The sequence below is a fragment of the Rhinolophus sinicus genome, linkage group LG03 (genome assembly GCF_036562045.2).
Source record: "Rhinolophus sinicus isolate RSC01 linkage group LG03, ASM3656204v1, whole genome shotgun sequence".
Taxonomy (NCBI): domain Eukaryota; kingdom Metazoa; phylum Chordata; class Mammalia; order Chiroptera; family Rhinolophidae; genus Rhinolophus; species Rhinolophus sinicus.
In genome coordinates, this window is record NC_133753.1 from 145,488,247 (window position 1) to 145,632,425 (window position 144,179).

Sequence of the window (144,179 nt, forward strand, 5' to 3'; positions counted from 1 at the left end):
GAAAAATAAAACATTTGTATGGCTAGGCATTAAGAGGCTTAAGAGTAAAAATTAAGAGGGAAGCAGGAACGAACAAAGGCCATAAAAATGAGTCAAGTTGGGTCCCAAATCAAAACATATTGTTATTTTTTTATAGCAAACAAACCTGAAAAGTTGGATTAGAAATCACTTTCCAATTTCTTCCTGGTTTCTTCCATATTTCTTCTATGGTTTGATGTGATTCAATTCAACAAACTTTTCTTTACTCCTAATGTATAAGGCACTGTGCTTGGGGTGGGGTGGGATGCAGCACTGGAAGATTTCAGGATGAATTAGACATGAACAAGTAATGTGCTCATAGTATAATGAGAGAGATAGGTATATACCTAACTAATGAATTGAACTGTGCTAAATTCCATAATAGAGATAAAAGGTAACGAACAGTGAAGAAAAAAATAATTAATTCTTAGCTAGTTATAGAAGAAATACATTAATTACAACTGCATCCTAAATATTCCAAGTTGCAGAAATGGGTGCCTGAGAATATTTACAGAATTATATCAGGATACCAGGGTGACATTGAGACAACTTCTTAATCTTGGTAGACTCAGTTTACTTATCCAGAAAGTGAAGGATTTTGTGAGATCATTTTAGCTTACTTTTAATTCTAACAACTTTCTACTTTTATTTAATTATTATTGGAAGGGAATAAGGAGAGCTTAGAATAAAGAACATTAATAAGGGAAAACTTCCTAGAGATCACCAGATTCTGAAGTTAGAATTCTTACCGTCACAAGCTGAGAGATAGTCACCTGAATTTTGCAAATTTTCAAGATCTTTGTTTCCAAATTACCTGCTTTTAAGCTCAAAACAGATCGAACACTAGGTATTTGCACCAGCAAGCATTCTCTAGTTGACATTTAGGGCAGGGTTACTAAAGAATTATTGTGAATTTAGCAAAAAGACTAGTTAGCAGTTAGACACAAAATGGAGACATATTTTCTCTTTTTCTTTTCTTCATTTACTCATAGAGCCTTCCAGCTTAACCTTGTATGCCTTAATTTAGCCATACATTGGAAAAACTTGATTGTGGTTCAGGAAGAAGTGCAGATTTCCTATTTACAGTAGAATCAATTGGCTTGGTTAGTGTGTGAAAGGAAGTATTCAAGACAAATGCATGTAAGGTTATTTCCACATGCACTGTTCAAAGGCTTCTTCCAAAATCCTTTTACTTCCTCAGTGCTTAAAATGAACCACAAGTGAGCCTTCTAGTGACCTCTTTTTTCTTTTTTCTTTTTTTGCATTAAGGTCATTAGAAAGCTCAATTGTGGTTTATTTATATATCTGTATGTATATGATTTATGTACATGCATGTATATGTAGATATAGATAGATATTTTGTCATTTTTTTATATACTATCTAGTGCTTGCCTAAAACTTGGATATAAGGAGAGAATTAATTCTGTACTTCTACAGATATAAGGAAAAATTCAATTTTTCCTATCAAGTTTAGCATAAAATTTCAAAAACTTTCAGATGTTTATTCAAACCCATTTAAAATTTCAAAATTTTATACATAAAATTTCAAAAACTTCCAGATGTTTATTCAAACCCATTTAAATCAAAATGTACTAAGAAGCATGTTGTTCTAAGTATACGTTAATAGTCTCTCCTTATCTTCTGATAGAACTGTCCCTAAGTTTGGCTCCTGACTAATCTCTCCCTGAAACTCTTCTTCGTAGGCTTCTGATACAACATATTCCTATTTTTCTCTCCATTTTTCTGACAACTCTAGACTATTTTCCTTCACTTCTAAATAATCAAAACCCTACACTTCGGTCTCTCCTGAGTAGTCTTGTCCTATGCCAACCTTGATTCATTAGCTAATTCACACCCATTTTACCCTAAGAAGGACTATATATAAATCAATCCAGCCCAATTAAACTTGACATTCTTTTCTCTGGGGATTATAAGAAAAAAACAGCAAGAAGAAAATACAATAAGAACTACATTTGCTGATAATTATACTTGGTTTAAGAATAACTATATAAATATAAGGGAAAAAATCAATATTCAAGTGGCTGATATTGTAATTCTAAGACAATAACCTTATTGTATCACTAAACTTAACCTAGTTTCTTAAAAGAGTAAAATATTTTACCTTTGTTGATTACTATTTATATAATCACTCATCAGTCAAGTATGGAGGAAAAATATGTATTATGTTTCTTTTAATTCTATGAAATCAATGACTGACAAATTATTAATCAACCTTTGATGATGTATTATTTATGCCATTGGCTATTAGATGCAAAATACTATGAACTAGCTCGTCTGTAACTAGCTTTCCTCATTTGATTTTATTTTCTCTCCTGAATATAAAGAATTTGATCATCATCTTCAACAATAGCAAGAAACATTTTTTGATTAGCTTCCAACAGCAAGGCTGTGTGCTAGAAACTGAAGATGCAAAGATATCGTCCTGCAGAGAGTTTACAGTACACCAGATTTAAAAACTAAATACGTTAAAATATAAGGCTGTATAAAAGTGGCAAATGGATGTTCTTAACAATAATATGGAATAGTGAGGGGAAAATAGCTTCCCTAATACTGGGGCAATCAAAGACAGCATGACAAAGGAGATGGGACTGAATCTGAACCTTACTGCAAAATAAGTAGAATCTAGTTCATAATGAAATAGACAACAATTTATTAGGAAAAAAATGAAGAAAAAGTTTGGGCATTCTGAACAAAAGAAATACACTTAGAGAATAATCGTAGATCATAAGAAAGGTGCTATGAAATCAAAACCAAACAACAGACAAGCAGAGGGAAATGTAAATTCTTACTTCAAAGGAGCTGAGGATATTTATCACTTGTTATGATATTCATATGACCTCACTAGTTTCCAAAACAGCTCTGCTCTTAACATTTGAACAATTTATTGCCTAATTATTTCGTTTGCCCTTTTGAAGAGTCTCTCTGCTGGACACTGTCTGAGAGTGAGAGTATAAAAAAGTGGGCTATTGGAAAGTCATCCTCCTCATTGCATTAAAATCAAAATAACCTTTTATCAAATGTTTTGTGACCATTTAGGATATTGAATTTGTATTTTAATCATGGTGTTCAACAAGAATATAGCCAGTGGGAAGGACTTAATTACAAATGATGTCTTTCTCATCATTGCTGGCAATATCCAGTGATGCTTTAATGAAGTTCTGAGCCGTCAGACAGGAAAGGTCAAATGACTTTCCTTCCCTAGTACCTCAAAGTGCACATAGCTGCACCTTTATCCTAGCAGATGTTCAACCAAGTATAATATTAGCCTGAGGCAAAAATTCCAGGAAACACAAACTCACAGGGAATGAGTTCGCTGGAATTCAGTGGATAATAGATCTGAAAGAGATGAATTAAGATAATCTCAATATGACAGGAGGAATACCATTCTGCAGTGAATTTATTACCCATTAAAGATTCATGATAATTCAGATAGATATTCTTTAAATGTTGAAAAATGTTCTTATGTTTATATAGACACGTGTAAGTTTGTATTAGGTTAAACCAGATGAAATTACCTTTTTGGGTGGGTCAATAATGGTTGAATATTCCATTTTATTTGGTTCAAACTGATAGTTCAAATTGTCTTATTATTAGCAAAAGAATGTAAAGTTACATTTCATAACAGCATTCTTATCTAATTTTCATTCTTAAAAAATACTTTTGTATTATGCTAAACAAGATATTTTCAAAATGTATACACACACACACACACACACACACACACAAACTGTGTGCCAAAAAAATGTATACACATTTTAAGAAAGGAAAAAACTGTATTAAAATTATGCTGACGGTAACCACTTTGAGCACCTCTTGTAATCTCAGAAGTCAAATGTGACTTGTATTCATCTTTTGTCATCAGTATATATTGGATATCACAATTTTAATATAGTTTTTTCCTTTCTTAAAATGTATATACATATTTTTCGCACTCTCTGTATATATTATCCATTATCTCTAAATTTGTGTTTGCTTTTTCAGAACTGGCCTTAGTTTTCAAATTTGATTTTTAGGCTTTGTATCTCTAGCACTAGCCAGCTAATTTAAGACAAAACCTGACATAAATTTTAAGCACATGTCATTTTTAAAATAAATATTGAAGAAAATATTTTTTTTTCTTGAAACTAATAAATGCTGGTCTCCCTTCCTTCTACAAAACAAAAACACCTCAATATGCAATGAAGGACATGAGTATACACATTAATTAATAATAATAATTAGAGGAAATATTCACATACAGAATACTCTTTTGATGTGGTTTTCCTTTGAAAAGATATTTCGTTTTTAATGCATTCTTTTTTACAACTTACACTTTTGTAAATTATTTCAGTTGTGAAAATAGATTAATATTTATTTACTTGATTTTTTTTTACACCAAAGTTGAATATGACTTTTCCCTGATGCATAATGATAACTGGTCAAAGTAGTGTATACCTCTGTACAGCACTATTTAACTGAACATTAATTAACAAAGCACAAAAACTTTTTAAAAGACTCTTAAAGCTAATACCAATATAAATTTTAAATAATTAGTAAACAAAGTGAATCCCCAAAAAGAAATGAAAGTGTATATAATAATTAAATTAAGCCTAAATAACACTTTAAACACACACTATTGACAGCTTAAGCACTTGTGATTAAAAATACTGGGGATCTTTTAACAAAGACTAGTAATTAGGCAACTTGGAAAGAGAGATGGGAAATAATGGATGTGGAAGGATTTACAAGATAACTCTTGTCAGGAACAGCAGAGGTAAGTAGCTGTCATATTTCTGGTAGTCTATCTCAACAGGGATTATACCTGAAATTGAAAAAAAAGAAATTCTAGTGTAATTCACTGTGATCTGACTAAACTGCAAAAACAGGTAGATGGTTTTGTGCGGCTAACAAACATTTTTTTCTGAAGAGAATGCATTGCATTCTCTTAATGAGGTGCTGGAATAAGTATGTGGAGCAGACACATGATAAGGGAACAAGGGCCATCTATGGGCCAGGTTTTTAATCTGGGAGAACATGATCAGGATTTAAAGTATCTTTATATGATTTCATAGCCACACACCACCAGCCTCACCACTTTTATGGAGCTTTAATATAATAACTGTAGGGTATTTGGTTTTAAGTCTGATTCCTTTATGTCCCTTGAAATATATAGCATCCTGAACATTTCCAAGAAATTGCATAAACACTATTTTCATAGTTAAAAAGCAGAGACGTATCTTATTTGTATTGGCAGTTAATATGGGGGCCTACAGTATAACAGCCGTCTCAACAGCCACGAAGTTTAGGACAAAAAATTGCAAAAACTTTAGCAGCCCATGGGGAGAAACAGAAAAAAATGAGAAGAGGCGTCCTGCCCAGATTTGGGGATTACAACAAAGGTGTTGAATTGCCTGTTGGAGGATTCTTTTTTAATTATTTCATTTTGAATATAACTGTCTTCATTTCGTGAGTGTTTGTGGGTATTTGGTTCGTCTTTGGAATAGCATCTTTCCAAGAAGCACGTGTTATATTACCCAAGATTTGAATCGCAAGGGCTAGCCTGGGCACAAGAACCGGTGAAATAGGTCAAGGAAAAGCGGAAAGATTTTTTTTTTTTTTTGAGATCGCTTTCCCGCCCTTCTCCAAAGAGGAAGCCGCCTCCGTGGCTTAGGATTTATCTTTAAGACAATAGCGCCACTCGCCGCCTCCAGAACAGCTGTGACCGAGTGCCCTGTCCGCGCGCCTCCCTGCCCCACCTGTCCCCCTGCCTCACCAGCTCATCTGCCCCACGAGTAACCTGCCCCACCAACGTCCTTGCCTCACTGGTCCGCGTATCTCTCTTGCGCCCACGTCTCATACGCCCCTCCCCTACTAGCTCATCTGCCCACGAGAACCCCGCCCCATCAATCCTCTGCTCCATCAGTCCTCTGGCCCATCAGACTGTCTATCCCACCCGTGCCTCTGCCGGACCAGAACTCCAGCAACAGCGGTTGTGATGAGCCCGCAGTCCGGCCTGCGCTTACCCTAGGCCGGCTGGCGAGAGCCGGGAGCGCGGCCACGAGTCCCTGGACTCCACCCAGCGCCCCGCGCCCACGGTGCCCTGCACACCCCGCCCCCGCTTCTCCCGTCCGCCAGCCAGCGTCTCGCCTCCTCTCTCTGGCTAGGGGCCCCTCGGGCTTGTTTGCTTGTCCTCATCCCCAGGCCAGCCCCGCTCCCTCCTCCAGGCTGCTTCAACAGCCGTTTGCTTCCTGCGGTGTGTTTCTTTTTTCCCCTCCTAGGCTCCATCAAAGGTGGCTCTGTTATTGAAATATGAAGCCATTTCCTCTCCAAAACCCTTGGTTACTCAAGGAGGGAATCAATGGACCTATATAATCTCCCAGGAGTTATAAATAAATATCTATTTGTTCAGGAGGCGTTTTCCCGCGTGTCCCAGCATCTTCCCCAGTGGTTATTTTAGAGTGTGTGTGTGTGTGTGTGTGTGTGTGTGTGTGTGTCCGCGAGCGCCCTGTGCCCATCTGGTTCTAATCCTGGATATGGATCCATAAGCCAACCCCACCCATCCCGTCTGCCCCTCGCATTCTTCACTCTATAAATAAATCCAGGTTTTTTGAGCTCTGTCATCCAGGAGTACAATAGCAGTTGTTTGTTAACGGGGATTCAAACCCAATATCGATACAATAAACAAGAAAATATATTTCTGGTAATTTCAGTGGAAGGGCACCTCCAGTTTAGGAAGCTTTACCTGCTGTTGTCATAGTTGCCTGTCTACCTGGCTACCTTGGATCCACTTTGGGGAGAGGGGGGCAGGAAAGCCAGGACTTCTCCTACCCTTGGATTTTCCCCTCGTTCCCTTTGATTTTTCTTTCCAAGCAGAGACTAAAACACAAAGTGAAAATTCACTGTCCTGGCATGTCTGCCTCACATCGCTGGCCCACAGATCATTCCACAGACCCCTTGCCCATCCCCTCTGGACACACCCAGGAGTGGTGAGGATGCAGGAGGTGTGGTGTGGGTGGGGGCTTGTGGTTGTAGCTGCCCCTTTCCCTGTAAGGGAACTGAGAAGAGGGGAAAGTCATCTAAGAGCTGCTGTTTCACAGGGTCTGGGCACAGAGCTGCCCCTCCCTTCCTCCCTGAAGTTTGCATGAAATGCACGTTAGGCTGTAATTAGGGGATCTGGGAGGAGAACTTTCCTGGTGACGCTTTGCTTTTCTTCTGCTCTTGGTGAGAAAGTGCCTCCTTCTTCCCAGGACCAGGACCTCTGCCATCCAGTGCCACAAAGAGACATTCTGCACACACACACACACACACACACACACACACACACACACACACACATGCGCGCGCGCACAAACACTTGCCGGAGACAAACTTAAGGTGAGGGCAAAGAGCTCTAGCTTCACTTGATCTCCAGGCTCCAACTTCAGCAGGACTGGAGAGCATCTGAACTTCTGGATTTCAGAACAAGGTAAAATGTCCATCAATTTTTTTACACTTTCAGTCAAACCTTGCTGCTTTTAAGATTTCAGAAAGCAATACATATCATGATATATGTATACATGAAAACAAATTTTCTTATTTTCTTTTGAGTTTAACACGACGTCTCAACTTTTTTTAGAATTCATATTGTCAGATAAAATACTGTATTGCCATAAAAAAGCTGTCTAGAATTGGGGCAAGGATTAACTCTAGTATCCTGGCTTTTGCTAATGCTACTATAAATCTGGTAGACGCATGGTTTCCAAGTGGTAGCTTTTCCATTTGTATTTCAAGAGGCATTTTATAGCACCTGAAATGAAAAAAGAATTGTATAAGCTGAAGGAAATGCTGAGGAATGGGACTGTCCATTCCAGATTTGTGAGTTTTGTTTTAGGGAATATATAGGCTTATGTGAAAAAGAAAGTTATTGTAATTATAGATAATACCTGTTTGATTGATCATCTTTGAGATGTTACCAATTTTGGTCCAGGATTCTCCAGTTAACTGTGAAATTAAGATAATAGAATTATGATGCATTTCATATATAAAATCATGTTGGTGGATAATTTTAATGAGCTGAAAAAAATTTGTCTTAAAAAGTTGTTAAGATTACTTTTAAGAGTTGTTTAACGGAATTATTTAAGTGTTGAGACGGTTCACCACCCTAAGCAAATCTGAATTCTCTGGAGCTTAAATGAAGTTGTTTTCTTCCATTGAATATGACTGTTGTGTTCAAAATAAGATGGTTTATTATTTTGAAAATAAGTTATTTTATTTTCATTTATCACTGGAAAAATACACAAAGTGGCCAGTACATTTGGGAATTTTTAGGGTGGAAAGTGTTCCTGTACATGTTCCAGCGTGATGTCATAAAATCAAACATACTGGCTGGCTTCTTGGAAGCTAACTGTTCTTAAGAAATAAAGCCTGTGAATTAATTTCTAAGTGAAATGTAATATTTATTCATTACAAATGTAGTTTCTGGTAACCATTTCTATTTGATTATTTCAGTGTACTAAATTTGCAGTAATTTTATATACACGTCACTGAGTTCAATATTTTAGTGGAATTATAAAATGGGAATATTATTCTACCAAAAATATATCATAGCAGTTCTCTTTGGATAACTTTTAGTGTGCTATTTCTTAATCTTTACATCAGTTTTTAACTTCGGTTCCATCTATTTCACCAATAAAGAAGTTTTTCCTTCCATTCATTAAAATAGGATGTATGCTAAAGGTAGGTTGAGCATTTAAGCTTTAGTCTTTAGTTACTTTGGGGCTATCTGTTCTTAATAATTTAATTGTTTAATGACTTCACATTTTTAATAACCACTTCACAAAATTGGAAACAGCTTAAAAATAGGAAAACTAGATAAGGCCAAGTAATTTTGCTTAAACTTAATTAAATGAACAAGAGAAAACCAACAGCCTCAAGAGACCACTGGCCCCCAGGAAGAATGTATCCAGAGTCCAGTATGCCAAACAGGAGAGTCCATTGGGCCTGAGTTTTCTATGAGAAACAGGAAAAAGAGGAACATCATGTTCTTATAAAGTGAGCCATTTATTGTCAGCAAGACCCTGTCCCTTAGAGGAATGACTGACACTATAATTTAGAAGTACTGAAGAGACTTTCACAGAGAAGAATCAATTCATTATATCCCTAGTAGTTTCACTTCCTTTTCCTTCCTTTGGGAGCAAGTAACACATCCAGGATAAATACATTCAGAGTATGCCGAGTATGAGTAGATGGTCTGCTAAACAGTCCTGCCTTTTAGTATCCTGGGTGTGGAATATTGGTATGTTCTGGGTAGCTGAAGAAGTCTTTGAAAGTTTAGGTAGCACTGCACTTCGCCTTTGTAAAGATGAACAAGAACCATATTCAGAAAATAACTACCTTTTTCAAAAAATACTAGTACTAGTTTTCTTTCCTTTTGCCCCATGCATGTTTTATTTTCCAGATGACATTTTTAAGATAATGGTATTCCACCAATTAAAAGTCCAACGAAATGCAAAGCAAGTTTGAAAATAACTTTTATATCACAGTCTTCCGTTGCCTCTAGTTAATTTTCTCACAGTCTGTAATCATTATTAGTAACCATAGTACTTAATCTGCATTATTTAAGTGTTCTTGATTTGTTATTTGAAGGTAACAAAATGTTGGGGGAAAATGAGGAAGGTTCAAACCTGAATATCCTTAGGATTTTAATCAATTGTGTTTAAGAAGGATTAGAGGAAGCAGCTGGTTAAATAAGTATTAGGTGTAGAGTGGACGTGATGGTATAAATTAATAATGCAGCTCTTTATTTGCACCATGAATTGGAGGGTCTGTAACGGTTCAGTGTGTGAAGCACGGTCCCTGGGTGCCACCTAGTGGATGAGTCAAAGAAAGCTTTCTCACTAGCCACTTCGTAAAAAATTCTGAGACTTCCATTCTGTTGACGTTGAACTCTAACTACATGCCAGATGTTGGGGTAGGTGCTCAGAGTAGAAAATATAGCAAGTGACTTTTATATAATTTAAAAATCAAGGCACCACTTAACAGTTGATTAAGTTCCCGGTAGTTGCATTTAAAATCAGTTTACTCTTTACTGGGTAATTTACCATCAACTTTCTGCCTCCATGTTTAATAGCCATAACTTGTTTCTAATACAGGATTTGTATTTTGAAGAGATTCCATGACTTAGTTCAAAAAAGGGTGGAGAGAGTGAATCTTGAATCACTGATTTTTTTAAAATGGAAATAAATGTCTGTAAAATTTTATTACTGAGTTTAAAAGGGTAAATAATTACTAGCTTAAAATGTTAGCACACAGACACTACCATGTATTATTACATATTCTTTAATTTATTTTCATTAAATATCAAGGGTTCCAAAAAATGTATTTACATGGCTTGTATTCAACTTTTGTTATCGTTATATATTGAGTATTACAATTTTAATACAATTTTTCTCCTTTCTTAAAAATGTATATACATTTTTTGGTACCCTTTCTATAAAAGGATAATAGTAAACATTACTTTTGGGTAGTGAGGTATTTTTCACAAAATATTGCTCTCAGATTCAGTAATTAGCATATAGAACAACTTCCCCTATACCTGTTGTTCCTATGCAGTTTTGAAGCAGGAACATTGCTCCTATTAAATTGACATAATGGAAGAAATCATAGACAAGAACAATTACAAGGAAAGACACTATTGCAAAAAAAAGCATCAGGATATCATAGAAGATTAATCCATCAGAATATTGCACTGAGAGTTTTGAAAAACTTTTCTCCGGGAGATATATAAATTATTGTTCCATCTGGCTCTTTGCAAGATATATGACTTAATGGCAACAGTGTTCACACATCAGCATTAATCAAGACAAGTTCTGAAATTCAGATTGGAAAGTAAAATGCTCGGTCCAGGGAAAAAATGATTAATTTGTTACTTGCTAAACTCTAGAGGTATAATCTACAAATCGAGTTAGGCCTGCCAGTGTGGAATGGAAGTTTCCTATTTAGGGAACTTTAGTTTCTGTATGGCAGTGAGACCTGCATGGTGAAAGAAGGAGAGCAGCTCATTAAGTCCTTTTTCATTAATGCCACAAAATTATAGCCTGAATTGATCAGAGGTGATGGCTGGAAACACTAACAACCGTGTAGAATAAAGCATAGGATCTTAATTTGCATTTCCAATAAGTCATTACCCTCCAGGAGCAATCCATTCTGTTAACAATTTCATCTGATCATCCTTGTGAGTTAGAATGAATCACAGACTCATTCTCGTGAGAGAGCTAGTGAGAGATTGCCTAAAAGTCAGAGGCCCTGGAAGTAGAAATTTAGTCATGGATTGGAAAACTGTTAAAAGAAGTTTTCATGGTTGCAGGTCACTGAATGATACTAGACAAGCACAAGCTTTACGGGAGAGAACCAGCAAGCTCTCTGAAATGGCCTGATGCCACTTGCATATAATGTACGAGCTCCCTGTGATGGAAACTGCAGGAGGCTTGCTGGTACTCAAGAGTTCTTAGCTATGTTCAGATAGAGCCAGGATTTGTTTAAAATATCAAATGTTGCTGGACTATTTTGAGCAGCTATTCATTGTCCTATAGCTTAACAGGGGGTGTGTGTGTGGGGGTGGGAGTGATGCCTGAAATGCCATTACTGCTGGAAGGCCAGGAGGCTTTGCAAAAACAAACACGTGGAGTAAAAATCAGTTAGAAAACTTGTTCAAGTTCAGGGATCTGTTCTCAGTTTTGCAAGGGCAACAGAAATTTCCCCTTTTGCCCAAAGAGAACTCAATTTATTTGATTGGTTACTAAATTCCAATTATATCCCAACTACATTTACTGTATTAAATAAATCCAATTAAGTTAAATACATCCAAATTATTTCTGAGTTTTCTTAAACTTTTCACAAAGTTTTATAGATAATATCTTGGCTCAGTCTCCTCCTATAATATGTAAAATTTTCTCATTTTGACTCTTATTTGGAATTTGGGGATCACCTTATTTCATCATTCATGCATCCATCTGTTCATTCCACAAAAAATTTATTGAACACTTGCTATTTGGCAGTCAATGTACACTATATGCTGGGGCCCTCACTTTATACCATGAAAATTCATTCTAAAAAAAAAATCAGAAAGTCGAAATGGGTGATAATGCATCTGAATTGTTGCAAGATCTTGAGGTACACTGAGTAACAGAAACAACCAAAAAGTTCTAGCCTCATAGTTTTCATATTAAAAGAATTTTGAGCACTCATCTTTAAAATCATTTTTCCTTGTTTGCCATCTCTTAGCTGAGTAGATAAGAGCTTTGTTTCTTGGTTGGGTGGGCACAGATGGTTCTGACACTCCAGAACCCCAGGATGCCTAGGTTTCCAATATCTTGTCTACTTGGATGGACAGGACAAGCAAAAACTCATTTGCACAGTTTGCAACTAAAATTCAGACTGAGTGCAGAATAATTTAGTGCTTACCGTTTGCACGGGACACCATGCTAGGTGTTGCAGCAGAAGAACAGGCTCAAGGAGTTCGCAAGCTAGTGGAGAAGACAGATGGACGCACATCATGAATCACTAGTAAAATTTGCCAAGTAGGTGCAGTTTGCCTTTTTGCCTCCTTGGTGTTTTCCCTTTGTACTTATCCAAACTTTCCAGCCCCCTCTACCTCATAAATTGAGACTCCTGCTCTCCACCCCTCAACCCAGAGGATCTGATACTTCTGTGGTTTATTGATTTCTTGACTGACTGATTACACACAAGTGTGAATGAGTTTCACTCATGCCTTTTATCTCTTTAAGTAAATGTTTTGTTTTCTGTAAAAAGAATTTCAAACATCTGCAGGCCTTGCCATTCTTAACACCAAAGGGTGTAATTAAGCTGATTTAGTCCTCCATGGTCTTCAATCTCTCAGTTATCCCCACTACAATGTGAGGCCACAGGGACTCCCTCAAGGCCTGTTTCCAGAAACCTGATGAACCTTGGGTTCTGTTAACCACTGACTCCTTTTACCTGATCCTGATCAACCTGTCCTTTTGCCCTCTCCCCAGCACTTTCTCCCCTCCCCCACCCCAACCCATGTCTTTGAATCCTTTGAATCCTCCAGTTCACTTAGCCATAACGTATACTTAAGTCCTCTCAGACCTTCATCACCATGCTTGGGTTGCTGCTCCTGAATAGGTAGAGTACCTAAACCCTGTTAAATTCTACTGTTTGAGCCCTTATGCCACCTGAAGTGTCTGGGTCTAGAGGGAAGGAGCAGTGAGAATCCACATATTTGGTCCAAGAACTCCTCTAAGCCATGGATACACACAGGGCAAGCACAGAATTAGCCATCATGTTGAAAATGTGAGTCAAAGCCAACATCTTTTTAAAATATGTGATCATGTATTTAACTGCAATAGGTTTTAGAGAAATTTTGCCATTGATGTGATTCTAGATTCTGGAAAACTAACTGCAGAATAAAACAACAGAGAAAATTTGCTTTGGCTTTATAATAGTAACACTAATCAGTCATTTGTTTAAATTCCTTCCCATTTTATATTTAATTAACAAGTGGCATAATGACAGTCAGGTTTTATGAGCTGTTCCACATTTATGTATGTTCTCCTTGATTCCACTCCATTGATTCCACTACCATAGTTGGGTACTCCTGTGTGATACTGATCTCGTGTTATAAAGATGTTCCCTACTTTTTAAATTGCTAGGCCTGATGGCCCAGATTGAGAAAGTTGGTTTCCTTCCCCTTCTCTCAGTAGCCTAGCAGAGAGGAAATGGCCTGCATTATTCACCTCCCTAGGGGATAGAAATGCAGACATTCAGTAGATGACCTATGAAAGCTACTGTTGTTTCTGTCAGTGCCCAGTAAAGTGCAGAATGTGAGGCCTCAGGGGTCCCCTGCCTTCTCTCCCAAGTGTCTGTATTCCAGATAGCTGAACACCTCCCAAGCCCACGCCATTCCATGACTGGGTCTTTATTTCCTAACCAGTCTTCTTCTTATCTTTTAGTGTTGTTAAATTCATAAACTCTTCCTAGATTTAAATAATGATAATAATTGGTATAAAATTATTAATACCAAAAAAATTAATTGATAATTTCAATAAATCATTAAATTTAGGGAAAGCGAGACTGGAGGCAGGAAAGGAGTTTGGAGAGGCCTTGGAACAGTGTGGGCACCATCTATTAAAAGTGCATTGATTGGATGAGGGAGAGAAGTCAGAGATAGGGTGACTGTTTCAAGAGTGGACAATAACATGAAGAGAGATGCAACTGACTAAAATTGGGAATACAGGGAGAAGAAACGTTTCTGGGAGAAAACAGTGAGTCTAATTTAGGAAGTGCCATTGGGGCAGCCAAGAACCTGAGTTGAATGTTTGTATCCTAAGCACAGGGGAGAACTCATGGCTGGAAATAGAGATTTGGAAGTCTTTGGTATTAAAATGGGAGTTGAAAATCTTATGGAAGAGGGAAGGACATCATCTCAGGGAAGAGCAAAGGGAGAACAGTGGACCAAGAACTGAAACTCAGGGAAAAATTGGTAAGAATGTGTTTGCCATTATTTTTGCATGATTTTAACTTTAATTTTACCAACCGTAAATGTCCACTGAGTTGAATAAGATCAATGTTTTATTATATATCGCAGTCTTAATCCTCTGCTTATAGGAAGTGCCAGCCATGTTTGTTGAATTAAATGAAACTAAAATGTCTTTTCCAAGCCCTGATGCTCTAATGACAGATTTTTATAATGATAACCCTGAACCTGAGTAAGACCCCAAAACGTCTGAATTGTAGTTATTTATTCAGTTTTGTCCAATACTGAGCTAGCTTTAAATATATGTTGTTGCATCTTGCTGCTTAAATATCAGTAATCAATGTGTGGTGTAGATGGTAATTCACCAGAGTACTTGATTAACCTTAGCCCATGTTGTTTAGCTTAACATATAAATGAGTTTGCCACAGAATGCAGCCTAGCTCAAGTCCATTTAGAATTATTTTCCTAGTTCCTTGATCCTGAAGACCCTTAAATCTTAGGTCAGATTTGGAGACCAGAATCCTAGATTACTGTGATTTTCTCAGCAACTTGTGGTTTTTGTTTGTTTGTTTGTTTTTTCCCTAATTCTCCTTCCCACTGCATCCCTCCCCCCAACTGGGATTTCCATATAAAATACAACAAATAATTGAATAATTTTTAGTATAGACATGTTCCAAATATTGCGTGGTACACACTTATGCTAAAGAGATTATTTGTCATTTATCTGAACTTCATATTTAACTGGGTGGCCTGTAATTTTCATTGGCTAAATCTGATAACATTAACCTCCCCACTTGAACTTACTATAACTAGAATATGGCAAACAAAAATTTCTCCATGAAACTTCCGAACACTTTCTTTCTAAAGGTCAAGAAATGAAGTTACTGAATTTACAGTCACTAGTGAGATAAATGTATTTAAAAGATACTTTAAATAAAATTGTCTAGCTATACAATAGTAATCAAGATGAAAATTTATAAAACATTTATAACTACAGTGTTATATATCCTATACACTAATAGCTATCTTAAGAATGCCATAAGTGTATATGAGTGATCATGTTTTTTTAGTCCATCTAAAATATTTTAATGTACATGTTTAAAAATTAAACATTTTTTTTAAATTTTCACCTTTATAGTTTGGTAATAACGGTAAAACAAATATTTTTTAAATGAAAGAGCATACATTCAGAAATATATATATGTATATATACATATATATGCATATATATATATATACATATATATGCATATATATATATATATATAAAATGTACAATGGGTATAAATTCACAAATATACCAACTGAAGAATATCTGTCTGAAAGGGATCTTTCCCTTGTTAATTATATTAGGTTGTAGTCATGCTGCCACCTTGTGATGTTTTGAGGTATGACAATTTAACTCAATCCATTCACATGTTATACCAGACTGACGATTTGGTCAATGTTAAAATCACTTGTCATTTGATTAATATTTTTCATTTGACCACAAAATGTCATATATTTTAATGCCAAGAAAAGGCTCTCAAGTATTTAATGCAAATATTTTCTAGGAGTTGAATACATTGTCTGCATTCTTGAGATAATTCCTAAATCATGTGTCCCTTAGTACGATATTAATTCCTGTTTTATGGGTCAGTTTAGCTTGCATCTGCACGTATGTTCGGCTTACTTCACCTTTTAACCTGACTTTCCAATAAATTTGAACTCAACATGTTCAAAATTGAACTCATTCTCTTCCTTCTACCAAGTCTGGTCCAATCAATATATGGATACCAACACCATATAATTTATTATTCAAACCAGAACATGTTTGAAAATGAAATGGGGTACCTTACTAATTATTCCAGTTAAACATTTATAAGCTAAGATTAGCTCAAGCAAACTGATCTCCTTACATATAAGTTAAAAATCATCGTACTCCTTTCACCAAACTAGAAAATTTGGAGTTGTGGACTACTGGTTCATCGAACTGAGCTGGAACCTCCATCCCAGATTTCCTATGTTCTTTCTACCCATTTGCTCCCTTTCATCTTCACTGTTTTCTCCAGTGCCCATCATGCTTGTCAATATTCTCAATGTCCTTGTCCTGTTGTCTGCAGAGGGATCCATCAGCCAAAAATCTTTTTGTTAGAATAAATCTAACTGTCCACTTTCTCCGCACTTGCTCCAAACTTCTGGGATGTACTAGGAAAAACTTGTATCATCTTGCAGAATGGGATCACTGCACAAGTTCATGGTACCTGACTTCACCTGGATCTTTAATGCCGTGTGGCAGTTGTACCATATTTCTTAAAAGTTGCTTGCTTCTTGAACTCCCTGTAGCAAGTATCAAAGCCTCCCTGATTCTTACTGAAAATAGAAGCCATCTGTAAAGAATCCGCTCGCTGTCCTGCCACCCAAACTGTCCCTGCCTTCCCGTATATTCTCCTTTTCCCCTCTTCTATTAGGAAAGAAAGAAAATGGTCTCCTTCACCTCTAAGTCTAAAGCAGGCATTGCCCCCTTAGCTCTAAATCCCTTACCTTTTGTCTTCTCAAAGACATTCCCTGTCAATTAGCCGTTTTCTCCTATCTAACTTCAACCTCTCCCACTCTGGTTATTTCTTCCTACTGGCATTTTATCGTGGTCAAATTTTTTTGTCTTAAAAATATACAACATTCCCTACGCTCACATACATTCTATCTGCCAATCTTTCTCCTTCCCATCAGAGCCAAACATCATGAATTCCCTGTGCTTACTGTCTGCTTCACCCCTCAACTCACTGCAGTGTGCTTCCTCCCCCACCTACTCCACTGAAATGCTCCTCAGCAGTGTCACCAAGGATTTGTTTTCAATATGTTTTCTTAGGGGCATTTAATGCTGGTGACCATGTCCCCTTCAAAACCATCTCTATCCTTGACGTCTATGATTCACACCCTTCCAGGTTTCTGTAGACTTCTGTGACTACTCCGTCTCAGTCCCCGTTTCAGGCGTCTAAGGAAAGCCTACCTGCCCCTCAGCAGCCAGTATTCTAATAGCACACAACGCCTTGCCCTCTCTCTACCCCCCTGCAATACACCACTCTCACCTGTGTGCCCGTGACTCCCAGATGGCTGTATCTGCCCCAGAATTTTCTCCTGAGTGTCCAAATCACAAATATGTCATAACTAGGAGGTCTTACAAACATCTCAAACTCCACAGGTCCCAAATGAAGAACTTTTCTTTCTCCTGAATTTAAACTTCCCCGATTTTATCTCGTTCAGTAAACTAGCAAACCATTTAGTAAATGATTACTCAGTGTCCAAGAACAAAAACAGGGAATCAGCATGTTGATTCTGTCCCATAAATACCTCTTGAGTATATATACCCCTTTCTATCTTCAATAGCATAAACCTTATCTTTTGTCACCATCCTCTTTTGCCTAAATTCCTGCAAACCTTGCCCATTGGGCTCTGTGCCTCTAGACCTGTTGTTTCTAATGCATTCCCCCACCCTGAAGCTTGGGTAATCTTTCTGAAGTGTAAATCTGGAAATGTTTGAATGCTTAAGCCCTTCAATGCCTTTCTATTGCTGTGAAAACTCAGTCTAAGTTATTTAATATCATTTGCAAGGTTCTCAGTGATCAGCCCTCACTACCCTTTCCAGCCTCACTTCTCCTCATCTAAGATTACCTAGCATACCAGTGAAAAGGATCAAATGATCAAATGACCAAAAAAATCATGACACAGAAAACTAGAAATGGATCAAAAGGAGAGCTAGCTATTAGTTATTAGACACAGATTTTATGTGAGTAACATGTTTAAGAAATTAAATTCTAAGAGAATTTTACCAAAGAACTGGAAACTACAAAAAAATGATTCAAATGGAAATTCTAGAACTGAGAAAATGTAATAACTAAAATTAGAACTCAACATATGAGTTTATGAAAAGTGTAGACACATTGAGGACGATTCATAAACTGGAAAATAGGTCCGAAAAATATAACCAGATTGAAATCTGAGAGAAAAACGAAGAAAGATACTAGGCTGGGGTGGGGGAATAAAAGTTAGTGTATGGGATATAGTGTATAGGATTGCCATCCCAAAAGGAGAAACAGCAAATTGGGAAGAAAAAATCTCATAGAAATAATAACTTATGACAGTCCATGTCCCAGATTCAAGAAGCACAACAGACCCAACAGGATAAAGACCAAAAAATAAAAACCCCATACCATGGCATAGAAAAATTGATCCCCAAAAACAGAGACTCTTAAAAGTTTCCAGAAACAAAAGACTAACAAGTAACAAAATTAGATAGTTGGAAATTTTGCTTTTCCTTGCACTTTAGGAAATGCCAGAAATCAGCAGGGTGACTTGATTGTATTTTGGGTAGATATTACCTGCTCAGTCTGCTGTGTCTGAGAGAACTAAGTCTTCAATCCAAGAGGGACATCGGTGTGCCTAGTTCTCTGAAGGAGTTGAGCTAAGTTCTAGTGGCGACTCAACTTCTATAATCTGTTTTCAGATGCTTACAGTCCTGTTGCTATCTAGGAAAAATTCTGGAAGCAGTTTGGGAGGTTCGTACCCATCTTTATCACTAATATTGTTTTTCACCTGGAATACCTCGTATTTCAAGAAGTGGAAAGGGCAAACACCAACCAATTAATCAGAAAAAAAGTTCTAAAGAGAATAATTCAAGATGGAACTCAATAAATAAAGTAATGCTAAAAACATCAAATGCCACATGCGTTTTACAGTTATTTGAATTGAAGTGGGGACCCAATGGATCTCGTGAACAGACTCAAACAAAGTATATGACTTAAAACATTATTTCTTTGCTTTTTCTTTGTGAGGGAAGAAGCTTCCTAACTGTAACTTTGTCACTATCTGATATTGTTTTAAATTATAAAGAGGAAATTAATATAATTATTGAGAAGTGCATGATTTATGCAGCATATTTTACAATATTATAACTATTTGTTTAAAGCACTGAAAGGCAGGTCTCAGTAGCTAAAGTAAATGCAAATTCCTCACAAAGATTCTGATCATCAAAATCTCCAGAGTGTCTATCTTCTCTCCCCAAATGTTCAAGCAGTTCTGCTCCTCTAATTCTTTGTTCCTGCACGTCTCTCAGCAGGAATCCTTTTCCCTTTATCCCTCCCACCTGAAACAGGCCTAGTGTTTGGATCATTAACATAACACTTCATACCTGACAATGTTACATTGTACTGCTACCTGGAATTAGTCACTTATTTCTCAATTCTCTCTTAATATTTTATTTGTACCACTATTACTTTACTTAGCATTCTTTTCTGTGTATTTGTACTGTAATTAATGGTTGAAATATCTTTCTTCGACTAATTTATAGCCTCCTTGTTAGTAAATTGTTTTATCCATCTGATGTCCTTCAGAGTTTTTACCTCAAAAGTTAGACTTGGAATCAGAGTTCAAAGGACCTAATCTGTTCCAACATTCCACCCACTGTAGGAATCCCTTGTGTAATATAATTGACAGATGTTTGTTGATCTGCTTTGACACCTGCAGGGGCAGAAAGTACAATGTATTTCACAGGGCGATTCATTTCACTTTTTGAGGACTTACCAAAAAGTTCTACCTGACATTGTGCAAAATCGGCTTCCATAACTTCCATTCATTTGTTGTAGTTTTGCCCTGTGAAGCTACATGGAATAAGTTTAATGTCTTTTCTAGTTCACAGTTGGGCAATTTATTTCTAAATGCAAAACATGTTTTGTTCTGTAAAATTTCATTATTTTAGGCACATAGTCCCACTCTGTAGATCATTTTATTTCTTCTAGCTTCCAAGACACCTTGCAATCACTCTTAGTATTAGCTTTATAGCCCATTCACAGGCTTTGAGTCTTGAAATTCTCAGACGAAAAGGGAAGACCTCATTTATAATAACATGACTTGAAAGCAAACCTCTTGATTGATTGTGATCATAGAATTATAGAAATGAATAAGAGAATGTCTCTGTCGCTGGAAATGTTTCCTTTCATTAAATAAATAGCTAGTGCACCAGAGAAATGGAAAATAAATGTCAATGCAGAGTTGAAAACCTTTATTTTGAAAACAGAGAGCATTGATCATCTGCACTCTTTTATTGTGACTTTATTGTGTTACATCAAATTAATCTTCAGACAGCAGAACAAAAATAGCATTGTACTATCATTCAATATCTGCATCCTTAAACTGTTAGGTCCTTTCAAAAATTGAAATGTAGCTTGGCCTAATAGTTATTATTAATGGTGACGCATTAATTGTAAAGGTAAAACAAAATAGTTTGAAGAGTTTAAGATCTAAACATTAAAGGAAAATACCAATTTATAAAGCAAAATGACATCTTAATTTGCATTACTGTATATTCTGGGGGGGAGGGATGCAGCCCCCCCTCCATACCTCCCTCACTCCACCTTGTCTGCATCAGCGTGATAGTATTTATGAGAGGTGAATAATCTTTGACTCCTGAATAACGGTAACTCTTCTAAAGTCAGAATGGTAATAGATTTGTTAAAGGCCAGTAAGTGCTACCTGAAACTGATGGGAGGGGAGAGGGTCCTTCAGAGACTAGATCTCTGCAATACCTGGAGTGCCAGGTAGACAGTTATTTTCTTACAATACTTCAAAAATCTTGCTCCACTGCCTTCTTGCTTGCATTGTCTCAGACAGTTAAATCAATCTGCCTTAATCCTTATCTCCATTCCTCTGTGTACAGTGCAGCTTTTTTCCCTCTGGCTTCCCCTCCCCCCCCCCCCCCCCAGATTTTCTCTTTACCACTGGCTTTAAGCAATTTGATTATTAGTAGTAGTAGTAGTAGTAGTATGTGTCTTGGTTTAATTTTCTTTATGTTTCTGGTGCTTGAGATTTGTAGAACTTCTTGGATCTGTGGGTTTATAGTTTTATCAACTTTGAAATTTTTCAGTCATTATTTCTTCAATTTTTTTTTGCTCGCCCCCCCCTTTGAAGACTCCAATTACATATTTATTTGGCCACTTCAGGTTTTCCTGTAGTGATTTATAGTCTTTTCCTTTTTATTTTTTGTCTTTTTTCTGTGTTTTATTTTGGATAGTTTCTATTTTAATATCTTCAATTTCATTAATCTTTTCTTCAGTATTATCTAACCTGCAATTAATCTCATTCAGTATATTTACATCTTGTGCATTGCCATTTTCATCTCTAAATGTTTTATGTGGGTCTTTTAGTAAATGTCTTTTCCATGCCTCTATTTAACATGTTCAATAATTCTTCTAACTTCTTGAACATTTGGAATATAGCATTGTAATCTGTTTACTATGTCTACCATCTGTATCTACTAATTCTATCATCAGTGTCAATTGTCAGACCATTGATTGATTTTTCTCTTTTATTTTGGGAGTATTTTCTTGTTTCTTTTCATCTCTGGTAGCTTTTTCCTGGGTACCATAAAATTTGAATTTTGCCTTATTTAATGCTGAGTATTTTTTATTCCTACAAATATTATTATACTTTGTTCAGCGATGTGGTTAAGGTACTTAGTAACAGTTCGCTTCTTATAGATCATTCTTGTAAGCTTTGTTAGGTGGTTCCACAGCTGCATTTAGTTTAATATTAATTTCCATCCCCCCCTTCACACACACACACACACACACACACACACACACACACACACACTATTGAGTAAAGTTTCTTATGACTAAACCAATGCCCTGTGAATTATGAGGTTTTCCACTCTGGCTGTTGGAAACAAGTACTATCGCCAGTGCTGTGTGAATGCTAATACTTTAGGATGATTCTTCCCTGGAATCAGATAGATTCCTCAGCCACATGCACTGATCAGTCCTCAACTGAATATTCCAGGGGCAAATTCTGTAAATCACCTGAGTTCTTTCTTAGTGCCACTCTTTCTCCTCTCCTCCCTTGCTTGCCCTCCCCTCCCCTCCCTTCTCTTTTCCTCCCCTCCCCTCCTCTCCTCTATTATTCTGCTCTATGATCCCTAACTTCCTTGGATTTCCAGAACTCCAGGCTCCATCCCCTCAACTCAAGTTGTCCAGCAGGTTCTGGGTATGTTCCATCTTCCTGCACTGCAGCTTGAAAACGTTTTTTATGCAGTGAGCTGCGACAATCATACAGCTCACGTCATTTGTTTCCCGTTAATCAAGTTACTTTCTTCTTTGTCTGATGTCCAATATCTTGAGTGCTGTTTCTTTCTATGTTTTGTTCATTTTCATTTTAGTGGTTTTAGACACGAGGGTAAGTCCTGACCACTTACTCTATCTTCATCAGAGGCTGAACTTCTAGATAGTTTTATTTTCATATTTTTGCTTTTCTTTATTCTTCTAGTTTCTCTAAACTAGTATACACATACATATAAAACTTGTGATAGAAACATGTGACTTATTTTAATAAAATAGGCAGTGTGTTATTAAATGATTTATCTGGCAATTAATCATTCACATGCCTAATAGCTAATAAATAACTACATAGTTTTCAACTTCTTTATCAACCTCCAAATTATATCAGATATTTTTTTCCCCTAAGGAGAAAATCATAGGCACAGAAATTTAGGAGGAAAAAAAAAAATGGAAATGCCTCTTTTTGAAAGGAAAGATGTGTGACTCTTTAGATATATAAAACCCATATTCATAAACCCTAAAATGTTACAGTGGTACCTACGAGAATAGTATTTACTTGGCTTTAAATATAAACTACTCAACATTTTCCTTATTCTAGGTTCCAACGTAGTCCTCAAAGACTTTTTTCTAAAACCTTTTAGTCCCCATTTACAGATGTTTCTTCCATGACCAGACAGCTAATGAGAATTCCATGGCCCAAATGCTCCACTTTGGATAACATCTTACATTTTCCCCAAACTCAGAAATTCATCACACTCCTAAGAACCAGTTTCTACATCTGCAACGTTGGCTTTTATGATCTCCTTGGGTGGCTTAATTGTTCCTGGCATTTCTAAACCTCAAATTACGAAACAATCTCTCTGAAAAAGGTATCCGAGATTTTTAACTATTTTCTTGCTTTGGGTGTTTTAGGGGCAAAAAGAAAAGGCCAGGGTATTTTCAGAATTTAAGATTGGCCTTTCCATTACACCCAGACCAACCAGATATGACAGAGCACTGGTGCTAGGAACGTGTCCCATGCAGCCTTTCCTTTTAAGTAAGGTAGAGACTGCTTACTCAATTAGTTGAAACTTCTGGGTGGTCTTTTGAAAAATAGCCTTTTGAAGAAAGTAGTGAACTAGTAATACTGTAAATGTAAAATAACATTAGTCTTTTCACTTTGAAGCTAACAAAGAATGAATAGCAATTCAGTGTTTTTGTTTATTCAGATAAAATGTTCTATTGCTGACTTTTAAGAGGGAAAAATTCTCTATAAACCCAATGGGAAAAACTTTTATTATAAAAAGATGTGTGTATATTTGGGCTTAGAATTAGCCACATTTAATTAATTAACTGTGTGTGTACGTGTGTGTGTGCATGTAAACTACTTGGTTTGCTTATTCTTACATGTATGAATAAATAAATGCACACACACATACTACATTCTATATTAAAATCAGTATAATAAATTTAAAATATCTGGGAGTATGTTGTAAATAAGGAACTCCTTCCATTTCCATGAAAATGGGCCATTACTTACCCTTAGGTGACGTATTCGATTCTTCCAAGGGCTGAAATCACCCCTATGTCTTCTCTCCGTAGTATCCCCACCATCATAGTTTGCCTTAGGCAAACCACTAAAGCAGTTGAAGTTTGGTGGACACTACCTTCTCTTCCAGAGACCCTTTTTCCTTCTTACTCTTCTTGGCTGGTCAGTAAACAAAATGGATTTCAATTGTGAGGCCTTTCACTGCCCTTAAAAATACCCAGTTAGGCAGTTAGCCCCTCCAGACAAACGTAGGGCAGGCTGACAGTATTTGTAGTCTTCTCTTGATGCCCAGAACTGATTTTTATTATTACACTGGCTGTGTCTATCAAACAGCTTGACAGTCACCAGGAAGGTGCTCAGAATGTTCCATTTTGGCCTTCGCTAAAACCCTCCCCACCCACCCACCCCAAATAGGAAAAATAGTCAAATTGATTCTGTCATGAAAAAACAAAATCTTCTCCAATCGGAGGCCTAATAATGGGGATAGTTGCCTAGTGCACTGAGCAATTGTAAATAAGATAAACTATGTGCCAATTGTAGACTTTGCAAATCCTCCAGGCAAACTCACCCTACAGGGCATTTGGGGCTGTGTAAATACAGAGTCTGTACAAGTAACTGCACCTAAGCCTGAATACAGAACATTGAATAAAATTCCCCATGTGCTGCTGAGCTTCATCAGCTCTCAGCCAAATGGGCATTAGTTGGCAAATGAATCTTGTCATGGCCTTTAGCTTAGTTTTCTTGGCTTATGGCTTTATTAGTGGAATTATTAGTAGCTGTTACTCACTGTACATAAGCAGAAAGTGATACAACTTTCCTGCTTGGTCTGTTATTTCCCTGAATGCATCATTTTTTAGAGTTATTGTTTTCGCAGTCTGTATTAATGTCTCCCATTTAATAAGCTTTCCTCAAATACCCATTATACAAAGTAAAGAAAAACAAAAAAACAAAAAGACTCAAAGCTGCATTTGGCAAATACTAATCTAGGAAGTTATCCAAAATCGTGGGTGCCTTCAAAAGAGGTCAACAACCATTTGCTTTCATGTGCATTTGATTATTGGAGAGAATTCGAGTTGCCAATGATGCTAGTATTTTGAAGCAAGTACATTTTACAATTGAGAATAAGGGAGTTCTTCAAGTGGAGACTGTGCCCATGAGCTCATGCCAGATCCATTGTGGGTGCTGAAAGTTTAACTTCTGAAGAGAACGAAATGAAGAATAGCAGGAACTGTGCTACTACATGGAGGTTAAACGGAGCCTGTGTTTCAGAACAGGCAGCCAAGGCGGATGGTGTGATTCAGAGCTCATTAGGATGACTTCTTGGACAAAATATTTCTCTCGTTGCTGAAAATGTTCACTCTGAAAGATACACCTTTGAGTCAAAAGCATTATTACAGAAGCAAGATATTATTGGAAGACTAAAGAATAAGGAAGTATTAGTTTCAAGGGAAGAGAGGTTCAGAAAGGAGCTAACACTTGGGTCAGGAGAGCAGGTCTGAGGCGGGAGCCTGGAAGGGTAGATCCGTGAGTAACTAAAATGTTCTAAAGAGAAAAAGAAGAAAGAATAGAAACAAAAGAATGAATGGAGGGATATGACAGCAAATTTACTTTGTCGCATTTGTTCTGTTTTGGGACCTAGATATTCTCGTCTATCCAATATTTCGACCTTAAGGAAACCAGGAGGGTTTGATGTTTCAATTGAAAAGCAGTAATTGGGAATGTTTTACATAGATGCATTTCCAGAATTTAGATATTCTAACATCAAAGAGCCCAAATAAAAAGTTAATCCTCCTGGGTTCTCTCTTTTTTTCTTCCCATTATGTAGATTCAATAGGATTTCCAAAACATTAACAGATGTAACTTGCAAAATAGACATAAGGGTATTCTTCAAGCCTATGTGCTGGAGATTCCAGGACTGATAATACAATACGGGCATTGCTCTGATGAAGGGAGCTGCACTCTAGTTGGAGGAGTTGAGTGTTAAATCACATTAGTATGACACCAAATGCAATCTAACAGGATGTGAAGAGCTCATTCCTAGTTTGGACTCCATAATGATGAGACGTATTTGGGGATATGGCTTGCATTTTATATGCTTGCCTTTAAAATACTGTTGAATAAATGCTTTGAATAGCGTAAGAGTAAGTAGCTATTTATTCTGCCTATGCATATGACTAAAGGGAAATTTATGCTTTTGCTAAAAGGGTTACTTTGCAAACACCTTCATAAACTATTACTAAAAATGCAAATTGTGGTCAAGAGATTTCTAACTGAGGGCCATGCTTTTGTTCTCAGTGGGAGAAGCAGTAGATTCATCCTTAGGCCATTTACCACATACTGAGAGAATATTTGCCAAGTGTGCAGTTTTTAAAAATTGATTTTGACTAGATCAGATCATTGAAGTTAATGATTCAATGAGACCATTGTTTTTTTCCTCTTTTCCTGTGATTCTTTTTAAAGAGTTGTCCTTTTATATACCAGTTTTGTTGTACACATTTTATTTTTTTCAGTACATTTCCTCTTTTTATATGCCCAAATACCTGTCACCTTAATTAGTGTAACTTTCAACAGTCAATTTAAGCTATTAAATTTATTATTATTATTATTATTATTATTATTATTATATTTTTAGCAGTGGCACTTTTACAGAATGAAAGTTTTCCCTTGAAATTCGGGAATGAAAAAAACAACACACCCTTCCAGATGTGGAGAAAATAAACTTGTCTTGCTCTTGAACTTCCTAAAATTTAAATGACCTTCTTTTGTTTTGTGTTTCTTTGCACCCCACCTGCTTCTCTGTCTTCTCCCACCCCTTAGCCCAGCAGGGTAGTTTCAGGAAGCTTTCCTAAGTTCACTTGCTAATTGTATCTCAAATGGCAGGGGTAGAGTGGGAAATGGGACATATGTTTGTGTTTGCAGTGGATTTGAGGCATTATATTTTAATTCAGCATTAGCGGAATGAAGAGGTGACATGGTTGCCTCAGAATTCATTCATTGCTAGAAATTACCGTATAAAGTCCAACAACATTGAGCTTTCTTATTTCATTGCTTCTGTAACTATTACCAATTCATATAAGAATTAAAGTATATGGACTTCACTATCTTTGTCTCTCATCCAAGCCAAGGAATGTTTCCATAAGCCTGATAGGAAAAGAACAAGCAGACTTTAGAAAGCCTCACTAAGGTGGTTCTATTTGGCAGTTTGGTCTTATTCCTTCTTCTACCTTTTTACCACTAGTAACAGCCTCTTTGTTTTACCTGCCGTACCTTTCCTTTTTTAAGAGAGAGGTCAAATAATCAAGCAAGGAGTGGATTAAGGGATGGGAGCCTTAAGCAAATTTAAAATTAGCAAGTAGGAAATGAGATAATTTGGCTTTCTTTTTACACCCCTCCACTTGATTACATTTTACATCCCTAATTTTGTTTTGACTTTGCCACTGGTCATAGTACAATTCCAAACACTGTCCAGAGTATGAGGATAAAGAAATTAAATAGGAAATGCTAAAGAAAAATCAATCTCATTTACAAGAGGCCTCCAATGGCTTGCATGATGTTTGTTTTCCATCTGTGTGAGAGAATGCTGTCAGTAAGATGGCAGGATTGGCAATGGAGGTAGAGGGGGTGCGGAGGTAACAGTGAGTGTCCATGTAAAAGCCTTAAAAGCTTTGATCCTTTATGTTCTCCTACAAATGCACTTCAAGGACTTGTGTGGAAATATTTACAGGAAGGTATAGGCAGTCGTATGCTCTTGGCCAAAAGTGGTCCTTTTATGTCAGAGTAGGTTATGCTTTTCAAATGAGCAGCAAACTTGCAAGATTTTGCCCATGACAGGTTGAGGTTGAGGCAGGCCAGAAAGGATTATAGCAATCAACACAAAAAATGGAGTGAGTTATTCTAGAGACTATTTTAGGTAACTCAAGTTCTCCCTTTCATCAGCTGCATTTGGAACCGCAGAAATGCCAATCTCTTTTATTCATTCATTGAACACCCACTGAAAATTCACGAGATGCCAGGACTATAAAGATTAATCAAATATCATTTTTGTCCTCAGGCAGTTTAAATTTGTGTAACATTAGCATGAAATAAAACTTCATTAGGTGCTTCATTAATTATTTGAAAATTATGTGATCGTTTTCTACATTTGTATAAAATATGATTATTTGTTTAATAAGTAGGTTATGTGTCTGTGTGTGGTATGTCTAATATCTAGAGGGCTACAGCATATGGTTGTGCAGGTTGCATACTGCACAACACTGGGTGCTGCCATTCATTCTGCATGCACATTCAAACCAGTGCTCCTGAGTTCCTACTGTGTGCCAGAGGATATCGTGGTGAACACAGTTTATACCCTCTTGGAGTCAGCAATCCAATAGTTACATATCCATGCATTGGGCTGGATTCTGCTCTCAAATCCCATAAAATATTCATAGAAACAACTGAAAGTATGTGGCTTGACAGTCTTTTGATATAACCCAATAAGAAAATGTATTAAATCCTTGATATCTTCCATGATTATGGCGATCATTGAATTTATAGCAATATCTATGTAATCTGGTCTTTCTGAAGAGTAAATGCGAATTCAATACTAAAAGTTTACCCTTTACATTTTGAAATTTTTATATCTCACTTTTGTAAAAAAATTGGAAATCTTTTTAAAGTTAGTTATGCCCGCATTTTCCTTAGCAAACAGAGTATGCATGACATGATTAAGAAAATTCCCTTTTGTAATGTGCTCCAACACAGTTATATTTTTAGGGTATGACTATGAGTAAAAATAAGGTAAATAGTAGCTCGAGGTGGTAGTGGCACTTTGTTTAGAACTGCTAGCATCAGGAACAATGCAAATGAGTGTGAAAAGCAAGGCCTTTTTGTCCCTGCCCCTGCCTGCCTGTCCAGCCTCCTCTCCAGCCAGTCCATCCTGATTATCCTACTCTCCAATCAGGCGGAGCTACATGTAGTCAAATGAGCAGCCCACGTCCTCTCACAGCTCCTTTCCTTTGTATGTGCTACTCTAATAGACAGCAATATACCTTCCCTTCTTTTCTGTCTCCTTCTTGGCTTGCAGATCCAGCTGAGGGATGATTTCACCTTCTTTGTGAAATCATCCCTGTGCTCTCCCAGGTTGGGTTAGCTGTCTGGCAATGCCGCGTTCCACTGCAAACTGGAGAGCTCCTCATTTTCTCCAATAGTATCCTGACCATGCCTAAGCCTCTGCACACTTGATCGGTTCCACTGCAGCCTTCCTGAAGGTTGACCACTTTGAGATCTGAAGCTAAGCGTTATTTCTACTGGCCTGACATAAGTGGTGCTTAATGGATAATTACTGGAATTGTGGCTTCACGTGGCACAGTACATAATTTAGGAGGCCTTGAGATATGCAAGGCTGAGTATTCCCTTCCTGGATCGGTTCGGATTGTTCACTATCTGGTGTTTTCTTTTTTCTCTATGGTGATCTCTGTCTTTCAAGTCATTTATCCCATTTCCAGTGGCTGTGCTGCTGACTGCCTTTTCAGGTGTCCATGAGCCCTAAGGAGTCGTATTCCTTCTGCTCTTCCCAGAAGGCACTTTTTCTTCCTCCTCCTTCCCCCTCCTCCTCATCTTTTTCTCCTTCTCCCTCTCTTCCTCCTCCCCCCAGTTCCTTGTTCCGCCCCTACTCCTGCATCGCCTCCTTGTTGTTCTCTTTTTCTTTTCTGATTGGTAAGGGCCTTTGCCTTTTAAAGAATTACCTACAAAAGCACACTTTTTAAGAAGCCAATCTCTGAATCAACCATTGACATTATATTTCCCATGGCATTGTTATCTTTAGTGTTTTTCTCAGTATTTGCAGTATCATGTGCCCTAAAAGTTATTTATATACGCAGCTAATACTAGGGTGATGACTGACAGGTGTGTATGTGAGGTTTTCCTACCATTTTTGGATAACAATTCCTTTTCTAAAGAGTCATATGATGTTACCATTTCCCTTGCTTTCTAGGGACTATATTCTCCGGATTTCATTTCATCACCTAGATATAAATACATCTAACATACCTGCTCAGGTTAAGGTAAAAGAGTTTATTCAAAGATCATTAGTACACAAATAATCCACAACTGTCATTTGCCCAGCATTGATGAGAATTTAGGTCTTGTACGAAATTGTTCATGGAACAGCCATTTCTTTATAAAAATTATGGAAGAGAGAAATTTCACTTTGGGGGTTGCATATTTCCTCTTGACATTGACAGGACTCACCCAGCAACTCCGTCACTTCTACACTGCTCCCACTAGCATGAACTTGAGACTCTCCATAATATTTTACAAAATCATGGTCAAGTTTGAAACAGAAAAGATCCTGGGGAACTTTGTATTGGGAACTCTAATAGTGGGAATTTTGGTCCAGGTTGAAAGGGAGGCTGGAAGTGGTAATTTTATGGTATTTAGGACATTGAAAAACCTTTTGTGATTTAGGTATACCTACTTTTCCTAGTTCTTGTGATAATACTGCCCATATTTTAGTCCATTATAATCATAGCTGATTATTTAGTTCTGAGTCAATGGCAGGCTTAATACTTGTATAACAAAAAATTTAAATGGGGGCAGCCGGTTAGCTCAGTTGGTTAGAGCATGGTATTCTTAGCAACGGGGTTGCTGGTTCCATCCGCACATGGGCCACTATGAGCTGCGCCCTCCACAACTAGATTGAAACAACTACTTGACTTGGAGCTGATGGATACTGGAAAAACATACTTAAATAAATAAAAAATTTTAAAAAATTTAAATGGCATTGTTTTTTATAAAAGAAAGTTACAAATTATGTAGATATTTTGGGAGTCTAGAGTAGTCATTTCTAACTAACTGACTAAGCTTCATTGCCTATAAAGAAGGTTGATAAATGATGTTAGTTGTTTTTAGAATGAACAAATTCCTCAGCTAACGAAGATGTAATCAGGCTTATTTAATTTTAAAAGCTGAAAAAGATATTTTAAAAGATTACTATAACTTAAAACCCTATTAAGATAAATTTGTGGGTTGTATCTTGCATCACAAAACCAATTTGGAAACTCGACTTGATGAGCTTAGCTGTCAATATTGCCAAGTTAATTGAAGAATATTATATTTTCCTTTTTTGTGCTGTGTAGATACAGTCGTTTGGGCTGGGACAGGATTTGTTACTCATAAGCCAACGAACTGAATTCTGATGAGATCATGCTTTGACATAGGACATGGACCAATAGTAAACCTGCTTTAGGGTCTTGGAAGATATCTTAAAAGTGACAGCCAAAAGAGGTGGGACTGTATCCAGTGGAGCAGAAAGAGAAGTTTCTGCTGCTAAAGATCATTAATGGATTTATGTTTGTTTTTATTTTGACTTAGTATAATCTGATACCCTAGTAAATCATCAATCATAAAACTCTTCGTTGTATTTAGTAAAAAATCAGAATAGACATATATTTAAAATCTTTCTACACCTTCTCAGAGTCTGATGACTGTTTAAAATGTATTGAGTTGCCTGATTCTTGTTTGTCAACTAGTTTAAAATTACATGTGGGATGATGCAGTGGTGAGCTTAGAGTTGGATTTTGCATTATGTAGAAAACTTGTTACTGTTGCATTTGTGATACCATCAAAGCTGTCTTGTAGATGATTTGCAGGTATATTTTTAGGTTCAGTGTTAATGTTTAACTGACAGCTGTTGAAATTTTGAACTCTATAAGAAATGCTAAAAATTTTAAATGAAACGCAGTCTTAAAATATTGTTTTGCTAGCTTCATTAAAAATACTTTCAAAAGTAATTTAATTGGAAGTGATGTTACTATCAGTTTTCTAGCCATATAAACCTTACTTATAAGTATTTTATTTAAAAAACTTTTGTTTCAAATTATAAAGCCTGAAATTAAGAGGTTTGTATTCATTTAGTCATGGGCATATGAGCTAGATTCTTAACTTGTTTTTATGTAACATACATTTAAAAGCAGCCCTAACACTTGTCGGTTTCATTCACATTTGCACTGTAAAACATGAAGAGAGAGCTATCATGGCCCATGATTGTAAAATGATGTAAAAGAGTAACAAAAATGGAAGCTGTTTATTTTATTTGCTTTTGTCTGTTTTTGGACTTGTTATTCGTTAGTTAGGAAACAATGAGATAGCAATCCAAGTTCTTAATATTCATAATACACACACACACACACACACACACACACACACACACATACACACGAGTGTTCATTCTTTTATAATGTTTCAGGAAAAAAAACTTTATTATACATAGTTGGCTAAAGCAGGCTTTTCAATCTCTTTAAAATGCCTGTGTTTAAGTTCTATTTGAATTGCAACTAGGGAATATGTCTACTTTTGTAGATTTCTTAATTTAATGCCAAATTCCTTGTCAGTGTTCAGAAATCATTTGCTATTACTGATAATAACAATGAGTTATTTTATTTCATACATTAATAAAAAGTGTTTTTAAAGTCTAATTTTATATTATTCAATATAATGCATTATTGCTGGTGCTACTGAGGTTTTTTGATCATGGAATCAAGGAAGAATCAATTTATAAGATGATCTCTTTACAAGCATGCGGAGTAAGCAGACTCTTGAATGTTTTGCTAGAGTTTTCTAGTTTGATTGTTTGTGGTACTTATTTTAGGCCAGAAACTAAGGAAATTTTATTGAAATTTCCATCTTAGTCAAAATTACATTTAGCATTTGGACTTATTATTCCCATAATTTAATCATTATAATGCCAATACACCATATGTATTTAGCATATTAAACTACAAAGAAATTATGAGATATCCTAAGAAGTGGCAGCATTGCTAACTTATATTCTGACAGATTTAATCACCTTTTAAGAAAAGTTCACAAGATGATTTGATTTTTAATGATTTTCCTTATGTGTAGTGACAGAAAATGAATGTTTTCTTCTTCATTCCATTAAGGATGCATGTTTAAGAACATAGCAATGTAATATTCATGTTAGTTGTAGTCTAATTTTTAATGTTCTATAGTAAAATTATGACTTTTTTAGGGCATCAAAAGTAGGATAAGTTCCCCAAAGATAAATAGAAGGAAAAATTATTTTCTTTCAATATCACCATCATCATCAAAATGTAATGCTTAATATGTAGTTATTGATTTCCTCTACTAACAACTGTCTGGTTAAGAAATGGACTATTCATTATAAAAGACATATCCCCTCCTGGCACTAAAACTTTAGAAATCTCATGTAACTGAAATACTTCGGAGTAGATGGTGAGAACACCTGCACACAGTATATAGACAGAGCCCACAGCAAGGTGCCGAAGCTACTGGACCAACTTCTACTACACTCTAGGGCTTGGAGACCATAGGTTTCCTTGTCCATCTAGCGTACCGTATTGTCCACCAACGGATTGTGAATTACCCACAAGAGTTTGAACTAGACTATTGGAAAATATTGAGAGCAAGTCTGGAATTTCCTCTGCATGACCTGTTACGACAGTCTCAGTGACTGCCCTGCACAGGGAAAAGATGTTTTTAAGAACGTCACGTCAAAATGAATTGGTGTTTCTGTGTACACACACCATTCCACCCAGATGATGTAGCTATACGTGCAGAAGGCACTGAGCACACACAATGGCAAGGAAGTTCATTTTCCTTTAGTTACAACTTGTATGTTTTCCTTCCTGTCGTATGAGTGGGTGTTGACAGCTACCTCTCCACTAATATTATTCCATTTGAAGGGATTTCTGATTGAAGAGGACATTCCACAAGATTAGAGAGGCATAGTTTACTCTGCCTACTCTCTTAATAATAGAAAATTGAGTCAAACAAGATGTAAAGTAAATATGCAATACTGTGTTTAGTATATCTGTAAATCCCATTCCCAACCTCAGTGTGAACTGGATTGGAGAACACAATTACAACTGAAGGTGTTGTTTGCCAATAAACATTGAATGGAATGTTTACAACTCTTACGCATCACTTTAAGTTTAGGGCTTCATGTAGTTTATAACCTAGGAGTATCAGAATGCTGCTATATGTGCTTGATTCATTTATTTGTTCATCATACCAGACTATTAGTTACTCAGAAACAAGAAAAGTCCCAATAAGTCCCTGCAGTTATTAGTATGTATATGCACTGCTTTCCCCGACACACCCTACGTAGTCAAACAAAACCACTGAGGAACCCTTTCATAAAATTATTTTGGGAGAAGTCTAACCCCTATCTCAAGAATTTCTAAAGCAGATTCAGATAGGCCAATGGACAGCTTGAGCAAATGTGCTTTGATTAAGTGGAAGGTTGCAGAGCTTGTCTTAAACTCTATCAGTATTCTCTGAGAAAGCTGCTGAAGAATAACCAGCCAAGTGCACATAAATGAATCAAATTGCTATTTAAACAAACATTATTATTTTATCACCCCTTTAAAAATTCATATTTTTTTTGCTGAGGAGGAGAGTCTTAAAATGCAATGTGAGTAGAATGGACAGCCTAATATCTCCAGTTAAAAATAATAATGATAATTAATAATATAATGATAAAAAACGAATGTGTGTAACACTGACATTTGTCATCAACTATTCCAATTGATGGATAAAAAACATGAACCTAAAGCAGATAAATGACTTCTCTCAGGGTCCACAAGTGTAAAGGGGCAGAGCAAGAAATGAAACTACACTCTGCCTTTCCATTACACCTATGCCGTATCTCCCCATCTCCCTAGGATAGCCCCAATTTACATCACAGTTTTCCTATACAGTTATCAATAGTTCTCCTGTTCACTCTGTGCTCTGGTTTGGATGATAAATCATATGATCATGTCACATATTAAATAAGGTAATAACTATAACAACATATAGAGAAAAGAGAAGAGAAAAATGAAGTTAAGAGTGCATGAGTAAGATTTTCAGGTAATGAATGAAGAAATAGAAATATAAAAGAAAAATAGAAAAAAGTAGGATGGAAAGTTGGGGGGCAATGGAAAGAAAATAGTCAGATTTCAAAATGTGGAGGAGGAAGAGAAAAAGAAATGACTCTTAAATTTTAAGATACACTTTATTCTTAGAGTCATGAGGAGCCTAGATCCAACCTCTCATGTTTTATCTGCATGGCACAAATCCATGACTTGTTGAGTTTTTTGAGATTTTTAATTAAGAAAGGAACCATAAGTAAATAGTGGAAACATCTACACACACAAAAAAAAATGATAATAAAGCGATCATTTAGCTAAGTTAATTTTTTTAAATATTTTTGTTTGTTTGTTTCTCAATTTCATTTGACGTGCAGTGTTGTATTGGTTTCGGGTATACAGCGTGGTGATTGGACATTTGTATAACTTGAGAAGTGATCACCCCATGCTCCATGCATGGTTTTCCACTGTTGTTGACTGTACTCCTTGTGCTGTGCTTTGCATCTCCATGACTGTTTTGTGGCTACCAATTTGTACCTAAGTTAATTTTCATATCAACCAGACAGTCTGGGCATCATAGTAAAAGAGCAAGCTTATGAAGAAAAAAAGTAATATAAAGTGGTCATTTTAAAATGATTTGCTCTAAACCTAAGCAGTTTCTATCCAAGTTGCTAAGGTGTACTTATATCTACCTTCAGCAATCACCATAGGCTCTATATCCAATTTTGTTCTTAGAGAAGCCATCTGAAGACGTTTTTGGATGCGGGAATTGTAATACAGTATTCCTTTTCTTGTGTCATTTTCATTTCCTTATACTTAGAGACACTGTGCCATGTATTTCCTTTATTATCCTTTTTCTACTTTTTTATTACCCTTCTTCATATGTTTGAGTGGCCTTTAGTTCCTCTTTTATACCTCTCTTAATACCTCCTCTATACCTTCTTTCTCACACTATTCCTACCCACTTCCCCCTCTTTGACAGTGAGCGTGGGAGGGAAACCACTTGTTTTCAGAGAGGAGCAGTGGGATGCGCACTGATAATGCTTTAAGGCAACTTCAGCGTCAGATCTGCTGGAATTGTCAAAAGCCCAGAGATGGTCTTAAAAAGTTTCCAAGACTCTTTTGGTCCTGTGACAATTATCCCAAACTTACAGGTAATAAATCATGGCAAATAATCCTTTTCAATGCCAAATATGTTTTTTTAATCATTAACCGTTTTTGGATGAGAATCATTCCAAATTGAATTGCATTGTTTTCTGCCTTTTTAATTTTGTAAACATAGCAACATTATAAAAAAATTGGTGAAATATGAAAAATACCCATCACCTAATATTTTAAGAAAATAACTAACATTTTATATGCATTTCTTTCCAGTGTTGTAATGTCACACACACCAAAGCAAACAAACAAGCAAACAAAAAAACATGTGCACTCTACAAAAAAAAAGGAAAATTAGGAAAGAGTAGAGATGAAAATTGAACATAAGCACAATATTATTTCCGGAGGTTTATGAACGCTGAAGCTCAATTACACATGAAGAACACCTGGTAACCTTAAAGGCTTAGACCAGTCGTTCTCAAATTTGAGCCTGTGTCAGACTCACCTGGGAGAGGCATGAGGCTTGTGAAACACTGCTGGCTAGCCCCATCCCAAGTTTCTGATTTATGAGACCTAAGGTGGGGCCTGAGAGTTTGCTTTTTTTGTTGTTGTCTTTAACAAGTTCTGGTGCTGTTTATACTGATGCTCCAGGACCCACACTTGGATTCAACTCCTACACTCATTCCAAATAGTGAACTTTTAGAACTCACCTGCCTCTGAGATGAAGATGGCTTGAGTTTGCTATTTTGCTTACATTTATCCATAAAAATGAATCAGGTTTGGAGTGGGCCATGCCAGCTTGATAGCAATAGTTTGTGTAGTTTTATACTTTATCTAAAACATTTTTCATCCAGAGAAGAATTTATTATTATTATTATTATTTTGTAATTGAGACCTCCTGTAGTAGGTATGAGATCTAGGGTAGAACTCATGTTTTCTTGCCCTGATCTAGTGCTTTTTCCAGATTACCAGGTTGCCAAGGGATCATGCTGAGAGCAAGAATGCAGTAGACTGCCCATGCCCAGATTAGGAGGTCATTGTGATGTCTATGGCTGGACATCTACTTCCAGGCATCATAAATGCTCTTCAACTCTTCAGTAGCTTTCACTCTGATAGAACAATGTAGGATGGCAGGGAGATCGCTATCTTCACCTTGAAGTTTATACAGACCAGCTCCTGAGGGGAATTATTGTAGTATAGTTGAACAAAGATTTTTTTTTTCAATAATAGCTTCTCTTGAACATTGGGTATATTGCAAGCAGTTCGGCATTCTTCCCCATTGTGTACAGTAAGTCCTGGGGCTTAGGTAAAGATCCAGTGTCCCTCTGCACACTGAACAATTCAAATACATCATTAATCTGAGTTCTTCAGCCATCATTTGGGTCAGTGATCTGACTTCTGATTTTTACCTGTAGAGTCAAAACAGAAAACAAAGGCAACCAACAACAATGAAACAATTGATGTGCCAGCATAAGGTTGCCATTAAAACAAATTTCAAAGTAAGCATAAAATAATCTATACTTTGGAAGTCTAAGATTTACAATTCCATGAAATAAAGGCCATTCTACCAGCAAAAAGACAAGAAAAGTTACTTCAGAAAAAAAATAATTTTTTTAATTGAATTAATTTAACCTAATGAAAAAGTATATTTTACAATCCCTTTATTTTTTATTTATTAAATTTATTGGGAAAAAAATTTATTGGGGATGACAATGGTTAGTGAAATTACATAGTTTCAAGTGTATATTTATATAATATACCATCTATATGTCACATCATGTTCACCATCCAGAGTCAGTTCTCCTTCCATCACCATATATTTGACCTACTTTACCTTCTTCTATGAGTTTTTGCTTGTTTGTTTGTCTTGTTCATTTGTTGCTTTCAGTTTTATATTCCACATATGAGTGAAGTCATATGGTTCTCAACATTTTCTGACTTATTTCGCTTAGCATGATAATCTCAAGATCCATCCATGTTGTTGCAAATGGTAGAAATTCATCTTTTTTATGGCAGAGTAGTATTCCATTGTGTATATATACCACATCTTCTTTATCCCCAGTGTTTTTTTTTTGGCCGTTTCATTGCACCACTGACCAACTTTTAGGAAACAGTAATCATAGTCACTCTTCTTCTTGTAAATAGATCAGACTTATAAAATATTAAGGAGGAGAAGAGTCAGTCTATTTTAAAATAATTCTGTCAAGTGAGATTCTGTGGTTTGAGATTCCATGGTTTCTTTACTCACTCAATTTCTAGCAACCTTTGTTTTGATCCTCATGATTTTTAAATTTGGAGTATTAAATAGAAACCTGGTTTATTTCATTATGCCCTCAGTGGAGAAAAAAGTAACTCTCCACCATCCTCCATATGATAATATGTGATCTTTAAAGAAGAGTAAAATCTCCCCTCAGTCTTGGCTCCTTTAGTCCTCATAACTGTTCTCTCAGGTCTATCTTAACTCTCGGAACACAGAAAGTGCTGGGTGTGGGACATGCAGTGAGGAAAGCGTTCAGGCCTGAACTCACACTTGTCTTGTGTGAACAGGGCTGTGATCAGTGCTATGCCCACAACCTGGTGAGGGATGGAAGAGGCAAGGCATCCCATCTTGTGCAAAGCCTTGAAAGAGATTTGAGAGCTGGCTAGAAGAGCTGATGGCATTCCTTGGGGTACATAGGACACCAGTAATGTTGGTGGAGAGTGCACTCTCTGGGGTCAGACTGCCCAGTTCCTCAGCTCTTTGCTTTACCACTCTGATTCCATTTCCAGAACTGTAAAATGTGTATACTAATATACTTACTACAGTCGAGCTATTCTGATAAATAACAATTAAACGGGGGAAGAAGATTCAAGGACAGTGCCTAGCATGTAATAGAGGCTCAGGAAACGTGTGGCATTAGCTCTCAAGGCACAGAAAATAGTATTTATGCTTCCATTTGGTTTTATATTCCCATTACCTGATGCAATAATGTTAACGCAGTGGGTGTTTAAGGAACAGCAATTGGCCACTTTGGTATAAGACTGTTGGTATTAGTATATCTTTATTTCTGTGTATCAAATTATTAGACTTTTACATCGGCTAGAGTGTCTTGCTTCCAAATAGTGATGCAATGATCACGAAAGCTGAACTGTAAAATTACAGTCCTGCCATATGTCTGTGACTGTGCACACAGACATTTCGGTCTGACTTCATGTTGAAGCTGGCTGTGGCATCATGGCAGGAAGTCTTGGTAGGCTGCAAAAAGAGACCATCACGTGTGAGTTGCAGGTGAACTAAGAGTGTTGATTCAAGGCTGGCAATAGCTTGTTGTATAAAAGTCCCCCAAATTTCCTAAATTTTATTCATATCAAAAACTGAAAAATTTTGCCTCGTATACCTAGATATTCAGAGAAGACATCACTACAAAATGCAAATAAGCAGAATTTGGCCTCGTTGTCCACTGAGGACCAGCACACAGACCACTGGCGCAGCCCTGGTCCTCAAGAACCTCAGTCTAACGTGTGGTACCTCGTGTTATACTTGCCATTTGCTTAAACACCTGCAGAGTGTGTCCTTAAAGTTCACTTTCTAGTTTCACATCTTTTGGTGAGACCCTCATTATACTGCCAGGGTTGTGAGGATAACTTCCACTCTCTTCTCTCTGGTGTGCATGGCAGTTGGAAGTGTGGGGTACTTGGTGGGGTTCACTGATCTATGTGTGGGGTACTTGGAAGCATTCACTGATCTATGCCTCTATTCTAATTACAAATCACTGAACATGTGCGATATCCTCTACTTCTTTATAATAGAAGATGGCGTGTGTGTGAATGCATGCGTATGCACACATGTGAGCCACCAACGAAGTATTCATGGCACCAAGGTGGTATTATAAACCAGGCAGGGCACAATCCTACTAAGCAAAGTACCATCTGACTTCTCACATGTAAGTTTTGAAAATAAAAGTTTATATTCATATGTAGTACAAGTCAAATTTTAAGATCATAGTAGGTTCAAGTTAAAGAACCTAAGTACAAAAAAAGGCAACAAAACAAATATCAAATGGGTTCTCTTTTAGAAAAATAAGTGCAACTCAAAGTAAGTTTTGCTTTTGCTTGAAAACAAATAAACACTTTGCCTCTGACTAGATAGAGCAAAGTAACTGTGTCAGGAAAAATGGAAATATTTGTCTCAAGGTGTTATTACAGACTGCATTAACCATTGTATGCACAATGCTTAGCATACTACTTGGCAAATAGTAGACATTCAATTAAAAGGAATTACTATTTTTATTATTATTTATCCCCCCATGCTTGTGTATCAAATTGTGTATTTGGACAGCTAATACCTTAACTCAATGGAAAGCCCTTAGTGGTCTAATTTTTAATACTACGGAGCTAAGGGAGATATATACATCTAGTTGTAATATACTTTAGGTAGACAAAAATAAAAATCAGGATGACTGCAGTGGTAGGATGCACAACTCTAACAGTGTGTGTGTGTGTGTGTGTGTGTGTGTGTGTGTTTGGCAGTATACAACTATATATATATATATGTTATATTGTAGATGACCACACTAATGTGAAAATTAATGTAGGAATTCTCTGCCTCTGTTCTTCTTGACCCCTTACCTAGAATGTCTCCTTTCTTTAACAATCAAAATTGTATGCTCTCCTCCCACTCTCTTTTCCATATTTCCCCATCTCCTCTGATCCTTGTGGCAAGCAGAAAGCTCATAACCGACTCTAGTACTGGTTTGCGCATTGTTTTATGTTTTTGTATATAATTGTCCCAATTATATTCCAAATCCCAAAAGGTCACCTTTATTGTATTTGTTCACCCAAAGTGTAGTTCTGGGCTGAAAATAATTAATGTTTGTTAATAGTATTCCTATGGGCAAAAGTCAGTAGTTTCAAAAACCAATAGCATTTCCAGAAAATCCTCAGAGAAACAAGCAAATGAACTTCCGAAAATAAAATTAGCAAATCAGATAAAATTTTGAAGGTGACACTCTTAGTTTTCTGGAATAAGTTTCTCAATTTGCTCACCCACCATCTTCTTTCTGTGACATAAGGAAGAAAAAGAAAAGGGTTAAAGCAAACATGAAAGACTGAAGCCATGAGCATCATAATAATGCCAGTTTTTAGAGAGCAGAAGGCAGCGAGGTGTTGTGGTCCCAAGAGAGACTTGAGGAACTTCTGTGAATAGCGCAATAGGATCTGGAGTAGAGACCAGCCTGCAAGGACCTCCAGGAACAGACTCAGAGCTCTTTAATAAGTATTCCAGGGAGTCAGCGTTTCCTGGAAAAAACAAATTAGTGTGAGAAGCCCGTACTGTGCAATTTCAGATTTAAAAATAACCAAGTATTGTGAAGGCTGCTGTGTGCACGAGAGAAAATGAAAGCCCTTGTTAACAGTTCCCTCAGCTTCCACATTAAAGCAGAGGAACTACACTGAAATTCTTGCCTGGCAGAAACTGCAAAGGTCGCAAGGTCTGTATCTCTTGAAATCACTTTTTGGTTCTTCCATTGACAAAGTTTGGGGGGCGGGGGTTGCATCCCCTTTATCAGTGGGTCATAGAATAAAGAACAGCCGAGTGACGGCTCTGCCTCTTTTGCTTCGAACCAGAGCTGCTCCTCGCTGTCTATTTCAGCTCTTCATTTGCCTAATTGTCCTGCGAGGCAGGCAGGGACGTTCCCTGCAGCCTGGCCCTGCTGACTGCAGAGACCCTACCTGGCACTCCGAGTTGGTGCGTCAGCATTTTAGGTAGAAATGAATGAAAAATCAATCAGGATGACTGCAGTGGCAGCATGCACAACTCTAACCTAGTTTGTCCATAATGTTCAACTATTCACCATAGACTCAAGCAGTGTTTAAGATGGTAAGCGAATTTGTAACCAATGTGCTGCTTCTGCTTAATCAGGGATTTTTTTTTTTTTTTTTTTTTTTTTTTTTGTCCTCTTTTCTATTTAGAACAAGTAAATCTAACCTGCTTAGGAAACCATATGTAAAATGACTGATGCTGTCAAGTTTCATGCAATATTCTCTATTTGCTCTGGTTTAGGATTCAGTTCTTAATTAGACCAGGTGATAAATATTCATATACAGATATCTCGAATTGTTGTTTTATTAACTTACACTTCAAATTCAGTGGTTTAAACATTTTTTGAAAGTCTATTTATATCCTTGCCACATGTCTTTGTGACTTGCTGTAACTCTCTATGATCAAAACTATACTGTTGTAAATTTTTAGATTTACAGTTCTGCAAAGATAGAGTTAAACACTATTTGGACTCTGGCTGCCTAAGGGAAACTGTTCAAAGCTGCAGTCTTCAGCGCCCAAAGTCAGCTACAGAAACTTCTGAACAGATTGGGTTAAATATTTTTACAGACCCATTCTATGATGATAAGGCGGTAATAAGTTGTGCAGTGCAACACTCCCAAGGGTTCCAAATCTCACAAGCCTCTTTGTATGTGATGCTCTCACAGTGGAGAAGATTCTTTGGGCTACAAAGATGAAGAGTCTACTTCTTCTGGTGCTGATTTCAATCTGCTGGGCTGATCATCCTTCAGACAGCTATACTCTAGATCATGGCAGAGTTATTCACATCCAAGGTAAGAAAACACAGGCTCTCTTATGAAAGTCAAAAAAAAAAAAAAATTAATTTCAAGTTACTTAGAGTTGAGATGCTTGGTTAGTGTTTCTTAATTTTAGTTTTGCTGCATTGACTTTTTCTTTTCCTTTCTGCTTGTGGGTGAACATGCTCTCCCTGGTTTTGAATGCTATCGTATTACAGTAGAGTTAAGAATCAGGGACAATTAAAGTGGAATGGCTTATGAATATCCATCTACAGGGAGTTGATGCAATTGTTCAAGGCTTTTTACTACAGTTGCTATCTTCTAAGTAGGATGAATGGCTTAAAGTTTATTTAAATGCCAGGTGAAAGGGAGAGAAATAGGAAGTAAAACTTACGATGTAAGGTCATTCTGTTAGAGTAATCATTAAGAAAAACAATATGTAAATGAAAAGTCAGACAAGTTAAGGTTCAGGAAAAAGTTAACTTACCTATTATAATCTCCTTGGTTAAATATTTAGTTCCAATAGACCAACACACTGCCCCTGCACATTTATTTTCAGCTCAGCTGAATCCTAAGCCTCAGAGCTATAGCAAAATTTGAGGCTGCAGTACAATGCAGCTATTTCCTCAGTCCCAGGTTCAGATGAGGGACATCCTGCACTAAGAAAGCTAAGAGACTTATGCAATAAGGAGAAGATAGTGGTAAAGGAGCTGTAACTTCTCTCTTTGCCCTTGTATGCTAAATAATTAATATAAGAATTACAGAATTTAACAATTTAAACATATGGTGATAATAATTTTAGATGAACTCAGTTTGGGGACCAGAGACATTATAAGTTTGTTAAGAGACATAAAACATCAATTGATATCTTCAAGGTCAAAAGTGTAGTCTCAGAAAACTGCATCCACTGTTGAAAAGTATGACTTGTGAAGGTCAAATGATAGTGTAAGCCTGGCAAGAAGTATTTTCCTGTGTGTATTATGACTACCCAAATATAATTCTGAATTTGACAATGTCTAGCTATTCTACACATATCTCTTTCAGTTCTCTTTGCTTCCAAAAGCTTTATATTTTCCACTGTTGGACCATGAAAAGGAATTATGTAATCATAAATTTTACTATGCAAGATGCTGACTCAGCTATTTCTTTTAATGTATATAGAATCAAAACTGTTTCCCAAACACTATATTTACACATAGAGATTTCTGATAAAGAATAACTTCTTTTTAACATCTAGTCAAAGAACGTATTCAGCCATTAGTAACAATAGCAGTTTTAAAGCTGATGTAAACTAAACTTTAGCTTTGGTTTCAAGTTATTATAAGACAGATAGCTGTTGTATTATTAACTGTGTACAAACCATTTGCACCCAGAGTGTGAAAATATTATTTTGAAAGTGTATTCACATTTTAAAATTACTCTTAGGGAGCCTTTAAGTCAGACTCAAATTTTGTGAACCAGAAAAACTTCTGTTGCTCCAACCTTTCCATTCCCAAATCTCAGTTGGAATTTAGTGCAAAGGAATTTCTGACACGAGTATCAGAATTATCCAGATTGTTTGCATACACTATCCAATTTAAATAAATAAAAATGACTTGATAGTCCATTTCATTTTAATTGTAAATTCATATTCCTAGAAAGTTGCTCATAGCTTTCAAGTAATAAAACCACAAGGCCTACATTTTGCTTGTGGAAGTTAATACTGAAATGTGATTTGTATCAGGATCATGATGCTATGTCCGTAAGTCTGAATTTATTTTAAAATGGCTCCAAATACCTGTTCTTCATACCTTTCATTCAATACAAAGTTTTCTTTTTTCCTTTATGAATCAATTTGGTTACACAAGAAAGTTTTACTTGTCCACAGAGTCTGCTAAAAATATACAGTCCAGATACCAGCTTGTATATCATATGCTGTCCCCAAAGTAGGGGGTAGTAATTTCCTCAAACATTGCTACAGGAAGAGATAACTGCTGCTATTACTGTCTCTATAACACTCTCAACTAATGGATTCTATTCCTCGTTTCATGATGTGCCTACTCAAATAACTTTTAAATCCTTTGAAACTTGAGACCATTAGGAAAAATTTTTATATGGAGTAACAAATCACACAAAAGCTTATTTTTTAAAATATTTGGATCGGGTCCAAAAACTCTTTGTGTAGATTTTCAATCAGTAGAAATTCAGAGATGATGAATATACTTTTTTTAAAATACAAATTTTAAGACGACATTTACACAGACAGCAGAGAAATTTTTTGACCTTTTTTTTTTCCATTAAGCAATGTAAAAAGTGAAACAGTTACAGTCATACTAAACATGTAACTGCTAGTGCTGCCTGCCTCTGGTATTCAAGTACAGGCCTTCTGATGACAAGTTTAAGAGTTTCTCCCTTAATGCCAATTACTGGCTTTAGACCTTGGACAATAAATCTTGTCAAGTCTCAGTTACCTCACCTATATAGTTGGGCATAATCACTGTTTATTCCATAGAGCTTTGTAAGAATTAAATTAGATAATATATGGAAAAATATTTAGTACTGAGCCTGGCACACAAGAAGCCCCCAATAGATAATTGTTAGCGTTGTGTTTGTTACTTCCTCATTAACACAGAAAAGGGAGCACAAATACCAGTGGACAAAGCTCATTCTTTTCAAATTTATTTGTTAACAGAACCACATCATTACTTGAGGGTTGTTTTTTTTCTTAGTTTTAATGAAGTAAACATTTTATAAGGTGCCTTCTTTGCCCTCTTTAATTTCACAATTTTAAATTCCCCCCAAAGTATTAAACATTATCTGATTGCTTTAACTTTCCTTGTAGAAACTGAAGCTTTCCAAAGTAATATTTCCCTTAATATACTTAGTAGGTAAACACAGATAAACTACTTTAGATTTTTTTAAAAGAATAATGAGGAAATTTTAGATATGAAAATTGTTCCCTTCTACTTAATAAGTAAAATATATTGCCACCTTCCTCAAAAGATAAAAGAATTAGACTGTTTAAAAGAAAGAATTGTTCATCTCTGTGGTAAAGAAAATAATGTATATCTAGAATGCCTGGCAGAATGGACACTCCCCACTCAATGTGGTTGGTTCCTCCTTCCTGTGTGTGTCACAAACAACTGTCCTGGCTTTAGCATGTGTTACCTTGTGCTAACATACCTCCCTTTCTCTGTCAGACTGTCAGCTTTGTAATACCTCAGTCACATGGTAGTGCCTGGAACACAGTAGATGCTTAATATATGGTTGTTGAATAAATAAATGCACGTAATGGGATGCATCCAAATTACCACTATCATAATGAGCTTTTCTTAAATCCTGTGGCATCTGTGGCATTTAGCGACATGTGACATATTGTGTGGGCTTAATGGACGTTAACTAGGTGATTGCTTTCATTCTGTAATGTTGGCATAGTTAAACCATACTTTGTAGAACTTAAGGACTTCAAAGGACTTCAGCATAGATCATACAGAGCAATATCCATGTACAAGAGAGGAAATCGAGACACAGAGATTTGATGCTGCTTGCCCCAGGTGGCATGGCTGATGAGGAATAGTATCTCTTGAGTAATCCTCTCCCCTTCTTAAAATATGGGCTCATTTCTCGTCTTAAAGAACCTGCCCTGACTACTGCACTCCATCTCTCCTCGGGCACCCCAATCTCTCTCATATCTTCTCTTCCTTTTCTGTGTAGCACTATCTACTTATTTTTATGTAATTGTTGGTGTCTATCCTCGCCACAAGAACATGTCAGTTCCACAGGTCAGGGGTCTTTGTCTGATGTGTCCCAGTCAGCTAAACAAGTACCTGGCACATAGTAGGTGATCAATACATGTTTATTGAATAAATCCAAGACCAAAATCCAGGTATTTTTCCTAATCAAGTCCTACTCAATCTTTCCAAATCTCAGGGAAATCTCTTCAGTTCATAGAATGAGAGGCAGCAGATGAGGAACAAGATTATGAGATCGGGTAGCAAATTTTGTCTGGTCATAGGCATGGCTCCCATACTGCACGAAGCACCTTGTACTCCGCGAGAGTCCAGCAGAGGCCAGACACAACAATCTTCCTAATGTGTGCATGCAGCTATCAAGAGTATTTGATTTACATGTGGTCACTGCAATGCTATCCTGTTCCTTATGTAATATCTGCAGAGTCGGGATCGGTGGTGCAGAGTGGATCAAAAGAAGTGAAGTGAGTTTAATAATATATGATCACAAGCCATCTACAGAGCCAAAGTTTAATGGGAGAACTAGATGAGTGTCACTCTAGCTTAGTTTTCTCTCTTCCACTTAAAACTCATTTGGATTCTATGAGTCTGTTTTGAAAAGTTTCATTCAGTTTTGTCTTTTTGAGACAAAGTACTCTATTTGCAGGCACAAATGCAAAATCCACAGATACCAAGTACATTTTACAAGTTGTATTTAGATAAATATATACACTGATAATAATTCTATCTAGAAATTGTTAGCTCTAAAGTATCAGAATTTCATCATGAAACTATAAAAATTAGCACTGTTATGAGTATTAGATTCTAAAATCTCTTATTTACTACAGAACATGAAGCCAAATACAATAATAAAACCCTACTACATTAAACCTAGGCTTATCATTTGATCAAACTAAGAATATCAACATATGAATATAATAAATGAGCTAAAAAGAGAAGGAAATATATATATATATATATATATATATATATATATATATATATATATATGCAAGTACATACATATATAAAAATACTCATATAGTACACACATACATATATACACTTATTCAGACTGCTATAACAGAATACTATAGATTGGGTGGCTTCTAAATAACAGAAATTTATTTCTCAGGGTCTGGAGACTAGGTAATACAAGATCATGCTGTTGGCAAATTCGGTGTCTGGTGAGAGCTGGCTTCCTAGTTCACAGATGGCCATTCTTTCTCTATGTCTTCATGTGGCAGAAGGGTCAGGGGTCCTCTCCTGGGTCTCTTTTATAAGGGCACTAATCTCATTCATGAGGGTTCCACCCTGGTGACCTCATCACCTCCCAAAGGCCACACCTCCTAACATTGAGGATCAGGTTTCAACACATGAGTTTCAGGGGACACATTCAGTCTATAGTAAGCACCTACTATAAATAGGCATTGGGGATAAAATAATAAACGAAACACATAGTCTTTGTCTTCATTGAGCCAATAGTCTAATGAGAGACAGACACAGACATCACTACAAATATACAACAATTGACCATGATAACTGCTATGAAGGAAAATAATGAAATGCTACAGAGAGAAGATAAAGAGTGTTATTACTTTTATTTAAACAGAAGCATTCACACAATTTTCTTTAAATTATAGGTATAAGTTAAATATGGTAATATCTTTCTTCAATTATGTATATAGTTGCTACACTAGATACAGACACATATAGTTATACACATATACACACGCACAACGGTTATAAGTAGAAAAGGCAAGAATTAAATGACTATAGATTCATATATAACTTCTATAAATCCCTTAATCTGTATTCAGAAATATATCTATTTGCATCTACTAGCCCTTGTCCTAGTCTTTGCATTTGTGTGTCCTTTTGAGAAAATCTACCTATCCATGCATTTGTTGAACATTGGCTTTCTTTCTGCGAAACATTGAGTTATTACTCTCTGTGGAAGGGCAGACTATCTCCTCAGTGAGCTTACTGACAGCATTATCAGGGCAATAAAGGTAACAAGAAAGAAAAAATAATAGGTGTTAAACATAGGTGGAAATATGCCAAAAAGAATAATTACCAAACAAAAAGACTTACTGTTTAAAACTTTCTATCCATACTCATTAAAGTTTTATCACTTAGTAGATTTAAACCCATAAAATACATCTTAAGAATGTCTCTAAACTTGTCATCGAGTAAGCTACAATTCTATGTTATTCTATAAAGCATCTAATAAAACGATAAAGTTTGGAATATTTCTAGGTATGAAATCCTAAACGTAATAATCTTTTCAGGTAGGAACAAATTCACACTAACAGCCATTGGTGTTTTGTGTTCATCCTGGGTGCTGAAATCAGCACATTATGCAGGAAGCCAGTGATTATTTGGAAACTTTCCCAAATATCCAGAAAAATTCATTAAACAGAGAAGCCTTTCCCGTGCAACTTTGCAAGAATCAAAGTTGACTCAGTTGAAGCACTGACCTATTGCTAAGAGGCTTAATGTTAAAGTAATTTCAACATGCTTTATTTCTCTGGCTTTACCAGATATCAAAAAAGAATAGATTTCTTTATGGCTTGGTTCTTTATCTTAAATGTAAAGTGGAACATTTCTGTTTTAGGAGAGTCTTTTAGCATACAAATATCTACCAAAATCCTAAGAAGTTAGATTATTCAATTAAGAGATTAACAGTGGTAATACCCAAGAGGTGGAAATCTTTGTTATAGAAATATTTTTATTTCAAATTGAAAACATTGAAAGCATAAGAAATCTAAAAGCTCTATGAAATTACTTCAAAAATATTTTGTGTATTTTGTATTGCCACAATTAATAGCGCTAACCATGTGTGCCCTCAAAAATGATTATCAAGCAGTCAGTACAAATGGTAGCCATTTTAGTTGTGTTTTGATTAAATATGTTGCTTATTTGACGTCAGTATTTACTCAGTAACCAATAACCACATGTTTAAGCTCTCAATAGTATGTTTTACGTGCTCCAGGATTATGCTGTGAAGTGTATTAAACAACATAAATTAAACAAGAAATCTCCTTACCTTTTTCAAACACTGCTTACTCAAAAAGGATGAGGATATTATTGATAAAAGCTCAGAAAGGCCATCGTCCATCATATATAAAATTAACAAAGTATGTTAGAACAAAGCATTTACTACAGTCAAGTGTGTAGATTAGATGAAGGAGGTGGAAAAAGGAAAGTCCTATCTTGTTTCTAACGATAGTAAGTTTAAAATAACACCATTGAAAACATCGTTGAAGTGAGATTTCCACTTATAGATGATTCTGTTTGTAATGAAATGGTGGTTGTTTTGCCTCCTTGCTTTGCCTTATTTCTGGAAAGCGTTGGAAATAACATTTGTCTATTGGCTCAGAGTTATTGAATGGTAGTTAAAAGCACAGGTGAGACAAAAGACATGCACATTAAAGATAAGCAGGTTTCCTTATAAATTACAATACACATCACATAAATTTCTTATTTTCTTAGCTATGTAACTACATTTTTTAACAATGGATTTATGATCTGTGGATAATAATGTTAGTAAAAAATAATGAACACTTTAACCTATTTTTCCCTCTTTTTGTTTTTGTTTTTATTTTGTTTTTTAATAATAGAGAGGTACACTTTTTAAACTTTTTTTTCCCCCGTAGTATAATGTGGGTTATGAACAATTCTTACTTTCTCTTGAAAAATGTCATAAACTATGGTGACCGATTTTAAACCTCCAAAGTCTACATATGATTATTTTTATGTCTTCCCTTTTTTGTTTTTTTCAATCACACAATCATTAACCAAGGGTCTTAATTAGCTTAAAATATTGAAAAGCTGATTAGATGGTTAATACTTCATTGAGATTTTTCCATGTGAACAGAATACTTATTTTAAGAAGATAAACAGTTTTAACAGACTGCTCACAGTATATCAAAGTCAAAGTATACTCCAAAACCAAGCTACTTAACCTTCAGCCACTTTTCTTATAACTATTTATTTGACCTGCATATATAATTGAATAAAAACAAATAATAAATATAAAAGTATTGAGAGCCCCTAGCAGGCTATGGGATGAATCTCTTTAGAGGGAGTTGGGAAGGGCTGTAAGCTGTGATCGGAGCAGTGAGCAAGAGCCAGTCATATCAAAAGCCAGGGACAGAACATTCCAGGTAGAAAGAGTAGAAAGTGCAAATTCTCTGAGATGGAAATAAACATGGTGTTTTTAAATCTGAAAGAAGCTGAAAAAACTTTAGCCTGGCAGTGGAGAGATGTGGTTTAAGATGTGATTAGAAGAGTATGCAGGAGTGAGAACTTAGTATTTTAAACTTGGTTTAGAGTACAGAGTTCAGAATTCATTCTAAAAGCACTTAAAAATGGTTAAGGTGTTGAGCAAGGGAGTGACATAATATGTTTTACATGAACAAAAGACCACGTGAACAGTGGATCATGGTGGGCCGAGAGTAAAGGTGAGAAGATTTTTAGGAGGGTCTTGAAGTAGATGAGAAATTGTGGTGGTTTGGACCAGGATGGAAGCAGTGTTGAGATGGCTGGAGATGAACCTATTTAAAAAAATCAAAGTGGAGGTAGAGATAGCAATACTTGCTTGCTGGTAGATTGCAACACTTCAAACACACCTCTTAGATTTTGGCTGGAAAAAATGAATGGATGATGGAGGCATAAACTAAACTGAGGAAGATAGGGAGAACAGGTTTGGGCAGAGGAAGGGGACTCAAGTTGTCTATTTGACACCCAATATATAACCAGTAGGATTTACTACTATGATGTTCAGGAAAAAGCACACTGCTAGAAAATTTGGGAATCATCAGCATGTAAGTGATATTTATATTATGGAACTAGGTGAGATAACCTGGGAAAGCAGAAAGAAAGAAATGTAGATAGAGGCAAGGAAATGGCCTTGGTCTGAGATTTGGAGACCCACAGAACTAACTGGTGGGGAAAAGAACGATGTAAGGTTCTCACATGCAAATACTTCCTAGAGTCTAAATTCTCATCGCTGATGTGTGGTCATTTTTTTTCTCATATAATGTTTTATTGTAAGTCTAAGTTAGCTGCAAACATTTTCAAATTGCAGATTTTTACATTAAAAACTGCATTTCTAGAGTCTGTTGAAATATCCAACGCTGTGATATTTTTCAGCCTGCATTCCTACTGGAAAACATCAGTGGGAACTGGTACCTGCTTTAGAATGGCGCATGTGCTGCCAGCAATGGTACGGTCCTCTGCACTTCCTGTTGTTCTCAGGACTGTGGTGTTCTCTTTACTCCCTCATCCTTGCCCACATGGGCATTTGTGTTTGAATTATCTTTCTTTTATTTATTTATTTTTCCCAGCACTAAACTTAATACTTGGCACGTTGTAGCATATCACTTCATGATTGTTTATTAAGTAAAGAATCACAAGATCCCTTTTGCCTTCAGGATTAAATCTGTAGCAGTACTATCTTGATGTCTTTTATACTAAGTGAAGACATTAACCATATTAGTGTATAATACCAACAGTGACCTTTCTGCAAATTACAGATAACTTGACCTTATATTTCACCATAAAGTGGAAGTGGTTTGAGTGGAGACAAATAGATTTGAGATCTACCCCTTTACCACGTAAAGACATTACCTGTAATTAAGGGCTGTGTGGTTAATTACAGCCTAATGAAGAATCACTCATGCTAATGTTTAAAGTCCCTTCTTCTGGGAACCAGGGACATATTTGTACTACAAACTCTAAGAATCAAGCAACGTGTGCTTCACTGGTTTTAATTCCTCTAGTTTTTAGCATGCTCCTTAATATGTGGGTAAACAGCCTTTTACTGTTCCCTGTCCCATTTTATTTTACTCCCGACAATGGTATCTCACCAACCTTATTCGACGCGTCTCATTTGCAAGCGGTGTCCTTCACTGATTCCCCAGTATTCAGGCCCCACGTTGGGCGCCACTTGTCGGAGCCTGCCGACGAGACAAACGGTTCCTGAAGTGGGGAGTGAGGATTGAGAAAAAAATAGACAAGAGACAAAGATGGGATCGGGAGGGCGAGCAGTTCTAATTAGACTGCTGCGCCTACTTTATTTTTCAGCTTTCTTTTATACACACAAAAACAAGAAGGTTACATAAAGCGGCTGAGGCAGCAAGTACAGATTAGTTATGTTTTCTCAAAGTTTGGCCCTGACTGTTCTTAGACCTTCAGATATTTTCCCATTCCCAGGGTAGCAGGTGTCTGTTTGTTCTTTATGCTTATCGGAGTTCCCCTTAGCGATCCTCCCAACCTCTGCTTGAAGTTACATTTTCTTAACCCTTAATGCTCCGGCTCCCTACAAACAGCCATTGGTGTTTTGTGTTCATCCTGGGTGCTGAAATCAGCACATTATGCAGGAAGCCAGTGATTATTTGGAAACTTTCCCAAATATCCAGAAAAATTCATTAAACAGAGAAGCCTTTCCCGTGCAACTTTGCAAGAATCAAAGTTGACTCAGTTGAAGCACTGACCTATTGCTAAGAGGCTTAATGTTAAAGTAATTTCAACATGCTTTATTTCTCTGGCTTTACCAGATATCAAAAAAGAATAGATTTCTTTATGGCTTGGTTCTTTATCTTAAATGTAAAGTGGAACATTTCTGTTTTAGGAGAGTCTTTTAGCATACAAATATCTACCAAAATCCTAAGAAGTTAGATTATTCAATTAAGAGATTAACAGTGGTAATACCCAAGAGGTGGAAATCTTTGTTATAGATATCATTTTATTTCAAATTGAAAACATTGAAAGCATAAGAAAACTAAAAGCTCTATGAAATTACTACAAAAATATTTTGTGTATTTTGTATTGCCACAATTAATAGCGCTAACCATGTGTGCCCTCAAAAATGATTATCAAGCAGTCAGTACAAATGGTAGCCATTTTAGTTGTGTTTTGATTAAATATGTTGCTTATTTGACGTCAGTATTTACTCAGTAACCAATAACCACATGTTTAAGCTCTAATAGTATGTTTTACGTGCTCCAGGATTATGCTGTGAAGTGTATTAAACAACATAAATTAAACAAGAAATCTCCTTACCTTTTTCAAACACTGCTTACTCAAAAAGGATGAGGATATTATTGATAAAAGCTCAGAAAGGCCATCGTCCATCATATATAAAATTAACAAAGTATGTTAGAACAAAGCATTTACTACAGTCAAGTGTGTAGATTAGATGAAGGAGGTGGAAAAAGGAAAGTCCTATCTTGTTTCTAACGATAGTAAGTTTAAAATAACACCATTGAAAACATCGTTGAAGTGAGATTTCCACTTATAGATGATTCTGTTTGTAATGAAATGGTGGTTGTTTTGCCTCCTTGCTTTGCCTTATTTCTGGAAAGCGTTGGAAATAACATTTGTCTATTGGCTCAGAGTTATTGAATGGTAGTTAAAAGCACAGGTGAGACAAAAGACATGCACATTAAAGATAAGCAGGTTTCCTTATAAATTACAATACACATCACATAAATTTCTTATTTTCTTAGCTATGTAACTACATTTTTTAACAATGGATTTATGATCTGTGGATAATAATGTTAGTAAAAAATAATGAACACTTTAACCTATTTTTCCCTCTTTTTGTTTTTGTTTTTATTTTGTTTTTTAATAATAGAGAGGTACACTTTTTAAACTTTTTTTTTCCCCGTAGTATAATGTGGGTTATGAACAATTCTTACTTTCTCTTGAAAAATGTCATAAACTATGGTGACCGATTTTAAACCTCCAAAGTCTACATATGATTATTTTTATGTCTTCCCTTTTTTGTTTTTTTCAATCACACAATCATTAACCAAGGGTCTTAATTAGCTTAAAATATTGAAAAGCTGATTAGATGGTTAATACTTCATTGAGATTTTTCCATGTGAACAGAATACTTATTTTAAGAAGATAAACAGTTTTAGCAGACTGCTCACAGTATATCAAAGTCAAAGTATACTCCAAAACCAAGCTACTTAACCTTCAGCCACTTTTCTTATAACTATTTATTTGACCTGCATACATAATTGAATAAAAACAAATAATAAATATAAAAGTATTGAGAGCCCCTAGCAGGCTATGGGATGAATCTCTTTAGAGGGAGTTGGGAAGGGCTGTAAGCTGTGATCGGAGCAGTGAGCAAGAGCCAGTCACATCAAAAGCCAGGGACAGAACATTCCAGGTAGAAAGAGTAGAAAGTGCAAATTCTCTGACTTGGAAATAAACATGGTGTTTTTAAATCTGAAAGAAGCTGAAAAAACTTTAGCCTGGCAGTGGAGAGATGTGGTTTAAGATGTGATTAGAAGAGTATGCAGGAGTGAGAACTTAGTATTTTAAACTTGGTTTAGAGTACAGAGTTCAGAATTCATTCTAAAAGCACTTAAAAATGGTTAAGGTGTTGAGCAAGGGAGTGACATAATATGTTTTACATGAACAAAAGACCACGTGAACAGTGGGTCATGGTGGGCCAAGAGTAAAGGTGAGAAGATTTTTAGGAGGGTCTTGAAGTAGATGAGAAATTGTGGTGGTTTGCACCAGGATGGAAGCAGTGTTGAGATGGCTGGAGATGAACCTATTTAAAAAAATCAAAGTGGAGGTAGAGATAGCAATACTTGCTTGCTGGTAGATTGCAACACTTCAAACACACCTCTTAGATTTTGGCTGGAACAAATGAATGGATGATGGAGGCATAAACTAAACTGAGGAAGATAGGGAGAACAGGTTTGCGCAGAGGAAGGGGACTCAAGTTGTCTATTTGACACCCAATATATAACCAGTAGGATTTACTACTATGATGTTCAGGAAAAAGCACACTGCTAGAAAATTTGGGAATCATCAGCATGTAAGTGATATTTATATTATGGAACTAGGTGAGATAACCTGGGAAAGCAGAAAGAAAGAAATGTAGATAGAGGCAAGGAAATGGCCTTGGTCTGAGATTTGGAGACCCACAGCACTAACTGGTGGGGAAAAGAACGATGTAAGGTTCTCACATGCAAATACTTCCTAGAGTCTAAATTCTCATCCCTGATGTGTGGTCATTTTTTTTTTTCTCATATAATGTTTTATTGTAAGTCTAAATTAGCTGCAAACATTTTCAAATTGCAGATTTTTGCATTAAAAACTGCATTTCTAGAGTCTGTTGAAATATCCAACGCTGTGATATTTTTCAGCCTGCATTCCCACTGGAAAACATCAGTGGGAACTGGTACCTGCTTTAGAATGGTGCATGTGCTGCCAGCAATGGTACGGTCCTCTGCACTTCCTGTTGTTCTCAGGACTGTGGTGCTCTCTTTACTCCCTCATCCTTGCCCACATGGGCATTTGTGTTTGAATTATCTTTCTTTTATTTTTTTTTTTTTCCCAGCACTAAACTTAATACTTGGCACGTTGTAGCATATCACTTCATGATTGTTTATTAAGTAAAGAATCACAAGATCCCTTTTGCCTTCAAGATTAAATCTGTAGCAGTACTATCTTGATGTCTTTTATACTAAGTGAAGACATTAACCATATTAGTGTATAATACCAACAGTGACCTTTCTGCAAATTACAGATAACTTGACCTTATATTTCACCATAAAGTGGAAGTGGTTTGAGTGGAGACAAATAGATTTGAGATCTACCCCTTTACCACGTAAAGACATTACCTATAATTAAGGGCTGTGTGGTTAATTACAGCCTAATGAAGAATCACTCATGCTAATGTTTTGATTTCCCAATATCCTTTGAGACAAGCCTCTATTACAGTTAAAATCCTGAAAAGTATTTTTATATTAAGAAACTCATTCATCATATTAGTAAAATGTTCAAATTTTATTGTCCAGTTTATATTCATGTAATGTGTTCTTTAATCTCTTTATAAATGTGATAACCCATTTTCAGTTCTAAGTCTAAAATAATAGGAATTGAATGCTATTTTTTATCCATAAATCTTTGGTAGCATGGATAAATTTAAATTCTGAAAATCATTAACCAAAGCAGGCAACTCTGAGTTGACAAAGATACTACGATGGTCTCTAGTTCTGGGACCAGTTGTATCTGATTTACCGATGGCAATAATATTAATATATTAATGTTAACAGTTAAAACCATTTGCTGTGTGTGATGCACAATAGAAAGTACATGACCTGTGTCTCCTCACCTTGTCCTCCCCACAACACTGTATAAAGGTGGTTATCCTCGCTGAAGTGGAGAGAGCTTCAGTAGCTTGCCCCAGGTCATGATTATTAAGTGGTAAAGCTGAGATTCAAACTTAGGCTGACCAGTTCTTGTGTTCCTAACTCATACTGGAATCATACAGCCTCCATCCAAGCCTTTTCTTGAGACCGTTTAAATGAAGCAGTGGGTAAATTGGCCCCCATTTTATTCCATTCAATTGATATAATTACATTTCAGAAAACAAATCACTATAAAAAAAAAATTTCTGTCTTCCACCTCAGAGAACCTTTTCCAATAGGCCACCATGGTGATTCTTTAGGGGAGTTAGAGGAGGGAGCTAGGGGTGGGATGGTAGCTGTGGATAAACACATTCCCCACCCCTGTCCCCAAATGATGACTGCCTGGAACCCCCATGAAATTGAGGAGGTGGCAGAACGAAATTGGATTATATAGCTACAAATAGATTTCTCTTTTCTGAAAAGGCTTCTAAGTTGGTGGTCCTGAAATGCACACCTGTCCTACTAAGAACCACTGGTTTAAGTGAATCATCAAAAATTAATGAGATGTGAATTTGTCAAGAACCAGAACTTTCTAGGAACTGCCTTCTGAAAAAGCAGAGGAAAGGTGATATAGAAGATAGAAGCTGGTTTGCATACCTGGCACACTTTGGACACTCAGTAACTATTCTTTAGTAAGAACCAACTTTTACTGGGCACTGAACGTATGCCAGGCTTGAGGAAGTTCTCAACATATTAACTCATTTAACCCTCACCAGACCCCTGGGAAGAAGGTGGCTTAACTCTATTTTACTGATGAGGAAACTGAGGCACAGAGAGGTTAAGTGACACAGTGTAAGACGCATGGTCCATTTGCTTAACCAATAAGCTCTAAGTGTTGAGAAAATAGACAAAATAATAAGGAATGCGGTAAAATAAAAACTCACAAAGAACTCAGTCAGCAGAACAGAGCTAAACTCCTTCATCACACTTTACTTCTTCCTGGTAGAAATATAAAGATGAAGAAAAGAGTTAAGAAGAGACTGAATATTTTTTCAGGACATTAACAGAATATCAGATTTATACCTCAGAACAGTGATTTTTAAATGTTCAGTTGACCCCCTAGAGCGCTCAGGGGGCTCTTGATGCACATTTTAAGCTGAGAAATTCACCTGTTAGCAGACTTATATAGCAAAGGTTTGTCTAAGATATCCTTTGGGGAGAAAAAGTTCCACTCTACCTGAAAAAAATAAAACATTTTTTTTAAATAATGCCATAGATCAGCCTCCAGGCTCTAAAAAGAGATTTATCCTTACTTTTCAATAATGAAACTTGGGTATGACAATAACACGGTATGCAGTCATGGTCAGAATCATCCAAAACAATACAACATTTTGGTGTTGGGCAGTTTCCCATTAGAAAATCAATTTAACTTAAGGCAAGGAAGGGAGATGGGTATGGTCAATACCTAGGAGGGTGCTCCATGGCTCGTTAGATCAGATGATGCAGAAAGGACACATGCCACTTAGGGAAATTGTAAAAACCCAATTCTAGGCAATTTGGTTCAGCTGTAGATTGATAGGAAACAGCAGGGCATAAAGACTATAAGGTGGTTAGAGAGAGGGTGTGGGGGGGATGGGAGGAATAAATGCCTGTAGCCTGTGAGACCAAAAGGCAGGATTACAGGTGGTGAGAAACAGCAGTGAACCCTTTATAGTAAAGAGCAACCTTCATTTGTCCTGTTTTTAGCATTGGGCTTTTCCTTTACAATTCAAAAGTAAACAACAGTCAGGGTGTTTGGCAACAGTATCTTTAAGAAATTGGGAAAATGAGATAAACTTTCATATTTTAAAGACATGTTTAAAAATAGCATTTTTGTTAACAGAACAATAGGTCTTCTGTAAAAATATAACCCCTCAGTTATAACAATTTATTGCAATCTTGGCTGCCAACTTCTTTAGTATCTTTTCCAGAGATACTCCAGATAAGATTTTTGGGTTTATTTGTTAAATTCCCTCAACTATTGAATTTATGTTCATACCATTTTTATTTCGTTTGTGCATAGATGATACAGTCACATGGTTTAAAATCTTAAAAATCTGCCACTATACACAGTGAAAATTTCCCAAGATTCCTCTACCCAGACATCCAACTCACCTTTGCACAGGTTAGCAAGGTTATTAGTTTCTTGTGTTTCTTGTGAATCTTTTCAGGTTTAGTTTATGCATATATACTGATTTTGTCTGAATTTACCCAAGTGGTAAGAAGCACACATACTCTTAGGGCAGAGTTTGAAAGACAGATGAAAGCAAAGATGGGTTAGAGACACCTCCAAGAGGGTTGAAACTCACATCAAGCAGTTGAGAGCAGAGGGCAAAATGGATTCTCTAGAGCTTCTCTCCTGCCCTCTTCAGCGGGCCCCTTCCTGAAGCATTGTGTCATAGAGGAGAAGCTCAGTCCTTTGCATTCAGGAATAGTTGGGGAGGAAACTAAAGCTGTCTCTGACAAATTAAAAGTCATCAGCCCTCTGACAGGACAGTAAAGGCTGGAGGGGATTGGGCTGGGGGGCAGCTGGGACAGTGAAGAGAGAGGAACCTTGTAAACGTTTCTGATAGGAAGATGACCATTCACATCAGAATCATGACCGAACAATGGGAGCTTCTGACTCCAGGTGAGCAACTTCAGAAAAAATTAGATTCACTCCAACCTGAGGGAAACAAAGTCATGACGAACAGTTAAAGGTTAAGGAATAATATACTCCATATTTGTTTCCCAAACTATTTATCCTAGTCAAATGTAATCTGTAAGGTACAATGAGAAACCAATGTCTAAATTATGTATTCTGCTTAAATGTTGTCTTTAATATGTGTATATATATATATATATATATATATATATATATATATATATATATGTATTTTTTTTTTTTTATAAAGCTATATGATTGTACAAAGCAAATAACAGGTAGCCATGTCTACTGCCTAGCTAAGCACAGGCTCTAGGCAGCTCTAGTCCATTTCAGTCAACTGACACTTACGGAATCCAGGCACCATGTTGATGCCGGAGAAACAGTGTGAACAAGGCTTGGAGGAGGGAGACAGAATGACTGCTTACAGCAGACTGTCGTAAGCACAGCAATAAGGATGCAAATGCATCCTGGTTGCTCATCCTAGGGCAGGTTTGGCTACGCTAAGAAGGTAACAGCTTCCAAAGTGTTAGTCTTACACATCCAAACCCACGAAAGTGATAACAGATGTCACCCAAATAAGGAACTATTTTTAAAATCTGTGCAATTTTTTTTTTTTTTTTCAAATGACTCATCATAGAGCTGACAACTGAGTCTGTCCCTACCAGTTTGGAATGTCAGAGAGGAATGAGCTTTCTCTTTGGAGCAATGAACATTTTTGAAAATAGATAACGGTAGTGGTAGCATGACATTGTGAAAGTAATTAATGCCACTGAATTGTACACTTAAAAATGGTCAAAAGAGCAAATTTTATGTTGTGTATATTTAACTACAACAAAAAAATATTCCAGTGATAGTGATAGTTTTTTTCTTGGGAGGGTAATATTTTTAATTCCTTCATTAGCATTTAGTTAGCCATATTAAATATATTCCCCAGTTTTTTGTTGTTTTTACATTTTGTTGATCTAAGAAGTCCAGAAGTTTATAGGCTACTTCATCTACACACCAGAGAGAAAGTAACCAACACCAAGACTGATTACTTTGCACAGTCCACAATTTATTTTTAAAAGACAAACTTTGATCTGTATCACCTTCTCTTTTTTTCTGTCACCTCTATTTTTCTGGTAAGCAACAGCAAAACAAAAAACAACAACAAAAAAAACATGACTTTTTTTTTAATAGAACTAAGCATATAGGTAATAGGCCAATATCATATTTCCAAATTTTTTTCAGCCACTAATTGTTTTTTCCTATCGTTTAAATGACTTCATCTAACTTACATAGCAGTACAAATATCAGATGGTTGGTCATGCCATTGCTTTCATAATTTGTTGAAACTAAATGATGTCCTCTGGATTTCACAGCAGAATTTGTGAAATAATAACAAGGCCCTGCTGTTTCCCCTGGAGACAATTGTGGTCTTTGAAGGACATCAAATCTTTCAAGTCACTGTCATTGGCATTCACTAACAGAGATAGAAAATTTCTGTAAGTTACAAATTGAACCTTTAAAAAATTCAGACCCCCCCCCAAAATGAGCACATGTATGCTGCCTAGTTTTATTTATTCTTTCCATTTAAAAGAAAAAAAAAAGGAAAACAAGCAATACTCATTCTGATGATCAATGTTTAGTCTTAACTTTTGCATTTACTGCCTGTTGATCCAACAGTTTTGATTTAAACATTAATTTCAAATCGATCCAGGTGTTTGCATGCAATGAAGAGTTTCAAGACTCACTCCAGGCAAGACTATACAAAGTTTGTTATCAGCACTCTCCATTCCCTTTCCTGCTCTTTGTGCCCACCTTCTCCCCTCTCCAGCTTAATATGTGTCCTGGCTGATCCTGATCATGACCACCTGCCACAGTGAGCCTGATATGAATGTTAAGCTCAAGGGTCTCATGGCATAGACCTTCACTCAAGCAGCTAAACCCACGTAGAGCCTCCAATGGAACCCAGAGCTCCTGACTCACTGGCCAGTGTTCATGCTACATCTTACCTATTCTGCAACAGGCCACTCCTGCCATCAATGCTCAGTGCTCTATAATCTGGAGTATGAATCTTCTAAAAACAAGCAGACTAACAGAATACTTTGTTCTCAAGGCCATGTTGGGGGTTTAGGTTAATGAACATTAAAGGTCCTCAGTCATTCCATGTTACATGTTACACATCTTAGGGTTCTTTGAATTTCAGCCAATGACTTTTGGCACCTATTGCCTCAATACCCTAGCCACCAAAATAATAAGAACGGCATAAACTTACACATTCTGGCAGGCTTGTTAGAAAAAGTATTTTGTGGGAAGCCAGTGGACATTTAGTGTCTGCTCAATTCTCAATATTATATCACATAAGTCATCATCTACTCACAATGCTGAAGTAAAAGTAAACGGTACTTAAAAAAATCAGACGCTTATACTTCTAAAATACAACAAGATGTTTAACAGTTAACCACAGGAAAAAAATTAGGAGTCTCAGTCCTTTGTACAAGAGTTTTAATCTTTGCTTTAACTCTTCAATTTATAAAACACTCAGACCTGGTATTCATTCTGGAATACCTTATGATTATGCTAAACCACACAATAATTTCCAAGTTTCCTATATAACATAGGTGGCATTTTATATATTTTTTCACTCCACATGGTTCAAAACTTTGTTAGTGAAACTCTGGAAGGTTAATATGCCAAAACTATGTCCAGTATCAGGTAGTAGCATATTTGAGAAATACGGTGGAAAATCTCCACAGTCGGAAGGGTTAGCAGTGAGTGGACACTTACATTAGGTCAGCCATTATTTTAAGTGCTTTGTGTGTCTATTAGGTCTATTACATTTAGTAGCTATTACTGCCCCTAATTCACATATAAGAAAATTGGGATTTAGAGGTTACGCAACTTCAAGGCCCTAAAGCCAGTAAATGGTGAGGTTAGAACAATGTCTCTATCACATTAAAGCCCTTGTTCCTATAAATACTGTAACCATCACAGTGCATTTGGACATTAGTTTTGACTTTAAAAAGCTTGAAATAATAATAATGAAACTGCAACCTCTTGTAGTTCTGTGTCATGTCTAAACTCAGGACTGGCATGGGAAGGCCCAGCTCCCAAGTATTGTCCCAGGGATCTGGGTAGGAGATGTTTCCTATGGCCTTCAGGTATAACTGAGCAAAAACTCAGTCAACAGCACCTTTTCCTTTTCCCTGAAAAAGACACTAGAGAGATTTAGGTAGAACTTGGATGCAGTCATTGAGCATATTGTAGGGGAAATTATGTAGGGTGGAATTGGATAGATTTACTTTTCATTTCTTCCCATTCTATGCCCCTAAATAAGAAGATAAAAAGTAGAATCTAAAGAAAAAGTTGAATGAGTTGGATTTGTGATTCATTTTAATTAAGCCACTATCCTCTTTTTTTTTTTTTTTTTTAATCTATTCAAAGTGGGGGCATTGATGGCTTTGTTAAACTTTTCAGTTTCTGAGGACTGGGGCTGACTTATACATGAAATTATGTTTCTCTTCCAATATTACATAATTCTGATTGCTGTATGATAAAAATAGAACCGCTATATTTTCGGACACTTTTTATTTTAAAATCTGACTCCTACATATGCCATTAAATCAATTTTCAGATCTGTCTGGCGGTGAGTGGCTATTCTTCTTGATGACTTGTGTGTCTTAAATGATTCAGGGCCAAGGTTTATTTAGTACCTACCTGCCTAAGGCAGGAAGGGCTGCATGAAAGGTGGCTTTGGCAGCCTTTGAAAGCTGTGTATGGATGACAAGGTGCTTGTGTCCGAGAGTTCTTATGTCACTTTCTCATTTTCAAATCTTGCGCATCCTTAAGAAACCTTGTCAAGGTCAAAAGCACAATGAGCTAACCAGGGGAAACCCCAGAGAAAGCCAAGATCTGAAAATAACATCTGTCTCTCTAGAGAATGGCAGTCCTGCTGACTTGGCAAGCTTGGAATACTGCGGTGCTTTCTGGAAGGCTATAAAGTCCTTGGAGGAGGGAGGAGGACAACAAAAGGGCAAGGAAAGGAAAGGTGGAAGTGATAAGATAACTGTAAAATAATATATAGCAGGAAGCAAAGAGAGAGGAAGTAGAAGGAGATTTAAGGGAATTAGTCTTACACATCCAAACCCACGAAAGTGATAACAGGTGTCACCCAAATAAGGAACTATTTTTAAAATCTGTGCAATTTTTTTTTTTTTTCAAATGACTCATCATAGAGCTGACAACTGAGTCTGTCCCTACCAGTTTGGAATGTCAGAGAGGAATGAGCTTTCTCTTTGGAGCAATGAACATTTTTGAAAATAGATAACGGTAGTGGTAGCATGACATTGTGAAAGTAATTAATGCCACTGAATTGTACACTTAAAAATGGTCAAAAGAGCAAATTTTATGTTGTGTATATTTAACTACAACAAAAAAATATTCCAGTGATAGTGATAGTTTTTTTCTTGGGAGGGTAATATTTTTAATTCCTTCATTAGCATTTAGTTAGCCATATTAAATACATTCCCCAGTTTTTTGTTGTTTTTACATTTTGTTGATCTAGGAAGTCCAGAAGTTTATAGGCTACTTCATCTACACACCAGAGAGAAAGTAACCAACACCAAGACTGATTACTTTGCACAGTCCACAATTTATTTTTAAAAGACAAACTTTGATCTGTATCACCTTCTCTTTTTTTCTGTCACCTCTATTTTTCTGGTAAGCAACAGCAAAACAAAAAACAACAACAAAAAAACATGACTTTTTTTTTAATAGAACTAAGCATATAGGTAATAGGCCAATATCATATTTCCAAATTTTTTTCAGCCACTAATTGTTTTTTCCTATCGTTTAAATGACTTCATCTAACTTACATAGCAGTACAAATATCAGATGGTTGGTCATGCCATTGCTTTCATAATTTGTTGAAACTAAATGATGTCCTCTGGATTTCACAGCAGAATTTGTGAAATAATAACAAGGCCCTGCTGTTTCCCCTGGAGACAATTGTGGTCTTTGAAGGACATCAAATCTTTCAAGTCACTGTCATTGGCATTCACTAACAGAGATAGAAAATTTCTGTAAGTTACAAATTGAACCTTTAAAAAATTCAGACCGCCCCCCAAAATGAGCACATGTATGCTGCCTAGTTTTATTTATTCTTTCCATTTAAAAGAAAAAAAAAAGGAAAACAAGCAATACTCATTCTGATGATCAATGTTTAGTCTTAACTTTTGCATTTACTGCCTGTTGATCCAACAGTTTTGATTTAAACATTAATTTCAAATCGATCCAGGTGTTTGCATGCAATGAAGAGTTTCAAGACTCACTCCAGGCAAGACTATACAAAGTTTGTTATCAGCACTCTCCATTCCCTTTCCTGCTCTTTGTGCCCACCTTCTCCCCTCTCCAGCTTAATATGTGTCCTGGCTGATCCTGATCATGACCACCTGCCACAGTGAGCCTGCTATGAATGTTAAGCTCAAGGGTCTCATGGCATAGACCTTCACTCAAGCAGCTAAACCCAGGTAGAGCCTCCAATGGAACCCAGAGCTCCTGACTCACTGGCCAGTGTTCATGCTACATCTTACCTATTCTGCAACAGGCCACTCCTGCCATCAATGCTCAGTGCTCTATAATCTGGAGTATGAATCTTCTAAAAACAAGCAGACTAACAGAATACTTTGTTCTCAAGGCCATGTTGGGGGTTTAGGTTAATGAACATTAAAGGTCCTCAGTCATTCCATGTTACATGTTACACATCTTAGGGTTCTTTGAATTTCAGCCAATGACTTTTGGCACCTATTGCCTCAATACCCTAGCCACCAAAATAATAAGAACGGCATAAACTTACACATTCTGGCAGGCTTGTTAGAAAAAGTATTTTGTGGGAAGCCAGTGGACATTTAGTGTCTGCTCAATTCTCAATATTATATCACATAAGTCATCATCTACTCACAATGCTGAAGTAAAAGTAAATGGTACTTAAAAAATCAGACGCTTATACTTCTAAAATACAACAAGATGTTTAACAGTTAACCACAGGAAAAAAATTAGGAGTCTCAGTCCTTTGTACAAGAGTTTTAATCTTTGCTTTAACTCTTCAATTTATAAAACACTCAGACCTGGTATTCATTCTGGAATACCTTATGATTATGCTAAACCACACAATAATTTCCAAGTTTCCTATATAACATAGGTGGCATTTTATATATTTTTTCACTCCACATGGTTCAAAACTTTGTTAGTGAAACTCTGGAAGGTTAATATGCCAAAACTATGTCCAGTATCAGGTAGTAGCATATTTGAGAAATACGGTGGAAAATCTCCACAGTCGGAAGGGTTAGCAGTGAGTGGACACTTACATTAGGTCAGCCATTATTTTAAGTGCTTTGTGTGTCTATTAGGTCTATTACATTTAGTAGCTATTACTGCCCCTAATTCACATATAAGAAAATTGGGATTTAGAGGTTACGCAACTTCAAGGCCCTAAAGCCAGTAAATGGTGAGGTTAGAACAATGTCTCTATCACATTAAAGCCCTTGTTCCTATAAATACTGTAACCATCACAGTGCATTTGGACATTAGTTTTGACTTTAAAAAGCTTGAAATAATAATAATGAAACTGCAACCTCTTGTAGTTCTGTGTCATGTCTAAACTCAGGACTGGCATGGGAAGGCCCAGCTCCCAAGTATTGTCCCAGGGATCTGGGTAGGAGATGTTTCCTATGGCCTTCAGGTATAACTGAGCAAAAACTCAGTCAACAGCACCTTTTCCTTTTTCCCTGAAAAAAGACACTAGAGAGATTTAGGTAGAACTTGGATGCAGTCATTGAGCATATTGTAGGGGAAATTATGTAGGGTGGAATTGGATAGATTTACTTTTCATTTCTTCCCATTCTATGCCCCTAAATAAGAAGATAAAAAGTAGAATCTAAAGAAAAAGTTGAATGAGTTGGATTTGTGATTCATTTTAATTAAGCCACTATCCTCTTTTTTTTTTTTTTTTAATCTATTCAAAGTGGGGGCATTGATGGCTTTGTTAAACTTTTCAGTTTCTGAGGACTGGGGCTGACTTATACATGAAATTATGTTTCTCTTCCAATATTACATAATTCTGATTGCTGTATGATAAAAATAGAACCGCTATATTTTCGGACACTTTTTATTTTAAAATCTGACTCCTACATATGCCATTAAATCTGTCTGGCGGTGAGTGGCTATTCTTCTTGATGACTTGTGTGTCTTAAATGATTCAGGGCCAAGGTTTATTTAGTACCTACCTGCCTAAGGCAGGAAGGGCTGCATGAAAGGTGGCTTTGGCAGCCTTTGAAAGCTGTGTATGGATGACAAGGTGCTTGTGTCCGAGAGTTCTTATGTCACTTTCTCATTTTCAAATCTTGCGCATCCTTAAGAAACCTTGTCAAGGTCAAAAGCACAATGAGCTAACCAGGGGAAACCCCAGAGAAAGCCAAGATCTGAAAATAACATCTGTCTCTCTAGAGAATGGCAGTCCTGCTGACTTGGCAAGCTTGGAATACTGCGGTGCTTTCTGGAAGGCTATAAAGTCCTTGGAGGAGGGAGGAGGACAACAAAAGGGCAAGGAAAGGAAAGGTGGAAGTGATAAGATAACTGTAAAATAATATATAGCAGGAAGCAAAGAGAGAGGAAGTAGAAGGAGATTTAAGGGAATAAAGAAATAATTATCTGGTTAATCAGAAAATAACTTTGGATACACTTTTAACATTCAATTTTGAGGATTATATTGGAAAATCTGGAGGGTTTTTTTTAAAGCATCGTCTAAAAATACCTTTCTGATATCTAGCCTTTGTATAAAAGTAAAATATATGTTTCTTAAAATGTTCCAGAATGGCCTTTTAATCACAGGTGTATATTTCAATAGAGGCCATAAATGTGAAGATATTTTAAGTTATTTGCCCAAAAGAGTATAATTAAAGTTAATCATATTGTTTTATTCTTTCTCAATAAATATAATACAGATTTATTATATTAGAAAGTCCATCTAGGAAGGGAGAAATTTACCTACCTTGAAATTTTTTGGTTTATATTGATGAAATATTCATGGTACTCTTGTCACTTTTCTTGGACATATTTCTTCATTTTTGATATTTAAATGTAAAAAATAAAATAAAATTTATTATAACATCATCAAACTTCAGATGACTATGATGTCTTATTCTAATATTTCTTAATAATTATAATGCACACCATTCCTTTTTTCAGTGGCTTTAAAGACATGGCTACTTTATAGATTCCCTCTAGGTATTACAGGTATATTTTCAGGTCGTTCAAAAGAGATTAATGTCCAACAATGCAGAAGAGCCTATCACCCAATGCTACTGTTTGTCATATATTCTGTAAAAGTAGCATATTCATTATATTAAAAAGTTTAAAAGAATATTAATAGCTATTTTTTGTTTTTTAATTACAGCAGAAAATGGCCCCCATCTACTCGTGGAAGCAGAACAAGCCAAGGTGTTTTCCCACAGAGGTGGCAATGTTACACTGCCATGTAAATTTTATCGAGACCCTACAGCATTTGGCTCAGGAACCCACAAAATTCGAATTAAGTGGACCAAACTAACTTCAGATTACCTCAAGGAAGTGGACGTTTTTGTTTCCATGGGATACCACAAGAAAGCCTATGGCGGCTACCAGGGTAGAGTGTTTCTGAAGGGAGGCAGTGATAATGATGCTTCTCTGGTGATCACAGACCTCACCCTGGAGGATTATGGGAGATATAAGTGTGAGGTGATTGAAGGATTAGAAGATGATACTGCTGTGGTAGCATTAGATTTACAAGGTGAGTATCTATAAATCATGTCGAACTTAGAAATGATAATCATTGGTCTTTCATTGCATGACGGGAAATGTCTAGTGGTTACCATAGTGATGGTGTGAGAAGCCAAAAGTCCGTGCATAGCATGTTTCTCTATTCTTTTGTATTTTGTAGTCTGTCTATGATTCCAGCTTTCATATTTGAAATGTACAGATAATGGTTAAATGCAAAATTGAAGCAATTTGCAAGTAGGAGAAATGTGCAGTGGAACTGAATTAATAATATTCAGAAACTGCTCTTTATGCTATTCAAAATTTAAATCTCATTACATGGTTACTGAGAAATTCAGAATGGATGCTTTTTTTTATTATACTTCTAAAATTATCTCAGTTTCAAAATAATGGCAAGTTTTGGAAAGGACATCTGCTAACTGAAATACATGTAATTGTATTCTGTAAACTAACCACGAAAACTGAATTTAACAAAAAAGGAACCTCCAGATTTATTTAAATATTCTTGTAAAGAAGCAATTGTTTTTAATGGTCTATATAGTCTCTGAGACATTGAATACTAAATGGTCAAGGCATTGGGGAGGGATTTTATTTCTTATATGTGTAATACATTCAGTAGCTTCAAGAACAAAAATGTATACACAGCTAAACAATAAAAAGTGTCCTTGCCATCCTGTGTCCCTTCAGCCCAAAGCCCACCCTCTATATGCCCCGCCAGGAGGGAAACTCCTCTCCTTAGGTTTTCATGTTTCTCAAAACATCTTACATTCATGAATGTCCGTGTTTCTTTATACTGAAGAATGAACTTTGGCTGCATTGATAGAATACTTTCCTTCTTTATGCACATCAACTATAGGTGTGTGTTTGCTGGAAATTCCTTTCACATCCTAGAACAGATTTGGGCCTTTGGAAAAATATGTTTGGTCTACTAGCACATCACTGAATATTTAACCTTCTGAATCCCATAGAATCCCATCACATGTATGGAGATTTATAAATTACACGATGTCATAAGGTGCATTTTTGTGACCTTCTCATCTCTTAGTTACAGTTCTTGATTCCTGATCGCATGCCACCTTGTGCTTTCAGTTTTTATTGATTCAAATTAATATCTATGAACATTGGTGAAAATGAGGCCGAATGCATAAACACATAGTCTGAGAACTTTCAGAAATAGAAAAATAATTTCAGATATGTTCACAGCACCACCAGGTACTATGAGAGTCCCTGAAGAAGGTAAAATTAGGCTGTATGGTATCTGCCTTTTTATTACTAAAAAGATTTACTTTATGGAGTTATTGAAATTTAGTTTTTATATGTACCATGGTATGAAAACCTTTCCTATGTCTAATAAATTGATATTTGCCAACAACTACGATGAATTAGACTGTGTAATTATAAATCTTAAAGAATGTTTTCAAAACACATTTTAACTAAACTACTCACATCATTTGATATTATTCTTTTCCATATGATGCATCATCCTTATTAATCCCCTTTGTAGTGAGGCATACCAGCACTTCCTAGAAAAGTAAAGAGCTTTTTATTATATTTGGACATGTAAGCATGAAATAATTATACTTGAAAAATATCTATATACCCGTCTTTCTCACCCATGAAAGTTTAACTTTTCTTTTTTTTTGTAATGCTGGATGAAAGCAATCACCATTGCTCCATAACTCAGCTGTAGGAATTGCACATTTTTCCACAGAGCCAAGAAAGTTTCTGCAGTCATAGTCTTTGATATTAATTAATGTTAACTAGCTGGAAGAAAATAAGTAAATAAATAAAACACTAACAAACATGTAGTTCCAGAAATATCCCTGCTTTCTTGTTAAAAACATCTGATTGTTAAAATGAAGCTTTTAAAACTTTGGCTAAGACATAGAAATTGGCCTTAATGTACTTGGAATGTATTCTTTTCAGCATCATCAAACAGTAACTAAATTTTATGTAAATCTTTAAGTTAATATAACTATAAGGTGACCATTTATTCTTACAATTGAAAAATAGTAAAATTTTAATATAGGATTTCACTTTAACTTTAAGAAATGGTTGCATGAAATTATGTTAAATTTGAAAGGAACTCTAAAAAAATACATTACACTCGATATAGAATGAAATCAGTCATATTTCAGTAACATTCAGTGATTAATCAGGGACAAATTACTAATGACAACATTTTCCTAACGCCCACGAGAGTCCACCAAATCTAGGTTGCAGTGAATTTTAACCTGAAAGACAGTCTTGGTCTTTAAAATTATTATAAATTAAAATATTCTACATTGTCCACTGTGACCATCTTGAGCCATTTGGGAAATGGAATTCAACCCAAATGGTTTCCTTCTCTCTCCACATTGAGATACTTTGAGATTTTCTATCACTTGAGTTTTAGCTGCCAAGGAAATCTCTACTGTATAAATTAAATACTTTCCCTTTCAGCGACATTCCTGGGGTTGCTGAGGAAAGAGGATGAAAGGCACGAGAGGACAGGGTAAACTGTAGCTAGCAGTTCCCTCCCAGCACTGACTGGTTTCTTAGCTGGATGCCTGGGCAGAGCTCTTAGATAGAGCCATCTCCAGGCTTCCCTGCCATCATCACTGCAGGAGGCAGCGGCAACCCAGAGAGTCTTTTCCTCCTTCCTTTTGGCTCCGATTCAGCTTACAGATCCCTCAGCCAGGAACCTGAGAAGGCAGGATGAGATCAGGAAACCTTCCTGGATCTCTGCCCATAGTGGACAGTGCCAGCTGGACTGCCCTAGAGGGACAAACGTGTTCTGCAGAAGCCTTCGGTGGACGCAACTTGATTTAGGCTATTGAAATGTCTTTTTGTAGAGTCTTCCAGGACAACTTAAAAAAGAAAACATTTCCTGTGTACTGGTTACACTATTAGTAAATTGTACATTCACTTTGAATAGAGTCTGCAGGCTCATAAAAATAGCACATGTGATATAATTCACCAAATTATTGTGTCAGTGGGACAAGTGTTTATATTCCACATGCTAAAATATTAATCATTTCTAATTACATTCTAAAAAATCCCTGGTAAGGCTTTGAATAATCACTCTAAATTAATTGTCTTTTAGCAACTATGGGAGGAGACATTTTGACACCGTGTTCATTCCTAAAGTTTAGGAAATGGCACAACGTGCTTTCTAATGTCATCCTCATCCCTTAAAGAGATTGTGCAGAAGGCTCTGAGACAGCTCAATAACCTCCCATGATTATTTGACCAAAAAGAATGCTTTTGGAAAACGAATGCACTTTCCCAGGCAAAGTCAAGTGCCGAATCACACCATTTTACATTTCCTAAGGGTTTTGCCCTTTCAAATATTTAACTTAATTCTTTGGAATTAACTTAATCAATAGATGTCTATTCTGTACCTACCATGTATAGGACAAGCTTCGGAAAGGATTTTGTTTTGCTTTTCACTTCTATCTGCAATAAAAACGTTTTTAAAAGGTTAGTTTCAGTTTGTAATATATGAATATGGAAGCTGAAAAACAATATTGGAAAAATTTAAATGAAAGTCCTTGTTTTAGTTGCATTGTTCAAGAACAGAAAAAAATAAATAAAAAGATTAAGTAAAAATTGAACTAGATAAGATAGCCATGATGCTTTTTATGCAGGTGTACCTCGCAGTAAAGAATTGTCTTATTAAAATGAAATAAGACTGCTTAATTAGGTTTTTGTTAGATATGCAAAGGATTCACTCTTGGTTTTCTTTGCATTAGAAGCCTTCTAAGTGAAAGTTACTTATCCGAAAGTTTTTAGGAGTACCTGTAAAAGGAGGTATATATCTACATTTGAATAATTTAACAGTTGTTTACACATGTAAAAGATTATATAAAACTAATTACATAAGACTAATTACTAAGAAAAAAAAAATTGCAAATTTTGATAAATACCTTCTCTCCCAGCCCTATTTCTACATCCCCTACCACTCCTAATATTCAATAATGACTTTTTCCCAGGTAAAATGGGGCTTAATGGTAACCCATTTTAGGGTTAGTAACCAGTAGCAGATGATAAATTCTCAAGGAGGGCTATTTGGAAAATATAATCTGCACTGAATCATTTCAGAAAGGAGAATTTTAAGGGTCGAGTTGAATTCTCAGCAAAAGATGTAAATTACTGAAGTCATACCACATAGCCAATTGCAAAATGCTCAGATCTAAGAGGCTGTTTGAAGGGGAAAGGGACCATGAGAAGCCATTATAAGTTGACCAAAAACTACTACTTCATCTAATGAAGATTCTTTTATGTTTTTCACCAGTGAAGTGTGATTTGCTCATAGTTGTTACTTTTTGTGTCACTACCGATCTCATGCTTTCTCCTTTGTACAGGTGTGGTATTCCCTTACTTTCCACGACTGGGGCGCTACAATCTCAATTTCCACGAGGCACAGCAGGCTTGCCTGGACCAGGATGCTGTGATTGCCTCCTTCGACCAGCTGTATGATGCCTGGAGGGGAGGGCTGGACTGGTGCAATGCCGGCTGGCTCAGCGATGGCTCTGTGCAATACCCCATCACCAAACCAAGAGAGCCCTGCGGAGGCCAGAACACAGTGCCTGGTGTCAGGAACTATGGGTTTTGGGATAAAGATAAAAGCAGATATGATGTGTTCTGTTTTACATCTAACTTCAATGGTAAGATATTAACTGTTCTGCTTTCTTTCCTATGCCAAAGACCAATATGTTCTATGCCACTAGACTTGACTTTTAATTACATCTACTTAAAAAAGAAAGCTTTCACATATTGTTCCAGTTAGCAAAGACATAAAAATTTCTTTAATGTCATTTTTTAAATCTACATAAGTCAAGCAAAAGTGCATATTTCTACTATTCCTAGGTTTTATTGCAATTGTTATTATGAAATAGCTTAAACTGTGATGTTGTCTGGGATTTATTTCTTATTGCCAAAGATGATGCTGCCACTGTATGTCCTCCCTAGGCTATAGATCTCCCAACTGGCATAGAGGTGGCTTCTGTGTCACATTCTCTTTCTCTAAATTACAATGTCAATATATTCATAGATGATCAGCAAAGCTCAAGATAGAGTTTTGCAAGAAAAATAAGTAGAAATAACATTGGTGGTAAAAGCAGAAGAAAAGAGATCCAAGTTGCCTCAATGTTGATGACTGATTTGTTGCATTCAACATAAGTCCCGACCCTACCTTCTTCCATTCAGAACAAGCACATAATTTGTGGGGCCTAGTACAAAATGCAAATGTAGACTCCTTGTTCAAAACTTACTGAGAATTTTAAGATGGTGACAGCAGGGCATTAAACCAATCATGGGATTTTGTGTACTGCACACGTTGCACATACATGAAGCAAACCCTGGCCCCATCACTTTTTATTTCAGTTCCCTGGTGACATGCTTTGGAAAAAATAGCGAGGGATCAGGGATCAACAAACTTTCTGTAAAGGGCCAGATAGTAACTAGTTTTGGTTTTGTGGACCATATGGTCTCTGTTGCAACTACTCAATTAATGTAGCTTTGTAAGTAGTACCACAAAAGCAGCCATAGACAATATTAAATGCATGGGTGTGGCTATGTTCTGATAATACTTCATTTGACTCATGTGCTGTAGTTTGCCAACCTTTGGGATAGATGATAGAATTAACCCTCTAGCTGATGTTCCAAAGGCTTCTACCCTTTCTCCAAATCACATCATCTTAGTCTAGAAACAACTGGCAAGCATTAATTTATACTTCAGTAATCTATATTTAATGAAGTGCAGGGGGATATCACATTACAATGTGTCATCAGACAAGACATTATATATTACTTAAAAATGAAAGTCTGAGAAAATCTTCAGTCACTTCAGTATCATTTCAGTCAGTTGATACAATATTTTATACATTTTATGCATATTTAATATATATTGAAGGGATCTCAGTAATTAACACTATCCAATAAGTGGACTTTCTCATGGGTGGGGGGGAAGTTAGGTATCAGGGCTTTCACAGAAGAAAATTGAAAAAAAAAAAATCATCCTTTTTGCTAGTGAGTGAACAGACTATGTTCACATTGTGAGCCTGTATTATTTATGGCAAGTGACTTCCTGTATTTTTTGCATTTTCATACTGTAGTCTTTTAATAAGAATAATGTCTTATTGATACCTGTAATGAAAAGGACTTGAGAGCTTTTGATGTTTTTTAAATGGACTTTTTATGTCAGGAATGTTTTTTGATCCTTTCACATTCAAATTTTGCCTCTCCAGAAACTTGTGCTGGGGTTCAGTCTTGCTACAGCTAGAATTTAAATAGCTCTTGGCTTTTAACATGGAATTCTGTCTTCCCTGGTGCACAGAAGGGCCCTTTTAGTCACTAATTAGCTAACAGAAATTGCATCTGTCATTTCCCTTTTTCTTTTTTAAAGCTATAAAAGAGCATGTCTGAACACGTATTACCCGGCAAGAAAAAGGAAAAAAGAAAAAAACAAGAAATTTAAGGGAGAGCCACCTAGGGGCACTACATTTGATTGAAGAGCCTATGTTCCCAAAACTTTGCAGACATTGCTCTATATCCCGCTTCATTGAAAAACACTTCCGTTTTGGGCTCTTTCCATACCTATGTGGCTCAGTCACAGACAAGCCTATTGACTTTCTCTCCTTCTCTCCCGCAGGCCGTTTTTACTACCTGATCCACCCCACTAAGCTGACCTATGATGAAGCGGTGCAAGCTTGTCTCAATGATGGTGCTCAGATTGCAAAAGTGGGCCAGATATTCGCTGCTTGGAAACTTCTGGGATATGACCGCTGTGATGCGGGCTGGTTGGCGGATGGCAGTGTCCGCTACCCTATCTCTAGGCCAAGAAGGCGCTGCAGTCCCACTGAGGCTGCGGTGCGCTTCGTGGGTTTCCCAGATAAAAAGCATAAGCTGTATGGTGTCTACTGCTTCAGAGCATACAACTGAGCGTGCCCTCTAGAGCACGTCCGGTTTAAAGTCATTGAGAACATGTGAAAGGTTTTTTTCAGTACGAACTCATGCAAGTTACCAAAACTGTGATAACCGTTTTTTACTTACTGTAAAGAGTCATTTTCATAAAGATCAATTCATTAATTTGTTTTTGTAAAGCTATCATTCAATATATATTTTAAATTAATATAATTTTAAGGGAAGTGCTACATAAGGAGCCTTTAAAGCCAAACTGTTTAGGCTACATCATCCCAACGAAGTATCCTTTCATGAACGGGGCATGCAATAGTTTGAGGATTGCTAGGATTAAATTAAGGGAAGTAAAGCTACTCAGAGCAGCAGCTTCCACAAGCACAAATTTTACACATTTGTACAATTTTGAAATGCACTACAGCAAACAAATTAGAACAACAGATTTGAAATACAGGCTTCTTTACGTAAACAGATTCTGAGAGATTGCACAAAACTCAGTTTCACAAGAAAATAATCTACTCTTTTCTAAAAGTTAATATTTCAAGTCGCCAATAGAATATTTTACTCTTTAAAATCCTGCCTTTTTGACCAAAAAAAAAAAAAAAAATTTCATATGGACTCCAATGCATAGTAACAAGCACAGTTAAAACTCCTTAATAACCCCATTTATATGAAGTATGAAATGTAAATAAGCAGATAATATTTAACCAATGAGAGACTCTTACCTTCTAATTAAAATTACACATGTTTAAAAAGAATTGTTTTATCTTTGGAGTAGCTTTACTGAATTATATTTAAATTCTAAGGGTCATTTGCTAAGCTGCATTTAGCATCTACTCAGGGCAGTTATATAGATAAACTGCTGGACAGAAAAATTGTAAAATTTAGCAGCTTGATTTTATGTTAGCCTACAAAATTGTATTGTCCTATAAAAATAACTTTAAACTATTTAATATTTCCTTCTTATTTACATTACATTGAAAAATTTAAATCATTAAAAAAAAATGAAGAACTACATACTTGCCTAACCAAGAAATAAAGTCCCAACTATCAAATTCTTATTTTTCCTATTTGTATATACACTAGAAAGCCCAACTGGTGCCTGTGTTTGGGGGAAAAAGTCAACAAAGTAGTTCTAAACCTTCCTCTATATGGAAAATGTGGTCAATGATGTCACTTTCTTTGCTGGACATCACTAGGCATAAAGGAAACACTGAAGCTGTCATCAAAGAGTTTACACTAAAATCTTCAGTAAGTGAAAAGGTGAGTCCAGCTTCAGAAAAACAACTTTTCACATTAGCAGCTTCAATCTTAAATAAACCTCTGTTTTCCTATATTTTTATGACTCTTGAGACCCCACAGGGACCAATATTTGTATTCAAATTACATTTCATGGTTTCCCATTGTTTCACAATAAGGTCTAATAAATGGGATTTAGTATAATAATCCAAGTATGACATAGCTGGTTTGCTTTCATGAATGTTTTTATGTAGCTTTTCCTCCCATGAACATGAGTAAATAAATCTGTTTCCTGAATTGATTGTGGTTGCATTTAAAGCTCTGTAATAATTCTAATAAATTTACTTTCTAAATGTAGAGTTACATGTGTGGAAAGTATAGAACAAATTGGAAGCTGATGAAACCATAACTATATTCATACATTATCTAGACAAAATATTGTAAATAAAAGTAGATCGCTTCTTTTATCAAAAGCATATCTGGAAATTTTTAGATGCTTTAATATTAAAAGATGACAATGTATGCATGCACATTTTTACATTAGGTTAGATATGCAAATTATACAAAAATATAAATCCAAAGAGATTGTGAGATTTAATTCCAACACTGTTGATACAAATAGAACTCAAACTTTTAAATTAAAAACACCTGAATGGTCTAGAGTAAGATGAATATATTATTTAAAGAGGGGACTATCTCCAAAAGAGTGACTCTTAACACCTCAAATATGGGGGTTAGCTCATTGGAGGAAGCCCATACTTGAACAATTATTACCCACGTTACAAGAATTTTATTGGAAATGCAAGTGGGAACAAATTTCTTTTGAAGCAGATGTATAATTTTCAGTTATTGCTACAGAACTCTACCTTTATAATGTTAAGTATAGTAGCATTTCTTAACTTTTGAATACTTACTAGTATAGGAATTGGTGCTGATCAAAATCTCTGGACTGACTGTTAGCTGATTAAAATCTATACTGATTGCACACCATTTTTCCATGCTTGTAAAAAAAAAAAAAAAAAAAAAAGAAACAAAAAAAAAATGAATACTGCCAGGCAGAATTTTTATGTTCCCCTAAAGGATGATAATCCTGACACCCCTTTGGACTTCTACTTGAATAAGGATTTTTTTAATGTTATCATTTTGCCATTTTTCCACCAAATGTCTATTTTCTTACTTCATTCCCCAAAATATCTCACTGAGGATGTCAGAAAAATAAAAGGTTTACTAACAGAAAGTCAGCACAATTCTGGCTAATTCAGAAATTGCTCCTCAGATTTGGGTTTCAAGAGTATCAGAGGGGTAAGATGGGAGTCTAGGTTAAGAAATCTTATTTTGACTATTTTGTCCATAATTATTTAACACTTGTGGCACATATAAGGAACAAAATTTATCTGCAAGTTTCACCAAGAAACCTACATTTGAAAACACAAACAATAAGAAGAAATGATTCATATAAAAAGAATAGGAATGGAAACAAATTTATCACATTAACACTGGACGCCATCTTTTAATGACTGCTGCCATATTTTATCACAGTAATTTTTAGTCAAATATGGTATTTGTAAATTTAAACTTTCTCTCATAGAAAGGGGGCCGGTACCTGATAAAGTTTTATTTTATGCAGTAATATAGTTGCTTATTATTGTGGCAATTAGAAGTAGACTCAAAGGAGATTCCAATTTGGTTGCTGGCAGCCATACTGGGTTTCTTGATTTCAGTGCTCCAAAGAATATGGTGGTCTCATGGTGTAGCTGACCACTAAGAATGGGAGGATTAAAAAGGAATTACTATCAATTTTCAGCATAGAATGCATTGAGAATGATCCATGGATAACTGACAGTTTTGTTGAGAAGTTAACTGTATCATAGCTCGCTACTGCCAGAGCAGCAATGATGTACAACAAAAGAAATAAAACATACAAAAAGTCATTAAGCCACATAATTATAAGAAAATCAGTATTTAAATGCATTTAATACCTACTGAGTACAAGTCTGAGGAAAAGAACCAATCTGTATTACAAAAAAATATATATATATATGTTTTCATTTTCTGTAAGACACAATGAACTGGTAAACATTAAAAGTCAATTTTGTGTTACTGCAGTATCTTTTGATTCTTCTGAGTTGTATAACCTTAGCTATTTTTTCTTTGTGTCAAACTCTATAAATACATCATTTCAAGAAAAGACATTTAACCATTCTTATTGAGGTACATTTAAGTTCAAATTGTAAACACATACCAATTTCCATTTCCCGGGATTTTTGCAAAGTTAAGGATAAAAAGGAATATATCTATGGTGTTACTACATCAGCAAAAGTGGCATCCCCAAATCCATTGGCTTTTTTCTCTCTTTATATGATTCAAAGCATAATTTATTTTACTAATCAAATTAGCAATCCCAGAAATCCATGGTGTCAGTGATGAGACTAAAATACTTGAGATACTTTATGACTTCAATTATTAGTACTGAATTAAAAGGAAGATTTTTGTTTCCATAATAAAATCATCACATTCCAATCATTTTTCAGTATTTCCATTCCTTCCATGAATTTTCAACGTAGAAAATAGTCTCTGGATTTTCTTAGTACATAGAAATGGATTCTTGGGTGCAAGAATCTATTGCTGGTGCAGTGAATTGAACACAAACACACTCAAAGCAGTTTGAGTCTTTGACATTCAAACAGAAAAGTACACTTAAAATTTTCCCTGTACTTCTTTGGAATACATTGAACAACCTTGGAGAGAAAGTCCAAGGATAATATGGAATTAAAGCATCTCATTTTAGTGTTTAAATTCTCACACAGATGAAAGATATCATGTTTACTTTTCCAGCAAATGTATTGTATTACTACAACCTGCTCATATACAAAACAAGCTTGTTACTAATACTGAAAAGTCCCAAGAAGTTTCAGAATGCCTAATTAAAAACAAGTTAAACTGTTGAGATATGATGTCCAACCAAGTGACAAGGTGTCATGCAGGGTGTCATGTGGGGTCTCTAGTCCCACTCTCCACATAAGAACACAGAACTTGGTGAGGCCAAACAGGAACACCCACAGAGCCATAGATAGGGGAGTCCTACCACTATAGTCTCACTGGCGGCTGGGCTGGAGACACAGGAAGAAGGAACCACACGATCTGCAACCCACCGTCCACTTGTCTCTGCCAACCAACCTCACTTGTTAACTGCAATCCGCCTCTCTGCAATCCACAACCCACAATCCACGCTTGCTAGCTTAGCCACGGCAGTTATATCAGTGGCTAATGGCTAACTGGTAACAGTTGATGGCCAACTAGTCACAGCTGATGACCATCTACTACCTGAGCCAGCACCTTTCCATGTGAGGCCGAGAGCCTGGAAACTACTCTCTGGGAGTCTGTCCCCACACAAGGCTTAATATTAAGACTATTTTGGGGTAAAATGGACCCTGTGTGGGATGGTCAGATATGCAAGGAGAGTAATAAAGCAAAGGATTATTGGGGAAAATGAAGGAAACAAGGATGAACTAAGAAGCAACTGACACCAAAAGTATAAGAAAAGGATATTTCCTTTCCTGGCATGATTTCTTAGGCCCTCCGTTTAGGATAATTTAGAGGCATAGTTTAAGATGTCTCTGTAGTGTTTGCTTCTCAGTAGGTGATATATCAGGAAACTGACAGCAGGCTACATGCCCCAGTCTTAGGGAGGAAATTCACTGCACACATTTTTTTTTTCCTACAAAGAAGCAAACAAAGCTTATTTATTTTCTCTATATTTCTTTCAGGCCAATAAAGTTTTGTCACCTTTATAGCCACTCATCATCTGAAACAACTTGGGTCAGCCTAGAGGGTGATTCCATGTCTTTCTTGAAATAAACCAATTTTCCTTCTCAGCTTATGTCTGTCCCCTGGGGCTATTCAGCATCACCTGCTTCAGCTATTAAGAGATGGCTGTTTCATTTAGTTGATACCTGACTGCAGCCTGAGTTCCGTTTATTCAGGGGAATCTTTCCTGGGTGGAGAGAAAACTCAGACTCTCCATTACCTAACAATGAAACTATTGGCTTTATCAACACATATAAGATTCTTGGATGGTGATAGAATTCCAAGAATACTTTATTCCCACATTTTTTATTTCTAAGGAAGGAGTTCAATTGCCAGCTCTTATCCTGCTTGAAATATCTGTTTGTTTGTTTGTTTGTTTGTTTGTTTGTTTGTTTTTATGATTCTCCTGTTGATTTTCATCATTGAAAATTCTGCCTTCTAAAACTTATATTTATTTGTAGAGAACAAAGTGAGTTTGAGGTATTAGAGTCTTTGAAAGGCCCTTCTTTGAAGATGCTGAGAATCGTGCATGTGAATCTAAAACAGAGCTGCAGAACCACTCATTTGTTATTCTGATAAATAAACATATTCATGTGTAATGGTTGCTATGAACCCAGGGAAAAGATAAAGTCTTTTGGGGTTCTTCCTGTGCTCTAGTTCTGCCAAATTGTACATCCTTGCTCCATGGGAAGATACTTACTCCTGTAATGAAAGCCAAATTTCAAGTGGCTGAGAAGGGAATTCTGCTGTTCTAATAGAAATAGTGTTTTTTTGTTTTGTTTTGTTTTAAAGCTAGTCTTTAAGTTCAATATACATGAAATTTCAGTAATCTGTTAAAGCAGTTGTACTCAGCATATTGACATCACGTAGGGAGATTTAGGAAACACTGAGGATTGGGTCTCTCCCCAACAGATGATTATCAAGGGTGCAACATGGACACAAGAATTTTTTAACCTCCCCCCAACCCCAGTTAATTCTAATATGCAGCCAGTATTAATGTTACCGGAGAGTGGGCACTCCTTGGCATGGTGTCCAGGTTCTTGGCGTCTCAAGCAAATTGAAGGAGATAGAGAAATAAAGAGGTGAAAGAGTAGTTTATTAGAAGGGATAGTACATGCAAAAGAAATAGGAGTGGACCCAAGCAGTAGAGAGTGGCTCAAGGGCCATTATAAGAAAAGAAAGTACACTCTAAAGGGTTTGGGGCCACCCGGCGTAAAGGCAAGGCTCAAGAGGCTCAAAAGGCCGAAAGGCTCAAAGGCCCAAAGCTGGCATTATTAGGAGAAAAAGTATACTCCAAAGGGTTTGGAGCAGGCCCTGAGCAAAAGGATGGGCTCAAGAGGTGCTGACTGGAGAGGACTTGGAGTTTGTATCCCTTTTTTCCTCTAGAATGGGCTGTTCCTTACTGGAGTTGTTCCTTACTTGATTGACACCTGATTGACAAGAGGATATTACCTCATCTTTTTCAACTGCACATGTTCCTTCCCAGAATTCAGTCTGTTATAAAGCTCTTAATGAACGTCTGGCATATGTATGATATTATAATGATGGCATGAGGCCCAGGTGAAATGAAGGTCGTTGTGGCATTTACTGTGCAGGTGTGAGTGGCCAGTTTAATCTAGTTGGGTATTTTGTACCCATTTGTTTCTTCATAGCAGTTGTAATGCAGGGTCTCAGCTCCCTACAGGTGAACACAGGATATAGTGAGGCCGAAAAGGAACAACAATGAAACCACAGATAGGAGGTTCATACTACTATATTCTCAACGGCAGCTGGTCGAGACACAAGAAGCAAACATCTCCCAATACCTCAACAAGGGGTCTTCCTGCACCAGTCTCGCTGTCAGCTGGGCGAGACACAGGAAGTAGGATCCACACAATCCACACCATCCAGCTTGCGAAGGTAGCCACAGCAGTTATATACAAAACAATAGTGGCTAATGGCCAACTGGTTAGAGCTGATGGCCATCTAATAACCTAGACAGCTCCTTTCTACGTGAGGCCAAGAGCCTGGAAACTGCTCTCCTGGGACTCCATCCCAACAGGGTAGATAATTATAGTGAAAAGGGGAAGTTTGGGGTGGAGAGGGGAGGTCTTTTGGTCGCATTCTGTGGATTATGCAGGAATGCAGAGACCCGATGCCTATCTCTAACTGCCTGCGTTGTCTTCCCCTTGAGAGACGTGATCCCCATAAAATATCTATGGGAAGTTGAGGGACAGAGGGTCTTTTCTTCTGTATCTGCTTCCTGCTTGGCAAGGGTGTAAAGCTGTCCCTACCTATTGGGGGATTCACAGAATTCTCACCCTATCTGATCTCAGATGAGGGGAAGGGGTGTCAAGATCCACCTGTAAGACCGAGATCTGCTTAGAAGGCTGTGCTAGCTTCTTTGGTTGGGACTGGTAATCTTGCTAGGGTATCATCCATATCCCCAAAGCCCCTGAATGAGGAAAAACAGGTTTTAATTAATAAATGTAAATGTGATGGCTTAAAGAGCTGAGCTCAAAGCCATTGATACGAGGTGGCTATATGATGGTGTCATGCAAGGCGTCTGGCGGGGTCTCTGCTCCCACTCCCCACATAAGAACGCAGGACATGGTGAGGCCAAAAAGGAACACCGACGGAGCTATAGGTAGGGGAGCCATACTACTATACTCTCACTGGCGGCTGGGTTGGAGACACAGGAGGCAGGAGCCACACTATCCACAACCACTTCTCTCTGCCAACCAACCTCACTTGCTAGCTGCAATCCACCATGCTAACTGCACTCTGCTCTTGCAGGCTCAGCCACCATCTTCTTGCTAGCTCCCATTTTTCTGCTAGCGTAGCCACAGCAGTTATATTAGTGGGCAATGGCTCACTGGTTACAGCTGACAGCCAACAAGCCACAGCTGATGGCCATCCAATTACAGCTGATGGCCATTTACTACCTAAGCCAGCACCTTTCCACATGAGGCCGAGAGCCTGGAAACTGCACTCCTGGCTCTGTCCCCACAGATGGAAAATCTGTTCGCTTTATGGAGGCTGTGGCCCCTTAACCAGTTATTCAGGTGGCGTTAATTGTCCAGGAGCTGGGCCCAGAAGAGGTTGGGAAGAACCTCTCAAACATATATGGTTTGACTTCAATGGTTACAAGCAAGTATAAATCACAAATTTTAGGGTAATTATCTAAATCAGGGGTAGGAGCTGAAAAACTGGGGAGAAGGAAACTTACAATTTCTATAGGGAAGAAAACTTAAAGTTTTTCAGGTGGGGGGGCTACTTCTTGGCCCATATCATTGAGAACTAATGGTCTTAACTGATTTAGGAAGAAAAATAAAAACCACTCAATTGACATATAAGTAGAGTGATATTAATAGCTTACAATTAAAAATAACTTTTAAATAGTATAATTGGTTTGAAGTTGATTGAACTTAGAGTAGTTGTCAAAAGTAAATGTTTAATTCATTTGACTTACTTTTTCTACTCTTGATAGTTCCCATTATGTTAGCAAATGTGTATTTAATAAGCTATATATTTGCCTGCCTGTCCTATTTTTGTCACTTCTATAAAAATGACATTAAACCATGTATATAGTATACTGAAATCAAATTCTTTTCCATCTAAAGTACTGAAATCCAAGGGCTATAACAATGAGAGAATAAAAAATTGGGGGGACAATTACTCAAATTCCACATTGACATCAATAATTCTGAGATTTCAGTTATATCTCAGAAAAAGAATACCTGTGTCCACAGTGAGCTTTACATACAAACAAAGACCCTCAAACATTAAAAAAAAAAAAAAGCCCACACAATGCTGACAAGATAGAAAATAGGATTGGGGGGTGCAATAGTGGTGAGGACACAAAGACAAAGATAAGAAATGGAGAAAAGAGGAGAAAGAATCCTACTTTTGTCCTGAGTAAAGATATATGGTTGGATGAAAATAGTTTACCAATACCAGAGACAACTGTCTACTTTTTAAAACTCTAAGTAACAAGAAAATCTCAAATAAACAATCTAAACTTACACCTAAAGGAACTGGAAAAAGAACAACAAACAAAGTCCAAAGTGAGGAGAAGGAAGGAAATAATAAAGATCAGAGCAAAAATAAACAAAATAGAGTCTAAAAAAAAGTACAAAAGATAAATGAAACTGAGAGCTGGTTCTTTGAAAAGATAAATAAAATTGATAAACCTTTAACCAGACTCATCAAGAAAAATAGGAAAGAGAACCAAAAAAATAAAATTGGAAATGAAAGAGAAGTGATAGCTGACACCACAGAAATACAAAGGATTATAGGAAAATACTATGAACAACTATATGCCAACAAACTGGACAATCTGGAAGAAATGGATAAGTTCCTAGAAACATACAATCTTTCAAATCTTCCAAGACTGAATCAAGAGGGAACAGAAAATCCGAACAGACAATTACTACTAAAAAAATCAAGTCAGCAATAAAAAGCTCCTGACAAACAAAAGTCTTAGACTGAATGGCTTCACATGTGAATTTTAACAAACATTGAAAGGGCAATTAACACCTATCCTTCTCAAGTTATTCCAAAAACTTCAAGAGGAGGTAAGGCTCCCAGGGTTATTCTATGAGGCCAGGATTACCAATCATAGACCCATACCCCTGATGAACACAGATGCAAACATCCTCAACAATGTATTAGCAAAGCAAATTTATCAATACATTAAAAAGATCATACAGGAGATCCCAGATGGTAGAGTAGATAAACACTGTGCCTGCTTCCTTCTGTGAACACATTAAAATTACAACTAAATTATAGAACAATCAACCTGAAGAATCATCTGAAGTTTAGCAGAACAGAAGTGTTATAATTAAGGATATAAAGACACATCAAGACTGGTAGGAGGGGCGGAGAAACAAAATGGGTAAGCCTCAAAACCGTGTGGTGGTTAAGAACCGGGAAGAATATCTCAGCTGCAGAGTTCGCCCCAGAGGAGTGAGGGACACCTCTCACAAACCAGGATCCCCAGGAAGAGGAGCTCCCACAACATCAAACCGTGAAAAACAGTAGGGATTCCACCATCTGGGTGGGATGGAAGTCTGCAGGAAACCCAGACATCCTCATAAACAGCCCATGTACAGACTCACTCACTCACAGGCACTCACCCTGGGCTCCAGCAGAGGGACGGTGACTGGCAGGGGTTGGGGGGCTGGGGGATTGAAGGCTTGCAGGGGGCAGACTGAGTTGTGTGAATTCCTAGTCAGGGCTGGAGGACTACCATCATTTTCCCTATGTGACGTCCTTCTCCAGGGCAGCCAGCAGGTGGATGCCGTCTTTCTTGGGTTGAGCTCACTCCCACAAGCCAAATCTGAATCTGATTGGCCTGATGAGCTCCTCTCACTCCACCCAGCTGACTCACTGGGACCCCACCCCACCCAACTTGCCTAACACCAGAGGCACTTTCTCAGAGAGCAGCCAGCCTCACCAACATTGCATTCTTTCTTGGAAAACTATCAAAGTCCACACAGGCCCCAGATGGGTGGTGATTGGCCTCAAAGTGCTCTGACACTTGATGAGTGGCTCCAGGCTCAGCAGTGGCACCAAGTTGGAGTCTACATTAACTTGTTGACCACAACTCTTCCCACTCTAGTAATTCACTGAGACCCTGCCTCATCCAACTTGTTTACCACACAAGGCTTTATCAGTGACTAAACCTTAAAGGAACTGGCAAGTGGCAGGAGGCCTTGGGGCATCCTGGCATTTTGCAGCTACTCCAGGCCTGGTACTGGTAGCAGATGTTCTCAGTTCACTGCGTGTCCTCTCCCACATGCCTCCAGGATTATCACAGGCAGCAAACAACTGCGATTTCATTGTAGTCCTACCAGGTAGTCCCCAACAGGTCACAGGCAGTGCATGACCTGGGCCTCCACCAGAGGTCCTCACAAGGAGCCCCAGAACCAGCATACTTGGAGGTTGGCACAAGCCACATCACAGCACCACACAATTAGCCCCACAAGTGGCACAACCAAAGGGCAGTTTCAACAGGCACCAGAGCTGAAGGGGCAAATTCCACATGGTGGGGTAAGCCCCCCAGACAGCAGCCCATAAGCTGTGGATGTGGCCAAACCCTACAGCCAATTAGCCTGAGGGTCAACGCCACCAACTGACATGCCAATGGCAATTAAGGTTCAACTTTAATAGGAAAGTACACACAACACACAAAAGGGACACTCCTGGAGCACTCCCAGGGCAGGTGACCAGGGAGACTATGCAGGGGCCCAAAGGGCACCTACTACATAAGGCCACCAAGCCAAGACTGGGAGACATAGCAGATCTACCTAATACATAGAATCAGAGAGGCAACCAAAACGAGGAAACAAAAAATACATCCCAAATAAAAGAACAGGAGAAAACTTCAGAAAAGGAACTGAACAAAATGTAGGCAAGCAATTTACCAGAGACATAGTTCAAAACGATGATTATAAGGATATTAAGGAATTTAGTGAGAACTTCAACAGAGAGATAGCAAGCATAAAAAAGGACATAGAAAGGATAAAAAAGACCCAGTCAGAAGTGAAGAATACAATCACTGAAATGAAGAATGCACTAGAAGGAATCACCAGCAGACTAGATGAAGGAGAGGATCGAATCAGGGATTTTAAAGACAAGGTATCATAAAACAACCAATTGAAACAGAAAAAAAGAAAAAAGAATAAAAAAAAAAAATGAGTATAGTTTAAGAGACCGCTGTTACAACATGAAGCGTAATAACATTGTAATCATAGGGATACCAGAAAGAGAAGAGAGAACGCAAGGAATTTAGAACATATTTGAAGAAATAATGACTGCAAACTTTCCAAACTTGGTGAAGGAACTAGACATACAAGTCCAGGAAGTGCAGAGAGTCCCAAACAAGATGAACCCAAACATGCTCACACCAAGACACATTATATCTAAAATGGCAAAGTTTAAAGGCAAAGAGAGAATCCTTAAACCAGCAGGAGAAAGGCAACTAGCAACTTATAAGGGAGCTCCCATAAGAGTGTCAGCTGTTTTCTAAATAGAAATTTTGCAGGCCTGAAGGGATTGGCACAAAATATTCAACATGATGAAAAGCAAGGAACTACAACCAAAGTTACCCAACAAAGCTATCATTTAGAATCTAAGGATAGATAAAGAGCTTCCCAGACAAGTAAAAGCTAGAGTTCGTCACCACTACACCAGCATTAAAAGGAAAATTAGAAGGACTTCTTTAAGATGGAAAAAAAATATCAAAATTATGAATAATAAATGGCAAAAGGTATATATCTATGAACAATTACTTTCAATGTAAATGGAATACATGTTCCACTCGAAAGACATAGGGTGGCTGAATGGATAAGAAAACAAAATCCTTACATATGCTGCCTACAAGAAAATCATGTCATATTGAAAGACATTGAAAGAAAATTGTAAGACACTGAAGAAAGAAATTGAACAAGATACAAATAAAGGGAAGCTTATATCATGCTCATGGATAGGAAGATTTAACATCATTAAAATGTCTATATTACCCAAAGCAATCTATATATTCAATACAATCCTTATCAAAAAAAAGGTATTCATCACAAAATTAGAACAGATAATCCTAAAATATATATGGAACAACAAAAGACTCCAAATAACTACAGCAATCTTGAGAAAGAAGAACAAAGTTGGAGGTATCATGCTACTTGATATCCAACTATACTACAATGCTGTAGTAATCAAACAGCATGGTACTGGCATAAAAACAGACCCATAGACCAATGGAACAGAATGGAGAGCCCAGAAATATACCCATACTAATATGCTCCATTAATGTATGACAAAGGAGGCAACAATATACAATGGGGTAAAGACAGTCTATTCAATAAATGGTGTTGGGAAAATGACAGATACATGCAAAAAAATAAAAATAAAAACTAGACCACCTTCTTACACCACATATGAGAATAAACTCAAAATGGGTTAAATATTTAAATGTAAGAACCAAAACTATAACACTCCTAGAAGAAAACACAGGCAGTAAACTCTCATATGGCTCTTTGTAATATTTTTTTCTGATGTATCTTCTTGGGCAAGGGAAACAAAAGAAAAAATAAACAATAGGACCACATCAAACTAAAAAGTTTTTGCACAGCAAAGGAAACTATAATGAAATGAAAAGGCAACCTATTGAATGAGAGAGGATATTGGCCCATGATACATCTCATAAGGAGTTAATATTCAAAATTTGTGAAGAACTCATACAATTCAACACCAAAAATAAATAAATAAATAAACAAAAAAATCCAATTAAAAAATGAGCAGAGAACCTGAATAGACATTTCTCCAAGGACATACAGATAGCCAATAAACATGAAAAGATACTCAACATCACTAATTATAAGAGAAATGCAAATTCAAACCACAATGAGATATCACCTTACACGTGTCAGAATGGCCATTATCAATAAATCACAAACAAGTGGTGAGAATGTGGAGAAAAGGGATCACTTGTGCACTGTTGGTGAGATTGCAAGTTGGGGCAGCCACTATGAAAACAGTATGGAAGAGCCTCAAAAAAATTAAAAATAGAAACTACCTTATGACCCAACAATTTCAATTCTGGATATTTATCCAAAGAAATCCAAAACAAATTCAAAAAGATATATGCACCCTTATGTTTATCGCAGAGCTACTTACAGTAGCCAAGATATGCCCATCATATTAGACGAGTGGATAAAGAAGAAGTAGTACATATATACAATGGAATATTTCTCGGCCATAAATAAGAATGAAATCTTACCATTTGCAACATCTTGGATGGACCTAGAAGGTATTTTGCTAAGTGAAATAAGTCAGGCAGAGAAAGACAAATACCATATGATTTCCGTTATGTGTGGAATCTAAAAAACAAAATAAATGAACAAGTGAAACAGAAACAGACTCATAGATACAGAGAACAAACTTATGGTTGACAGTTAGAAGCGGGGTGGGAAGCTAAGTGAAAAGGTGAAGGGATAAAGAAGTACAAATTGGTAGTTACAAAACAGTCATGGGATGTAAAGTACAGCACAGGGAATATAGTCAATAACATTGTAATAACTATGAATGGTGCCAGGTGGGTAATAGATTTTTCGGGGGTGTCACTTCGTAAAGTGTATAAATTTCTAAACACTATGCTGTACACCTGAAACTAATATAAAATAATATTGAATGTCAATAGTAACTGAATAACAAAAATATAAAAATAATTTAAATAATTTAAAAAATTTAAAAAATAAAACTCTAAGTGGACACATTAAAATATATAAATACTGCTGTTTTCCAAAAGCATATTTATTTTATGGTATCATACCTATGGAAACATGCATTCTTTATTACCTATCACTAATTCACTCATCAGATAAAAGACTGGGTTGTTTATAACCTGAATACACTGTTCAATATAGTGGTTAAGACAACAGACGCTAGAGCCAGAGTGTCAGTTCAAATCCAGCTCTGCTACTTAGTGTCTCTGCGCAAATCATATAACATTTCTTGACCTTGGTTTCCACATCTAACAGTAGAGATATTTATATTAATGATGACCACTAATGGCTGTCTCATTGGGTTAAAATTTGAATGAGTTGATATATTTTGGTTTCATCTAACACAATATACCACACTGTGCTAAATATTTTACATATACAGTTTATTTAATCCATTTAACCCATAATATAGGTATTATAACTTATATTTTTAAAATGAAGAAACAAAGGCCCAGAGAGATTAAATGACTTGCCCAAAGTCACATAGCTCCTTATAAGTATCAAAGTGAAGATTTAAATCAAGAGATGGTTAAAGGATTCGCCCTCTTAACCACTGTACCATACTTAACCTCATGGAAGATGATGGAACAGCTCCTGGTATGTAGCAAGCTCTCTATAAGTATTAGCAGTTATTATATTATAGTCTAGACATCGATTCACAAGTCAAATAGACAAACAGGCCTCAGTTTCTTCATCTGAAAAAAGGGATCATAGTTCCAACATGTTAAGTTCTTTTCCCTCATAATCAAATGAGATTATTTGAAGATATAAAGTTCATTATCACTCATCATTACGTACTAACTTGAAATACCATTACTGTTCATTTTGTTACTATGCAAGTCTTTAATACAAAACTAAAATTTTCATTTACATATACTCTTGATCATTGAGCTAAAAATAAGTTTACAAAAGCATGGACTATTAATGTTATTTTAAAAATTCTCCACTCTCACCTCAAAGGCTAGCATAGTTCTATAGATGTAGTTAATATCACATATTAATATATATTTACAGTAAAAATACTGGAAAATACAAAACAGAGCAAAAAGAAAATAACAATCATTCAGAATCCAAATACCCAGGGGGAAAAAACTATATTTTGTTTTATATCACACTTTCCATTATGCATGTAAATAGGTCATAGTTTTTAATAAAAATTAGATCAGTATTATTGATTTTAATTAAAGAGTTGCTACATAAACTCACTGATTAATCAATTATAGAAAATATAAAATGTATAAACTATGCTATTAATAAAACTATAAGTGAGTTTCTAATTGGACTGTGGGTCTGGTATAGCTACGTGAGTCTGCTACAACTCACCTTGATGCAAGTGAAAAGCATGAACAATACAATTCAGTAGCAACTTGAAATGTTCTTTACCACCCTTTAGCTTCTTTAATTCTATGAGAGCACAGAGGCTAATGGCCCTCTGTGGCAGAGGGGATAGGACCTGTCCCTTCCTTTCCTACCTTTAGATGACACAAAGGAAAGACTAGTGGCTAGAGACATGGAGGCTTTCTATCTGAATACTTCCTTGCAAAAGAAAGAAGAAAGTTCTATTTTGTAGCCTCTCCACTGGGAAGAATAATCCTAAATTCCAAAGAAAAAAATGATAACCAATTACCTGACTGGGCTAAAATGAATAAACATGAATTAGAAAGGTGAACAAACAATATAACAACACCAAAAAGTTTAATTGACACCAAAAAGATACAGGAAACTGCTGACATATGACGAATTCATTGAGAACTGGCTCCATATTAAAGGGTCAGTGGAGGTAAGTTCAGGCATCAGAGTTTGGAGGGTTTGGTGGGATAGCACTTTTCAGGATGAACTTGGGGAACTTAGAAATACTGAACAAGCACAGCCTAACACTGTGTAGAGACTTGCTGCCTAATGGTTTAGTGAGTCCATAGAGGAAAGCTATCTCCACCACAGCTGGTCTGTACAAATACCTCATCTCATTCGCTACAGCATCACTTCCCAAGTCAATTTTGACATGTAATGTAAATAAACTCCTTCCAATCTTGCTTGAAATAGTGCAAGGATAAATAAAACACTGAAAATATAATTAAAGCTTTCTCTTACTGGAAATGTAAATATTTAATTACTTTTCACATACAGAAGCCTTTAAAAAAAGACCTCTAAAATTTGCAAGCATACAGTATTGATCTGAGACTACGAAAATTATTCCCTTCTATGCAAATAACCAAAAATGTCAATGAAAATATGTGTGTTGTCTTTATGCTCTCAACTATCTGCAATCATTAAATATGCCTAATAAATCCTGAAAGGAAATACATTAATATATTCATGGGGGATATCCTTTTTCCTTCTACTTCTAAAATTTTCACAGCAAAGATATAGTATACAAAGTTACTTAACAAATCAATGGGCCATAATATTGATACATTTTCATTGAAGCCTAACAATCCCCCTAAAAAATTGGAAAAAAATATTCTAGTTTTGATTCTATAAATTCCTCCTGACTGCATCATACTGTATTCTAGTTCTGCCACTATAAAGCCACCCTGGGTATCTCTTGGTGGGGATCTGAATCACTTGTAGTGTTTCTCAAGAAGCGTCATGGGTATTTTGGATAAAATGATTCTGCGGCATCATCTCACCTTTCAGGATACTTAACATCCCCCACTCTTCCAGCCATTCATTGGCATAGATTACTCCCTTCTAATTGTAACAACTCAGAATACACCACACATTTCCCTACGTCCCCAAGATAAGACAATAGTGACTTTTTTGAGAAATACCTGACTTTCCTATTCCAAGATAGATGATCAGACCAGAAGAGGAATGAGAGAAACTAATGTTCCCCAGTGGGAACATCACATCTTGTATTGTTAAATCTTGTATAAGGTGGCCACCACTGAGCTACTGCCGTGATGGCCACCAGAGCTAGCTGGGAATGCTCCTCCCTACACTGTCACCTCTCTGAGGCTCAGTCAAGGTTGCCCTTCTCCACAAATCCCCCAGATATTTTAGCCAACACTAATCTCTTATCTGCCACAGTTGTTTTATGAGTGCCTGAGCTTAGGAGAGAAATAGCCCATTGCAGAATTTTTCCCATTGGTTAAGATCATTTGTTGATTAAATGAGTTAATACATATAAGTATTTCCGAGAGTGCCTGGAACTAGTAAGTGTTCAATAAATGCCATATTCACCACTATCATCATCATCATCATTATCATCTGTGATTTCCTTTGCAAGCACAATATATCAAATAGCAATTTTGTCCAAAGGCCCAAGCCTGGAAGCTTATAATGATTACTCTTTAGTCTACTATATGTCGTGAGTTATTCCTTCTTCAATCTGGTCATGATCAATTTAAGACTTAAACAATCCTTGCCCAACAGTCAAATTTGAGCCATTGTAAGTTGTAACCATATTTCAAATAATTTTGCCCTTGGCAATGTATTTTTCCAAAAAAAATTACCAAAATTCTTCACAAATATGTGTTGTTACAAATATTTATTGAGCTATAAAACCAAATACAATGTAAAATTTCTGTCATACGTGTTACTTTGGAATTTTTATGCATGGGCTGAACTAGTTGAAGTTTCTAAATATAAGGTTGGTGACATTTGAACTGAAAATATTTTTTCCTGGCTTAGCAAATATTCCTGTACCAAACGACGATTTGGAGATCCTTTCACCAGGATTCAAAATTAGAGTCAACTATCTCAAAATTGTTCACTATCAATCACACCCATGAAAGATTTGAGAGAATAAATGATAATTCTGAGACACTTATTGTCTGGGTTGGTATAGATTGCAGTCACTTAGTGGAGTGAGGTAAAGACAGTTTGGGTAGTTAGTGGGGGAGGAGAATGGGGGCAGGGATCCAATTAATCATTTTTCAAAGATCTAAAATTGATGTTTGTCAGACAAACTATTATAAACTGGAAGTCAGCTAAGTTCTGATATAGGATTCGGTCACCTGTGTGCTGGTGTGTGATATTCCTGATATAGAGACACTGCAAGTTTCTTGAGATCAAATACTGTCCATAGTTCCACACTTCCTACATGGTTCCAGCAGCATATGCTCTCATATACTGCTCTCTCTAGATCTCAATACAGGTGCAGCTTGATGGAGGGGGAGATAGCTGAAGAGGTGAGTCTGATATGGAAATGAAAATAATTCCACAGTGAAAATAGGTTTGTTACTCTTAAGTATACAGACTTATCTATAAAGCACCTTGAGTTTCCTTCATAGGCGTTTCCTTTATATAAGAACTTAACTACTGATAAGGTTTCCCTGCAAACTGGCAAATGGGAAAGGTCATTTAGAGCAGAAGACTGAATTAATTTAAAATATACTTTACAGGTATGGTTTAATTTTAGGGAAAGAGTTGTAAGGTCAGTTATTAACAAGTGTTTGCATGCTTTTTAGTTCTCTCTAAAGAAAAGAAAACATCACAGAGCAAAAGGCTCAAAATAGATCTATTCATTAGTCCTTGCTAAGTGTCTGTGTATAGGCTGGGTAGCCACATTTTATGTCCCAATTTAAAAGTCATTCAAGTTCAAATTCTTTTCAGTTGCAATGTGTTCAGGATCCCTGGGGTCTGTGAACCAGATGGCTGGCAAACATACAGAGTTCCACCTAATCTAACTTTTTATCTTAAAATAATTGAGTTTCTCCTCTTCTTGTAGCTTTTAATAAGAAGCAAATTATGTAATGGGAAAATGCTATTGATGCTTGTTCAAGTTTTGTGGGGTGATTTAATACGAGTTAGTCTTGGTAAATATGAGGAGAAATTAGGGACATAAGATAAATTTCCAAGTCCACAGGTGCTCCTCAGCTTGCTAAATAAATGAGTGGAAATGGATGTAACTTGTCCCAATGGACACTGTGAGAGCCCATCCTACGAATTTTAAAAGCAGACCAATTTCCAGATTTGACTGAAATGTTTCCTGATTGGACTAGTCAGACCATGTTAGGTATTTCAGCTGTTCTCAAACAATTTTCTGCCACTTCACACACAACAAACAATATAAAAGCTCATGATGTGGTGCAATAATATTCTAAAGTATCAGTTTGCATCTTTCCTTGCCAATACTGAATTTGTTCATTCACATCTTGAGGGCTGCCTCTCTCCAAGTGCTTAGGGGCAGACACAAGTCACCCATGCACAGTCTAAAACAGAAATCTAAGATACTCAAATGTTCAACAGCACTCTGGCCTAACAGGAGACTGAGAGATTCAGATGCATGCTTGCAGAGGGGGTTACTGTTTCCCAGGATTAGGCAGGTGATGCAGTGGGTGAGAGGAGAGACCATGGGGGACTTCCACGTGGACAGGATAGGAAATGAAGAGAACCGGAAAGTCTCTGCATGCTGTCCCCGCCAACAGAAAGGAGAGGTGTGAGCCTTAGTCAGTGCAGAATTGATGCCCTATGAGGCCACCAATCCTTAGCTTTCTCTGCCTTATGGTAACAGAAGGTAAGAGTTGCATTAGAGACTTCCAAGGACACCTTCCGATAGCCAGGCGCTCTCCATCCTCTACCTGTGAGCAGTGATGGGGTCTTTGGTGACAGCCAGCAGCACAGGATCCAGCTGAACATGCCATTTTAAAGTTACTTTCCGAGGGTTACTCCTGGCAGTGGCTGTCTTAGATCTCCTCCTCCTGGAAACAGCATCTGAAACGAAGATGTGTATGCAGGAAGTTTACAGGGCAGTCCTCTCAGGAATAACATTTGTGAGGGAACAAGAGAAGCAGAATTGAGCAGAAGGAGAAGCTCAATTGCCAGGCACCTGCAACAGAGGCCTCAGCCAAGCCTGCATGCACTAGAGCTAGAATGGATCTTCAGGATTGTCCTGACTTGAGGGAAGGGACAAAGTCTTTGTGTCCCTGACTGACCAGTTCTTGGATGAGGGCTGCTCCAAGAAGTCCCTTCAGCAGAGGTCACCTCCTAGTGACAGACTCAGATGTGTTTTCAGTAGCCAACATGCCCAGCAGTTGGGAGAATGAGTGTCTGCTAATATCAGGTTCTTTCTTCCCTGCTCCAGGGCCATTAGTATGAATTTCCATGCTTATCCCTTGGTTTTTAATGAAATAAATTGTCAACAATCCTTTTTTGTCAGCACTCTCCTCTCAAGTCACACTTTGTACTTGTCCCCCTGGAGCATGCTGGGACCTAACTGTAGTTGCAGGTTTGGAAACGAGCGATAGAAAAGGCAGGCGGTGAGGAGAGTCGCCTTTGCAGCATAACTGTCTCAGGGAAGGTCGTTTCAGGTTCCCAGGCAAGGCAGGACCAGCTTCATCTAAGAAAGGAAGGGCTGCTCTGTTGGCACAGGAAGCCCCGTGGGGACCAGGACACTCGGCATCATCCAAACTCTTACAAACACGGTTTATTCCTCAGGCACCACCACTCCACCATCTCCTCCTCCCAATTCTCACGCGCTTCCTCCCTCCCAACCACAAAACAGATCCAGAGAAACTGTAAATTCAACTCATCTAATTGCCAGCAACTCCCAGCTCTTGTTTTAGCTCTGACAGCCTTGTGGTTATTAAAGATTAAAACAACACATTTTCAGATAATCCTGATCCTCTGACCATGCTTTGACCAAAACTTGAAAATTCTAGTTCATACATTTTTTTTTTGGCAGCCCCGCAGAGCACTCAGAAGCAGCCAACCTGTGCCAGGCTCCTGCGGGAAGGTGTTCTGTATCCGTCCTACCACGGTATCCAAGGAGCCTGTCTGCACCGTCACTGTGCATCAGAAATACAATGTCCAAAAGACAGTCTTGGGGACTTCCACAGAGCTTGTTTACCTTTGTAATTCATTTTATACAAAATGACTGGTTGTCAGGATTCTGGCATACATTAGCCATGGCAATAAAATAGTTAAGTTGTTGACAGCTCTTTCATGCATTCTGTTCAAACAAAAATCTAAAGCTCCGGAATTGCACAAATAGCTTCATAGAACAATAGTCACCATAAATAAATAAGTATTATAAATAAACAATTTCCCTGTAAGCATTAAAGAGGAACTTAATTTTTTCTCACATATATACATTTTTTTGGTAAGTGTTACAAGCAGCAAAGCTTCCAGAAATTTCAACGTAACTTCTAAACTTTTAGCATTGGTGACAACCTCATGGTAATACAGGCACTACTACTGAGCGAACGCTGGAAAAATGGGATTAAGGTTAGCAGTCGGAGAGCCAAAACATGTTCAAGTAACTCAAGATTAGGCTAAGAAAGAAGAGAGAATTAAAAAGAAAAGAAAAATGGCATATACCAAAGTATATTGATTTAATTGCATAAATATGAGTACTTTAATACTTTTTATTTATTAGATTTATACCATCATCATATAAAAAGTGTTCAGTCATTGGGTGCCACACAGCAACTGCTTGACTGACCCTTTTGAACTAACAATGACAGTGTCGTTGCCTTTAAAGAAAAATTTTTCTAAACAAACTACTGGGGTTTTAACACACAGGGCAATAGCATTGCTGATACTAAATTTGTTGGGGGAAGGTGGTACTATTTTGATGATATAATATCCTATAATTTTAAGTGACTAGATTAGTCCACACTTTAAAATAACTGTGTTTCGAGATAAGTACTCCCTAGATAAAAGTTGTGATTTCATATTTAAACGAGGGGAAACTTTGGAAAGAATTAAATTACTAACTGGCAAAATTTCTGGACAACGTGTTTTTAACTAACAATGTATATTCAGAGGACACGTAAAGCTTTGGAAATCAAGGTAGAGGACCAGAATCCAAGGTTAACTGGCTATGACAATATGTCATATTGGACGAATAAAGTGCTTTTCAAATGATAATCCTAACTTGCCATATGAAAAGTAGGATAAAGATGCTTTAAACCACCATGTAAAATGACTTCTTAAAGAGTCTAGGCAGGATTTCAAATGGATTAAGAAAAAATGAACATAAAAAAAGAGAAAAGCATTGTTGTAAACAACTTCTAAATATTCTTTAATTCCATAAAGGCCCCAGATATGATAATATATTAACATTCTAATTAACATTTTAACATCTTAAAACTGTACTTACTGGTAAAGAACAGATGTGAAACCCTTACACATATGTTGATTCTTATATTATTTGCATATGGCTCTGATGGCCTAAGAAAGGGCTGTCTTAGCAATTACACAAAGCCTGGGGTGCCCAGCAGACTGCGTTAACTAACTGTTATTGTGAGTAAGAGGAGATACACAGTGTGCAACGTAAAACTTTAGGAACGTCTATTCTTAAATGTCTTTTGGCACTGATGGTGTTCCACCATGCCTGTTTCTCCTCTACTTCTGCCTCTTTTCTCCCCAAATCCGTGTTTATTCCTAATGAACCACCACTCCACCATCTCTTTATTTGACTGCCTCCAAGCTCTCATCTTGCACCCCAATCTGTTACACAAATGACTTCTCTAAATAAAGACACATTCCTCTTTAACAGAAATTCTATTGCATGTGGCTAAGATCCTTTCTTCAACCCACTGACCAAGTAAAATTCTAAGCTCACAGCCAGATCTAACTGACTGAGGTTTAAATCCCTGGATATTGAAGATATTCCTGATCCTCAAGGAGATAGGCTGGGAGGAAAGTTCTGTTCAGGGCTTCTTCTGTCATGACCTTATGCTCTGTATTGTCTGCTTCTTCTCTTCTGTGTCCCAAATTGGCACACACTGAATGTATCCCATCTTTGAGCTAGGGATAATATACCACCTGTGGAGAAATACCTTTTAGCCATTATTAACAGTTCAGTTTTTTTCTGGAAAAAGTCTGTATTCAGTATGTTCTGAGCTCTGCAGGGCCAGACTCTGAAAGGTTCACTGTCTGCTAATTCCCATCTGCAAATGCACCCTGTGGTGTGGCTAGGAGTCAGGCAGGGGATTTTCTCTGCTAGCAACCATGCTAGTCACATTGTCCACAGATTGCTGTCGGCTTTGGTAGGAGGGAAGAAATCTCAGGTGGATGCTTCTTCAAAGCCTCCCCTCACTTCTAACTAATCCTGTAGTCTGTGACTATATCCTGGAAAATATTATTATGTGTCCTCCCACCTGCAAGATCCTAGAGTGTCTTGATTTAAACCTAAACCAATCAGCAACATGCTTCGACAAAATCATCAAGGACAACAATGGATAAAACAAGGCCTGTGTCATAAAGAAAGACAGCTAGCAGATATTACTCGGTGACGAAAAACACACCACCAGCCTAGCTTTATTGAAAAGAGTTCTAATAAAATCCATTTTCAGAGTAAAAATCTTTCCTTAGTTATACTACACACTAAATTTAATTCAAATATATTATCTAAGCACCTCCTTCAAAATACCTAAGTTCTGCAAACTCAAACAATGAATCAAATATGGCGCTTTTAACAGTGATAACAGCCAAATTTAGCTTCTTCCACAAGCCAGTTCTCAGATACTTGCAACATTATCTTCAGGTTCTGATATATACAGTAAATTAAAAGCCCATTTAGTAACTTTATTTGACAGCTAAGCTGTTTCTAAGCAGCCTTAGGCAAAGGATACAAATGTCTAAGGATACAAATGTCTGGTTCTTTCAGAGAGCCATAACTTAACAAACAACTTTACAATGTTTAGTCTTGCCTTCTTTGCTCTATAGGCTCTGTCATCAGCTATGTGTTTATCAGTGAAAATATTATGTAGCCCTATTTGCCAGGGCACTAAAGACGTGCTAAGAATAAAGGGTCCACAAACCTACTATTTATTAAAATGGAAAGGAATTACGTGAGAATCACCTTTTCAAAAATAGTCATTTTACATTTGACCTTTACCCATGAATAATAGGGTTTCATTTGGAACATAATTATGTGACCTAAACCTTGCGCACTCTGAACAATGCTCTTCACAAAACCCAAGATACTTCTTGATAAAATAAGCTAAAAGCTCCCAGTTTAAATAAGCAAACTGAGAAGTGTTTAAGGGTTTATATTCACAGATGTCTTTTACAGTACTCATAGAACGGAATAGGATATATAGCAGTTTTGGCTTCTTTCCCCTCTGACAGATTCAGATTCTTTTTTGTGTCTCAGGGAACTGTCCCCCTATCCCTATCTCAGACCCGGACCTGCCTTTCTAGGTCTCAGATGCAGGAATCCTCAGTTCCTAAGTGATGGTTTTTATCAGCTCACCCCAGGCTCTGCCTCCCTGTCTCCCACCCTGCAGGTTCGCCTCAACTGAGTAGACTTCTCCCTGAAGTATTTTCTCTAGGTAGGCATTTATGTAACAAACACACACACATACACACCCTCACAGGTCTTCAATATAGTCTTAAGGTGTTTCCCCTTGAAATGCATCCTTGGATTCCAGCAGAGAGCTTTTGTGCTAGTGTCCTGACACCGAAGATTAAAACACTGGGCATTTGAAAATGGTGTGGGAGGCCAAAACCCTGTAACATAGCAAGCAAAGAGGAGTTTTAGAAGTGAAAGAAAACAGTGGGAAAGATAGATTGTATCCCTTCGGACCACTCTGGCTCAAAGAGCTTTTCCCCTGTTGTTTGTTTGAATTTTATTTTAAGCTGTATCTGGTTTATAATTACAACTAACTGTTGAGGCAGTGTGGTTTTTGTTGTACTTGTTGTTTCCTTACAAAACAGAAAGACACGAGTGATTAAAGGCCTGTATCCTTTTCACCTCTGAAGGTGAAAGAAGTGAGATCTCTCTCTAACAGCAAGCTGTTCTTGGGGAAAATGTCTAAGGTACAGGGTAGGGAGCAGGATGGAAAGAAGGCAATGGCTTGAAGAGAAGAAAGATGAGATGTTGAGCTTATTTTCACCATTTAAATTCAAACTTGGAGGAGCTTTGAAATCCTTAAATCTTTTTAATAGAAGTAGGATTGAGTAGGAGCAAGCAAACGATGGAATATGGAAGAAAAAAAGGAAAAGAAACAAACTTTTAGCAAACGAGATGCAGAAAATGTTTAAATTATATGAAAGGCTTAACATAAGAAACTACTACTTAAGGGAAATATGACATGCTAGCAGTTAGAATAAAATAGGCCTTGTCTACAGATTACACAAACCACCGCAATGAGTAAAATGCTTTGATTCTAGTCACTGTAATTCAGCAAGCTCCAGTGTTTCTTCTTAGTTCCATCTAATTTACTGGGACACAGAATTTTTCCTGGATACTTCCAAGGATTCTGCTTGTTTTTTCACCATTTAACAACTTAAACAATAACAATAATAATAGATATAATTTACTTAACACTGCCACGATGCCAAATATTGAGCTTTACACATACATGTTTTCACTTAATCCTCACAACCATTCCATGAGGCAGATGCTATTTCAACCCTAGTTTGCAGATGAAAAAAAAGGAGCCTAAACTAAGTGTTAACTTTTCTCAAGGTCAAACAGCTCATGCATGCAAAGATGAAGGATTTCTTCTCCCAACACTCATTGACCTGCAAGGCATTGCAGACCCTAACTAACTGGTTAACTAGTTAGACTGAGGGTTGAAGTCTGGATTGCAACATGATTTTTCTAACACTATAGCAGACAAAGGAAACATAGTCCAGCAGCCAAACAAAATTTCAAAGTTACTTAGATTCTTTATTTGAATAATGTGTGAGATCCATTTCCCCACATCCATTTCCTTACCAACCCCGCAGCTGCTCTGGTCCTTTCTCACACTAATCACATAAAAAACCTTTCTCAGTCCTAGCCATTCTCTCTCTGGGTCCTTTGCTTTTCCTCTTTTGGCCAGACTTTTTGCCATTCTCCCGACTTTGAATCACAAAAGTTAGCTATGCAGAACCTCTGTGAGAGTAAGATAAACATGCCATCTCTTAATGGACCATCACTTCCTGGCACCAGGCACAGTTTGGTAGGCTGAGCACACCCTCCCTCTTGTCCCAGGTGTCCTGGGAAGCCCCAAACTAGCAGCTATCATTGGACCCTCGGAGACCTTTCCTCAATGGAGAAAGGAAAAGAAAAACCTGAGGGGTGGTGGGAGGCAGATCATTCTTCAGTTGGCAGGGAGAATAAAAAAGCTGAGAGCTCCCATGTCAGTCATTTTGGTTCTGTGACATTGGTTTCTGTTGTTTCCTTCGACTAGCCTTAAATGTCATGGGATTAGGGGTTTGTGTTGTAGTAATAGGAAAACACTGATTACATGTGATGAAGAAAGCAACTTATCCACACACATCAGAATATAGTTTGGCCATAAGGTAAAGGAGAGATTGGAGAAATGAAGAGTGATGAGTAGCAAGAGAGAATTTTCTTTCCTTTTTGCCCTCTTCTCCTCACCCTTTGAGGAAAGAATTTTAGCAAAGACTCATACACATTCAGAGACGTTGTTATGAAATAATGCATTGAAGTTGCATTATGGGAGAAGGTCAATCTTAGCAAGAGAACTGTAAGTATGTTTTAGTTACACTCTGTAATCATGGCTAAGACATCCACTTGGACCTCTCAGACATAACTGGATGAGATTTCAGTGATGCTAGCCCAGTGATTGGCACAATATTTATTCACTGCATGAACAATTCGTTATTTATTGCCGGATTAAATACATGAATGCATGTGATCGGTGGTCCTGAGTGGGCAGGTAGAGGCATGAACTAGTAACATTTAAGTTACTACTGTAATCTATTCTAATAGGACGGTAATACCAGGAAAAGTGGAGTTTTGATTTAATAACTGGACAATAAAAAGAAAATCAAGTTTGAGGGGATCATAATGACATTGCCTTAGGATGTTGATTTAAGGCTAGAAAACTTTGTTATATCTGTAATAACCTGCTGTGCTCACACATAGATGAAGACTGAATTACTATCCTTTTACTCAACTAAATGTTATTGATGACTACTTTGGACCAGGAATTATAACAGGATTCACACAGAGATGACAAGGAGGAAGCAAAAAAATCAGCCTAAATTAGATGTAAAGAACTCACAGTCTGGGGTAAACAGGATATATAAGGTGTACGGAGCCATAATTAAGATATATACTGAGTCACTGTAGACCAAGATGGAAAGAAGTGTACGAGCTATGGAGTTGGAAAGGGGGCAGCACTCCTCAGGGAAGGAAGGAATATTTTGTTACTGATATCATTTAGAATTGCCAGTGCTTGGAGGTAATAAAAAGCAGGCTAACCTATAGTCCGTTTTATTATTGTTTTCAAATTCTCCACAAACAGTGTACTCCCTTTTCACCTGCCCCCAGGGCAAATTGCTCTCCCCCATCTCCCAACCCCTTGGTATGACACTGATACCAAGTGCTGCATGCACAAAATGGAAAAGATGATTGATGTTTCCTGAGGAAACTACAAATAGAAAAACAGGGCCAGTGACATTTTAACTGAATTTTGATAAGAACTAAGATTTCACCTAGTTATCTTGCATTAAAATATTATAAAGCATTAATTCCCTGCTGGATTTTTGAGCCCGTTGTTCTGTGTAGGATACTACCATTCCTTTATACTTATAACCGGTATTATCTCCAGCATAATCAGCTAAGAGATGCCACTACTATTCTTCCATACAAAAAGTTAATAATTTTGCTTACTCTGCCTTCCCAGTCTTAGGAATACTGTGTTTTGCTCCAAGAAGGGAAGGGAACCCTGAATGTGACTCATGAGCTTCTCTCTATCCATGAACACCAATGTAGGTTAGGTTCACCACGAAGCTGACTCTGGGGCAGAGGTTAATGTGTAGTATGTTTATTAGTGCTTGTGGAAGGGAGGAGAAGAAAGCAGGATTAACAGAGGGAGATGTCGAACTGTAATGCAGGCTTAATAAACAGCTTTATCAATCCTGTAGGGAGTTCTGAAGTTAAATGGCACTTCAAGATTGTCCCCCATTGTGCTGAAATGACTGAGCCTCTATATACCAGTCAGTCACTGGATGTGGGCCACCACGGGAAGGGTGTGTCCTTGGGCCTGGCAGCCTCACCTGTAGCACAGGAACACCTTCAAGGGAATGACATCTGAAGGCTAGCTTCTGACCTCCCCCAGCAGGTCTTCCATGAAGGGACATCTGGGTAGTGCATTTTCACGTCTATCACATATACCTTGTTCCCCTGCACTGTTTTGAACAGTTGCTATACTTAGTACCCAAGGAATCCATGCATTACCACTTTGCCAGACTCATGCCAACAGAATGCCTTCAGAGTTCTCTAGTTAAGGAGAGGGGTGCCTTCCACTCAGTGGGGGATTATCCTGCAGTACACCCTAGCTATCGTTTGAACCAGCCCTGACAAGCTCAGTCCTTTCCCACCTTCTGCCCCTGTCACCTTTCTAGAGAAAAGAGCCATTTCCCCTCATTTAACCATAGTCTTGATTTCTTCAGCACTTGTTCCCAGCAAGAGCAGCAAATTCTCTATTTGGGAGCTATTGCTACATAGACTATATGGTCACATAGAGTTCCAGCATATTCTATACAATTTTTTTTATTCTCATGGACACTACTCAAACATCACATTGCAATAGGTTTGTATATAGACTTTTTAAATGATTTGGGTCAAAAAGACTATGATAAGGAGGAAGAATCTTGTGTCCACTTGGCAGGGTTAGTTAGTTTAGGCAGAGAGTTCTCCTTTCTGTTTTTATGTCATTGGACCATTTGTCAGAAGAATGTTGGATAGGTTAAATTCCACTAGGGACATTATACAAAATAGAAGTATATCTTATAAGGCATTCCCAGAGTCTCAAATTTAATATATACCAATAATCCTTTGACAAAACTGGTACTGTAGGAAAATTGTTTCCTTTGGGAGACCTTTAATGCTATTCATTTTCCAACTTATAATTCTGTTTATTTTCAGCTTTGATTTATCTGGAGGTTGTTTTCCTCCACTTTCTTTGATGGCCTCCCCAATGGCAGTGGCTGACAACTGGACGTGACAAAGATAATAATTTTTACCAGGAGGCATCCTGGGCTCTGTGTGTAGACACATTTAAGAATACCAACAATAGGGTTTCCCAGATTGGGGGATCTTAAAGACCAGAAAAATTTCCAAAAATAGAACACAAAGATAAAGCTGCCAACTTTTTAAACTTTGCCAATAATACTAAAATAAATAAAAAAATTCTACTTACTAATATTATCATTTCATAAAATAAAGGATATTTTAATATGAACACAAAACAGAAACTATTTTAAAAGGCCCGGTTCCTTAAGGTAAGTTACAGGAAAACTTACTACATGTCCTTAAGTTTCCGATTTCACTATGGATACAGATGGCTTCAGTCTCCTCCACTGATCCCTCCAGGAGGGCCAGAACTACCATTTTTGTCTGCCACTACTGTCCCAGGACCTAGCACATTGCTTTGCGAGCAGTAGCTGTGACTAAATATTTGTTGAACCCTCCTTAAAACACTGGCATAGATTATCACTGTCATAAATCAGTGTGGGAACCACAAATCAAGATGATACCAATAATCTTCTCTTTCTAGGGGAGAAATTACACAGATTTTTGCTTCAGTAACATTACTTCATCTCCCTCCTGTCCTCCTGCATTGCAATCACTCAAAGCGAAGGCTTCTTAAATGATTTCTATCTTGGAGAACTTATTACAAACAAGGGTGGAAAAGATGTATAACCTTCCTAGGTCCTTGCTATAAGGACGAACCACAGATATTACAAACCTGAACTGGGGTGGTCACTGCAGCTAAACAAGGGTTATAGGAACTTCCGTTTCTGGTTGTATATGTAAGGGACTTGGAAGTTACCACACTGTCCTAACAAGAAGTGAAAAGCTAAACAGATTAAAACATCAACAACACTTTGGATCCATAAGAGAAGAGAGATCACAGGACAAACTGCTGCTCCCAAGATTGGAGAGACAGACAGGAGAATAAAGGGAGTCTTGGAAACCAGTGCTAGGACAGGAAAACCTGAACTATAATTGAGGAACTGCTAGTGTCTCAGAGTGAATCAGTCTGAGAGATAAAAACTCCTGGGAACTGGGTCATAAGGGGGAGGTAGATAATATTGTGAGATTTACCTCTAGGAGCTTGACTAGATTCCCACAGGAAATATCTCCTGCTAAATTCTCTCCTCCTTCCAGTGGGGGGAGGGGAAAATGTACCATTTTGAAATAAGCGAGAGTACTTTGTTCTTAACAAGGTTTGCCCTCAAGGAAAACTAATTAACTAGAGCTTAACCTGCTGTGGGTATTATCAGAAACTAACTAAGCTGGGGAAAGGAAATACCCAATTACATTCCACTCAAGGCATTTCATCCCATCAAAAAGAGGGGGAAAATACTGAGAAACACTATGAAGTTCACAGTCTAGAGTCATAGACTCACTAAAAGACTGAGGCTTAATCATAAGACTACAGAATACATCCCCCCCACACACAGCTCACCACATTATTAAGGCCTTTTTACAGCAGTTCCTTTTACCTGGTACATTGTGTCTGACTATTATTTAAAAATTGCAAGGCATACCAAAAGGCAAAAACGCAATTTGAAGAGACAGGGCAAGCATCACAACCAGACATGGCAGGGATGTTGGAATCATCAGACTGGAAATGCAAAACTATGATTAGTATGCTGAAGACCCTAATGGATAAAGTAGACAACATGCAAGAACAAATAGGAAATGTAAGCAGAAAGATGGAACTCATGAAAGATTGAAATATTTTAAGGGGACATGTGCATTCATATGATAATTACAGCACTGTTTACAATGGCCAATATGTGGAGGCAGCCTAGGTGTCCACTGATAGGTGTTTGGAAAAAGAGTAAGTGGTACATATATGCAATGGAATATTGCTTGGCCATGGATGGGAATGGGTTCTTACCATCTGCAGGGGCATGGATGGACCTGGAGGGTATTGTGCTAAGTAGAGTATGTCACAGAGAGGAAGACAGATGCGATGTAATTTCCTTTATATGTGGAATCTAAAGAGCAAAATAAACAAATAAATAAAACAGAAACAAACTCATAGATACAGAGAACACTTTGATGGTTGCCAGATGGGAAGGGGGTTGGGGAGTGAGTGAAAAGGGGGAAGGGATTAAGAAGTACAAATTGGTTGTTATACAGTAGTCATGGGGATGTAAGGTATAACATAAGGAATATAGTCAACAAAATTGTAATAACTATGTATGGTGTCAGATGGGTACTAGACTTATCAGGGTGATAGATGATACAGTGTTGGGGAGCAGGGTGAAAAATGTGAAGGGATTAAGTAGAAATTGGTAGTCACAATATAGTCATGGAGATGTAAAGCATAGAGAATATAGTCAATAATATGGTAATAACTAGGTATAGTGTCAGGTGGGTACTAGACTAGTCAGGGAGATCACTTCTTAAATTATATAAATGTCTAACCACTATGCTGCACACCTGAAACTAATATAAAATGATATTGAATGTCAAAATATAAATAAATAAATGAAGTGTAAAAAAAAAATAACTGATGCCTTTCCCCTTTTGTCAGGTTTATAAGGGTTTTTTTGTTTGTTTGTTTGTTTGTTTGTTAGTCCTTTTTTTATAGACAAAGTGTGTTATTTTTATCTGTATTTTAATAATGAGAAACATGCCTATCTTATAAAAGCATACTCATAAAGTTAAAATAATTGTATATACTGAAACAGTAAAATAAAATAAAAAGATAAAGGTTGCCAAGGATGGAGAAGGGGAGCAGAGATGAATACACAGCATGGAAGATTTTTAGGGCAGTGAAAATACTCCGCATGATTGTCTTAAGTCCGTGTAGGTTGCTATAACAAAATACTCCAGACTGGGAGGCTTATAAACAACAAAAATTTATTTCTCACACTTCTGGAGGCTGGAAGTCCAAGGTCAAGTTGCCAGAGTGTACAAGAGTGAGCCCTAAAGTAAGCTATGCACTCTTGGTGATTATGATATGTCTGTGTAGAGTTATCCTTGGTAACTCTGGTGAGTGGTGTTGATAATGGGGGAAGCTGTTCGTGTGTGGAGGCAGGGGCATATTGGAAACTCCGTACCTTCTTTTCAATTTTTTTATAAACATAAAACTGCTCTAAAAAAAATAAAGTCTTTAAAACAAAAATATTTTTTAAAAGGCCTATAGTACATCATCATCTCTCCTTGCAGGAAAAACCACAGGGAGCAGAGCAAAACATTTCCGCATTTGTGACATCTAGTGGCTCTGCTTCTGAACGACAACCTTTTAGAGAAGGCAAATCTGGCAGTCTAGAATGGCTCTGCCAGGGTTTCACCAACTCCTGAAAAAACACCTTGAAGCAGTCCTAATTTCCCAGAAGAGTTCAGCAGTGCTCCAGGTGAAGAGACAAATAGATGAACATATAAGGTGTTTATCTCTCTGCAGAGTATCTATCTGGACTCAGGAAAGTACAAAAGCCAACTTGCACCAAAGATAGAATATAAGGATAGGGAGGAATTGAAAACCTAGTTCTCAACCTCAGGCTATTCTTCAACACAAGAAAGACAATTAAGGAGCCAGCTGTCCTCCATTGTAGCCTTGCACAGTAGTGAGAGGCCACCTTCAGAATGAAGCTGCAGGTTAAATAATGGGTGTCTTGATGGATGCTGATTTCTTAGGAAAGAAGTAGGAAATCCACTCAGTCTTAAATCATTTCTGCTACAAGATTGAACTGGCTATCCACTTTAGCATCCTCTTTGCATTTTTGCTAAATGGAGACACTATGACTTTGCATATATTATCTCCCTAAATTTAATCCTCACAAGAACTCTAGAAGTTAGGTGTTTTAATTTCCTATTTTGGTGAGAGTACAAAGGCTCAGAGAGAGTAAATATAACTTGCCCTCGTTACATCTAGAAAATGGCATTGTTGGCATCTGATTCCATGTCTTTGGCTTCAGGAGTACATTTTTCTTGCATATCATATTAATCCAGATAATAGTTTTGATAAGCTAACACTCTCTGTTTATCCATCAGTATTTTCCATTTCCTTGCCTCACCCCCTGCAGCAAATATTCTTGGTTCATTGCCTCAGGGGAGAGATGTGGCAAGACAGAAAGCTGAAAAAGCCAGCAAATATTTGGGCCTTGTATCCCAAATCTGACTAAGGAAATGAGAGGATCAGGACACAGATAAAGAGAATAGGTAGAGTGCCAAGAAATGAGGTGCAGCAAAGTGGGGCTGTTGCCCATCACAGCTCTGTGAGGCCTGGCTGAACCCCACTCTCACTCTAACTCTCCTTGTCTCTGAGAACAGCAGGGCCACCCAAACCTGCTGAGACCAAGATGGCTGCCCAAAGGACCTCAAAGTTCATAGTCTAATCTCCATGCTAAATGACACACATGCAGGCACCATGACAATTGACAATTGTCATGACAACAGGTGGAAGAGACCATAAACGGACAGAAAGAAGATGGAACCATAATTCTGAGAAAACCACCACCAGAAAATCCATGAATATTCTTCCCACCTATTTACATAAATCTTCTTGTCCTTTCCACTATTCTATTTAGACAACCCTTGGACCCCTAACGGACAAGAAGCTGATTCAAGAGCAAGATTCCCACTTCTCCATTCACTGGCCATTAAATAAAGCTTGTGCTATTAAGGCTCACTTTCAGTCTCATTGTTGTCTTTGAGACACTGAACAGAAAAAAAACCCACTTGGGGTCTGCAGAAGGGGCTCGTGGGTAACGTTCTAATACATTTCCATGACTGCAGAGGTGAGGTAAAGATGAGAGGAGAGACACAGGTGCGTCTTAGAAAAAGAAGCCCTAAAGCCTTGTTCCCTGGCAGAGCCGTCATAACAAAGAAGCACTCACTGTGCAAATGTCCATAACACTTGAATGAGGTGTACATGAATTTAAACTTCCTGTCTGAGAGTCTCATGCCCTGTGGTAGGCTGGAAGCTGTTAATTCCATCAGATCTGTAGAGGCCATGGGCACAGAAACAAGGGATGTCCCCAGACAACTAGGGTGGACTGAGCTGCATAGGTCCGACAACTAAGTTCACAAACGCATCCTAGAAAAAGTGCTATATACCTCATTGCTGAATACCACTATGGTCACCTTTGAAGTACTCCCCTTGGGAAGCTATGCACTGACACCAGCACCTAGTCCTCCCTTCAAAACAATTTTGGAACTCTTTTTTCTGGAAAGGCCATCAGAGCTGTTATCATATTACCCTTGCTGTCCTGAATGTCATCAAAATGTCTTCCTTTCAATATTTCGTTTATCTTTGGGTAAAGAAAAAAGTCATTGGAGGCCAGATCAGGTGAGTAGGGAGGGTATTCCAATACAATTATTTGTTTACTGGTTAAAAACTGCCCTACAGACAGTGCCATGTGAGCTGGTACATTGTTGTGATGCAAGAGCCATGAATTGTTGGCGAAAAGTTCAGATCATCTTTTTCATGCAGACTTTTAAGCACTTCCAAATAGTAAACTTGGTTAACTGTTTGTCCAGTTGGTACAAATTCATAGTGAATAATCCCTCTGATATCAAAAAAGGTTAGCAGCATCGTTGCAACAAGTTCGTGAAATTAATTGTCAGGCCTCTTACATTGTAGCTAAACACAGCCCTAGGAGGTGGGGGAACTTCCCCCCTACCTTGGCTGGGTTTAAGTGTTTACCTCCCAGAATAGATGAAGCACATCACATTGAATTACAGAAAAATAAAATTATGTTTAATAGCCACCATGTATTAGTTTCCTAGGACTGCGATAAGGAAGTACGATAATGTGGGTGGCTTGAAACAACATAAATGTATTAGTTCTGGAGGCTAAAAGTACAGAATGAAGGTGGCCACAGGGCCATACTGTCTAGGGAAACTCCTTCCTTGCCTCTTCCTAGCTTTCTGGCGGTTGCCAGCAATCCTGGGTGTCCTGCCGCACTCCCTTATCTGCCTCTGTCTTCACAGGGCCTTCTCTCTGTGCATGTTCCCTTGTGTCCTCTCTTCTTCTTGTAAGTGTATCAGTCATCGGATTTAGGACCCACCCTAAATCCAATATGACCTTATTTTTCTCACATCTCCAAGAACCTATTGCCAAGTAAATTCATAGTCACAGATACAAGGGATTAGGACCTGAACATATCATTTTGAAGAGACACAATTTAACCCACCGCACACCGGAATCTGTGGTCTGGGATTCATATCTGCTACACACATGAGTTTGGTGTGGAAGAGGTGACACCATGCAGGGTTAACAGCCCTGGTATTTGGCCCTGGTCAAATGCTAAGGTGACATGGGGCCTTGAGCAAGGCAATTAGCCTCTAGTGGTCTTGATTTCCTTATGTCTACAAGGGCTGGAATGTTGTCTGTGATCCTTTCTCACACTGACGTTTAATGATCCTACTGGCCCTGAGCAGATGAGTGTGGTTTAAGAGGTATCACAAGACTCTGCTGGTCTACAAACACTGCCCAGCTTCCTCGTGCTGCTTCCTTCCTTCCTGGTCTGCTATTCTCACCATTAGAAGGTTCACAAAGCCATTAAATGACACAAAGACAAATATGTTGTTTCCTAAGGCCACTTCAAAGATCATCTGGACTCTAGATAACAATTATATGGACAATAGGATTCAGTTTTGAAATGCTGAAACTGCAGGGAGACTTGCTTTGTGGATGGTGGTGGTAGTGGGGGATGCTGAGCTGCATGGTTGCCAAGGAAAACTAGGACATGATTTAGAGGAGAAAATGCTAAAGAGGCAACACTGGGCTTAGAATCTGCATGATTTCTTTGTTATAATTGCAAATGCATCCTAGAAAGAAAGAAATGACCGAGGACAGCCAAAAGCCAAGGAACAAAGGCTGGCCCAGGCTCTTACTATTCATCTCCAGAGAGAGCTGGTGAGCGGCTGAAGTGACTGGACCCAGCGCACATCAGGAGGCAACGGAGATGTCTCACTCTGATAAGGAGATCTGATAAGGACTCCCACAGCCAAAACTGCAGATAGTTTTCAGAGGGTAGGTTCTGGCTGAAATCTGGGCTACTTTTCAATGCCTAACAGCTTTGTAAGTAAGAAACCAGCAGCCACTGGGGAAGAAAAAGGAGAGAGGCTTAGGATCTCAGAGCCCGTACTCAGGAGCTTTGTGCTCTGGAGACAAACAAGTTACCCAGATGCCACACTTACTAGCTGTGTGACTTCAGACAAGTTGTTGTCTTTTCTAAGCCGCAGATAAAATGAAGAATATTCTTTTACCACTATCTAGAGGTGTAGTGGTGAGAATTAGATGAGGTGACGTAGGTCAAGTGCTCCACAGAATGCTTGGCACTAGAGAAGTACCCAATCAGTGTGACTTATGCTACAGATACAGAACCAAACCTAAGTGACACTAAACAGTAAGTACTAAGGCCACACAGATACACAATGACACCTCTGAGGTGAGACTCCAGGATTCCTAACTCTTTAGTTATTTCACAAAACAATGGAGAAACTGAAAAGGAAAAGCCGAGAATACTGTATTTAACTTACTTAACAAACACTTAGATGTCATTTTGCCCTGTGTCAGGCACTGTTCTAGGCACTTCATTAATACTAAGCTGTTTAAGTCTCAGAGCAACCTGTAAGGCAAGCACTATTATCATCAACACTTTATAAATGAGGAAAATGAAAACAGAAGTGACTTGCTCAAGGTCACCCAGGGTCAGCGGATACTGTGCTGTGTCTAGGGGTTCTGAAGCAAGTTTACAAAACATAAGAGTACCATTTTACTTAGACCATTTCTCTAGAAATTCATTAGCTAAAACATAGTGTTCACCCTACTACATGTTTTAATTATTAAGACCTTTAATAGAATAAATGGTATGCATAAATCTAAGATTCTCAGTTATCCATGACTAAAAAGAACCTAAATTTTCAATCTGTGTAACATAAATTGATAGTCTATCCAGATAGTAGCAGTTCCACAAATGGCAATACAGTTCTTTGAAATGATAACCATTTTCCATAAGACAAGCCTTGCAGAATTTACCTCATTACCTACCTCATTAGCCTCCAAATTTCTAAGGTTTCTTAGAAATTATTTAAAAATTAATGATAAATGTCCTAAACATCTAAAACAGAGCACAGAAAAGATAAATTAATCTTTATTTGATTACTTTGATCTTGCCGATTAATTTCTGCATCTATCCTATGCTGTGATACAGTGACATTTCACAGTTCACAGCCCCTATTCCCTCAAATACCCTGAGAAAAAAGACTCTGATGGGCTCCACAACTATGCTTTTCACCCAGGGCAAAGCAAAGTAAGATCATCAGCCAGCAAAGAGATGGACTCTCAGAAAGTTGAAAGTCTGATCAAAAGGTGAGATGCTAAAACCTGGTGCATCTGAATAAGAGGGAAGAATCAAGGTTATTCCCGAGTGCCTGGTTAGACTTACAGGAGGGGGTGGGTGGGTGAGAGGCTGGAGGGGAGGAGAATAATGTCCTTTGCTGAGAAGGATAACTTGGGAAGAGGGGGAAGGTCAACATACAGCACAAAAATAGTTCAGTTTTAGACATACTAAACTTGAAAATACTTGAGTCATCCAAGTGGAGATCTCAAGTAGGTCATTACATCTATATTGTGAAACTTATAAGTGGGGCCTGGGCTGCAAATATAAATTTGAAAGTTTCCAGCATATTATATCGATCGTTAGGGATCAATGAGATCACCTACGGAGGTGAGAGTGAGAAGAAAAGAGTAACTAAGACTCCTATCAGAGTCCCTGAGGAACTCCAACATTAAAGGTTGGGTAAAGGAGAATTAAATCAACAAAGATGACTGAGATAAAAATGCCACAGAGGTAGAAGGAATACCAAGAGTGTAGGGTATGAAAGCTAAAGACAGAAAGTGATCAACTGTGTCAAATGCTACTAAGAGATAAAGTAGGATAAGGGCTAGAAAGAATCCGTGGAATCCCACCATGGAAGTCATTGGAGACTTTAGCAAGAGCGGTTTCAATGGTGTAGTGGGGTGGAAATTATATTACACTAAGTTGGAGAGTAAAAGGGAGCCAGTTCTAGCTTCAGCAGAGTATCTTGTACTGGCTTAATGCTATGACTGAAACTATTATAAGAACTAAATATACAATAGACAAAATATTATAAAACATATAGAACATAAAATATACAAAACAGCTGCTTGACACTGGAGAACCAGCAATACAGGTGCTATAATCCCTAAGAGAAGGGAGCATAGACGGTGAGCTCCACATTCTCCCTGGCTTTTTCCTCTAAGGTAGTTTTCCACATCCAAATTTGGGAAAGCAGGCTATCTTACAGGGGTGACGGTGAGGCATTCCAGAAGCAACTTTCTGAAGAGTGAAAGAAATTCAGAAAAGGAGCCCAGAAACTGATGTACATATTCTCCACAATTTGCTGGACCATGCTGGCACATAAGCCAGGTGGCACTCCACAAACCCAGAAGAAAGCGGCAGCTGGGAAGCTGTAAAGCTGATCACAGATCTCAGCAGCACACAGGCCTGAGAAAAGAGTTTAGAGATTAAGCCCCACCAAAGAGGAGGTGTACCAATAACCATCACAAAATTGTAGTCAAGACCTCAAAAGGGGCATGCCCTCGGGGAAACCCACAAGGAGTAAGGTTTGCAAAATAAGGTCAAATAAGGTAAAAAGTATTAATAGTCTAGCCCTAACACAGCCTAAATTCACACCTCAGTAGGATCTATGTGCCTGCCCAAAACAAACAAAAACAAAAAACTAGCCCTTTTTGAAAGAAATCAACAGAGCCTCTACAGTTCTTTTTTTTTTTTTTAATCTGCCATATCCAAACTTATGAAGCATGCTAATACACAGCATACACTAGGTTTACTAAAAACCAAGAGAGGAGGGAAAAAAGACCCACAGGCTGATTCAGATATTAGAGAAAATGTTGGTCGAATAGTAGAAAAAAATGAGAAATAAGCAAAATGTAAAATACATAAAAAATTAAATGAACATTTTAGAATGGAAAAATATGATATTTAAAATTAAGAAGTCATTGGGCGGGCACAGTGGACTGAACACAGAATTGGTGAACTGGAAAACAGGTGAATAAAAATATGAAAAATAGAAGCATAGAAAAATTGCATGAAACAAAACAGAAAGTAGAAAACATGTAAGGCACAGTCAAAAGGTATAAATCTGTATGATTGGAGTACTGGAAGGAGAGGAGTGAGAAGGGACAGAAGCAATATTTAGAGAGATAATGGTCTATTCTACAACACTTTCTCCCTTATTTCTAAATGCATCATTGTATTCTGAAGTGATGTTTTCTTGCTTAAAGTCTGATGTCCGGTAAACATTCTCTTGTATTTTTGAATGCCTGCTGTCACCTCACGCTGCTATAACAAAATACCATTGACTAGGTGACTTAAAAAAGACATTTATTTCTCACAGTTTTTGGTGGCTGGGGAGTCCAAGATCAAGGTGCCTGAAGATTCAGGTGGTACTGAGGACCCTTTTCCTCTTATGGTGGTGAGAAAGGGAGAAAGCTCTGGCCTCTCATCATGGGCTTCACCCTGATGACCTCACCTAAATCTAATTACCTCCTAAAGTCTCTACCCGTAGGTACCACCACATTGGGAGTTAGGGCTTCAACATGATTTTTTTTGGCAGGGGGAGGGGATGCAAGCATTTAGCCCACAACATCTATTATGTGTACTGGGTAAATAGGAGGGTTGAGCCTGAAGGACAGGTCTGTCTGATGTCAGAGATTAATGATTGCTCTTTCACCTGCACCATGCTGCATCCTCCTCATCTACTGAGCCCAGCTCCAAAGTTAACATCTTCTCTGTGGTCTATCATAAGGGTAAGCAAACTATAGCTTGTGGCCTTCCTTATCACAATTCTCCCTCTCTTTCCTACCCAATGAACAGCAAGAGTCTCCCAGCGATTTCTGGTGAATGAGATTTTCACAAGTCCAGTCTTCTAAGCAACTCATTCATCAAAATATTTCAACAAAGCTTTTAACTCAAGTTAGCAGCTAAAAGCTAGACACTGATGTCAAGTCGTTGGGGTTAACGCAGTGGTGTGGAACAGTAACTTTTGATATTCCATTTATATCTAAAACTCAAGTTAAGTTATAAAAACATCAGTAGTTTACACCCCCCACCCCATTTGTATTAGAACTGACTGTGCAGTCTAAATTAGTGGTTTTCCCCCTCCTTCCAGGGTATCATTAGGTTCTTTATGCCTTATTTCTAGAAGTGTAATAAAAATACATTAAAAGTATCCATATACAACTTTTTGGCTCCAGATCAAGTCTGAATGCAGAAATTGGCACCACAATCAGAACAATTACCAACAGCAAAGTCTTTTTCAAAATTTTTCATGTTTCCCTTTCATTACATAAAGGATAAAATAACAAAAGAATTTCCTATGCTGTACTAAAATCATCCTCTTTCAGTCTTTTAACTGATGGAGAAACATTTTTTTGTTCTAAATGAAAGTAGAAAGTGTTAAGTGCTAGCAGATGAATTCATATCTAATTATCCACTTCTCAGTTTGTAGAAAAGCAATCCCAGGATATTCAAGTTGAAATATTCTGCCTAGAAATCAATATAATAGAAGCCTGAATTTCTATAGAAAATATTTCTTGTAGTTTTGAATCATGGTCCAAATTTCCAAGTATAGCTCTATTAAATAAATTTCCACATCTATTCGGTCTCAATATTTAAATATATTTCCAGGGAAAGATGAGGGAATTTTACAATAAAAACCTTATGTTGACTCTTAGGGCAATTAAATTCTTGCAGATATTAACTTACTGTGTTCCCTTTTCTAGCATTCAGATCTGAAACAACCTATCTGGTTTAGTGAAAAATAAGCAAAAATTCTTTAAAACACCATGTAGGGCTTAGTCACATTTTGGACTTTGGGTTTCCCAGAAGCATTTACTCTGGGATCTGCCTTTGTTTTTCAGTCAATCAGATCTGAGATAACAGAGATTAGCTCTAGGAAAAGACAAAGGAAATACTATATAGGTCCTTCTAAATTTGTATTCATACAACTTCCAATGTTATGCATGGTGTGCCAAGAAGGTAGTACACTGACTTAGTTATTAAGGACCTGGAATATGAATGGAGAAAGGGCACATAAATCTGTATGAATTGCCTTATGTGAGACACTCTCCATCTGTAAAAGTCCATACAAAGTACAAACAACCATTTGGGGTTATAAAAATAATATAGGTGGAGATGTTTAGTGCCCACCAAGATAGAGAAATGGGAACCAGATTTACTATTTTGTTTTAAACAATTAAAAAAAAAAAAACAGATAAAAAAATATAAAACAATGGTTTTCAAATACTGCATAAAAGGCAGCACTAGACAACAATCCCTGAGAGAGGAGAAACAAATGAGGCAAAAAGATACTTGTCCATATGTATAGCTGAAAAGTGGAAAAAATTCACAACCTCCAGGCAAATATCTTCAATCTCTCTTCTTTCATTTTTCAGAATATGTAAAAGCATCTACTTATTCAGCAAATATATTTCGAGTCCCTAGTATGTTACAGTGATAGGCATTCAGAACTAGTAATGGAGACAAGCAAGAAACAAGTAAACAATAAAATAAGTAATATAATTTCAGCTGATAAAGAGTGTAAAAGTAAAAAAAAATAAAACCACATGATTCACAGGGATGAAAGACAAAGTAAGTGCAAATTTAGATGCGATAATCGTGAAAGTCATTTTTAAGAGGATATTTGAGCAAAGACCTGAAAAATGAAGTGTGCAGAGCTAGAGAAAGAACATTTCAGATGTAGAAAACATTACACATAAAGGCCATGCAATGAGAATGAGATCAAGACATAAAAGCATACTGAGTGAAGAGAACCTGGTAGAAGATGAGTCCAGAATAGCAGGTAAGGGCCAGATCATGGAGGGCCTTGAGGGCTGAGGCAGAACCTTAGTATTTCATTCTAAGTGGATTTACTTTAAATTTTGGAAAGTTTTGAGCAGGTAAATGAGATGACTAAATTTCTGTAAAAAATAATTCACCCTGACTTCTGTTTCAGAATGGATTGTATTGGGTTGAGAGTAAATAATAGAGACCAAATAGAAGGCAATTTTAGGAGGAGGGCAAGAAATGATGGTGGACCAGAATGGCAGCTCTAGACGTGGTGAGAAGCAATTTAATTCAGGATACAGGTTTATATTTATATTAAAATGTACACTCGTACTACATTGCCTGTACTGTTCTAAGTACTTTCATACAATGGCTCGTTTGGTAACACAGCAACCATATGAGGTAGGCATTGTAAGTAGCACCCTCATTTTACAGATGAGGAAACTAAAGCAGAATAGTTAAGTAACTTGTCAAATACTACAAGCTATTAAGAAGTGAAGTCTGGATTTGACCTCGGGAGTCTGGCTCTTGAGTTCCAAGCTCTTACCCATTACTCCATGCTGTAGAACCTTTAAGAACTGCCAGTTTCTCACCTGTCACGCTGGCTTTCTTTTGTTTTCCCAAACATGCCATGTTGCTCATGCTGAAAACTACGTACTAGAGATTAGTGTTCTAAAGCCCCCACAAGGATGTTAATGGGCTAGAACTGGATTTTGTTGCCAATGTCCCCAGTTACAAATAGGTGGTAGAGGAAGGGAGAGCTGTTGTTTTCATAACAGTATAGCATATCTGTACTGGAGAAATGCACGTTGCATAATTCTGGCATCTTTTCTGCAACTCACAGAGGTATGCTTACAAATAGCTGTTACATTGACCGTAACTTTAGACATCAGCATATTTTCTTCCGCTCTTGTACAAGGTGCATCATAAGTGATGCTACTGCAGGATCCAAGGCGGCAGATGGACAATTTCAAAAGCAAAAACTAGGAAGAACATTATATAGATACTGTATATACATATATATGTATATATATATATACACATATATAATTTATATATGTACATATTTATTAAATAATCTATAATATTTATGTAACATATTCATTATATTTAGTATAGAGTGTCCATATATAAACTATGGGTGACATGCATCCCATTGTTCTAATGAGACCTTTTCTATTAAAAAAATCAAGTGATCAAATTTTATAAGATAATAACATTCCATTTGAAAATAAGTCCGATTTTATATTTTTTTAAAGAATATGAAATGTTATGCATGGTGTGCCAAGATGGTAGTATATTGACTTAGTTACTAAGTCAATAGTGACCCTTTTTAAAGGGTCACTATTTTCAGTGAGTTTTGTGTTGGCAACCTCAGAGTATTAATTCAGTAAAGAAGATTAAATATTAATACAATGTGGGATAGATCATTTTCTTTCTTTCTTGGATTTAGAGCTTTGTTCTGTTTTTCATTCTGAGTACATGAGGTGAATGTAGATAAGCCAAATAAAATTAGACATATTAACATGTCACAATTAATACCAAATGACAAAAAATAACTTTTGCAGGCCAACTTGAAATGAGATTTTTTGGACCCACGTTAATTACTGTAGTTTCAATTTTATTATTAACCACCAACTGCTGGAGCTGACTTCAACGGGTTTCATTTGTATTTTAAATAATTAGTGTTTAATAATGTATTATGCATTACACAGATATTCATAGAGAACCCAAGTTTCAATTACCTGTCAGTTCAAATTACAGCCTCCCAGTAATTAGCTTCTGTCACATAACCCATAATGGAACCAACCAAAGTTAATAGAAAGTGGGAACAAAACTCTATAACCAGTTTGTCATGAGTAGATTTCAAAATTAACCAATTTGTATATCTTTTAATATGTTTCTCTGAAGGAATTAGAGTTGTCTGGTTAACCTTTCTCGGTCTAACCTTCATTTTAATAAAAGAGATAATGAAGACAGTATCTGCTTCACAGATTATTCATTCACCCATCCAGATAAAGGCATATTGTTCAGTTGTCAGGATTTCATCAGTGATTGTCTTTAAAACACCTTTATATCCAGTCATGAATTCTTTCTCAAGCAGAGACAACTAGTACATAGTATTGTATTTAGAATTAAATCTGAAGTCCTCATGTGACCTACGAGGCCTTCTACCAATGGCTTCAACCTGGCTGTGCATTAGGATTACCCAGGGCGCTTTAGGTCAGATTCCGTGAGAGTGGGGGATGGGGAGTGGAGGGGCTGGGCAGGAGTGGAGGTGCCTAGCCTGAGCATGCTTCATCAGTTTTCCAGGTGTGGCCAGGTTTGAGAACTGCTACCCTACATGGTCATATCTAAAGCTACGTCGCCTGCAAACTTATTAGGAATGCGAATTCTCAGGCCCCACCCGAGACCTACAGGGTCAGAAACTTGGAGTGGAGTACAATAATCTGTGTTTTAATAAGCACTCCTGCAGATTTTGGTGCCCACGAAAGTATGAAACCTAGTGTTCCAAGGTCTTGCTATGCAGAGTGTGTTTACCTTCCAGTAGCATCAGCATCACCTGGGACTTTGTTCACCACGCAGAAACTCAGACCCATCCCAGATCTCCTGAAGCCGAATTTGCATTTTAACAAAATCCCCACATTAGGCACATTCAAGTTGGAGAAGCACTACTCTCACACCGTGGATCTCAACCTTGGCTGCCATTTGGAAGCACCTGAAGGAGCTGTAAAAAATACAGATGGTTGGTGAGCTGAGCAGGCAGCTCCTGGTTCTCCCCACTTCAACACACTTCCCCACTTCTACTGTTAATCCAGTAGAATAAGCTTTCATTGTAAGAAGGGCTCAACTCCTACTAAACACTTTGGGCTTCATCTACCACCCTTCTCACTGGAACAGCTTCAGAGGGAATCACAATGGCTGAAATAACTAAACTGGTCTGATTCTTGCCTCTGTCTACACTCAGAGGGCTCACAGCATCCTTAGCTCCCAAAGTAGCCTCTGGTTCTTTCTGAGTGTCTCAACATTCCCACTGCTGCCATTGTATGTTCCCTGCAGTCCTTACTGTACCAAAGCCATTCAACTTACCCTGCCCTTCTCCCCTTAACTATGGGTCACATTTTGTCCCTTTTGCCCTAAAACACAGCACTGCATACACATTGGTTTCAGAGGCTCTGATAAAAATAGTTCCTTCAGCTTCTGCCTCAAGTGGTAGAGTAGATGAGCTAGGTTCCTGACCTCTCATTTCCACACCAGGAAAAAAAAAAAAAAAGAAAGAAAAGAAAAAACCTTTTCCTTTAGTTTTCAGCTAAACCAACCCCTCCCCGCATAGAAATGTATTCATAAAACATCATCATTTCTAAGAATCATCTTTTCATGGTGTATCAGACACCACCAAATCCTAAACACCATGTAGGTCCTGTTAGGAGCCAGCTGCATTGTGTGAGCAAACTGAGTCCCACAGGGGCTGAGTCAGGAAGTAGAACTGACTCTGGGTAGTGAACACACAATGTGATATATAGATGATGTATGACAGAATTGTATACCTGAAATCTGTGTAAATTTAGTAACAATTGTCACCCAATAAACTTTAATTAAAAAAAGGAGGACGAGGAGGAGGAGGAGGAGGAGGAGGAGGAGGAGGAGGAGGAGGAGGAGGAGGAGAAGAAGCCCCTTTGATAGTAGAGGTTGGTGCTGGGGCCTGATTCTACACTCGCATGTTCTGATGTCAGGCAGATATGCTTTCCACCACACCTAATCTGCCTCTATTGCCTGCGGTGGGACAATCACCTCCCGCCCCTCACACTCATGCACCCTCTGTGGGGTCAACTCAGGAATTTTGAGTGGAGTCCAGGACATGCAGGGTTCTTTCCCGACCATTTGGAGCATAAGTACACAGTTCCCAATTCCCAAATAAGAAATGTAGATGGAGAACAAGAAGTTCAGCCAAGACATTGTTTGGTACCATGTCAGTACACTGTAAATCTACTTACAAGATGGCAGAAGACATGAGTTTAAAAGAAATATTTGAGGCAATATTTTTAAGAAGGCCTGTATCTACCACAGAATTATTGCAAACTACTTGTTTCTTAAATACAAACCTTCCTACCACCAAACGTCTATTTCCATTCTGAACTTACAAGTTATTTCTAGTTTCCAACAAAGTTTGCTTTACTTATGAAATGTCTTTAATCCTGATGCAGAAAATGTATAGTATTTTCAACGTGTCAGCATAGGTATAGATGTTCTTAGAACGTTTCTTGACAGCTGGAAACTTTCATGGGTCAGGAGCAACAACTAAAAACCAGAAGAGCCTTGTCCTATTGTGGTAACAATGTAACAAAGTCTTAAATGAACCCAAGAAATTAAATAGAACAGTTCCTGGAGTGTAGTTCCTGCTCAGTAAATATTTCTGGAATGAAAGAAAAAATGAGTGCATAAATGAATACGTTTCTGCTCTTACTTTTGTAGCCTAAATCTAAATAAATATAGATATCTAAGGGTTATGGAAACTTGGCGCACATTATTTTCATATTTTTTGTGCCTCATTTTATTTGAAAGCAAAAATTGGCTATTTTATTTAATCTCTACATTGATTTCAAAAATTCACATATTCACAGACTTACATAAACATTCTCAGGAATATGATAAAAGCATATCTGGCTACTATGAATGTTATAATGTTATAATGAAATTATTGCAAATTTCATGCAATAATTTCTTGATCTTCAGAACCAAGTTAAATGGCTGCATGGAGATTTGTCCACATCTTGCTGGAAAGCAACTTCCAATTCTGCTCTAATGGAAAATAATCTCTTTTGTTTAAATAGGCAAGAGTGGAAGTCACAATGTACTGACATTCACTCTGACTGCAGGCTTAGTTAGACATAAATTGCAACTGTAGTTTTCTAAACATTTATTTGTGTGTTGTTCTATAAACCCTAATAGTCAGAATAATTCTCATCTGCTGAAGCATTCAGCCAGTAACCTAGGTGGAAGACAACTGTGGACGGCATATTTCTGGAGCAGAGTGGTGACAGAGAGACAAATGCCTTCACATATTTTTTTCCCCTCAGCTTCTGATGCTGCTACTTAATAGAACTGCTCAATGAATATACCGTAACAGGTTTTGATGGCACCTGTGGCAAGGCAGTAAGGGGTTTCTGTCTTAGTTTCAGTGTATTGTTATTAATATCATTCCACTGACGTTTGTTTCAACAGGCTCTTTCTCTAGCTAATGAGTAACAATCAAATACATTAACAAGTCCAAAGTTAGACTTACTGGTCACACATCCTAGCTTACGCACTAAGCAACTTGGGGCTGTCAATGTAATCTCCCTGTGTCCCTGCTTCTCCATAAGTCAATAGGAAGAATAAAATTGATGTGAATATTAAGAGAGGTGATTTAGTCAGGCATTTAACAAATATTTATTGAGTGCCTGCGGTATGCCAAGCACTATTGCAGGTGTTGGGAATTTGGCGATGATCAAAACAGAGGAGTCCCTATGCTCACAGAGCTTACATTCTTGTGAAAAGAAACAGATGGCAATACACCTATGAGAGTGACTGGCACACAATAAATAGTACCTTCTACACGTAGTTATTAAGCACTCTTTGGGGTCATGTGAGTTAAAAATAGTGATCTCTAGCAAATATTTTCTTGAACATTTGCTTTACTGGTTGTGCTTTTCTGTATTTCCAACACATTTACTATGAGCACAGATTACATTGGTAACAAACTAACGACAGCAAAAGAGCAATGAAAAATTTAACTGATACCTAAAAGTGTTTTCATGGTGTCTAATAGAAAGAGTTATGATTCAGATAATGATTCAATAAATATTAATTGCCGACACTGTTTTATTTCAGCATCTCTCATCTTTTCTTCTAGTCTCTATCCTGAACCTCCTCCTTTGTGGATGAACAGGACCATTACTTTTGTGTTTTCAAACCCTCATTTAATTAAAAATTATTCTGATTTTTTTCCTTAAATAACCAGAAACTCTCAAGCAAACAATATTGCTAGTGGGCTTCAAATATTCCTTGCTTTTTCAGGTGTACTGTCTTGTCTTTTTAGCATGAATTATTTGCAGTACTTCTGTTTTCCTTAACTCTATATGCAAAATGTTATAATTAATATTTTTCTTCTTTCCTCCTTTCATAATCAGAACATCACCAAATCCTAATGCTCTGCTTAAATTAGTACAGCCTCTAAAATCCCAGAAAATCTTCTTCCTTTCCTAAATCCATTTCCAAAACAATTATATTATTGTATTACTGTCATTCTTCTGAAATTATTTGGTTAATTTTCTTCTATTTGTTTTGCTGGGTTACCTTTTCTTGTCTTGCTTATTATTTTCATTTTTAAATTCCCTTTTTGCCCTACATAGACAAAATAAAAATATCTCTTAATTTACCTCACATTTGAAGGAGGCAAGACTCAAAGTTAAAAGCATTGCTACATATTAAGCACTGAAGATATTATTTGTAAGAAAGCCGACTTGAGAGTTCTGGTCAAGATGTGGAATAGGTAAATGCTCTGCCTGCCTCCTCTCATGATCACATCAAAATTACAACTAAACTACAAAAGAATAATCATTGAGAATCGCCTGAAGTCTAGCTGAACAAAAGTCTTACAACTAAGGATATACAGAAGAAACCACTTGGAGATTTGTAGGAGGGGCAGAGACTTGAAAATCTCGGACCCACACTGCATGTGTTGGGAGGAATATCTTGGCTGCAGAGGTCCACCCCCAGAGGAGTGAGGTGTTCAGCCCTACACCAGGCTTTCCAGCCCAGGACTCCAGTACTAGGAAGAGAAGTACCCATAAATTCTGGCTATGAAAACCAGCAGAGATTGTGGCTGAGTGAGACAGAGGATGGCTAGTGTCCCAGGCATTCCTCTTAAAAGGCCCTTGCATGGACTTACTTGTTCATGGGCTCACTTGCTCTGAGGTCCAGCTCTAGGGCAGCAACTCGAAGGGCACCATGGACATATGGGGAGGAAATGGCTTCAGGGTGATGATAGAAGGGGCAACTTTCTACCAAACAAAAGTGCTGACAGAAGCCATAATTCTTGTGTTGAGCCCTACCTGCACCCAGTGTACAGACAAAGGTAGGCACCATATTTGAGTCTCCATCCACCTAGCTAACATAATACTATTCCCTCACCCTGGTGATTACCTGAGACCCCGCCCCACTCAACTTGTGGACCTACCCAAGTTGCTTCCAATGTCTTTTCCATCCAAAAGGCCAGTCTTGGCTTATGCTTCAGACTTTCCTAAAATATCTCAAAAACCCCCAAAAAGCAGCATCTGGCCTCAGCATTCCCCATACCTCTTGCTAAGCAGCTCCAACCTTGGCACTAGCAGGAACCAGCCTTTGTTCACAGTTTAGCCTCTCTCAGGCATCTCTAAGCCCAGCATAAGTGGTAACCATCAGCAGATCACTATGTAGCTCACACCAAATAGCCTCAGGTAGAGCATAGGCAGTGTCTGACCTTGACCTTCAACACAGCCCCTCCCAAGAGGTACCAGAATGAACACATCTGGTAGCCAGCATCAGGCCACACCACAGCACCACCCAACCACCTCCACAAAACGTAACGCCCAAAGGGCAGAACAGGCAGGCACCACAGACCTGCTAAAATGAATCCTACTCCATAGGGTCAGCCCCTGCACTACAGCTCCTCTACTGTAGTCATAGCCAGACCTCACAACGAATCAGCTGGAGGTCAATCCCTCCTGTTGATGTGCAAACAGGAACCAAGGCTCAACCACAACAAGAGGGCACACATGGTGCATTCTGCTCCAGTGACCAGGGAGACTGTGCCACTGGGCCCCACAGGACACCTACTACATAAGGCCACTATACTAAAATTGAAAGGCATAGCAGTCCTACCTAACATATAAAAACAAACACAGGGAGGCAGCCAAAATGTAGGGACAAAGATGCATCATGTCCCAGATTAAAGAACAAAACAAAGCTCCAGAAAAAGAACTAAACAAAATGGAGATAATCTACGATGCAGAGTTCAAAACACTGGTTATAAGGATGCTCAATGATCTTCGTAGGAATTCAACAAAAAAGTAGGAAACGTAAAAATGGATAGAGAAAACATAGAAAAGCACCAATCAGAACTGAAGAATACAGGGGGTGGCTGGTTAGCTTTGTTCGTTAGAGTGTGGTACTAATAACACCAAGGTTGCCAGTTTGATCCCCACATGGGCCACTGTGAGCTACACCCAAAAAAAGAAAAAAAAAAAAAAAAGAAAGAAAGAAAGACAACAGAAGAAATAAAAGAGAGAATAGATTTATTAAAAAAGAAAGAAGGAAATGAAGAATACAATACTCGAATGAAGAATACATTACAGGGAATCAACAGTAGATTAGATGAAGCAGAGGATTTGGAAGAGAAGGTAGCAGGAAAAAAAAACAAAACAATAATTTTGAAATAGTGATTTGGAAGATAAGGTTGCAGGAAAAAACCCAATAACAAAAAATAAAAAAAGCAAGAGAGAAAAAAGAATCCAGAAAAAAATGAGGATAGTTTAAGGGGCCTCTGGGACAACATCAAGCATACTAACGTTCACATTATAGGGCTATCAGAAGGAGTGTCGCATCCAGCACAACACGGGCAGCGAGAGAACGAGAAGGGGCAGAGAAGGGTTAAGAAAGAAACAGAAGTCAAGAAAAGTATGCACTAGGGGCCAAGGGTCTCACAGGCTCAAAGAATTGAGAGCCCCGAATCGGGCCACTTTGTAGCTTTTATTGATGTACACACAAGGAAGTAACATTGTTTTCTACATGGTCTGTGAGTCTCATACATCATACCAGAAAACTGATTGAAACCAATCAGCCTTGCCTGCAAGCAGCCAGAATCAAAAGTCCCATGATGTCTTAATAATTGTGGTATGTGCCTCCCCAGGGACAAAACCTTTATACTGACACTTATTGATAAGAATAGAAGGAGAACGGATGTTATCACATCATTGAATCACTTCCCAAGCAGGTTGTGGGAAGGAATATAGCCACAAAGTCAGAAGCTCTCCTTAGACGGGGGAAGGTAGAGGGCTGTGCCCACCTTTATGACCCTGTGAGTTCTCCAGATGGTCCCCATGCGACTGTGTCTGGCTTAGGTCTTTCCCCCCATGGGGAATCTTACCTCACTATCCAGCCATCTTTTGGGGCCAAACAGAGAGGCACAAGGTGTAAGCACAAAAGTGAAGCAAAATCCCTGAAAGGATCAGTCTCACAGACTCTTCTTTCTTTAGGGGTAGGCACGAGGGGACAGACGGTTAGGCTGCTGCATGACAACAAAGGAGAAGAGAGAGAGCAAGGAATTTAAAACCTATTTGAAGAAATAATGATGGAAAAGTTCCCTACCTGGCGAAGGAAACAGACAAACAAGCCCAGGAAGTGCAGAGAGTCCCAAAGAGGCAAAAACCAAGACACATCATGATTACAATTTCAAGGATTAAAGATAAAGAGAGAATCCTAAAAACAGCAAAAGAAAAGCAGTTAGTTACCTACAAGGGAACTCCAATAAGACAGTCAGCTGATTTCTTAACAGAAACTCTGCAGGTCAGAAGGGATTGGCAGGAAATACTCAATGTGATGAAACCCAAGGAACTATAACCAAGATTACTTTACCGAATCGAAGGACAGATAAAGAGCATCCCAGACAAGAAAAAGTTGAAAGAGTTCATCACCACCAAACCAGTATTAGAAGAAATCTTAAAGGACCTCTGTAAGAAGAGGAAACAAAAATATGAATAATAGGGGCCGGCCTGGTGGCTCAGGTGGTTAGGGCTCCATGCTCCTAACGCCGAAGACTGCCTGTTCGATTCCCACATGGGCCAGTGGGCTCTCAACCACAAGGTTGCCGGTTCGACTCCCACAAGGGATGGTGGGCTGTGCCCCCTGCAACTAGAAAAACGGCAACTGGACCTGGAGCTGAGCTGTGCCCTCCACAACTAAGACTGAAAGGACAACAACTTGAAGCTGAACGGCACCCTCCACAACTAAGATTGAAAGGACAACAACTTGACTTGGAAAAAAAGGCCTGGAAGTACACACTGTTCCCCAATAAAGTCCTGTTCCCCTCCCCCCCCAAAAAAAAGAAGTTATAAAAAATATGAATAAAATGGCAATAACTGCATACCTATCAATTACTTTAAATGTAAATGGATTAAATGCTCCAATCAAAAGATAAAGTGGCTGCATGGAGATAAGAAAACAAAACCCTTACATATGCTGCCTATAAGAGACTCACTTCAGATTATAAGACACACACAGACTGAAAGTAAAGGGATGGAAAAAAATATCTCATGAAAAATGGAAATGAAGAAACAAAAAACTGGGGTAGCTTACTTATATCAGACGAAGTAAACTTTAAATCAAAGGCTATAACAGAGAAAGGACCCAGTAATCCCACGTTTGGGTATTTATCCAAAGAAACTCAAAATGCTACTTTGAAGGGACATGTATGTGCATCCATATGTTTGTTGAAGCATTATTTACAATAGCCAACACATGGAGGCAACCTGAGTGTCCATCAATGGATGATTAAAGAAGAGGAGGTACATATGTACAATGGAATATTACTCAGTCAGAACAAATAATGAAATCTTGTCATCTGCAACAACTTGGATGGATATAGAGGGTACTGTACTGAGTGGAGTAAATCAAAGCGAGAAAGACAAATGGCATATGCTTTCACTTATGTGTGGAATCTAGAGAACAGGATAAATGAATGATCAAAACAGAAACAAACTCATAGATACAGAGAACATTTTGATGGTTGTCAGATGGGGGGTTGGGGAAGATGGGTGAAGGGGAGGAGAGGATTAAAAAGTTCAAATTGGTAGTTACAAAACAGTCATGGGGATGTAAAGCATAGCATAGGAAATATGATCAATGTTGCAATAACTATGTATGCTGTCGATGGGAGCTAGATATATTGGGGTGATCACTTAGTAAGTTATACAAATATCTAATCACTGTGCTGTACACCTGAAACTAATATAATATTGTATGTCAACTGTAGTTGAAAAAAAAAACTTACATAATACACATATTCTCAAATTTAGTTTTAAGAAATTGCACTTCCTTTTAATACTAAAACAATATTTCCAAGACCACTTGTTGCTTGACCAAATAAATAAATGAATAAATAAATAAATAAATAAATAAATAAATACGTAAATAAGTAAATAAGTAAATAAGGAAAGAAAAAAAATGTAGACTCCTTTCCCCAAACATTTCTGGCACAGGGCCGTTGTTCCATAAATCTACCTTGCATGTCACTGACCCCAGCTAGCCTTCTGGTACCAGGCACATGATTCCAGACCACATCACACTATCTGTACCTGGCTTACTAAGACTACTGCTGATCTCTCTACCTCCCCACCCCTCCCCAATGAGGGTATGGCCATCCCTTAATTCTGAAAATCTCAGTTAAAGCTGAACTTACCCAAACTCTCCTGAGACATGAAGAAATGTAAAGAATTCTAACAGTCAAACAACACTCAGAAGTGCATTTTATTGTTCTATTCCAGAGTTTATGGGCCTCTCCACAGATCTCTACTAGAGGTTTCTCTCAATTTCAGCACATCTGCCATCAGGTTGCTGTAACCAGCCTCCCTCCTCAATGGAGGAAGGCCCTTCTGCCAAATACTCTCCACTCCTTGGAATCAAGACTCCAGAGAAAATAAACAGAATATTTTTTAAAGTAAAAGTTTACTCTAAAAATACAACATTTTGTAGGAGAAGAGAATAACATCTACTTTTTAATGCAAAGCAGCTCAGCTCTTCCTTTTACCAGTTCATTTCAAAGTAGGAGCTTGGTCTTAAACATGTATAACTTAAAGCCTCCCTGGAATAACTCCTCCAAAAACAAAGGTGGAAAAATATGTGAAAGATAAAGGCAGACTACTATCCAAAGAAACAAAATGGGCTGGCTGCTTTAAAATAGCAATCTCCCTTCTCATCTCTTTCTACTTTCCCCACGTATGGCCATAAGCTTCAAAAACACTGGGGGTTAGTCTCCGAGACACTTGTTATGCGTATATATAACTTGACTCCAACTCTTTTCTTTGCTTCTAATGATAAAACAAGCATTGAAAACTGAACTTGATTGTAATCTCAAGCTGAGGAGAATTACATTTTATTTTGGAAGTGTAAGCCAGAGAACAGCTTTAGGACCAACCAGTCTGCAGTGTGGTCATGTTTATGCAGAGCTGAGGCAGAAAAAATTACTGGCAGTTGTGACAATCACATGTTTGCTGTTTAGTGGTTATAAGGAAGGGACTAAAGATATAACCTCATAAAAGCACACAATAAGATGCGATGGAAGAAACTCAAGAGGACCAATGTGGAGCTTCCAGACTATTAGATTGTTGCAAAAGTAACTGTGGTTTAAAATGTTAAAAATAAATGCAAAAACCGCAATTACCTTTGCACCAACCTAATAGCATGCCCAGCCTGTGATTGATATGAACTGGTTTACTTCTATAATTTCCTTGAAGAAATGCATCTTAAAACACTTTGACAGTCAGGAATCCAGCACGAAACAGATGACACAATCAGGTTGGATAAGTTGCAGAGAGTTTAATAAAGGGACTATTTGCAATGGTAGGTGGCTTGAGGAAATCCAGTTTATAGTGTAGTACCCCGGGGCCAAAAATAGTGTAGAGCACTTACTACCCCAGTTCTGAAGGGTCAAGGTGAGAGAGCAGCAGTGCAACCAGGAGGCAGAGAGGACTATATGGAGATGAGGCATGCTAGGTACAAATGACTTTACTATAGGGATACAGGCAGCCCATGGCAATCCTACGGGATTAGGGGAAAGCCAAAGGGACACACGCTGCAGTCACTCTCCTTTCTTGCTGTCATCTCCTTCATTGCTTTCCATGGCTGAACCCAATAGGGACAGTCTTCACAGTCAGCTCATGGAACACAAGCAGAAGAGAGGAGAGTGTATCCAGAGACAAACCTATGTCCCATTAAGATAGCATTTCTGGCCTTCCGTTTCTGCCTTGTACACAGTTGCTACAAGAGGAGCCTGGCTTTTGATCAGAGACTGAACAGGAAGCCAAACTGATATAAAAGAGAAAAACTAAAACTTAATTGTTGATTTAAGATTTCTAAATCAATTTCTCCATTCTTCTTAAGCATATAATACCTAGAACAGGTGTTTCTTTCTTTTTTTTTCTCAATTAGACTTTATTTTGTAGGCAATAGTTTTTGAAGATTTCCAAGATAGAGACTACCAGGCTCTGATTTGCACATTTGAAAGAATCTGGTAGTTTAGAAGACTATTTTGAAAGTGATGCATCTAGAGCTAGTAATACTATATGAGGTATTGAGGACATTTGGAATAGAGAGAAGATGATGGTTTTGAGAAACTTTTGGAGATAGAATTAATAGAATTTAGTGCTTGATTAAATATGGGCATTAAATTAGGAATCCAGAATGACTTTTGGACTTCTAGATTAAAAAAAAAAAAGTATAGATGGCTAGTGGGAGGGTTGGGTAACTTTAATTTGGGACATATAGAGATTAATGTACTTATGAAATCAACAACTGGATACATAATCATCACACAAAAGGAGTTATGGGACTTATGATAAGGTAGGAAGTAGTTAAGGCCATGGTTACGAAGGAATCAGGTAAAGATGGAGAGCAGAACCAAGAGATGACCAACAATGGAGGCTTTAGCAACACTTTGAGAAATCAGATTTCTTCTGCTTTAGTGCCAGTGCTGAGCTTTCCCATTAGACTGTAAGAGCCTTGAGGGCAGGGAGTTGGCCTGTCTTGTTTATAACAGCATCCCCAATATCTAGCATAGAGCCTGGCACATGGTGAGTACTCAATATGTGTGTATATATACATAATATATATATATATCATTGAATGAATAGTTTCCGAGATCAGACGAGATCGGGCACGGTCAGGGGGTTATGGCCGTAGACTCATTGAATGAATAGTGACTTCAATCTGGCTAATGAGGGAGGCTGATCTGATTTAGGAACTGGAGTCATTCAGAGACTGATTCACTCCCAAGATTCTCCCACCTAGATCTCTTTTTAGGGCTCCCCACTGAATTTGAAGTTCCTCTTCACGGCTGGCTGTTGCTAGGAAATTACAATTTATCTTTTTTGTTCTACTTCTCGATTTTAAATGTCTTAATTCTTGCAATTCAAACTTTGTTTCAGGTCTATCCTTTAAGGAATGATGATTTTCAATCATGTTGTTTTATTCAGTTTTCCCTGTAGAGAAAGCTTTTCTCAATTGTAAAACCAGAGGCTTATTCGAAGTTTGGAAAGTAATGATTGCCAACTGATAGGACACATGTTCATAAATATGGATAACGTATTAAAATCTCAAAGTATTTTAAGGACTGTGTATCTTAAAGCAGTTGGTCTCCAAACTTAGGGTCATTTATCCCAGGAATATCCCAAGACTCTTCAAGGGGTATGTGGGCACATAAAGGGAAACAATTTCCAGAACTTCAATCTATCTGACCTCTTTCCTATAACTCATCTGTGTAAGAAAGTGTCTGTGGTAGAGGCTGTTGGTTCTTTACACCAGTTCTCATAAACTTTAGGATGCATCAGAATCATCTGGAGTGCTTGTGAAAACTGAGGTTGCTCTCTCAACTCCCCCAATTTTTAATTCAGTAGGGTAGGTTCTGAGGATTTGTATCCTTGGTGATGCTAATGCTATTATTGCAGGAGACAAACTTTTGAGAACCAAATGCTTTAGACAATTGCCCTTTTCTCACTTTATAAAGAACCACCACCACATCAATCACACCTCACATCCATCCTGACTCTTAAAATGCATTGCTATGGAATGTAAAATCAATGAGCAAATAAAAAGATGAGTCAAAATGAATGATTCTGATGACACTGTACAAATCAAATCCCTTTTTAAGTCAGCTGTTTACCAGAAAAATTTAAGGACTTCATTGAGATGTCAGCTGAAAAACTCAATTGAAAATAATTTTGATAGACCACTATGTGATTTTTGACATAATTCAGATAGAGGTAAAAAAGCATTAGTAGCATTGTATAATAAAACTATCATTTCCATCTACTTATTTATGTGAACAACTTTTTTTCAGTGTTTAAATCTATAAAAACAAAATAGAAATAGAATTGATGTTATGTCCTAACACATTTTAATTTTAAGTCATATATACTCATAGAAATGCAAATTGGGAAAAACAGCCCTCATCATTTTATTAAGATATGTTTCTAATAAAAATTTTACAATTTGTATAGTTATTTTTCAACTTTTATAAGAGTTAATATTGTTCTGATCAATTGTATATCAGTAAATTACAATATTCACTCAATCTGGGAGAAGATGTTTAATTTTTACACCTTATGTTCACAAGAAAAAAATAATTTTCAACTTTTAAGTACAAATTTTGATGTATATGTTTGATAGCTTAATCAATAGAAGACTTTCAAGCATATAAATGTATACTATTTGGATAAAATTCCATGGTGGGGGGGAGAAGTGAAGTAAAAAAATAAAAGTCCAAATATAAGAAAAGAAAAATAAAATATTTGACTGTTAAGAGTATTTTTCTTCAAGTTTTTTAAAATAGATGATAGTAGGCACCTAACTATTTTGGTCTTTAGATTCCACTAAATATATTTAAAAGAGTGATGTTACATGTTTATTTTAGAATGGCAATATTTAAAATATGCCAAAAAGCAACATCCTTTAAAATTGTTTAACTATATAATGAAAATTTTTTTGTTGACAAATGAAAAAGTGATGGGTACATAGTTTAAATTTTTTATTTTAAAGTAAACACTATCAAAAATCGTTTAAGACTCACTGCCTTAAGGCAGTAAACTTTTAATCTTCAGCAGGGATCATTTGATGAACTCAGACGGAACCCTGAATTAAATTCCAATTAAAACCCAGGCTTTGCTTATTCTGTAAACACCTCAACAAAAACCATTTTTGTTCTTGTTTGGCATTTGTTCTTTCTTGTCCAGCTGGGATCCAAACATACAGAAATGAGTAATAATGGGAAAAGATTATACAATCTTGAATGACTCATTCAAAGACCTTTATAAACTTTATATTTAGACTTGTTTTAGAAAAGAATCCTTGGGTGAATTCTGGTTTGTTTAGCAAATGGGAATTGTAGTACAATAAAAAACGCGGATCCACAAATATCAGTACCAAAACATTACTGTGGGCCTTTTTCTTCAAAAACCATTTCACTGCATTTATAATATCAGGAAACATAAAAAGAACACTTAAAAAATATCAAAATCATCTTTGAGTCTTTAGCCATGTAATAATAACATCATTTTCCTTTATCTAAAATACATTTTTTTCTTGTGGGTTCTTTTCTTGACAGGCATTCATGCACACAGGTCATGCACAGAATTAACTCTGAACCTTCATGCAAACTATTACATTTTTTTTTTTTTTTTGTCCATTTCCAAACTCCATAGCTTCATTTTACATGATATATGACTTCTAGGCAATTCTCTCAAGGCTAATCCAATTCCTACTTAATGTACTATATTAAAAATTTACTTAAGATTGGAAAAGTCTACTTGCCATCACATTAGAATGTTGTATCCCTCGCTAAACAATCTCTCTTACCTCTTTTCCATTTCAGCTACCCTGGAAGACCACCTCTTCTTAAATAGCCGCCTATGGTAGGGGCACATTCTTCCCCTGATATGCAAGCTATCCTGTAGGAATGAGGAGAAAACTACCGCTGGCTGACTTGAGTAGTGAAAGTCTTCTTAAGCTTCTAATTCTTACCCAGTATTCTGGGTAATGGACCATCCAACAGTTTCTATTATTTGCACCTAAAACAATAAAAATTTGCTTGATGGATTTATAAACACCTAAAAGGTATCTATGCACAAGTAATGCAAATTCTTATATACTCTCTTGGGTAATTCCTGTTTAAAGTTCTGTGTAAAAATATGACAGATTGCACATTAAAAGGACAAGCACAGCAAGGAAAACAATCTCTTCTTCTCTTCATGCCCACTTCTTATATATTTTTGACACTCCAAGAAAGAAATCTCAAAATAATTTGCTACTCACCTTTGTCCTTTATGGTATCTTCTGTACAACTGCAGAACATATAATGGATTTGTTCTTCCAAATTATAAATAAAGTTATCGAATGGGCTGTAAAATAAATCCCACAGGATATATCCAGTATACAAAAAATATATGTGGGCAGAAACCTGTCTAGCTCATTCGCTGCTGAATCTCCAGGGTCTAGTACAGCTCCTGACACACAGTAAGTTCTTAATCAACAGTGAATGAATGAAAGATAAAGGAATGGATGGATATCTGGATAGATAGGAACCTGACGTTTCTAACATCTTCTGATCACTATTTATTAATAGATATAATCTTCTAGTGAGTAAATTAACCTCTTAAATTTGCAACAATTAGAAAAAAAATTTACATTTTCCTTCAGAATATTATGCAGCCTCTGGAAATTACCTGTATGTGGAGATTACCACACACTAATTATACAACTTTGGACACATGACTTGAGTTCTCTACATTTGATCCCTCCTTCAACAAGTAGAGAGTAACAGCACCTCTCTCACAGGCTTATTGGGAGATAATACACATAAAACATTTGGCCTGGTTCATAGGAAGCACTTGGTAAATCTGGGCTATCACTTTTCCTAATGCATGTTTCTTTCATATTTGAGATTAATTCATAAGTATGTAGATGTAAACATTATCAGAATTATTATCTCAATTTTTGCAAGCACATATATAATCACCTCTCTGCTAGCCACAAAATTATTTCATCCAAGCCAGCAGCTTGTATTTAGTGATGGAACCAGAATGTAACAATGTTGGTGCACATTAGGATTTAAAGTTGTAAAAAACCAGACCACTCACAGTATAGTAAAAGGTTTCTTTGGTGAAACAAAAGCAAGTATAAAAAGTTACAAAGATTTTAGATTTTCATTTAAAAAAAAACCAAAAAAAAACAACCAAACAAACAAACAAACAAAAAAACCCACAATCATTCACATTTTACACTATACATGTTATAATATAAATACAGGAACGTATTATGTGCATTGTAATGAGAGGAGAAATTAAAACCTAAAACCAACAGTGTTATTCTGTGTTCTAGAACACCCGGAGGTGGATTACAGTTAAGGCAGCAACCAAGGGAACTTACTGAAAGACACTGTGAATGATTGTAGCTACTACTGTCATTCCTTCTAAGCCAAATGATTTTGTGAGAAAGATTCAGTGCTGGGGCTGCTCTTTTGCTATTAGCACTCTATTTATTGTCTATGCTTCTCAAGGTTATTCTAACTGAAATTAAGGAAAGACTCCTAAATGCCCTCTTTCCATTACAGGTTTATCTTCAAACATTAAATTAAGTGGATAATTCAAAGTCATCTTCTGCAGTCACTTTATTCAAATAAAGGGGAGAAAACGAGTGAGAAGAGATAGGAAGACATTTCAACAAATACACTCAACCTACCAGGCAGAAATGCCTACACTATTTCTATAATATGCTCCTTGCTTAGAATGGCGAACACCATATACTGAAAGCTATACACTTTTCCACACTTTTCATAATAAACACTTGATGCACTCTATCCATCACATTATTTAATCGGGGACAAAGTACCTAGATTATATGGTTTCAAGCTGTGGGAGGGAAGTACAAAGGCTAACATTGACAAATAACTAGCGTACTATGTCAGTTTTCAGGTTTGGGGAAAATAACATCCAATAAATTAAATCAGTATGGCTTACTTCATTTATTTATGTATGCTTCACAGCTGCAGCATTCATACATGAACATTCAAAACTTTTATAAAAGATTAAAATGGTTATATATACAAAATTTCTTTCTTTGAATGTGTGTTGTTGTTTTAACAATCCCCCACCCTCCAGAGCCCTAGGTCTATATCCATTTGAAATGTGTTGATCTGGAACCTTGCACGTTAGTGTTGTGAAAGCCATTAAAAAGTAGACCTGGTTCAGTTAATAATTAGCACTTCGACCCCTAAAAAAATGCTCCTGGTCGTAGAAAAGTCCTCCATTCAGGCCTTTCTTGTAAGTGAAGAAAAAGGAATGCAACAAAGCAGAGTCCCACATGGCAGTCCCTCGTTCTGTCAGGATCCCATTAGCCGGGCTTCAGCATCACATGAAAGCAAACGGCACCCACGGCCGAGAGGGTACAGCATGACCTACAAGACTCTGTGTTTGTTAGTTGTCCAGGAAAGCCGTCCTCAGTCTTGCTGACAGTCAAAGGGCAAGTAAAACCATTTCCAGCCTAAACAAACTACCAAAAGCAGCCAAACCAATGATTAAAGACCTCTAAGGCTCCATAATCATCATTAAATATGCCCGAACTCAGTGTGACTTTTTATTTTATATACAGGATTAAAATCAACATTAAATCATCTTATTTACATTGCCATTGGTGCTAAATTGAGCTTTTTAAATAGTACAGTAGGCTGGTATACATTATAAAATGGTCTGCACTGGAGGCAAATAGAAAACTAAATAAATCAGATAGGCTGGAAATGGTTACTTTCTGCCCTCATTTTCTTTCATTTCGTTTGCTTTCTTTTCGAATGCCAATGCTTTCATTTAAAATGTTTTTGGGAGCGCAGCAACCCAAAATGACTGGACGGCGGTCCAAAAGTCCAGAGCAACTGATAATACTTCTCGAGGTGATAGAAAGGCACAGGAAGTTAGGACTTTGGCTGAAATGATGAAAACACATGTTCGCCATTTTAGGGATCAGCGCCTCGACTCCTGCCACCTCCGGCTCCAACGGTGATCATGTTTTGATGTATTTATTGAATTGTCCTTTGATGATGAGGAATTTTTAAAGTATTTCTTAGAATAAGTCCTTTGGTATGCAGATGCTACATGGAAGGAAAGAAGGAAAGAAAGAAAACACAACAATATTACTTGCTCCATACCCTAAACTACTAATACCGCAGCCGTAAAATGAGAGTGTCTAGTAGTTGTTATAGCACGGTTGTCCATTCTTTCTAAAGGACCACTTACGGTTCATGCAGGTAATTTTAGGCATAGCCCATCTTCCGTTTCCTAGGCAACGGATAGTTGGAAGGTGGCGTTGAATGAAACCATCTTTGCAGTGATATCTAATCAGGGAGTTGATTTCATAACGAGGTTTCATCTTTCCAAAGGTCTTGGCATTTTCTACAACAGGGGGCTGGCCGCAAGCAACTAAAGAAAAATAAATTGGATTATTTCCGAATAATCTAAATATTTCAATTAGTATGCATCTCTTTTTTTTTCTTCCTCTTTCCCTCTTTATATACCCAACCAAGCAACTTCATCAAAGGCAATCAACAAGTTGAAAATTTTCAAGAAAAAAAAACCTGAATATTGAGGCTCTGGGCCTAGTTTGAATCTCAGATTATGTCCTCTTGAATTGTGTTTTATTAAAGACCCATAGGACTAAATTATCACTTTTCTGAAAAGTATTCCAAATGAAAAGCACTTGTCTTATGTGGCCTGATGGTATTGTCTTCATCACCATCCTAAAATTTTTATGTATTACCCACCTTCACTTGGGTTCACTTGGGTTACCTCCCCGAAAAAGAACTTAAAATCTATAACAACAGATTATGTCAGATAGACATAACCTCATAGTTACAAAATATGACCAAAACATGGACAAACATATGGACTCTTAAGTATCAATAAAATGTCTCTGGTTCCATTTAAGTTTGTTTACTCTTTTCTGTCTTCTGTATGGAGAGAAGGGGAAAGTCAGGACATAGTATTCATGCCTCGGTTTTGTAGTTAACTTAAAAATATAAATTTCAACTCTTGAGAAGGGTAGTGAAGGTAAATCTTGGAATATTTAACTATTATTTTAAATTTGCAATGAAAATGGTAAATATCAACAAACTTAGCAACAGTAAATAATAATACTAAAATAGAAGTAAAAGAAATATTGCAATTTTGAAATGAAATTCAAGAGGCAGAGAATTGATTCAACTGAATTTGAACTTATAGTTTTATTCAGCATTGGAGTGCTTGTTTTAAATGATGTACTTTAAAAATTAGTTTTTATTAAGTGACTGTGTTTTGCTATATATCACTTATAAAATATAATTTAGCTTAAATATATTAATAACTTCCCTAAATGGCATTTCCTGTCCAATTCCTAAGAATTCTGACACCACAAGGCACCCAACAAGATCATGTTATATTCTCTTATGAAATAATGCAATTCTTCAATGGAAGGATGATTATCAGAAATCTTGGTACAAAGATGTTTGGATATCAACATCCTAATATTAAAAGTTTACAAATATAAAATTTATTTACATGCTCAGAAGGTTGTTTGCAACCATATTCTTTTACAATAGAAAATTTGAGACTAAATTAAATATTTAGTTCTTCTAATATACTTCTGCTTAACAAAGCAGCTTGGGATGTATTGACCCATAGCAAACAAAGTTGTCCTTAATGAAACACAATCCAAGCATTATCTTTTCATTCACATAAGAAATTGTCACTCAGATAGACATAACCTAAAATACATTATAAAGTCATACTATCTATAACTAAAAAGTTAGAAATATTTGTGCATGTGACTATTTGATCTTCACAAATTCCTATAAGATAAGCAGACATTTCTATAAGAATATGATATTTTCAATTAATAAACTACACTATGTATGTTGTTCAATGATAATCCCAGTCTGGATACCTGTACTTCTTTTAAAAGCCTACACCAAGGTCCTGGTACTAGCAAGTAGAGCAAAGAGATACAAAAGGCACCAAAGAGATACAAAAGGTTAAGAATTACCAAGTAGATAATTCATTATACTTAATTTTATGCTATGTTGACAAATTAGAAGTTGTCTTTATAATTCTGAGGAATAAAAAGGTACAGATTTCTTCTAAAACTATTTATGTATGAAAACATAATAAAGCTAAAATATTTCAGTGAGTGCGGTATTGACAATGACAGGCAAATAGACCAGAAGTAGATTCACACATACGTGATATTTGACAGAAGTGACATGGCAGAGCAGTGAGGAAAAGTAGCCTTTGCACTTGGACAATTGGGTATTTATATAGAAAATATTTACTTTGTTCCCTACCTCAGAGAAGACATGGAAAATCAATTCTAGGTGTTTTAAATATATAACTATAACAAGTAAAAGTATAAAACATTTAGAAAACAACATAGAATATCTTTATGATTTTAGGGTAGGTAAAGATTTCTTGAGATACAAAATGGTTTAAATGACAGAGGAAAATGCAACAAAATGAAGAATTCTGTTCATCAAAAAATGCCATAGGGTAAGAGTAAAGACAAGCTACAAGCTGGGAGAAGATGTTTGCAAAATACCTAATTGTCTAGGGATTAGTAACCAGAATATAAAAATAACTTCTACAAATCAATATATAAAAGAGAAGCAACCAATTTTTTAAAATAAGCAAAAGATATGAACAGAAACCTTACAAAAGAAAAGCCATGAATGACCTATACATATATGAAAAAATATCAAGGGAAAAGTATCAAATAAAATGTAAATTAAATCATGAGATAATATTTATACCCACCAGATTGGCAAAAATGTCAAAGTCCGAAAATATCAATTGTTGGCGAAGCTGTGGAGTAATAAGACCTCTCACACATTGCTGGTGGGAATGCAAATTGGTATGACCACTTTGGAAAATAATTTGACATTTTCTAGTAAATTGATGGTACATACATCCTATGACTCAGCACTTCACTCCTGGAAAAATACCCTATGGAAACTCACAAATGTCTACCAGGAACAAGTTCAAGAATGTTCACAAAAACATTGTTTATAATAGTAAAAACATGAATATAACCCAAATGTCCACTGAGATGGGAATTGATAAATAAAATGTTATATAGTCATACAATGAAATGCTACACAGCAGCAAAAATGAAGAAATACAGCTACACGCATCAACATGGATAAATCTCACAAACATGATGCTGCACAAAAAAGCAAGGCACAAAATACATACAGTACGATTCCACTTACATAAATTCAAAAATGTGCAAAACTAAATAATTTGTTGTTAATAGATACAAGCATACGTAATGATACTAAAGAGAAAAGTAAGAAATGAAGGTAATATGGTTGGAACTGGGAAGTAAATGGATGGGATTGGAAGGAACCTGCAGGATGCTCCAAAGAAGTATGGATAGTGTGCATTGAGTTGTCTTTTTTTTTTTTAAGTACATATCTCTTGTGTATATTATAATCCTTCTTTACAAATATTTAATTGAAAGTAGAACTACTTAGGTCTGTATGTTTAAAGATATCTAAACTCTCTGAAAGGAGAAATGAATATCTTTCCTAACAGTCTATAGACCGAAATTCTGAAAATTCCCCAGAGTACTATTAACGATTTAAATCTACATAAATAAAAATCAGACAGTAGGGAGATAAAAATCCAAGGATCACTTTGTTTTTGTTTTTTTCTCCTTTAATGAGGTAGAGCCAACATTTTATAAATCTCTTTCCCCACTGGCAAAAGTAAACTGTGATGCTGGTGTCGTGAATCCTGTTTAGCTCTAGGGCAGTGGTTCTTAACCTGCGGCAGTTTTCCTGCTCTCCCGCCCTCCCTAGGGACAGTTGGTAATGTCTAGAGACATTTTTAGTTCTCACAGAGCAGAGGAGGGGTGTGTGGCGTGCAGGAGAATGCTACTGGCACTCAGTGCACAGAGGGCAGAGACGATGCTGAACATTCGGCAACGCCCAGGTCAGTCCCCCACAACTGAGAATGATCTGGCTCAAAATGTCAATAGTGCTGGTGTTGAGAAATCCTGCTACAGGAAAAAATAACATAGGAAATATAAGAATGTTTGGATCATAAAATGAAAACCATAACACCAAGGACCATTTGGAGATTTAAGAAAGCAAACATGACATTTGGATAAAGACAAACAGTTCATTAAAGGCTTCTTACATTAAAAACAGGGAAAACAGACAACTGATTTGTTATTTTCACAAGTCGCATCACAGAAGTGCTGAAGTAATGCACATAGTCAGGAAAGCTGCTTGTATAGAAAGGATGTCCAGAATAAATTCTACTTTAGATAAGAGAATAACAAAGTAGTCACAAATAACGGTTGAGTTTCATTTGCGCTCTGTTTATCTTAGTGTCCTCTTTATTCCAGTAGCATTTCTCATTATTGGTGTTTGAGTCTTTCCTAAAATATTTATAGACCAGGCATTTGTAGTTTTATTATTTTTATATTCAAAGACAAACCAAATGGATTTTATATTTTCCATTTGTACTTTGTACTCTCACGTGAGGTGGGTAAAAGTCTAGGTTTAGAGACTAAATATTCACACTTTAACACCAGTATCAATTGCAAACAGTTTAAAAATGTTTTATGGAATTCCTATTTGTTTAAGGAACAAGTGTACAGAGTATGCCTTAGAAATTCAAATGCATTGGTCAATGATAAACACAACACACTTTAAAAAATCAGCTTTCTTAATTTTATCTTTTTAATGTCCACTAAGCAATTCTCCTCATTATGAAACTTACATTACAAATGTTTTTATTTGACTGTATCTTGAAGGCATTCAACTATAGATGCAGGGATGGCTTTGTTGTTCCATGGTTTATAAGCATACAAAAAGCTTCTAAGGGAGTGATTAGAAAACTCAAATGCCTCCAGAGACCAGGCAGTTAAAACCAGGGAAGGCCTGAGTAAGGACCTCCAGGAACTGCGAACCGTGGCCCCTCGAAGACAGGGCAGTGGTTGTCAGCTCCAGCGCTTCAAACCAGGGTCAAGGATGAACATGGGTCAAATGGTACCAGGTGTTCTTTTTTTTTTCCTTTTTAAGTAAAAAACTCCAGAATATTTTATGATACATCCCAATTTTTAAATGTTGACAGCTAATTTATTTTTAATGTTTTCCTCATCAAAATAAACAGGTCTTTAGGCCCTTGGGCTGGCTCCTGTTTTTCTTACAGATACTTGGAGGTGGTTTTTCTACATAAATGCTATATTTTATCTTAAGCACCTGAAATCTATGGTGAAAACATGACTGAAAACAAACTTTTCAACTGCATTGCAAGAGTGAAATAAATATTCCAGAGCAACAACAGACAATGTACATGACATATCCAGTTTGTCTTAAAGAAGGAAGCTTAGTCTTCCTGAGTTCACTTGAAAAAGGAAATGCAGATTAAGTACACACTATTAACAGGGTAATCATTACCTGTTCCTTTCTTGCAAGTATAGGTGAGATGATAATTGCAGGGAACATCATTCCACTGGCCGTTCTCATGCCAAATGATTACAACACAGTCTTCTCCAGCAGAAAAGAAACTGTCTGGCTGGTTGGGCCTCCAGTTCTCATATTGCTGTAAAAATGGAGGGAGAAGATAATTACTTGATAGTCGAAGAGCAGCATATTGTAAGAGTGACAGCAGCATGACATCAAAATCGAATTAAAACGGATTCAACAGTTTCTGTTGAACCATCTAGCTAAAATGATTTTGGTGGTAAAGAAAAAAGACTTTTATACTCTGAACGGACAATACATGTATCTAAAAGGCGATTTTCAACAAACATGTATATTTTCTTTGGCAATGAGGTATATCTGAGGAATTTTATTCTAGTTATTCTATATTTCTAAATATATAATCAGTGCTCAATTTAAGAACTCAATCATGTTAATGTTGCTAATGGTACAGCATTAATAAAAGTGGAACAAGAAGAAAGATCCATAATCTACCTCATCATCATATTTTCCTCCAGCACTTATGTGCACAAATGATTTATATAGCTGTGACTGTAGTACAATAAAAATTGTATTCTTTCTTTTCTATCTTTACCACTATAAATCACCTTTCTTTGTCTTAGTCAATGTGATTATTTTTATCCAAATTCATTTATTTGGTTAAAAATTGTGATATTTGCTTTATGTATTTACCTGCTATATCTGTATCTATCATTTTATATTCAACTGTTCTGTGTTCTTCTGTTTTAGATGTGATCTTATATGCACCATACAGTTGAGTTTTGTTTTATGATCTCTCCTGTAAGTTTTCTTTTCTACTTTCCTTGAATAGATAATTGACAAGGAAATGGAGCAACAAAGCAGAGATACAAAAGTCATACTCAGCCTGTTGTTCATGATAACTAAGTTGTCTTTAACCGGTGAATTAAAGTAGGATCAAAATAATAAGTAAAAGAATAGAAATTTCTTAAAACTAACAAAAATCTACATTTAAAACCTTTTATGGTCAAAGATTCCAGAGTTCCTCAAATATTTAATTTGGATTTTAGAACTCAGTACTTTCTAGCTTACTTTTTAATTAATCTTTTACAAGAAACCAGAAAGTGTCCTCAAAGGTGGAAAATTTCCAACATCCCAATAGTATGTGCAAACTGTGCAATGCTCCTCCATCCTTGTCCCGACCCACACTACATGTCTCCTTCCTTCACTTCATTTTTCTTCATAAAACTTATCTTCTAATATCCTATATGATTGACTTAATTTTATTTTATTTTTCTCCCTAGTAGTAGTACGGAAGCTCATTGAGGACAAGAATTTTGGGTTCTTTTGCTTAATACTGTATCCTCGGTGCCAGGAATCATACTGGGCACACACTGGTGTTGTTTAATAAATAATTTGATATTTAGAAATAATGAACCACAGAGTGTGTTGCATTCTTCCCTATCCACACCTACCCCTTATCAAAGATGTTGCTAGCTGCTAGCAAATGACAGGTGAGACAGGCAATCAAAGACACAGCCAGTGAAAGTAAATAACTTTTCTGGAAAACAGCTGGCAATGCATATCAAGAGCCTCAAAAAGTTCCTACCCTTACGCCTCATAATTCCACTTCTAAAATTTCTTCCTAAAAATAGAGATGTGAGCAACATTTTATCTAAAATACTGTTTATAGTAGCAGTAAATGGGAAACAACCTATAGAATGAACATATATTCAATAAATTGTGATATAGTCAAGACAAATGGAATATTGTATAACCATTAAATATCTTGTTGAAGAATACATAAGGGGCTGGGAAATACTGAAGTGGTAAGTTAAAATTAAAAAGCAAAATACTGAAAACACACAATGATCCAAATTTTATACATATTCCCAGATACAGCTGTGTGTGTATATAAAAGACCAAAAGGAAATGCAGTAAAATGTTATAAGGTTTATATCTGAGTTATAG

At 37.1% G+C, this 144,179-nt stretch overlaps 2 protein-coding genes across 8 annotated transcripts in view; one reads left to right on the forward strand and one right to left on the reverse strand.

Moving 5' to 3' along the window:
• Positions 1-7,251: 7,251 nt before the first annotated feature.
• Positions 7,252-78,247, forward strand: HAPLN1 (hyaluronan and proteoglycan link protein 1). Of its 3 annotated transcripts, none has more exons than XM_019746357.2 (5): positions 7,252-7,483; positions 42,562-42,687; positions 67,645-68,016; positions 72,350-72,652; positions 74,638-78,247. In XM_019746357.2, the coding sequence occupies exons 2-5, from the start codon at positions 42,588-42,590 to the stop codon at positions 74,925-74,927; spliced, it is 1,065 nt and encodes a 354-aa protein (XP_019601916.1). In that variant the 5' UTR covers positions 7,252-7,483; positions 42,562-42,587; the 3' UTR covers positions 74,928-78,247. The 3 variants fall into 3 exon arrangements, with proteins under 3 accessions (XP_019601916.1, XP_019601917.1, XP_074184862.1); XM_019746358.2 differs by lacking the exon at positions 7,252-7,483 and adding an exon at positions 41,342-41,564; XM_074328761.1 differs by lacking the exon at positions 7,252-7,483 and adding an exon at positions 41,841-41,953.
• A 57,477-nt stretch (positions 78,248-135,724) lies between these two features.
• VCAN (versican) overlaps positions 135,725-144,179 on the reverse strand; it is a 102,697-nt gene continuing 94,242 nt past the window's right edge. For all 5 annotated transcript variants that reach the window (XM_019746375.2, XM_019746378.2, XM_019746376.2 and 2 more), the window contains 3 exons: positions 142,206-142,350; positions 137,008-137,190; positions 135,725-136,862 (listed from right to left, as the gene is read on the reverse strand). In XM_019746375.2, coding sequence (XP_019601934.2) covers positions 136,735-136,862; positions 137,008-137,190; positions 142,206-142,350 — 456 coding nt within the window. In that variant the 3' untranslated portion in view covers positions 135,725-136,734. The remainder of the gene's footprint in view (positions 136,863-137,007; positions 137,191-142,205; positions 142,351-144,179) is intronic.

Coding starts and splice junctions, on each gene's coding strand:
- HAPLN1 (XM_019746357.2), top strand. CDS start 42,588: ATGAAGAGTCTACTTCTTCTGGTGCTGATTTCAATCTGCTGGGCTGAT. Junction 42,688..67,644: donor CAGAGTTATTCACATCCAAG/GTAAGAAAACAC, acceptor TTTTAATTACAG/CAGAAAATGGCCCCCATCTA. Junction 68,017..72,349: donor GGTAGCATTAGATTTACAAG/GTGAGTATCTAT, acceptor TCCTTTGTACAG/GTGTGGTATTCCCTTACTTT.